General features: G+C 39.9%; 1 protein-coding gene across 16 annotated transcripts; it reads right to left on the reverse strand.

Annotated features, from left to right (window-relative positions):
• Positions 1-1,348: 1,348 nt before the first annotated feature.
• Positions 1,349-108,059, reverse strand: TRAPPC8 (trafficking protein particle complex subunit 8). 16 transcript variants are annotated; one of them, XM_005279982.5, is made up of 31 exons: positions 107,691-108,059; positions 95,513-95,707; positions 92,809-92,892; positions 84,000-84,089; positions 81,432-81,606; positions 79,980-80,133; positions 78,651-78,738; positions 73,272-73,528; positions 71,095-71,210; positions 68,806-68,956; positions 67,189-67,289; positions 66,291-66,396; positions 62,439-62,570; positions 56,065-56,289; positions 50,141-50,249; positions 45,244-45,438; positions 44,892-45,022; positions 43,401-43,472; positions 42,782-42,908; positions 39,409-39,566; positions 38,330-38,772; positions 35,277-35,421; positions 32,908-33,004; positions 31,903-31,971; positions 31,726-31,766; positions 21,367-21,546; positions 19,126-19,227; positions 9,646-9,693; positions 6,479-6,624; positions 3,998-4,087; positions 1,349-2,461 (listed from the first exon to the last, which is right to left on the reverse strand). In XM_005279982.5, the coding sequence occupies exons 1-31, from the start codon at positions 107,845-107,847 to the stop codon at positions 2,227-2,229; spliced, it is 4,419 nt and encodes a 1,472-aa protein (XP_005280039.2). In that variant the 5' UTR covers positions 107,848-108,059; the 3' UTR covers positions 1,349-2,226. The 16 variants fall into 16 exon arrangements, with proteins under 16 accessions (XP_005280039.2, XP_005280038.2, XP_008166801.2 ...); XM_005279981.5 differs by having other exon boundaries at positions 73,272-73,531; positions 107,691-108,032; XM_008168579.4 differs by lacking the exon at positions 9,646-9,693.
• Between the last annotated feature and the right edge of the window lie 15,199 nt (positions 108,060-123,258).

Consider the following 123,258-nt stretch of genomic DNA (forward strand, 5'->3'; position numbering starts at 1 on the left):
TCGTGGTTAAGCCAAGGTGGTCTTTTGCCACATTTTCTATCTTTCCTAACCAGCGGAATAGCTTGCTTTTGGGCCCTTAATAGTGTCCCTTTGAAAAACTGCCAACTCTCCTCAGTATGGCTGTTCTTATGTTCTTCTTAAGTGTCCAGCATGTCCAGTTCTCCTCTACCAAAAGTTGAAGCTAGCCAAATTCAGATTGAAAATAAGGTCTACATTTTTAATGAGGAGAGTAATTAAACATTGAAACAATGTACCCAGGGCCATGGTGGAGTCTCCCATCCCTGGAAATTTTTAAATCAAGATGCGCTGTTTTTCTAAAAGATACACCCAAGGAATTATTTTGCGGAAGATCTATGGCCTGTATCATACAGGTCAGACCAGATGATCACAACGGTCCCTTCTGGCCTTAGAATCTATGAACATGTGCTTCCAGTTTAGCCAACTGGGGAGGTGGGGGAGCACCTGGGGCTTTAAAAGATCAGGGAAAATCTGAGGAGAGACCTGGTTAGTCGGGGCTGCCTGAAACCACAGACTGGAGGAGCAAAGAAAACAGGCTGGTGAAAGCCACTTCTGAGAGACAATCTGCAAAGTGCAGAAAGCTCTGCAAGCCCTCCCTGGGAAGAGTGAGGGATTGGCCTAGAGGCTGGCGAACAGGCTAGTTTGCTGATGGTCCTTAGCCAGAGAACCTGTGGAGGGAAGGTGAGAAGGGCTAAAGGCTACAAGCCAGCAGATGACCTACCCTGCAGATCTTCCTGAGCCAGAGAGTCAATACCATGAGGCTGAAAAGAGATGTGACCTGTTGGACTGTGTCTGAATAGGTGAGTCATGAAATTGGTCACTCTCAGGGGGAAGGGCCTGGAGAGTGGGACCCTGGAACAAAAGCAGAAAGAACTGGGAACTGAGTGCTGGTGAACTCCAAGGTGGGTGTTTCTGAATGATGTCCCTGGAGATTTCTATGCACCTTCACGTTTACTGTAAGTTTGCTGATAAATGTTTTACTACAAGGATTTTAGGGAAATAAATTATGCCCAGAGATGAAACTTTGTATTGAAAATAGAGACTGATCCTTTCATGGTAAAACAGAAGAGGAAACAAAGGTAGGTACATATTTGTACCGTGGCCTGCTGCAAGAGGACTCCAAGCAGGGTTCTGACAAACAGCAACTGCAACTTTTGAGTAGAACTCTGTATGCGTATGTGGGCTGGAACTGCACCTAAACCAGCCTGTCTAGTGTGGATGCATTGCACCACTGTTATTTACACTAGCAAACAGCTTCTAATTAAGGCAATCTTTGTTGACAGGCTACTGCTGTAGATAAGATGCGAGAAAAGTATGCAACGGAAGTCTATTCAGTGAATATGGTGTATGTTTTATTCTATTTACAGTACATTTGTTATAAATATAATACATTTCTTGAAAAGCTTAATTAACTTGAGTAGATTTTTTTTAAAACAGATCAACTCAGTTGTTATAGTTACATAATAAAGTGAATGACAATTTAAATGACAATCTCATGGTTGTGTAATAGTGCATTCTGTATCGAGATGAATGAGAAAACACAAACTGGTTTCAAAATTATTTTCAGAACATCTTCGGTGAAGTTGTGTGTAAGCCATAAGGCTCACTGGCTATCAAGAACATGAGGACACAATAACAAAGCCCCAAACTAATTTTAAAAACTGAAAAGCGGAAAAAAAAAAACCCAAACAAAAAAACCCCCAGCATAAATTGTATTTAACAACCTATCAAACTTCACAGTAAGGCTGGCATTTCTGATGAATAATGGCTTAAGTCAGGAAAAAAGACAACAAGGGTTGTCTTCTGAACTGTCTTTTAATATAGCCACAAAATATATTTAAAACATCATGCTGGAAGTTGTAATAGCAGTCAAGCTGCTTTTTTTATTATTATTATTATTAGGACAGAGCCTGGGATACACAAGTTAATTCAAACGGTTTTATAAGGGGTATTTTAGTTCAGTGTTATGAGTATAAATTACCAGAGATGCAAGAGACATCAAAAAGAATATATGCATTTTCTGTCCAACGTGTTTTGCCTTAAGAAACAAAATGGCAAGTAGTCTGAATATTTTGCTATTGTCTCCTAAACAATCTTTTGTGACAAGTTAGATGTTGGGGTAACATTCCAAAACTGGAATAAATGTCAATCCGCAGAATAAGAAAAATCAGATTCTTTTGGTTTTTAGTATGATCTTTTAGTAAGTGGTCAAATGTTACTGATGATGATCAGTGCTGGCATGGAGTTCTGCTGACTTGTTTCAAACAAAGTAACTTGGTCGGCTAACTTGGCAAATACTCTGTGAGTTCCAAGATTATAGACTCCTGTACGAACAAAGCAAGCTTTCAAGTGCAAGCTGTAGACCTCCTGGCTTTTAAGCTGAAGTTTGTACTGTGTTTGCCCAAGCCACGTGAAAGAACCATGGATTTCTAGTGCTTCTGGACTGAAAGAGAGAGGGGGGGGGGGAAATAAATCAGATATCTATTTTGGATTCTCTTATGCTTAAGTGTCTAGCAAACATGCACCCATTCAAAATGACAATCCTACGAAAAATTTTACTTCACTGTGTAATATGTTTCCTGTATTAAGTGGCATGCAAATGCACTGCATCTCTGGTGTTTTGGCTGTCTGATGTTTTTGAAAAGTGACCAGATGAGCTGACTAGTGCTCAGCTCTACATTAATTCTATTAACTCATTTATAGATTAGTTCTTTACAAATTGTTTAATTGCGATTTCCTGGCGGACTACTGTCCTTACTATCTTCTATCTGTCAACATTTGTATTAAAAGCCTGGCACGCTGAGTTTCCTACCCATCTGGTTAAATACACCGGGCAACCCCTTGGCACTGGGCAAATGCATTCTGATTACATTGAGTTTTGCTAAATCTGTCCCAATTATTGCCCTTCAAAATCCATCTCTGAGAAACTTCTAAAAATGCCTAATTGGGACCGTTACTGAGAATACTATTCAGCTATTTAATTACACTAAGTCAAGTTTGATGACAATCAGACTTGAATATTTTTTGGTATTCAACCACTTACACAGATTGTGGAATAAGATATTCCAAGAGAATAAAAATATATACAGAATTCAACCAGCTCTACTATAGGTAGTGCATCAAAGGTATCTGATGTTTGCCTTTTTTTATACAACTTTTATTTTAAAAATCTCATTTGTTTTTAAATGTTTTTCCCCAATGTTACTGATAATTTTGAACACAGATGAATTGCTATATTTCCAAGTAAAAACTATAGTCATGTGCAGCAGTGGATAAAATCTAAGAACTTGTGATAAGTGCTGTTAAAGAAGTTATACTTTTTGTTAGGATGAGAAGTAATTTGTCGAATTTTGTATTGCTTATCCTAGAATATGGATTTCTACACAGTAATTCTAACAAACGTAGCAATTATCTACAAATTTTAGAAACAATGCACTCTTACTGTACAAGATTTTAAAAGAATTTTAGATGAAAGTAACTATATTTTAGTATTTCAAAAGATAACTTTTGTTACCATTGAGAAACTGTGTCAAACAAAATTAATTTTTTAATGAAAACAGCATCCATTGTTGATGTTCCTCTCATTTTGCAGAAACTTTCATTGTAGGAAACATTTCCTCAAAACAAGGAGATTTAAACGGCAAAAAATAAATATTGTTGCCTCACTTTTCTTTAAAATCCAGTCATTACTCCCAGCCCGCTTGGCAATACAATCAATTTCTGTTTTACTTCCAAATGAACATGGGTTTTTGAAAAATACTCAAAGTGATTTATTATGCTCCCTTTGAGATGAGGAGAAACTCCCACTGACATCAATGGGAACACAGTGAGGATGAAAGTCCTATCCTAAATATTTGATACATTTAATACACATTTGATAAAATGATGTAAATAAAATCAGATTAAGAGATCTCAGTAGCAGTAAGTGCTCACAAGAAACATCAAATTGGTTTTAATTTAACATTTAGAAGTTTACTACCTTGTTGTTTTATGCCGCAAGTCAATTATTACATCAACATCAGCCTCAGAACAATTGGAAAGTAGAAGAGTGACAGGTACTAAACAAAGGCTGCAAGAGAAAAATAGTTTTACAATGCAAGATTTATACACATCACTGATCAGTCTTGAGAATTACAAAATGTAACAAATCTATTTAAAAAAAATTCTTATGTCCTTAATTACTCAATCATATAAACATTAAAATACATAGAGGTATTTTGTATGACATTATTACAGTCTAATATCAGCTCTTACATGCTGTCAGATAATCATTTTGACTTCTGAAAAAGGAAATTAATTGAAGTATATTTATGATTGTGACCTCAGAGAAAAAAATTATAAGTCAGTGTTGAAACGATCTCCTCAGTTTGTCTAAATGAGACCTGGTAAAGCAATAGTTCAGAGCATAGCTTGGTTTTTGCAAGCTTTCTATAAAATCATGTACAACAAGGTGCATTAATAAAAAATTTTAGAATGTGAAAACATTTGACCCAACATGCTGGTCTAAATTTTGACTTGCTGCAATATCATCTTTACACTTTCTCTCCATATACTTCTATGCCCTTCTGCATATCGTTGACTAAAAGGGCTATTTAAACTATTTGCTTTAGTGGCCTGAAGAAATACAGGCATTTTAGCCAGGGCAGGTGTACAATGCTCAGCTAAAGCTGAAGAAGTACGGACATTCGAGTCCAACTTATTGCATGTTTTTTAATATGTAGGCATTGCTTTGTATTTAATATCCTGAAGAATTCTACCCAAATACACTTATTAACACTAATGCTTTTATACAGAACACTCCTTCCAGAAGGATCCCACAGCACCTTTATACACAAACTTTTCAGGGTCATGCCCCCCGTTACTCCTGTCTGCTCCCCCTGGCCCCCGGGAAGGGTAAGGGAGCTGAGGCTGGGTCAGGAATGGAGCTGTGGCCGGAGATGGGGCCAGGAGCAGAGCTGGGGCAGGGCCGGGATCACAACTGGGGGGCGGGCTGGAGCAGAGTTGGGGGAGGAGTGGGACTGGATGGTGGCTCCTTCCCCAACCCCCGTATGGGGACTGGCCTGGGTCCCGCTGTACCTCCGAACGTTCCTCGGCAACCCCCTAGAGGGTCGCGCCCCATAGTTTGGGGACCATGAACTAGCAGTATCACTTCACCACTGAAATGCATCACTGGGATTGCTTAGCAGTAAACTCTTTAAGACAGGAAGTAAAGAGTGCCTTCAAGATTGACCACTGCAGGGGGAATTTAGGTAGTAAGCACTTAACTCAAATTGGAATAGGACCAGAATTAGACCCTATTTGAATAAGTGGAGGCTCTCATAATTAAAACAATCATTTTTGCACATCATTCCACTTATGCTAGTTAGTTTCACTTCAATATCTATTGTACTAGTATAAGAATGTAATAGTTAAGTTGTCAAAGCACAAGGAAATGTATACATTCTAAAAACGAAACATTTTTTGCTACAATTAAATTATTAATATCAAATTTTGTAAATAAAATTTCAAAGCAATATAAATTTGAAACCTAAACTAGTTCCCTTTATGTTTGTAGTGTAATGCTCACCAAAAAATTGATAAGACTGCATAACCACAAAGTAGAAGCTACAGGAACACAATTATCAAAATGAAAAATCTTGTGTACAAGTGCTTTAGTTCATTGTTACTACACTAAGTCTCCAATTTCAGCCATGTTAAACATCCTCTTCCTGCAATAGTTTATACCTTACCCATGTTAACATTTAGAAAATTTGGATATGGATATGCTACTGACATAATAAATAAAAATTAATAACTAGAGCAAGAAGTTATTTGTTCATTCAAATATTGTCATTTTGCAGCATATAGTATTCATTTTCAACCCACTTGATTGTTTATGCTGTGATTTTCTCAGGCTGTGAAGACAAAGATATTATAGATTTCTTCATCATTACTTTCTTAATGAGTTATCTAACTTAACATTCCCATTCATTTTTAAAACTAAATTATCTATAGCAGGGGTAGTCAACAGGCAGACCACGGGCCAAATTCGGACTACCAGATGCGTTTGAACGGACCCCCAAACCTTTTAATTTTATCATTATTGTTTTTTTATTATTATTTTCTCTGGAGTCTGGACCTTGACCAAGAAACCTGGATCTTGATAAAAAGTAATTGACCTTTCTGATCAATAGTACTTCATTTTCATTTCATGTGTCCCATCTTCAACTGCTAGAAAATGCTATTGTGTTGCAATTTTACCAATACATTTACAAAAAAAAATAAAATTTTTTTTGCTTTATAGTTATATAAAATGTTTGTGTTGAATTTTTCCTTGCTCATGGCAATTTTTCCTTGTTTATCACTTTATTTCATCCTTCCACAGAGCAAAATCTAAAAAGGATTTTTATTAAAGAAATGGGGAAAAAAATAGTTTCCTAAAGGAATCTTGAAACATTTTAAAAGCTAACATTAATCAAACCTTTTCTGATGAAATGAGTGATTAAAGGACTCTGGATAATGAAGACTAGTCTTGATAAGGTTAGAAAGCTGTTCTGGTGTTGGTCTTGTGGGTAGTGAAGTGTTTTCTGGTCGAAAAAACTTTAAGAGAACCATTTCTGGTGATTCCTGGAACACACAAATATTCAGACTTCATTTAAAATACTCTTATAAATACACTAACATGACACACTGTACAACAAGGGATTAACCAGACAGATGTTAACTTGAAGGTACCATTTTCTCTTAAGAACTGTAGCTTCCAACAGATTACACTACTGTGTCATAATGTTTACAGGAGGCAATTAAGGAAATTACTGTGTCTTACTGTTTTAGGTGCACCACTTCCTCAATTCTTATGATGGGGGTGCTATATCACAGGCAAACTATTAAATTTTCTTCTCCCAAAACTGCTTTTTTAAACCAATGTGTTAAGAGTTCTGCAAATATGTATTACTGGTAAGATAAAAATAGAACCATGTTTAGACTGCACCAAGTTCATCTTGGGTTTTCACAAAAACCCAAGCAGATACAGTGAAAAGTCTACCATGGGGAGGTTGCCACCAAGGAACTGTAGGTAGCCAGGAAAACCCCAAAAGTGGGTGGCACTGGGTGGGAAGGGAACATGTGCTAATACAGTACATCTCTAAAGCTGGAGCCTAGTAAGCTCCTTCAAAAATGAAAACTACCTTCCCCTCCAAAGAGTGGAAAGCCCAAGGGAAGGCAGGTGGTGAAGTACAACCTCCAAGAGAGAGGGGATTAGATGATGTGGAAAGATGTAACTTCAGTGCATCACCCTGACTGCATCTGGTCCAGAATCTAGATCAGGGGTCGGCAACCTTTCAGAAGCGGTGTGCTGAGTCTTCATTTATTCACTTTAATTATAGGTTTCACGTGCCAGTAATACATTTTAATGCTTTTTAGAAGGTCTCTCTCTAAGTCTATATATTATATAACTAAACTATTGTTGTATTGTAAAATAAATAAGGTTTTCAAAATGTTTAAGAAGCTTAATTTAAAATTAAATTAAAATGTTGATCTTACGCCACTGGCCCGCTCAGCCCGCTGCTGGTCTGGGGTTCTGTTCACCTAGGCCGGCAACGGGCTGAGCGGGGCCTGCGGCCGGGACCCCGGCTGGCAAGGGGCCGGTAGCCAGAACCCCAGACTAGCAGCGGGCTGTGAGGGGCCGGCGGCCAGGAACCCAGTCCGGCAGTGGGCTGAGCGGCTCAGCCTGCTGCCACTCAGGGGTTCCATCCGCCGGTTCCTGCCAGCTGGGATCCCGGCTGCCGTACCTGCTCAGTCCGCTGCAGGTTTGGGGTCCCGGCCCTGATGACATACAGTGGGTATGGTTTCTCCCTGGTTTTGGCCCATTCTCTTCCTCTCTCTCTGCACTGAGCTGAGAGTGGGAGTGCACTGAGCACAGGGCTGGGGGTTGGGGTGTAGGGTCTGACTGGGAGCTAGAATGAGGGAGAGGGCTCATGGTTGGGGCAGGAGGTTTGTGTGTGGAGTGCTTACCTGGGCAGCTCCCATTTGGTGCGAAGGGTGCAGGTGGGAACGTGGGGTATGTGTGCAGGTGCTCCCGTTTGGTGCTCAGGGTGGGGGTGGGGATTTGGGGGGTGCAAGAGTCAGGATGTGGGGGGCCGGGGGCATGTGAGGGGGTGCAGGTGGCGGGGCCTGGGTATGTGTGGGGGTGCCAGAGTCACGGCTGGGGTCGTGGGGGGGGGGGGGGGGTGAAGGAGTCAAGCAGAGGACCTGGTGTGTGTGAGGAGGGTACAGAGCTCAGGGCAGGGGCTGGGGGGGGGGGGGGGAAGAACGGGGCTGCAGGGCTCAGGGCAGAGGGCTGGGTGTGTGTGTGGGGGGGGTCAGGACAGAGGGCTGGGGGTGTGGGCTGGGGTGATCACGGCAGGGGGCTGGAGGGGATATGCCCCGCTTCCATCCCCTCCCCTTCCCCAAGGCCCTGCCCCCGCTTCTTCTCTGCCTCTGCGGGGAGCAGCGAGCACACTGACTCCGCTTCTACCCCACCTCCCTCCCTTGAAAGGGCCATCAGCTGATCGGCTGGCAGGGAGGGAAGGAAGGAAGGAGGGGCAGGGAACCCAGCACACTGTGGGAAGACGCAGGGGAGCCAGCAGGACCAATCTTCTGCCCCTGCCCCCACAGGAGGGGGCAGAGGGTGGAGAAGAGCAGGCCGGGCCAGGCAGGATTTTTAATGGCACGTGGCTGCCTGCCAGGACCCCAGTGTGCCATTAAAAATCGGCTCGCATGCTGTCTTTGGCACGCATGCCATAGGTTGTCGACCCCTGATCTAGATGATATGGTACTTGTCCAACACCATCCAGTCTGTTATCTACTCCAATCAAAAAGTTACTTATGAGGGGTTAGCTTTCCTCATTCACTTATGAACCGTTGATGCAGAGTCGATAATTAGTGACATAAAATGCATTCACAGTAATGAACGTAGGCAGCTGCTAAATATAAGGAGTTGATTGATGAATCCCATTTCTGCACTGCACTTAGAAACAGTTACAGTATTCTTAGCTTATTGCTGCGCTTGTGTCAACAACTTATATTACAATATTTTCTTAAAATACTGAAGACAAAACACTGAGAAACACATTGAGATTGTGACTTGTGTCAATAAAAAAGATAGCAGGGAAAATCCCAGCCCCCACTGAAGTCAATGGGAGCTTTGCCACTGACTTCAATGGTGTTAGAATTTCAATCAGGAAATTTAAATAATTATTAATTATTTGCATTATAGTAGCATCCCCAGGTCTGGTTGTACTAGGCATAGGTCATCAGATGACAGCATATGCTTGAAAAAATTTAAGATTATGCCCTTTAAACCAAAACTAATTCACTGCGCTCAGACCAGCAACCTAAATGCTCAAGAAGAATACTCTTAGTTTCCAACTATATTCCATTGTTAATATCTTTTTAATTCAGTTGGCATTTTTGGTCCTGCTGTAATGGAATCCATCTTGCTGAAAGGTGACACCATGTGTAACACTAGCTATATTTAGAGACTATACGACTCCATGGAGGGTGGGGACGGAAGGTTAGAAGATTTATCTAATTGGGGAATATTCAATATTATCTTGGATAGCATATATCAACACCCTAGAAATTGCTCTTCCCCCTAAAGTCAGTTACCTGTTCCAAGTCCTCCCAATCAGAATTCCCGAGTATTTTTTTAAAACCCTACAAAAAACAAATATCAAAATTTATCTGAACAGACAGACAAAAATCAATAGGATAAGTTACAGAAAAACAGGTAGACAAAGTAAGTCTGGCATCATTACATTTCATTATTTGATTAATTTAACATGTTTGAAACCCTTAGTTCAAAGCAACATTACCTTGGTGCTGAAGGACTGGCAACAGATAGAAATTGGACAATTTAACACCCCAGATTTAAGATTAGTCTTTTGGTTCCTAAATAAGACATCACTTTGACAACCCTCTTTGTACCCAGAGGATGAAGTACTGGCTACGCTGAAGTCATGGCAAAACTCCCATTGACTTCAATAGGGCCTGGATTCCACCCATAGTTTTTATATTTGGGCAGAAAGGCTTTCAAAACACAAGCACTCAGAGTGCTGCTCTACACTAACAACATCTCACTGAATTTCCTTTTTAAGCAACCTGGAGAGTTTAGGAAAATCTAGATAAGAAACCAGACAATTAGAGACACAAGGTGGGTGAGGTAATATCTTTTACGAGACCAACTTCTGTTAGTCCAATTAAAAGATATTACCTCACCCACCTTATCTAATATCTTGGGACAAACAAGGCTACAAACAACACTGCATAAAACACACAATTGTCAGCTTGTAAGAAAAAGTGGCACCTTAAAGACTAACAGATTTATTTGGGCATAAGCTTTCGTGGGTTAAAAAAAACCACTTCTTCAGATGCATGGAGTGAAAATTACAGATGCAGGCATAAACATACTGGCACATGAAGAGAAGGGAGTTATGTTACAAGTGGAGAACCAGTGTTGACAAGGCCAATTCAGTCACGGGTGGATGTGGTCCACTCCCAATAATTGATGAGAAGGTGTCAATACCGAGAGGAAAAATTACTTTTGTACTGAGCCAGTCACTCCCAGTCCCTATTCAAACCCAAATTAATGGTGTTAAGTTTACAAATGAATTGTAGCCCTGCAGTTTCTCTCTGAAGTCTGTTTTTTTGTTGAAGGATGGCTACTTTTAAATCTGTTATTGAATGTCCAGGGAGACTGAAGTGTTCTCCTACTGGCTTTTGTATGTTACCATTGCGGATGTCTGATTTGTGTCCATTTATGTAGAGACAATCAGGTTTAGCAAATGTACACGGCAGACGGGCACTGCTGACACACAATGGCATATATCACATTAGTAGATGTGCAGGTGAATGAGCTCCTGATGGTGTGACTGATGTGGTTGGGTCCTCTGATGGTGTTGCTACAGTAGATATGGGGACAGAGTAGGCAACAGGGTTTGTTACAAGTTAGTGTTTCTGTTGTGTAGTGTGTAGCTGTTGGTGAGTATTTGCTTCAGGTTGGGGGGCTGTCTGTAAGCAAGGACTGGCCTGCCTCCCAAGGTCTGTGAGAGTTAGGGATCATTTTCCAGGATAGGTTGTAGATAGTTGATGTGTTGGAGCGGTTTTAACTGGAGGTTCTATGTGATGGCCAGTGGTGTTCTGTTATTTGCCTTGTTGGGCCTGTTCTATGGTAGGTGACTTCTGGGTACCTGGCTTGCTCTGTCAATCTGTTCCCTCACTTCCCCAGGTGGGTATTGTCGTTTTAAGAATGCTTGATAAAGATCTTGTAGGTGTTTGTCTCTGTCTGAGGGATTGGAGCAAATGTGGTTGTATCTTAGGGCTTGGCTGTAGACGATGGATCATGTGATGTGTCCTGGATGGAAACTGGTTCTCCACTTGTAAGGTAACTCCCTTCTCTTCATGTGCCAGTATATTTGTCCCTGTATCTGTAATTTTCACTCCATGCATCTGAAGAAGTGGGGTTTTTTACCCATGAAAGCTTATGTCCAAATAAATCTGTTAGTCTTTAAGGTGCCACCAGACTCCTCATTGTTTTTGTGGATACAGACTAACACAGATACCCCTCTGATACTTGGAACGAATATCAATAATTCTGTTAAAACAACGAGAATAAACTTTGTATAAACTCAAAAAATCTTCAAAACAAAATATTATGGCTAAAATATACTCTAGTGTTAATTGCACTAACTTTCTCATGTAATCCCTTTCATGTAAATTTGATAAAAACAGATTCATACCCAGCTTAAATAAATTCTGGCTACTGACTTAAAAAAAACTCACAAATGTTTTGAACTTTAAATCGTAACTGTCCACTCCAGAACTAGTGCGTAAGCATCTTCTGAAGAAGCAGGCAGAATGGGTTTTTACCATAAATGATATGAATGGTGGGAGTCAAAGAAGATGTGGAGAATCAGGGTCATTTGACTTGTTCTAAATTACAGTTTTTGAAAATGAGTCGTTCAATATTCAAGCCAGCACTAAAGGAACCAATTACATTACCTCCCACAATTACCCTCCTAAAAACCAATGGGAATGGGAACATTCAAATATAAAACTACTATTCCTCTTATTAACTGTGAAAATAACTGCTGCATCAGAACGATGAAGCTAAGAAACCCCTTTGTTAGGCAAATGAATCACAAAAATTGGGAAATCCCATCCATGAATGTTAGCCTGAAAAAGGATTCATATAATTAACATTGGAAACATTGTTACCATTCAACTTCAGATTAACTGAAAAACACATTTTTAATTTTACTGAGAAAAAATGTAAAGAACTTTGCTAATACCTGATCTCCGTTGCTTGTATTTCAAATGAGTTTACCCTCACCTGTACTACTAATGACCATGTACCTTGTGCTGGTTTCTTCAGCGTGGTTTTAGAATGTTTTTTGCAACCACACTACAATCTCCATCCTACATTGAATATTGGCTTATACAAAGTCTAAGAATTAGTGTGTTCAAACCAAGTTTTAATTGTTAAGTCAGCATTAAAGCAGACTTGGTACACTTGTAAAGGTCTCCCAAGTGTCACAAGGTGCAGCTTTTCAACAAGATGGGTGCCAAAAGGAGGTAGAATCTTTTTTTTTAAAAACACATTCACCTTCAACTATTTAAATCAGTTTGAAGTTTTTGTTCAATGAACATGATCTCAAGAGGTGCTGGGCACCTTCAAGTCTATAGATTTCAATGGCAATGCCTCCCAGTCACTTGGCGATGTCTATGTGCTATTTACACCTTTTCCAGATAATGTTAAAAATACTTGTTTTTAAAATTAACTGATGTATTTAGCAAAAAGAATACTCAATATAAGTTTACACAAGTCTCATGCAGTTCCCAGGAGAAAAATACATGCTTTAGCGGAGTTTGAAAGATTGAGATAAATAGGAAGGCTGCAAGGGCTGCAAAGAGAAGGCCCTTGAGCCAGCTGACTACGGCTGTACAGTGGGACAGAGGAAGCAAGAGCTAGAGAGGAAAGGAAAAAATCCCAGATTTTAAGTGACAAAGTGCCAGTGAGAACAAAAATAAAGGGATCTGAGGAAACTGGAAATATCGGGAGAACCTGATTAGAATCAGTGAGCTCTCATTTCAAACCTCAGATTAAAGCTATTCCACCCCTGATCCCTGGGCCTACTTTTTTACTCTCCTGTGTTAACTTTAAGTACTATTCATAGGAAATAAAGGCTCTGTGAAAGGTGTTCTACAAGATTGCATTGTGTACTTTGCTCAATCCTAATTTAAAATTAATACTTTTTACATTATTTATCTGGAAGAGTAAACACAGACAGGATTGGTGTGTCAAATTCAGCTGTATGCCTTCAGTGTGAGATTATGAGAGCGATTGGACTCTGAAAAGTGCATTTTTTTAAACGATTAAAAACCAAACTCAGAGGAACCCATTTTACTGGTGTGCCCATGTTGTAAAGAACCCTCTAATAAACATTGGTATATTAGTATAGTAATACCCACAATATAAAAATGGCAACCTCAAAGTATGTGTCTCGAAATGGGTACTAGAGGGGTAGATCTCCTGCGTTCTTTCCGTAGCGACTGATGATACAAATCAACACTTTTGGTTTACAACATCTTCTTTCTTATAAATTATGTTTAGCCTGAACACCCCATCATTGATACCCAATTTCATCCTCTAATTTCCTGTCCCATATATGAAGCTTCACTGGCACAAGCTACCTCCTCCCTCTGATAACTTACGAATAGTCACTTCATAGCTACCAGCTTTTGCCCCAAGGTTCCCTTCTCTAACCAAATTTCTCCAACCCAGTCTTTGGTCTTGTTTAGACTTGGATTTAAAGAGGTGATATTAGCATGTGTTAGCTAACATGTGTTGACACATTTTAAGAGTCTACTATAGATAAGGCACACTACCTTTAACTTGTGCTAACCTGGCAGAATTAAAGCCTGGTGGAGAGCTAAGAACCACATCTTTAAATCCAAGCCTAGACAAGGCCACAGTCTGAGATACCACCTGTATTCAAGTGTATGGCAGAGGCTTGAAATGCTAAACCTTTGGATCGTTATCGTGCAGAACCCGTCATCAGCATGGAAGCATGCCCTCTGGAATGGTGGCGAAAGCATGAATGTGCATATGAATGTTTAGCATATCTAGCACGTAAATACCTTGCAATGCTGGCTACAAAAAAGCCATGTAAATACCTATTCTCACTTTCAGGTGACCTTGTAAATAAGAAGCAGGCAGCTCCCGTAAACGTAAACAAAATTTGTTTGTCTTCGCAATTGGCTGAACAAGAAGTAGGATTAAATGGACTTGTAGGCGCTAAAGTTTTACATTGTTTGTTTTTGAGTGCAGTTATGTTACAAAAAAAAAAAAATCTACATTTGTATGTTGCACTTTCACAAAAAAGACTACATTACAGTATTAATATGAGGTGAACTGAAAAATATTTCTTATATTGCAAATATTTGTAATAAAAATATAAATTGAGCACTGTACACTTTGTATTCTGTGTTGTAACTGAAATCAATATATTTGAAAATGTAGAAAAACAGCCAAAAATATTTATATAATAAATTTAAATTGGTATTATATCAACTGTGTGAATAAAACTGATTAATCGTGATTAATTTTTTAATCAAGTTAATTTTTTTAATTAATTGCTTGAACTGACTATGATCGAGAGCCCTACTTTTAATTAAAATTGCAACATTATCCAGCCCAATCCCTTTCCAGTCTATTTTTTTTTTGGGGGGGGCCTTGAGATTCCTTTAGCTTGAATTTCTACCCATGTGATCAAGAGAAAAACGCTTAGACAAACAGTAAGGAATATTATAATATGGAGAAGTGGCTGCACTTGAATGTGGAAAATTAAAAAGTAAAGGATTTCAGGTTACTGTAGGTTGGGAAACAAAGAAGGAGGAGGATGAAGCTGTTGAAAACTGAAGTGAGCCAGGGCAATTATAGATTGGGAGTAGCCACATTTTGAGCTTTGGCTAGCTAAAGCTAATTGGTCACTGCAGATGAAGACAACAGGTAAGACTACAAGTGCTAAAAAGAGCTTCAGTATGGCAGTGTTAGAGGCAGTGGAAAGGAAGGTTCCCACAAATACCTAATTAATTTTCCACTGAATTGCAGTAATTCCTATCCTATGAGTATCTTCATAGATGGACCTTTGTCCAAAAATGTTACATATTAGTGGGCATAGCTGGTTCAGTATTAGGATGTTTAAGGTAACTGTAGAGCATGAACACTTAATATATATATTAAAAATATATATAAAAAAATAAAGTGTGTACACAAATGCTAGGTTTATTGCCAAAGCTTGTAATTTTGTAGGCCAGACAGCTTTTACCGTAACATCTCTATTCACATATTTGGCTGTATTAGTTGTTTGCTTGAATTGATTCCGTTTTATAAATAAAAACCCAATCCTCAGTTTATATTCATAAGTTCCTATTTCTAATTTCTGCTTCATATTATTGCTAGAAACTGTATTGTATCACTTAGTTCTTTAAGAACTCCGTTACACCTGGCCTAGTTTCCTTTTTTTTCCACCCCCGCCTCTCTTTTTTGGGCTGCTCAAAGGAATAAGCTATATTTGGCATTCTTTGATTCTAATTTTATCTCAAGAGCAGTTTCTCACGTGTAGACTTGGAGGAATGGGGAAAGCCAAGGGGATAAACATTCAAAACTGTCTGTTCATTAAAGAGACTGCTACACTACTGCACGTGAATCAAGTTTTTAAAAAGCAATGTTGCTTAGCAACATTAGATGCGTCAGAGCACAGCACATGGATGTAGCAGCACTGTCAGTTATAATTATATTTATAACTTATTAGAACAAAATATTAAGACTAAGATGTGCCAAAACAGATAGCTGATCCATCTAGTGCAATATTCTGCATCCAACAGTAACCAAAACCTAATGTAGAATATGAAAGTGAAAATCCCGTCTCATTGTAATGCATATATAGACAGTGATAAAATACTGTACATATAGGGGGGAAAATCTTTGATTTCCACAGGGAACAAACTATGCCCTGAAGCATATGATTTTATTACTCTTGTGCTAGCTAGCATAGCGAAGAAAAGTGATTTAGAATTCCTAATTTTAAGGTCAAAAGTTTAGGGAAGGAAACGTATCCATTTGATGTTACAAGTGCAATTTAATCAGTCAGGTAATGTGCAATTATTCGTACTGGAATTTGATCAAGTGCACGATAACACTAAGTTTTTTAGAGTTCTGCTGGAATTATTATGGACTCCATGTTGTCAGCATCTTGGTTTTACAGTCTCCTTGAAAATTACTGTGGTTCAGTCAGTTGTGGATGATAATCTCCTGCTGGCAACTGCTGGAAAGGCAATTATATGTTCTCAGTTTAGCAGCACTGGGTAATTGAAAAAACCCCAACACAAACCACAAATAAAATGGCACCATGACTGCTTTACTGTAGCTCAATTCCTCTGAGACCCCCTAGAACTATGGCTGAATAATTTCTCCCTGAGCAGCATGGTTCTAATTTATAATCTCTTCTGTTTAGTTACATACAGTGAGGCCTATAGTTAAGGTTGCCCAACACTTGTAAGCCATTGGTTTCTGGTGTGAACTTAAGTCAAAATAGCTTAAATTTGACAGTTTTCCATGCCAGGTGTCTGCTCAGGGCTGAATTTTTGGGGGGTAAGATTCTGTAAAAAAAAAATGGTTCAGCCATTTCTCAAAACAAAGCTACTTTTCAGCATGGCAGAGGTTTGTTTTAGTAGCCATAAAAATCCATTGTATAAATCAGTTTCATGGTATGAGGATTACACAAGAATGAAAGACGTTATAATGTGTACAATTTTAGATAAAAATAGTGAAATATCTATATAATAGCATTTTTAAAAGTGCTGACCGGTTATAAGACACTAATGACAAAAATATAAGCATTTTGATATGAAATGGTTAAGAACTCGGAAGCCTGCGCCTCTTAAGCATAAATGGAATTTGAATACCACAGAGGAAAGATGCTCTTATAGGTGAGGCACTTGACTGGAACCCAGGGAGACCTGGGTTCAACTTCCACATCTGTCACAGACTTGCTACGAGACACAAGGCAAGCCACTTACTCTAGGCCTCATTTTACCCATCTATAAAATGGAGTTAATACATCCCATAGAAGGGTTGTGAGGACAAATTCATTACAGCTTCAGATGCTGCACTGACAGGGGCTATTTACATATCTAGATAGATAACCATATCTGCCTTCAGATGCAATTAGGAAAAAAAAAAGTTATTGTCCTAGCAAGCTAACGGTATAAATATAGTCAAGTTTGCAATACATTTTTGCAGAAGAGCTCACAGGAAATACATACAATACAGATTTAAGGGAAAAACAGAATTAAGATAGCTAACACGTAAACAAAAATGGGCAGGATAGTATTACTTAACTTTTAGTTACTGAGACTCACCTACCTTTACCTTGCACATTACTTGTTTTAAATTCTTCTTCACATTCACAAATACATTGGACTATTCATGTGTTCAGTATTACACTTTGAATTAATACAGTTTTGTATACTACTAATTCTTATGATTACCAATGCTGCACATACACATACTCAGATATTCACTGGTTTGTTGCAGACCCAAATTATTCATTTTCTTCTACAGCTGTTTTTGTGATATCAGTGCGAACAGATATTTTAAAAATTAATTACAATGGTAGAAAGATTGTATTGATTGATCTCTCACAATTCAGTTTGTCGATTTCTCAAGTTATTTCCTCTGATAATTCTATTAATTTTTATAACTCTGCTAAGTTTCACAGGGAAAGCTACACTAGTGCCAAAATACATCAGAATACAAAAGAGTCAAGTGTTTTTACTTAATCCCTTAGTGCAGCAAAACTCAAGATCCTTATTTTGGAGTCAACTTATTTTATTTTATCCCAAGTTGATTGGGGTTTTTTTGTGCCAGAGAGAACTCACCCAAGTTTCAGTACTACTATATTACCAGGTAATATTGTATTAAGAGGCAATAGAGAAGTCAGCATGTTAGTATAAGAATTGTACTAACTTAATATTGTATTAAGAGCTCTGAATGTAATTCATCCAGTTTGATTTTAATCCTGCAACAAAACTAAGGAAGTAATTTGTTTAAGACAATTATGCAGTTACATCTCATCTACATGGGTCATGGGCTTACTGCCTTTTTTCCTTTAACATGAACTTAAGTTAACCATTTTGAGGTCCAGCAATTAATGCTACTAAAAACTAAGTAAAGCCAATAAGTGTTAGAACACTGAACTTTAGCTCTTAATAGATTTGTCTGAATATCCTATATTAGGTTTAATTATGCTTCTACATACTAAAAAGCTTGCACATTCAACGATACTCTTCCATGTACGTGACGTTCCCATTATCAGCAGATCACTGAAGTACATTAACAACTTCCAAGACTTTATTCAGATCCAATATGTAAACATGTATTTAGAGAATCCTCAGTGCCTATATCAAAGTATAATCAGGAACTATGCCATACGACAGTATCTAAAATTAAAATTTTATTCATGTCTTTTCCAAACACTCTCTTCTGTTGCTTACAATTTTATATGTTAAAAACACTTAACCAATATTACATGTTAACTCCCTTTAACATTTATTGTGTTACACTGCAGCTGCAGAAAACCTCTAAGACAGTGGTTCTCAGCCCATGGTCTGCGGACCACTTGTGGTCCAATCAGCACACCACTGCGGTCTATGTGACATTCTCAGGGCCATACAGGTGGTATATGATATTGTATGGATGTGGCCCACATAACAGAGAGCTGCATATGCAGCCCAAAATGGTAAATAGGTTGAGAACCACTGCTCTAAGACCTTAGATGTATTTAAGTCTTCCATTGAAAATTTTGATTTTATAGTTGTGTCATTTAACAGACTTGAAAGTACGTTGCCGAAATTAGTCTAAAATTAGCAGATTCCTTTTAACTTACAAGATGTATACTTACAAGAGCTTTACAAGGTAATCTCATTAATTTATTTAGATACACACATTTTGGAAACATACCGAACACTTTGGAAAGGCTTTTGTAAAGCAAGAGGTTTTTAATACAAAAAAAGTATTAGGATTACCTGCTTTTGAGGAAAGGAAAAAGCCTCCTTCCCTACTGTATGAAGAACAACATGATGCTGGCCTTCTAAAATAAATTGCTTGTTATCTTCCACAACATATGCCTAAATACAAAGATAAAAGACATTTAATATTTCTTAATTTGCTGCAAACCTCAAAAGGTTATCAAATAACACTTCTCTTTTATAATACAAACTTTAGAAGTGATAATGATCTTACATTTATACCACCTTTTATTTAGAAATATTCCAAAGTACACCATAATCTTTACCAACAGATTTACAAAATTATGAATAAAGGAATCACTTCAACTTTCAATAAAGTGCAATTACTTTGCAGTAGAAAGCTAAGGAGCTAATTAATATATTCCATCTAGAACAGTCCTCTGTGTTGCCTTAATGTTTCTAATTCAAGGAACTGTGAAGAGTTGGGTATGCAGTGTATTTCACAAAAATAATTAACAATAAAATTCACTTTAAACAAAATCTCAGATGAATTATGTAAAATCTTAGGATACATTGTAGATACACTTATTTAAATCAGTTTTGCTCCACTCTGGCATTGTGGTATATTTTTAGAATTTTTTCAACACTACTAAAGATTACCAAGTGAGTTAGTGCTTAGTTAATATTGCAGCATAAATTCCTGGTTTAATTGTTGAATTCAGTACAGCCCTGCTGCATGAGTCACAGAACTGGTCAGCACAGTTTAAGTTCACAGAGCTGTCTAATCCTTGATGCCTTGTTCACAATCAGCAAAGCCTTACAAATTTGTTGTATTACATATTTTAAGGGAAATTTTATGCAAGTCTCCTGGCAGCTTCTAAGCTGCTATCATGGGTGGGAGGAAAATGTATTTTCCACTGTTTACACCAAGGTCCTATTCTGCAGCCTCAGAGTGCAAGTCTCCCACTGAAGTCAGATCTTAGATGAACACATTGTGAACTTCAGGGGAAGTCAGTCACTTTTTTCATTTCAGATAAAGGGAATTTTGAATCTTACTGTTTTTGCAATTACTCTTCATTTGGAACACCATGCATGTCAGCAGTGACAAGAGGCAACATGTTTTTTAGTGTAGACAACTCCCTCTATAGGAACTCTTCACAACTCTCATTATGAATCAAGGTCTCTTACTACTACCTTGGGAGGGACATTTATTCCCCCACTGTACAGAGGGGTAACAGTTTGCAGAAGCTCACTTGAGATAGAGCTGGTTCTAGACCTCAGGTCTAGTATAATGAAGACAAGTCTCATCTATTTTGCTTCTGTAGTAACAGGTCATGTTTTTGTAGCTCAAATGGTAGAGGTGGTAGTTTTTACATCCAGAGGCATCAGGTTCAGTCCCTGAAGACAATCCCTAATGGGGGCATTGTTACATTTAGCTATACTGTTTGTAACCACAATCTGTCCCTAGAGCTAGGAAGAGAAACCCTAAAGCAGGAATCCAGCAGTGTTCTACTGCTGTCTAACATGTCTTGCATCTATGGGCTAGTCCACTGAGGAAAACAGCAGGCTTTCACCCTCAACAATTTCTCCCATAACCGAAGTGCAAAAAGTCTGGTGCTTCGTGGAGGTGAAAAAAATATACAAAAGTTAGCATGCAGACTCCCGAACAAATGCTGGAATTTTATATTGCCAAACACAGTATTTAGATTTACTGTAATTTGTTATGTTGATACATTTTTAGTGTTTATACTTGGTAATTGGAGCCACCCCTTTAAAAAGTGAGTGGGAGCATTACTTCAAATAAACCCTCTAAGAATGGGAGCAAAGTGTGGGAGAGTCTACCTGTGTGTCCAGAGAGTTAAAGACGCTGGCTGTGTAAGGTTCAAAGGGGTCAGAACTTGATTTACTATCTTTGAGAAAAAAAAAAAAGCATCTTTGGCTTAATACTTGAGAGATCCTGTCCCCTCACCATGAGGAAACAGGCACATATGGAGGGGACAGGATCTCTCAAGTATTAAGCCAATCACATTTAAATCTGTTTCAAAAAATGGTTCCTGATTACTCATTGTTATAGTAATAACTTTCAGTACTGTCCCAACTGTGGTTTCAATTCACTTAATTTCCTGTTTTCAGACAAACTAAAGTTTAATGAAAACAAAACCTAACATTTGTCTGGAAAATTAGGTGTACATCTCAACACTACGTTAGATATAAACAATCTCATTTGCTCTCATTTTCTACTAATCATGTTTCACAGTCACGCTATTATATGGATAACTGAAAACAGACCATACATACCTTCCAGAGAACAACAATATTCAAATCCACCTCACTACATTTTTGTATCAATCTGACTGCCTCATCAAATGACTGTTTTGCAGCTCCTTGAAACATATTTGATTGTGCATGTGTTCTTTTTAATTCGGAGGATAAGCTTCGGAAAAAAAAGTCTGCACACGGACTAGCTGAACTGATTATCTGTAAGAAAACAACGCATTTTGCTTTCAGTACATGTCATAAACGGATTCAAGTTTATTCTATGAAGGTGGAATTTCCTCCATTGTGGAGCTTCTCGGTACTAACTCCCTGGTAAGCAAAATAGTCATGCATGTGGGCTTTTGCACACCTTCTGTGCCACAGAAGTTAACTCCATACCAGCACTAAATAAGCCAGCGTAGAAGAGAGGAATGGAGATGGTCCATTTCTATCCCATGACCAAGGGGGAACTGAGGGGCTGTGGCCACTCTTCCAAATGATAGCCTGCCCTATTGAACTGATTATAGTTTGGGACTCCCCAACAGGCTTTAACTACCTGCTAACTCATGTAAACATTACAACTGCCCTGCCTTCACTAGGCTTTTACCTCAAGTTAACCAACTCTAGTTAGCTAACCAGAATTAAGAACATCCCTTTTGTTGTAGTGCATACCCATATATTACCCTTATTACATTATTTCAGCCATTTTTATGGGAAGCTCTAGCACTCCTATGATTTGGAGAAAAACATGAATTTTGATAAGGATGTGCTGTTTGCTATCCCCAGGAAAATCTGGCCAAGTTATAAGCCTGAATATCACAGTTCACTCATGCTCATTACAGGTTTGTTAGAGTTTGTCAGCTAATTTCTCCAAAGATTCGATCAGCAATGAACATGCTCCATCCCCAGAGATCTTCTATGTGGTCACTAGACTGTGCACACATCATCCCCACAGAATGAATGAGCAGGCTCAATGTCTGGGCAGCAGGAGCTGAGCAGGACACCAATTGTTTCCTGGGGTCCAGACACCAGAACGGAGACCAGAGACACTCCTGTGCTCTCAATGCCATCGCTGCTGGAACCCAAACAGTCCAGATAAGAAAAGGAGCTTGACTGGCATGCAGAAACGTTAGGTGAAAGACTGGGAAAGGAGACAGAGAATTTGCAGCCACTGGACAACACATCCCTCTCAAACCTTGAATTGAACCCAGGATTCTACAGTTATCTGCAAATCACAGTGAAACCCACTGGTAAAATCTAGGTCTCCATCCCTCTCTAGTGGCTGGTCCATATAGAGCAGTGTTTCTCAATGACCGGTCCATGGATCTCCGCAGGGCCGGCTCTAGGCACCAGCAAAACAAGCTGGTGCTTGGGGCGGCACATTTTTAGGGGCAGCATGGCCGGCGCCAGAATGCCGCCCCTAAAAATGTGCCCCGGCCGCCCTAGCTCATCTCCACTGCTGCCGCTCGCGCGCTGCTGCTCGCCCTCCCTCCCAGGCTCTCAAACCTGGGAGGGAGGGGGAGATCCCGAACGGCCGCGGCGCATGAAACAGCTGATTCACGCACCGCTGCTCCCCCTCCCTCCCAGGCTCTCAAACCTGGAAGGGAGGGGGAGATCCCGAGCCACCGTGGCGCGCGAAACAGCTGATTCACGCGCTGCTGCTCCCCCTCCCTTCCAGGTTTGAGAGCCTGGGAGGGAGAGGGAGACTCCGAGTGGCTGCGGCGCGCGTGCCGCTTCTCCCCCTCCCTCCCTCCCTCCCAGGCTTGAGAGCCTTGGGGGAGGAGGCAGGGCTGGGGATTTGGGTAAGGGGTGGAGTTGAGGCGGTGCAAGAAAAAAAACAGGGCGGGGGGAGGGGGGGGCAGCCAAAATTGTTTTTGCTTAGGGCAGCAAAAATCTCCATGACACAGTTAAGGAAGGCAGCAAGCTGGTCAAAAAGGTTGAGAAACACTGATACAGAGGAAGACAAATTACTAACTACTCCTATTTGTTACTTCATTGCTCAAGAGAGACAGGCCTGTGTTGTAGCCTGCTAAAGATTCCAGCCCTGCTGATGACTTGAGGGCATCAAAATGGTTAAAACGTTGCATTTGATGTTTTCCTTAAGGTTTCCCCATTCTGCAGTCCTGACTATATGAAAATCTCAACTTTCATTTAAAAAAAACATTTAGCCCTCATTGTTAGAGAAGAGTTTGAAATTATGTCCCGAGTACACATTAAAAACTTAGAAACCGGAAGCAAAGAAAACCAAAAAATTGGGCCTCCTGATTCTCCCCCCCCCCAGGCCAGTCTTATTTTTGAGCTCTTGGTGATAGCAATACTATGGTTCCAATGATGAAATCAGGATACAACTTCCTATATGTTTAAAACAGCAACCTTAAAAAAACCAAAACACCATTAAAAATATTAAGGCTGCAAAGTCTATATATGGGGTAATAACATCTCAAATTTTATTCTGCAGACCCAATCAATTTAACCACTTTAATTGCCCTTAATGATACCCAAATTGAGGCTTGAATTTTGATGGAGAGAGTGGCCCAAACCCTGGTCTGGGTCATTATGAGGGGAATCTTAAGTTGTTGGATAGAATATATAGAGAGAGACACACACACACACACACACATATATAGATTATATATTCATTCCATCACTTACTCCAGAACGTTTGCAACCAAATTTCAGAGAATGAAGTAGCAGCTAAGGAGTCTGTCCTCGGGAAAAGACTGGACAAGGAGGTGGTGGCAATATTTGGTATGCCTTCCTACTCCTTCATCCCCACCCTTCAGAGGTCTGTCAAAATGCCCAAACTATATTACCTTGTGCAAAGCTGTTACCTGTTGCATATTGGCAGATTACTCTTACCATGGGAGAGTGAGTAATGATCCCCTGGGTTTAGGGAAGTAATGGTCTATGGGAGAACGGTCTTTCTAGAATGTTTTCCTGTAAAGGAGACTGATGAGACTCAGGGACTATACTAAATTTGAAACAACACAGACAGAAGAAATACTGCCCTGCCATTTTTGCGGGCCTTACTTTATGAAACTGCCCAGGATTTTTACACTTTAATATTTATATTCACATAACTGAAAGCCCGGATTAAAGACTGCCATTTAAGCCCATGCCAACAATGGACAAGATACACAAACAATTGAGTAAATATCACAGAGACTATCTTACTGCTGCTTATACCTCCTGGTACCCCTACTCCATTGTGGTGATCAGATGTACCTGCAATTCTATTGCCACTCAGCCACCCAAGCTCATGCCGGGCTAAGGCATAGTTCCAGCCTGGTGGGAATGGTCAGTCTCCTGAATTTTATAGAGAGTGTCATTTGGTGCATGATAACAAGGCAGGCACAGGAGAATTTGACAGAAAAGCCACCTTTTGGAGAACTCTAAATACCTGCATACTGAGCAGATCAGTGCTAAAATGGGGGGAAATTAGCAAGGCTTTGCATTGGTGGCATTTTTGTCCCTGTCTCATGAGACTTCAGCCATTCAAGTAAATACAAAGGAACCTGAACACATGGCATGCTGTGTCTCAAACACAGAAGAGAGCTGAAGTCCACAGGAAATTGGCAAAACAAACAGTTAAAATCTTCAGCCACTGATTGGATCTGCTATGCTTGAGCAGCAGGGAGCAAGCCCAACCATTAGGAATTTGAGGCTCAGAAAAACAATGTAGAATACAAAAATGTTGGAAGCGATGCCCTTTTAAAAAGTGGACCAATTCATTCTGATTAAGATCTATTGTCTTCCACAAACACTTAGCTAAAAGCAATTTAGTGTTTTTCTGACTGTGAAAATATCCCAACATTACTGTATTTTCATAAATTCCTTACAAACAAGTTCAAACAATACCATTCATACCACCAATGTCAGGGCTACAAAGTGCCATGGATCTGTGACACATACATTTAAACAATTCTTTCACATCTATGCAGTGAGCTATATTGCAAGCGAGTTGCAATTGTGGCTCATGGCCAAAAGAAGCCACTATAGTGCCTGTTGAGTAAGTAGCCTCTGCCTTGTGGCTTCTTTCCCCTCCCCTCCTCCACAGAGAGTCCAGGGGGAGAACAGCCTGGAAGGGTATAACAAAGCAGTGACAGAAAATTATTGGGATCCCAAACTGGTCCCAGGCTCCACCCCCCACCCAGCCAGCATCGAGATAGCTTATCAGACACTTACATCCACCAGCCTCTGAAATCCTCCAACAGAGCCCCTCCACAGCTACCTCCCAGATACCCCTCTCCCCAACTACTCCCCATCAAACCCCTCTTTTACATTTTCCCCCTTAAATTTCCCCACACTCCCAGCTGTCCCCCATCTTCTCCCCCCAAGCTGTCCCCCGGGGCAGAATCACAAAACTCCCCCCAGTAACTCCCCAGCCTGAACCTCCATCTGCAGTTGCCCACTCCCCTAGCCCACTACTTCTGCTGGTCACTCAGGTACATAAACTTGCCTCACCTTAGGCTCTGATCTCTCTCTAGGACCTGACTTCCACATTATGTCTAACTCTTGCTGATTCTTTCTGCATAAGACTTGAGAAATAAGACTTAAGACATGCCTTTCCTCTCCATCCATCCATCCAGCTAAAATCCCTATCCAGGGTCTCATTTCACATCTCAATTACGGCAACACACTGTTCTCTGGTCTGGACAAGTGCAATTTTGTCCCGAGGATATCTATTCAATGCTTCTGCAAAGATAATTTTCCTTGCATGTTGCTTTCTTCATGTCACCCCTCTCTTTGCATCCCTCCACTGGCTCCCCTTTTCTCTATCACATCCAACAGCTGCTTGTCTTCACTTTTAAAGCTCTACACAACCTATCACAACTCTACGTATCATATCTCATTCACTATAAGGTCAACTCCCACCTTCAGTCGGACCATGATGCCAATCATCCATTTGCTAAATTTTCAAATAAGAACCTTCATTAGGGTTACCATATGTCCGGGTTTTGGGTCTTTAAATAGCCGTCTGGGGGGAATTTGTAAAAAGCTAAAACTGTCCGGGATTTCCCCCCGGACGGCTATTTAAAGACCCAAAAGGGCTGACAGGGCAGCCGTGCTGGAGGGACCTGCCTGCTGGATGCTTCCTGGGAGCAGCTCCAGGTAAGCACTGCTGAGCTCACCTGGACCCCTGGCAGGTCCCTCGGGGGGGGGGGGGACGACACCCCTCAGACCCACTTCCCTCAGCCCCCACCCTGACCTGTTCCTTCAGCCTCCCCCACAGTCCCTCCCCTCCCCCCGATCATCTCACCCTGCATGGATGTGGAAATCTGTCCCGGATTCCAGGCTGTCGTTAGCCCCTGGGGCAAAAGATCAGCAGAGGTTTCCAAAGGGAAGTTTGCAGCCTTTGCTCAGACCCAAACATTTTCACTTAAAAATAAATAAATAAATAAATAAAACCCACAAACCCATCCTGACACCCATCTGCTCTGTCCAGATTTGCTGTTATCCCTCTTGAGGCCAAAGTGATTTGAAAAATTAAAAATCCATGATACCACTGTGTTGCTTCCCCTTGTGTTGTTCGTTAATCTGATGGACCTGCCAATAATGAATAAAGATTAATGCCCTGGGAGCACTGTGTCAGGCAGACAGTTTGTCAAATAGGAAGTGAATGCTGAAGCCCTCACAAAATGCAGAGGCTTTTCTTAACCTGAGAACTGAAAAAGAGCCAGATACCCTGCATGGGTTTGAAAGCGACAAGAGCCTAGCGACTGACCAGAGCAGCACCAGGTTTGATGTGATGAGAAGGGTCTGTGTCATGAAGTCTGCATTTCCACTGAGGACTCTTCCATCGCCAGGGTACCGCTGGTGCAGGTGTGCCACCCGGCACAGCAATGCTAAGAGGTGCCAGTGTAGACCCAACCCACTGCCCTCAGCCCCCACCCTGACCCTGTTCCCTCAGCCTCCCTGCAGTTCCCCCTGTACCTCCCACCCCGAACCCACTGCCCTCAGTCCCTGCCCCCGTTCCAACAGCCTCCCCCACAGTCCCCCTGCTCCCCCCAACCCACTACCCTCAGCCTTGCCCTACCCCAAATCTCTTCTTCAGCCTCCCCAGTCATCCCACCGCCTCAACTTCCCCCCATTCCAGTCCTGCTCCCCTGTCTCATCCCCTCCAGACCCTGTCCCTCTCCCCAACCCCCCGACCCTCCCCAGCCCCATTGTCTCCCCCACCCCACTCTACACAGCTCTCTCTACCCTTTCCCATTCATGCTCCCCTTAGCCCCTACCCTACTCCCCCCCATCCCAGTCCTGTCCCATCCCCCTCAGCCTCCCCCAGTCCCAGTCCTGTCCCCCTCAGTTCCTCCACCCTGCTTCCCCCGGTCCGTCCGCGCACACCCACCGATTCCCTCAACCTCCCTCCCCCCAATCCCACTGCCTGGACCCACCCCCGTCCCACTCAGGACATGCATGAAAAAGAAGCAATGGGCTTAAATTGTAGCAAGGGAGATTTAGGTTAGACATTAGGAAAAGCTTCCTAACTGTAAAGGTAGTTAAGCACTGGACAAATTATCTAGAGAGGTTATGGAATAGCAGTCATTGGAGTTTTTTAAGAGGTTAGACAAACACCTGTCAAGGATGGTCTAGTTGTTATTACTCAGTCCTGCCTCAGTGCAGGGGTTTGACTAGATGACCTGTTGATGTCCCTTCCAGTCCTACATTTCTGTGATTCACACTGAATTGCCTTGTGCCACTGTCTAGTAGTAGTGGCACACAGTTCTCTGACATGCAGGTTTATAAAATTGTAGTTAATATACAGTTTAGAGCATAGCAATTTTAAAGCTCTGCATGTTCAGACCAACCGAGCTGAAAATTGTGATCTTATATTCAAAACTATTAAGATGTGGGCTGAAATAAAATCAGCATGAATTGCTCAACAATATCAATGGAATCAGCATTGCGCTGCTATATATTGTAAAACATTACAGTGAAATCTTGCAAGTATTACATAGCAGGCCGCATTGCCCAAGTGGTAACTAAGCATAACGTTTTCCTGTTTCAACATTCTTAACGTGTATCCCTCTTAGAAGTTGTTGTTTTTTTCCAAACACTGAATGCTGCTAAGTTAGAGTTTTAACAGTTTTTTTTCCTTTTAAACCACAGCACTGAATGTTATTCTAAAATTGTTTTCCAAATATTCTTAAACTCCCAGTTTATCCCCTGCTGATGTTCATTGTGAAAAGTATTGCAGGTTTAATAATAATATTTGGCACTTTTGTAATTCACTGTCCAACATGTGATTTGTGCCCTCCTCTGGTGGATTTTTAGAGGATAACTGTATAGCTACCAGCTAAAGGAATTATATCTTGAACTCAAGTAGTAGAAGCTCATGCTTTTAAGTCTGGATGGCTCGGGTTCAATCTTTGGTGACTAGCTATGATGGAGATTGCTACACTTATAATCCCTTTAATCAGAAGTGCTGAATATGCTTTGTTGTAGGCAGAACTAGCCTATAGTTAAGCAACCGAAAATTTAGAATGGGAAGTGTTGAAATGTTGGGAAGCCTTATAATTTTGCCAGTCTGGAACAAACATCCCATCTGAGGGATGGGGGCGCAGAGGAGAGTGAGACAGGACCAGGAAACTGGGACAAGGAATCCAGAGCGGTAGTGGGGGGCAGTTGAAATCAGATGAGGAGCTGGGGCGGGTTAGACAGCAATAGGATAGACAGACTGGAGGGGACAGGGAAGAAGGGTCTTTGACTACTAGAGACCACTCCGTTCTCCGAACATTTGATTCGCGAGGAGCAGGGGGGTAGAGCTTTCAGGGGAGGGGGTGGAGTCAGGGTGGGGACTTTGGGGAAGGGGCAGGTATGGTATTGACCATAAGACGAAGTTTATGATCCTATGACAAATATGTAAGTTAGTTCACATAACGTCACATGGAACTGCACAAAATTTAGTGGCGATGCAGAATCTATATCTTGTGCAGTTTTGAACTCATTTTCCTTTCTTGCATACCTGGGATAGTAGCATTAGTTTGCCAAAATTCTAAAAAGCAACAATTTAAGTGCATGTGCTGGTCTTCCATGAATGCTCATCTATACATTGAGAACTGACTAAATGTTAACTTAATTTTTACTTATTATAGCAGAATAACTGATATCTAAGATTGTAAATACAATTAGATGCTTGTGTTTTACCTGCTGTGAATGACAAGTAAATGGTACAAAATTCTGTTCCAGAATATACACTGCAAGCCCTCCATTCTTTGATTGTGAAAGACTGAGAGAGTCTTAATAGTTTAAGTTTTATGATTAAGTATTTTAAATCTACAAAAATGCCATTGAACTGGAACAGTTTGCTATAGATGAAAGCCAAGCCTACCCACGTTCCTAAGAGAAAAAAAAACTTTCAACTATATCAGCATGTTTTCAAAGAGAAATCTCAGTGTTCCCTGTAACAGATTAGTTGAAAATATTAAAATGCAGAGAAACTGACTAACCCTTATTTCAAGATCAGAATCAGCATCTTGTTTCATCTGTAATCAGATGCAATCAAAGATGATCTACTAAATTAGCAAACACCAAGAGAAAGTGCTACTTCAGGATCAGGTGATACAGATTAAGCTGGGTGTTATCTGATGGGCAGAGAAAATTACTAACTGGAATTATAATGTGTAAGTAAAGAAAAAAAACAAAGGCACTTTATCAGTTTCCCCCCTGGTGATCATATGAAATTACAAAAGAACAACTTTATGTCTACCAGTGCTCTCATCTTGAAGTTTCAAAGTCACATTTACAGTTACTTTATAGAATGTGCTGCCTTTCAACTACATACAAAGTCAAACAAATCTTATTTTATATACACATGCAAATATTAACTGCTCTCTGAAGTCTCAGTATGAACTGTTATTGGTTTTGACACAGATACTCTAAAGCTTTGTATCAGTGTTCAATCTTGTTTCTACTGAAGTCATCATCAAGACCTCCACCAACTTCAGTGGGAGCAAATTAGGCTCGTCTATGGTCAATTTGACTGAAGGCATCAGATACACTCTTAGCTCAGTAAAACCAGACACAGAAAGGGTCAGATATACTGTGCATTTAAAGCAAGATTAAACCAATGTTACACACACACACAGTATTTTTGCATCTAACAAGCAATATCAGTGAAATCTCAATTTGGGGAAGTGTCAGGTATACAAGCTAGTAAAAAAAATGTAAGAAGGCACAACAGTTTAAAAATTTAGTTATAGTGGTCACATTTGAAGCAAAAGTCTATGCTGGAAAGTGATTTTGAAGACAGACATTACCTTCTCTATACTGCACCTAACATAGCAAGCCCCAATCATCATCCGGACAATACCATATTGTAAATACACCTCTACCCCAATATAACACTGTCCTCAGGAGCCAAAAAAAAAAATCTTACCGCATTATAGATGAAACCGCATTATATCGAACTTGCTTTGATCCGCCGGAGTGCGCAGCCCCCCCCCCCCGCCCCCCAGAGCGCTGCTTTACCGCGTTATATCCAGTTGCATTATATCGGGGTAGAGGTGTACATAAAACTAGCACCTTTAACTCAACAGACCTACTCTCCATTTGCATTCAGAGTCAGCGGGCTACTTCAGTCACAGTCCCCCCCCCCGCCCCCTCCCCCGACTCTCCCCTCTGCTATAAGCATTCAATGGCTATGAAAGAATATGGATTCTTCCAAATATACCTACACAATCCCATTGAAAACAAAAAGTTCCACAGGTATGTCTGACTGTGAAGTCTTTATTATTAGTGATTATGCACAAGACAAATGACTTTTTGGGGATAGGTGGTGTTTGTAGGACTGGCAATTAGGGAAGAGGTCTACTTGCAACACAACAAGCAGATCTGGAATTCACTGAGACACTCATGGAACCCCTCCTCCCCTCACCCATATACTTTTTACAGTAACATGTGAGAGCAGAACAAATGTTAAAAACCATCAACAAATTTAATAGTTTTTATTATTTCTATTACAGTAACATCTAGATGCCACAACAGATTAGGTTTTCCCTATCCTAGGTACTGAACTGCTTATGATCTAAACAGAAAAAACTGAAAGGGTAGGAAGGGAAAGAGGTGAAGTGAACTGCTCAGTGCCACAAAGCAGTGGCAGGGCCAGAAATAGAACTTAGGTCTCCAGATTATCCACGACCCTATCCATTGGATCATGCTCCCATATTGTCTATGTCCATATTGTTTATTATGTCTATGTACACTGAGGAAGCAAGGAGAAAGACTTCAGGGTACAAGAATTGTGTTTTTAAAATACTAGCACAAACATGAAGATAATTGTATGCCACATACGGAGGTATTTCTTGGGCAATAAAGGCTTTGATTGGGTCATATGCACAAGACAGGTATTTAATACTGAAAAAATATTGACAAAGTATTAAGTTGTATCAATTTACATACCTGCTCATTTCCAAAGACAATGTCTGCAAATGTGTAATTTTCTAAAGGACAGAAAGAAAGAAAGAGTCACTTCATCTGCATGCAAAGTCACAACATGAGGACTTAAGTTTCACAGAAGTCAAACACTTTTGAAAATCCCACCCAAACCCAATGTCCAATAAAGTTAAGTGAACCTACCTCCAGAGTTTTTGCATCTTACTGCTTTAAAGCATAGCTTTCCTCTCTCTCTACTGGCAAGCTTATAATCTGAAAGAAAGATGTTGAAAAAAATGTATTTCCCATTGACCTAGATGATTATACGGTCTCCACCCTGTAGCACCTGAGGACCTCCCAAAACCAGTCTTTGCAATCTGTAAGCCTGATGCACATAGGAGACTAAGTATTTAGAAACTGTTCATGAACCAATATTGTACAAGTTACTGGTCTCAAAAACTGACTATAATAGAATTTACTTAGCTTGGATTCTATATCTTATTTGCTAATAGATACAAAGAATCCATCTTGCTATAATTATCTGGTATACAGATAATAATATCAGTCAGTGAATGAAAGACTTCCATTTGCACCTCCAATTATTTCTAACTTGGAGTAGAACGTGTTGGAGTAGAGAAAGAAGGAGCAGGTATGGGAAAGGAAACAATTACAGCATAGTAGTGTCTGACTGGTCTGGCCATTATTCTAGTGCAACAGGAAGCCCAGGTGTTTGGACTCATGTTCAAATAAGCAAAGAGCCAATTTTACAGATATGGATAAAGTAAATTTGTGTAAACTGAAGTAGATTAAATTAAAAATACATAAAGGAAATAGATAACCGAATAAGTTAAGTATCATTCTACCGCTATAAAAATAAACAGATGTAATATAACAGAGGAAGCAAGGCGATGGAAATCGGCAGAATCTGAGAAGTAAACTCCACTAGTCAACCAATCCAAACAGTTAGGTTGAACTCTCAGTATACAGATGGATTTTTAGTTTATTGGTAGAGCAGAAATGTCTTTTAATGATAATGACAAATTAGTTTCTGAAATGGTAAAAAACAGAATTACAAGAAATTAAAAAAAAAAAGACAAGAGAAAACATAAGTAGATTTAAACAGTATAATCTGATGACTTTTCGCATAAGATTAACTGTTCTTTGCCAAAACAGAACAGTGACTAACTTATACTTGATAAAAATACAAACCTTTGTCTTCAGAGAGATTTACAGCTTTTTGTAACTTCCAGTGTTTGCTGTTACTTGATACTTGTACTATATGAAATTCTTTAACACCAGCTTCACTCTAAATAAGAATGAGAAAATTAATTATGCCAATCTAAACCAACTGACAAAAGGAGCAAATTTTTATTCTAGAAATGAAGAGCCCTATTTCAAAATCTATGAGATCTGGCATCTTTGGGAAAGCCCTAATCCATATTATTTGTAATACAGGTATATCCAGAGGCCACAATAGATTGGAGTCCCTTTGTGCTAGGCATTGTACAAAGACAACAGGAAAGTCCCTGCCCTGATGAGCCTTCAAATTAAATAATCAGTCAAGAAAAAGAATGGAAGAGAAACAGAGGCATGGAGAGGTGACGTGTCACACAGCAAGACAGCAGCAGAGTTTGAATAGAACCCAGGCCGCCCGATTCTCAGTCCAGTTTTCTATCCACTAGGACACTTTGGGCTGGTCTACACTACGGGAATAGCGTAGCTGAAGTCAAAGTATCTTATTTCGACTTTCCCGCGCCGTGAGGACCCGAGGTTCTACAGCAGCGGCTCCCCCGTCGACTCCGCTACCGCCGCTCGCCCTGGTGGAGTTCCGGAGTTGACGGAAGCGCGTTCGGGGATCGATATATCGCATCTAGACGAGACGTGATACATCGATCCCCGATAGATCGATTACTACCCGCCGATTCGGCGGGTAGTCTGGACGTACCCTTTGACTCTATCCATATCACTATGTCTAAAATTACTTGGGTAAATATTCCACATCACGTGGGTCAGAAGCACAAAACCTATGTTTTAAATCAACTTTAAGACTTAATGTTGCCTAACAACTCCTGTTTTTCTTAACATTTCCAAGAATGATAAAAACATTCTGCACAATTCAGTTGCATCTAAAACACTAATTAAAAATGTTTTATCTGAGACTGTGGAAGCCTACTGAGGTCAGAACTCCTGCCTCTCACATCCTCTCATTGACAACTGCTCAAAAAACATTAACTTTAAAAACCAGCCAAAAGAACGGCAACACAATGTGCCTGTGCATATGAAATATTGCAGGGGTTCTCAAACTGGGGGTCAGGACCCCTCAGGGGGTCGCGAGGTTATTACATGGGGGGTTGTGACCTGTCAGCCTCCACCCCAAGCCCCACTTTGCCTCCAGCATTTATAAAGTCCCTCCCTCCTCCCCCACCCCATTGTTAAAATTTAAACACTATATTGTATATTAGTTTACAATAGTTTATATCTTGGTGGTAGAACATCTTTAAAAAATATGAAGCAAAAAAGGCACTTATTGACTCCTAAGATCAGGATTTCAGAATGAATAGAATGCAACCTGCAATTGGTTCATACCCTGGGTTGTACTCAGCTGGTTGAGGGGCAATAAAGCAGCAAAATTCTGCAAGCCCTAGGACCTAGTAAGGGTACAAAGCAAAAGAGCAACTATCCCGGACTCCTACCTGCTGCCCCCCTCCCTCTTTATAACTAATACCAGCACAGCACCAGAAACAGTGTTACAGTGAACAAGAGTTCAATGCAATATGTTCAGTGAGAAGCACGCTTACAAGTGTCCATATAACAGACCTACAATGACAGAGCCTCACACAAAAAACCCATCTGTCATTTCTTATGACCCAATCTCTAAACCTTGGCTTGTAACAAGTACATTTGGGTTTTTGGGTGTAGTGTGGAAAAAGATTGCGAACCAGCACTACAGATCATGCCAAGCTACTGCACCAGCAGCACCCATTACTTCAATTAGGGGGACCTACCAGGTTGAGAGTTTGGCTAGTAGGTGTAAGCAAGAGTCAAAGACTCAGATTCCAAGTTCATAATGTTGAACTGAATCATTTTTTCATTTGCAGCTAGCAACAAAACTTGTGTGATGGAATGAAAGGCTTAGATAAGCCATTCAGAGCTAGTTGTCCATGCTTTGCAACTGATGGGCATCAAGAATGCTTCAAATGTAACTTACAATGCATACCCTTTCAAGTCAAATAAAAACTGACACCTATCATAGTTCCTAAAATATATTTGGGGGGAGGGAGGAATTACAGTGGAACTTGTCTACGCTGAACTTTCATTTAGTGCAATTCCACTTGTAGTTGAAGAGTCCTAAATTGTTTCAATGCATTTTATTGAGCAAGTTTCACTTAGAACTTCGTGTTTATAATAAATCTGTTTTGCAAAATAGTTTGTCTTAATTAGCACATTAAAGAGAAACTTGCCTATCAGCAGACCAAGCATATGCTTACAGAAACACATCCAGACATGCAGCCATGAGAGTAAACCCTGGTAAAAGAGTATAAAGACAAAATAAAATCCCCTTTTCTAAACAAACTTACAGTATTGATATTTTCCACATCCACAAACACCAGCATATTGTCCCCTTTGCCTTCATCCTCAAGGGCATTACTTCTGCAGACAGTAGCTCGAACATTCAAAGATCGGCTGGTACAAATAACTGCAGTGTGTCTTAATACTCTATGACTAGAAAGAAAGTATCAGGTTCTAAATTGCAATACTGGTTTATCAGAGAAATTCTCATTAACAAGTATGCTTTTACATTTAAAGGCAGATGTAATCAGGCCATAAATTTGTTTCCAGCTCCCGCTGAGAAGACATCCTTTGCATCTCCCACTCCAAGATAAAAGATATAGCAAGTTGACACTCATGTTTGTAGATGTTTGAAAACCTGTACTACTGATTAGGCTCAAGGTTCTGGAGAATGTAAATACAAGAACCACAATACTGGCACAGGTTCAGATATAGCCAGATGCAGGGGGGAAAAAAAAAAAAAGTTTATGGCTGCTGGTCCTAAATTTTAAACATGTTAGTCTAGTGAGTACTTCAGTGCTGATAAACAAAATATGTTAATTCCTTTAGTGCCCAAAGTTCCCATATATCAGTCTGTATTTTGAAAAGTACAACTTTCAATTAGCTACAGTCACACACACATATGCTGAGTATGTGAGCACTTTAAAGTGTGATTTTAGTCCAAAAAGACTAAAAATGGCACCACATTCAAAAACATCTGATACCTGTGCACATCCAGAATCTTAACTACTTACTCCAGCAAAAAAGGCTTATTTCTAATCCTGTTAGCAGTGCAAGAGCAAGTCATTTTGTGAGCTTTATATTTTTCTAGCTAGCAAGTACCTGACAAAAGATACAACTTGACCAATTTTCTGAAGGTCAGCAGGCCTGCCTGTAGTCTGCAATACACCAGAAAGTGAGTTCTGCAGACCTTTTACTGAGACACTCTGCACTTGGAAGATGACAGGAGGCCTGTGAAATTCACAGAGCACAAGTATAATATGCTCATAGCAAAGTCAATCAGTATTTGATCGTGTGTATCCAGTTACATTATATGCTCTAAGGACACAACCCACTTAAGCCTGTAGGATAGGTATTTATAGGGAGCTAAACGACAAAGAATTCTTCAGTCCAGTTTACAGAATTCACTTCTCTTAGACTTGAGAGAGATGAGGTGGGAGAGGTAATATCTTTTATTAGACCAATTTCTGTTGGTGAGAGAGAAACTTTTGAGCTCCACAGAGCTCTTCTCCTGTTAGATTTGGCTAAACTGAACTGTAGCTAGGTGCTTTTTATGGACTACATCACTATAATATACAAGTAGCTTAGCCTCATTAATTCATCTTCAACATCTATTTGAGATAGTGAAATATTCTCACTTTACAGATGGGGAACTGTGAAAAAGACTAAGTAAGTCGTCCAAGGTCACACAGGAAGTATTGATACAACCAGGAACAGAACTCAGATCTCCCAAGTCCCAGTGACTTAATCCAGGTAAAGCTAGAGGTTGAGAAGATGCAGCAAGCCAAGAATACGAACATCATCCCTGCACTGATTTGAAAGTGTAAGAACCAGCCAGGACATAAATTATGAAGGGGAAAAAAATGAAAGGCAGAGAAGAAAGAGGGATTGAAAACACTGAATTCTCCACTCTGATCTATGAGCAGATAGAAATTAAAACATTAGGTGAATGTATTGGTTCACTAGAGTCTCCTGAAGGCTCACTCCTCCACTGTCTGGACAACTGACGCTTGATCAACTGATAGGCTCTAAAGAACCATGCTGTTTACAAAAGACTGAGCCCCTATCTGCTGCTACTCCTAAACTATTAGCCAGGACATGGACTGAACCTAAGAAGCAGTACAAGGCTCTCTGTAGAACCATAGGAGAAAGGCACAATAAGGAAGGGCGTGTTATGGGAACAGCTGATGCATCTTGTACACTCTTTGGAAGCTTGGGAGTGGACACTGGATGCAAATGTGGTTCACCTCTGTTATAAGGGAAAAAAGGAAGAAGGAACCTGTGGCTATTTGGGAATTTGGAGGGGTGAAGCAGCCAAGCATTGTGTTGGTGGCTCCTTGTGGCGGATATCCAATGCAGGAACTCTGTATGGAAGGGATACAGTTATCAGGTAATATGGATTGGAAAAGGATTTAAAAGGAAGGCACTCCTTATAGGAGGTGCGGAAGAGGGCTTGGCGCCCCCACGTCTTGAACAGCAGGGAGCTGACCCCCTCCTCCCTGCACTGTACAATTTGTTTCCAGATATTCCCAGCTATTAAAAGGAAATAAAGGTGCAGCCTAATTAACCCACATCCATGGCCTCCTGTCGTTCTTTCAGTGTGGACAATCTCTTCTTGCCTATGTCAACCGGATTAGCTGCTATTTTGTAGGTGGTAACAAGAAAAAAAAGAGGCACAGAAAAACACCACAAATGGTAAGGCCACCTTCTCTCCAGATGAGTAGCAAAACAAGTATCTTGAGTAAGGAAGTGAAAAGATATTACTCTGATTTTGTATTTGTAAAAAAGCTATTTGTTTTTGAATACTGGTTGAAGAAATTAATAAGTTGGAACTGCTGGCCAAGTTCTGAGCGGAAAGCAAACTTCCTTGAGGCTCTGATGTGGACAGAGCTTCCCTTTTACAGTATCCAATAGCAACCACTCCACTCTCTCTTCCCCTATGGAAACAAGACAACCCACGAGCAAGAACTAAATATGCTTCCATGGCAAAAGCCTGACTTCACATACATTGTCCTATGCTAAGAATTCATGGAGATTTCTTTCATTCATGAGTGTAGTACTTTGCATATATTTTGGACTGAGCAATTTTCCAACAGTTTGACAATTTAACCAGAAAGTTAATCTAGCAAGCGGTGAGTTCAGTGTCATCTATATAGCCACTGATGTTTATGCTTTGCTATACTACTACAGCAAAGTTAGGCACCAATTAGACACCACTTTCATTTTCATGGCACTTAAGTCCAGAAATATTTAACATATCTAAATTTAGTGTCAAGTAGTTTACTAGGTGAGACCTAATTTAGTTTGAAAAAGCTAGTTTAAAAAAAAAAAAAACACTTACCACATTTTTGAGTGTTTTTTAATACTTTCATAGTAAAACAAAAAGTTTATTTCATGAACCCCTTCTTCATCTGGTCCATGTAACCACATTGGCAGCTGGATTGAAGCCCCAGGGAGGAGGACAGAGTCAGGAAGTGGGACATGTATCACCTCTGGCTGACTTCCTGTGCCAAGCCCAAAGTTTACAGAAGAAGCTGATGACATCAGTCCTGTGCATACAGAGGTAGAATCTGTCACAACAGTCTTGTAAGCACTACAGTTTTCAGAAGCTGATGGACTCAGTGGTGTTAGAACAGCAGTATTTCCACCAAAAGTAAAAAATTCTGGATGTTTTGATACAACCTTCAGTGCAGTAAGAGGACACTTGCTCACATTCACAAATTCTACATATGCTTTTCTGATTTCTCCACAGAGCAGCCCTGTAGGAAAATTTATAAAGAATACCTGCATTGGGGGGGGAAAAAATTATAAGGTTAACAATTTAATAGTAACAGATTTCTGAAAATAACTTGAAGCCACCACAGTATTTATAAACTAAAATTCTAATTTGTCAATGTTAAATTTAACAGTAAAGGGAATCATACTGAACCCTAGCAAATTAAGGAATTTTTCTATTTCATTTTTGCTTTCACCTACCCCTTTTATACTCAGGAAATAAGGCCCTACTTTGGGAAATTAGGTTTTGCAACTGGAGATAGGAAAACCAAAATGCTAATTTGCCAGCTATATTTTTTTTCTTGCAACTTTTACTAATAAAGTTTTGTTAACTCAAATTCTGGCAGAAGTGTATATACTTCAACAGGAGCACAAATTTGTGATGATGCCTGTAAATCTCTGAGGTTTCATCAGAATTAGATACAAACTTGGTACTTGGAAAAACTGTACAGCTGTAAAAGAATGACTTACATAATCCACTACATTCTGCCCCTTTATAAGATTGCGATCTTTTGACCTAACATCCAAAATGGCAATGCTATAAATAAAGTTAAACCAAAAGTAAAAAATATTACTATTTTATAAAGGTATAGTTGAACGTTTGACTATGTGCTCAAATTATTAGCAGGGGAGAATATAAAATACCTCCAACAAGGGCATTTCCTCAGTTATAATAGGATCTAAACGTCGATCTGGTCCATATTTAATGGATGTTTTTTCTTCTTTTGTATTATTAAGTCGAGGGCCCTGAATTTCTAAGTCCTGTCGTCCTCGTACAGACATCCCATTATAGACCAATTTTCCTGAAATAACAACCAGCAGTGTGAAACCATGAAGTTACATAAGCAAAATAGTTTGTTATTTTTTCAGCCTCAAATCCTTTCAATTTCATGGCTTTCTAAAAAAGAAGATAAAAAACATTTACTATTTTTCATTTTAAGTACAAGTGTGAATACAATGATTATTAATAGTGCCCTACCAAATTCACGGCTACGAAAAACACATCATGGCCATGAAATCTGGTCTTTTGTGTACTTTTATTCTATACTATACAGATTTCACAGGGGAGATTAGCATTTCTCAAACTGGGAGTCCTGATCCAAAAGGGGCTCATGGGAAGTTGCAAAGTTATTGTAGGGGGGGTCACGGTATTGCCACCCTTACTTCTGAGCTGCCTTCAGAACTGGGTGGCCGGAAAGCAGCGGCTGCTGGCCAGGCATCCAGTTCTGAAAGGCATCACTGCCGGGAGCAGTGCAAAAGTAAGGGCGGCAATGGGCATCCGGAGAATGCTGGCTGCTAGCTGAGGGCCCAGCTCTGAAAGCAGCAGTACAGAAATAAGGGAAGCAATATCATACCGTGTCACCCTTACTCCTGCACTGCTACTGGCGGTGGCGCTGCCTTCAGAGCTGGCCTCCCGGCTGGCAGCTGCTGTTCTCCGACCACCCACCTCTGAAGGCAGCGCTGCCGGCAGCAGCAGCAGTGCAGAAGTAAGGGTGGCAATACCACGACCCTCCTACAATAATCTTGTGATACCTCCACATCCCCCTTTTGGGTCAGGACCTCTACAGTTACAACACAGTGAAATTTCAGATTTAAATATCTGAAATCATGAAATTTATTTTAAAATCCTGTGACTGTAAATTTCACCAAAATGGACTGTGAATTTAGTAGGGCCCTAATTATTAAAGATTAAATAACACCCTTAGAGACTAGTATTCATGGAACAGGAACTGCACTGGCAGTGCACTCTGCACCTGCATAGAAGCCATGCCTCAACTGTTTTGGAAGGACCAAAAGAAGATTAGGTAAAAACTGAACTATCAAGTCTTATCCTCGCAGAAATGTCAGAAAACCCAATTAAATGGGTCTTCTGACAGTTCTTAACTAGGGCCTGGATTGAGACCAATCACACAGGCATAGATAGTAAAATATTTTTAGCACCTTAGAGACTAACAAATTTATTAGAGCATAAGCTTTCGTGGGCTACAGGTCACTTCTTCACGAAAGCTTATGCTCTAATAAATTTGTTAGTCTCTAAGATGCCACAAGTACTCCTGTTCTTTTTGCGGATACAGACTAACACGGCTGCTACTCTGAAACCTAAAATATTTTTGTTTCACTCCTAACCTTAATTGAACTTCTGTATAAAGTTAGAGAACAAGATCTTTCCTGGAAGATGGTTTAGAAGGAAGAAGAGGGAAAGATACAGACCTATTTTGAAATGAAGTTAAAAATTTTATGAAAGCAAGTTCAGAATGTGCCCCCCTTCACCCACACTGGTCAAAGAAAATTAAAAAGGAGTGTAAAACATGATAGACAGAACTCACTAAATGTGGTCATTTTGAAAGACTAAAAGTAAGAGACACTAACCGGGTGGGGGGGGGGAGAGGATCATAAGTAGAGCCATCCAGCTTACTGTATACTAGGGGTCGGCAACCTATGGCACGCAGCTCCCTGCCGCGGTCCCGGCCCCCAGCCCCACTCAGCCCCCCTGCCCACTGCTCTCCCCTGCCGGGGCAGGAGGCAGAAGTTTGGTTCTGCGGCAGCCAAGCTTCCCCCCTCCCCCACTTCTTCCCCCAGCATGGTGCTTTCCTGCCCCTCCTCCTCTCCTTCCCTGCACCAATCAGCTGATGGTCCTAGCGAGGGGGAGGGGGAAGGGGAAGAGCGGCAGCATGCACACAGCTCCGTAGAGGACGCAGAGAGAGAGAGATAGGGACGGAGCCTGGGGAAAGGGGGTGCAACAGGGCATATCCCTTCCAGCCCCCTGCCATAAGCCGCTCAGGGAAGGGGGCTGGGAGCACCCCCACGAGCCCAGCACCCCAGCCTTCTGCCCAGCACCCCTCATCCCTCTCTGCCCTGAACCTCCCCACCCCATACACCCAGCCTTCTGCCCTGCACCTGCACACACACACCCAGCCCTCGGCCCTGAACCCACCCCCACCCCAACACACACCCAGCCTTCTGCCCTGCACCCCCACAGCCACATCCCTCTGCTCTGACCCTTGAACCCCCCCCACACCCAGCCTTCTGCCCTGATCTCTGAAACCCCCCCCCCCACACACACACACACACCCCAGCCTTCTGCCTTGAATCCACTCCCCTAGCCCTCTGCCCTGACCCCTGAAACACCCTCCCCCCCCCCAAGTCTGGGGTCCCGGCCGCAGCCCTGATCAGCCCGCTGCTGGCCTAGGTGAACAGAACTCCAGGCTGGCAGCGAGCTGAGCAGGCTGGTGGCATAAGATCAGCATTTTAATTTAATTTTAAATGACGCTTAAACATTTTGAAAACCTTGTTTACTTTACATACAATAGTTTAGTTATATATTATAGACTTCTAGAAAGAGACCTTCTAAAACGTTAAAATGTATTGCCGGCACGCGAAAACTTAAATTAGAGTGAATAAATGAAGACTCGGCACACCACTTCTGAAAGGCTGCCGACCCCTCCTCTATACAAAGTATGTATCTAAAGGAATAGCATGTTTTAGGAAAGGAGAAAGGGATAACAACTGAAACATTTAAGATGTCCTTGGCTGAAGAAATTTTTAATGTCATATCAAATCTGATTAAATTATAGCTTGACAACAAACTATGCCTGAGAACTTCAAGTGGCACTGAGATAGGAGGAGACAGCTAGAAGAGAAGTAAATGGAGAGGGACTCTAGAGAAGAAGAAAGTTGCAAAGGCTAAAGAAGGCAAAACGTAGTAAATGTGAATTTGTTTGGACTTAGATTTGATTTTTAATGTTCCTGTTTTTTTTTTCCCTTAAACCCAGGATACAAATGCTGAAGGGAAAGTAGTTTAGGCAACGGTAAACCTCTACTTCCCTTACATCCTCTTTCTACGTGCTGCTTCAGTCTGCCACTTGTGTCCACTTACTTCATCAGTCTCTCCTTCTTTCTTTAGACATGCCCCCTCCACCACCACCAGCTGCCACTGTTTACCTGGCAGACTTCAGTTCTATTCTGTGGTACAAACTAATATTCTCTGCCATTTCTCAGGGGAATGCCATATCCTTACCTGCTTGCAATCCAATAGAAGGATCAATCCCATCTAACATCATAGTATCCTGAATAGTGCCAAGATTGTAAACGACTCCCAGAATATGTAGCTCCCCTGTTTGATGGGGAAAGAGCTTTAGTCTTGCCTGTGGAGATACGTTAAATTTTGTTGTTGTTGCTACTAAGAAAATTTTTTTTACATTCAATGTCCCATTTTTACAAAAATTCATAGCATTCATTATATAATCATGTATCAGCTGCAACTGTATATTACACAAATTAAATCAGAAAAGTGTTAATTGTAACTAACTCAATATCTACAAGATTTTTGTTTTTACATTTTTGCAGAATAGTTCATTTGCACATCAGTAGAGAAATTATCAAGCACCTAGGGAAAAAAATCTCTTCAGAAAGAAAAATTTCTAGTCTGGAATTAGCCTGTTAGAGATCTTAAAAACAAAGGATAATACTGATGTACCAAGTACTGCAGTAAAAGGAAATTATTCCAAGTAGAACTACCTTCTGTCTGATAGAATATCTAAACTTGTCTTTCATTTCTAAGAAAAAAAACTGTATCTAAATATACAATATTGGATAATGTGCATTCAAAGTGTAAATATAAACATTTACCTACTTACCATTTTTGTCTCTTCGCTATTAATTAAGAATTCAGCTATTACTTCAGCTCCTATCATGTCATTTCCACATGCCTGGGGAGGAAGGGAGGGAAAAAGGCAATTGGTTGAAGAGCTGTTTTTATTTCCTTATTAACAATGTTCTTCTGAACTAAATTGCTACAAATACTAGTTCTTGCAACAGTGTGTTGTTTTGGGGCACTTCAAACAAGCAAAAGCATGCACAATTTGAAACAGTAAACAGGGACCTGCAGAAATGCGACCAGTGCCAGCAGACTCCCTTTATTGCCTCTTCTAAGGTAGATAGGTAATTTTTAAGCACTGATCAATCTTCCAGGCCTAGTGAGCCACTTCATTAATGAACAGAGTTCCAAAGACCAATTCTGTTGTTTACATCATGACAGTGCATCTGAGATTCATCATATGTTGTGAGATGATCAGCTCTAAACTATGGATTTCATTGAGAATTACAGAAGGTTATACAGACTTGCACCACTCACACAGCAAATAAAAGGGAGTCTTCTGAAGGAGAAAGTTAGCCAAACCACAAGTATGAAGTTGCCTCTTTCTATGGTTGGCTAGAAATAAACCAGTCATTAATACTGAGGGACTACATTATTCTGTAAAAAACAGTAGTCAGTTGAGAGATTAAGAAAGTGGTCTAAACACCACCTTTTCACAGGAAATCAACTTGATATGAAAGAAATGTACTAAACGTTTCAGAATAAACTTTATGATAGACCGCTTTGAATAACAAAGGTCATTATAAAAGGAAATTCTGCCAAAAAGACATGATCCAAAGTGGCATGATAAGTATAGGTTATTTTAAATAGCAAAGGGTTGATTATGAAGCTACTAAAATAATAATGAAAGGTATCAAAAAATATCCCTGTTACGTAAAAGACTACATGAAACAATTTATGTTAAAAAAAGCTAATGAGAACTGAAAATCTAAGCAAACTAACTCAAATGTAACATAAGGAATCAACTGGTAACAGAGTTATATTAATTGATTATAAACATAGCTGATATTTATTATAAATATGCAGATTAAATGATCCTACCTAATTAGTAAGAAAAAATAGGTATTGATGCAAAGGTTAAGAATGCATAAAAAGTTTCACCCTGCTGCTGTTATATCAAGCTTCAACTATCTGAGAACAGATGACTCAAATGACTTTAAAGGGTGTGTAATTTAAATCTTATTAAAATCAGAGATTAGAAATACTTTACATAATATCTGTGCTTCAAACTTTTACACTATTTGCCATAAAAAAACTAAGCATTTGCCAGCTTTTAACAGTCCCTCCCCCCCAAAAAAACAGTTACAGCAGAAAATAACTGTAGTAACTCATATGGTATTTGCAGACAAATGTTGCCTTTTTAATAAAAGCAACATCTCAATATTATGCCACAGAAGAGTAAGTTTAAGAATAAAATTGTTTAAATTGTAAAAAATAGTTCGGCAACAGTTAAACATTCTTAATTACTCACCAACTCTTTTGTTGCTCCATTATGCTTTGCACTGAAATCTTTAGGTTGGAATTTCCAAAGCAACGATAGATCAGTCAACAAAAGTGGAACCTTCAATGGATTTCTAAAGGCTACTTCCACTGTTACTGGTTCTATTAAGAAAAAGCTATTATGTACTTTACATAGGAGTACGTATTTCAATAAGTGATTACAGGCTATATATTCCTAATATGAGCTGAAACTCAATAGTCACCTCAAACAAGCCATATCACAAAAAGTAGCTTTGTTAGTTCCACAACAGCAATGGAAAACTTCCTGCAGATTACATTTAAAGACTTATGATTTTTAAAGAATCCATACGCTATAAATTTACCTTCTACTACAGCAAGTGGAAACTTGGAGTTATCTGAATAGCTGTTCAAACAATACTGCGTCGGTTGAAAGTTTGAAGGTATTATTCCTTTGTTAACCACAGCCACAACCTGTTCTTCAAGCTCCTTCCATTGGTGAGAAGATTCACAATCATATTCCTGATCAAGACTTATATGTGTGGCTGCCTGCTTTTCACCTAGTAGAGAACAAATAAAATTAAGTGGCATAAGAGAGTGGTGCACAACAGTTATAACATAAAGAGCTGTATTGGCAGCTTACCAGAGACCCAAGGATCATAATCAAGTTTTATATCTGATTCATTTGATAACACTTCCCAAGCGGGTCATGTGAGATACTTTATTGTACTTCACAAGTGCACGTGAATACACTCACAAAATGTATTCACATTTTCTCAAACCATTTGATTTTAAAACATAGGTGCAGATAATCTTCAAGAGTTTCACAATCTTTTTTAAATACACACACTTAAGTGTGAAAGCGGAATAAAAGCTAAACTAATTTACGACAGCAAAAGTTCAGTTTATAAACTAAAAATAGACTAAAAGTCTACACTAAAATACAGAAAAAGATATATTAATTTGCACTCAGCATTTTATCTGAGAATCTCAAAACACTTCATCCAGACATTTTACCTGAGGAGGCAGGTAAGTATTATGGCTATTTGGCACACAGATAAACAGAACCAGTTGAAGATTATGATCAGTGTTTCCCAACATGTATAGTGCAGGCAGACCTCTCAACTGTTCACCAGAGTCTTAGCTTTTACTTTTAAAAAGTGAAATCTGTTATGGTTGTGAAGAAAATCTTCAAAAGGTGAAGCATGTAACTAATGCAGTAACGGTTGCTTGGGCCTGAATCAATAGCTCTGAGATGCTGACTACCCAAATAATTGTAATGGGAGCTAACTCAAATGCCAATGACAGTTAATGCTGATATAAAGTTTCAGAGTAGCAGCCGTGTTAGTCTGTATCCGCAAAAAGAAGAACAGGAGGACTTGTGGCACCTTAGAGACTAACAAATTTATTAGAGCATAAGCTTTCGTGGACTACAGCCCACTTCTTCGGTGGGCTGTAGTCCACGAAAGCTTATGCTCTAATAAATTTGTTAGTCTCTAAGGTGCCACAAGTCCTCCTGTTCTTCTTTTTGCTGATATAAAGAATTCCATTGTGCAATAAAACATGTAAGAAACACAAGGAACTATTATATTATGAAGATCTACACTAATGTTTCCCAAAGTTGGTTTAGTGATGACCTAATGGGGGTGGGAGGACATGGAAGATTTATACATTAATGTGTAGGCCTTCAACTACAAATAGCAGAGGGTGGAGAAAATGCTTTCAGAACATGTGGAACTACTCCAATAGCAGATCTGAGGGTCAACCTTGGCAAGTGTTGTACCTTCCAACCCACACCTCTTGGAAATTTATTAAAGCAAATTGGCTCTCAGAGTAAAACACTCTATGCCAATCTAGACTAGCACATACTCTTACTCATTATATGCATCTAAAAATGGGCTTGTAATAAACCCCATTACAAAGAAGATACTCTGGTTATAAAATTTTGTATAACTGAATTTTAATATTTTTAAACGTTCAGAATGCTACATAACACCTAATCCAAAAAGTGATTACCCTGTTAACTAAAATAATTTTATCGTTGCTATTAACTGTCAAATATAGATATTTCTATCCTTGCTCAGTAACTTAGTACAGATCATTCAATTATTCATAAAAATCGTGCTCATGTTAACACTCCTCTACGTTACTGCAAAATAGAGACCTTTTTTGGATCTTCTTATGTTCTCTTACTTTTCAGGCTAATTTATTCTTTAACATACTACCACATAGCATATATAAAAGCATCAAGACAGTTTCTTTTACACATTTCCTCAGTTAAAGTTGTTTTCATTAAGACTTTGTTATTTCTTAAATGGCTTGGATCCATATAAATCACACTCATCTTTTTCAATGTGTCTCTGGGTGCTCTTTTCCTAGCCTATTTAACATATTTCCTCCAAGGATCATAAATACACAGTAAAATTTAGTCATTACTACTCTACAATAAATACATTACATTTTGTTCAGACACAATCACAACATTAAGCATGTTTCACTTATTTACAAAAAAGAATCAAGTAAAATAATTTATACAGCTGTGTAGAAGGCTAGGCAAATCTTTTTCTTCTGTAAATTTTATGCCAATAAGTTAATTCTGAAAGAAAATCCTCTAGAACTATTAAATGGAGGTTTCCTAACATTTAAACTTTAAAATTCCCTCAAGTGACAGGAAATATGTTCTCCCTTAGTATATGTACATAACTCACTAACACTGGAAAGTTATGTACACTAAAGAGTGAAAAGTATTTGGACATTATGCATTTATCTTTCAAACTTTTTTCAGTTTTTGGTGTAACCGTGTGGTGGTTGGCAAAAAAGTTTCAGTAACAGCACCTTTAACTGCCAAATATATAAACTCCACAGACTTGCTGACCGTGTGTAGAGTATGATTTAAAGTGTGATGTTAGCACTGTCAGTTAACACATGGCTAATGTGTTTTTAAAAAGTCTAGTATAGACAAGGCATGTAGACGTGCTCAACAAGTTAAAGGCTACTGTTTCAGAGGGACTTGCGCGGTCATTTGGACACTTTTGAAAATCCTATCCATAAGAGCCAAGCTTTATATGCAACGTGTATAAAAAAGATCCAGCCCAGGACTTCTTTTGTATGTATGATTGTGTGTGCAAAACTTACTGAAGAAAAGCAAAGTCAAATTATTTCTGAAACTTCTAGATCCATAGCTGTTCTTGCCTAATGAAGGACTGCTCTGTACAGTCCAAGTCCAGCTCCTTTGAAAGCTCTCTCGCACACTCAAGAGCCTCCCCATATTGGTCAACAGTTCCATACTTTCAGTGAATGGACGATCACAGATCATGGTGGATCAGCATTTCACTGGCTGAGACTAACCAAGCCTGGCACTAGACAGATGTAGAAGTGTTCAGACTGCCTTGGAGAGACATTGCAGGATCAACTTTCCCTTTTGGAAATTAAAAAGGACAATACAAGGGGTCAGTCAGAGTTCTCTTTTGTTGGTGTCACCAAAAAGAGCCACTTGACTGGGTTGATTTGACTGGATGTCTAAAACAGTGGGACTTTCCAGTTCCCACGAACTTTAGGTCCATCACTCCAGCCAATCAGAAGTTTGAAGTCATCAGCTGGGAGAACGAGAGTACACCAACAAACTAGTTTAGCAGGTTACCCCTTCTGGAATTTCTTACAAATCGCCTGTAATTGTCTGCTGTGCCCACATTGATCAATAAGGTTAAGGATCTAAGTGATCTATGAATATAAGATGGCAAAGGGGGATCCTAAGATAGAACTTTAAAGGGACCCAGGAAGGAACCCACAGACTGAGCGATCCAAGCTAAGAGGACCAATATCCTAAGGATTATGGATACAGAACTGGAGAAATATGCTTCAGGTAACCTATTAATTTATACTGATTTATCTGCATTCCATTAAAAAACGTGCACCTACCCTTTATGAATTCCTTGACACATTTTAGAAATAACTCTAGTTACCCCTTACATTAGTATTATTAATAACAGTACTAATACTACTACTAATAATAATAATAATAATACTGAATAGCTGAAGACAGGAGTCAGAATGTACAAAGGCCCCCACAGAAATACAAATCTCTGGTTTGGGCAAATTCCCCAGCTGCCAATTCTGCTTGTGATGGCATCAGAACCTTTTGCTCCTGACATAACTATTTGGCTTGGAAATAGTTGTGGCATACTGGAGAATAAGGAGCAGATGATTAAGTATTAGTAACAAAACTTTTCATTTTATGTGTAAATATCCTTTAAAATAAATATATGTTCATTTCCAAGTTTCCTTAAGGTGTAATTATTTAAGGACCCATTTCATGATGTTTATATGGACTCACATTAGAATACCCAGTAGCTACTCCCAAGCTATTAAAAGCAATCAAAATAGAGGGTAATTGGTAGGGTCCTTCCAATTCCACAGCCGTGAAAAATGTGTCTCAGACCATAAAATAAGCCTTTCCCCATGAAATCTGATCTCCCATTGGCTACTGGCAGCGCCCCAGCTAAGGGGGGCTCCTAGCTGCAAGTCCCTGCTGGGCTGGGAAGGGACAGGATTTGTCCTTCCCTTGCATGGCCATGCTGGGGTGTGTGAGAGAGATCACACCCACCTCCGAGTGCATCTCCCTGCTGCAGGTAGCTCCCTACCCAGCACTGGAGATTCCTGCAGCTCGAGGAGACTTGTGGTGGTGGGTCCGATATCCCCCAGCTACTGGAAGTGCCCCAACCAGGGAGCTCCTAGCTGAGCGTCCCTGCTGGGCTGGGGTGAGACAGGACTTGTCCTTCCCTTGCATGGCAGCTGGGGGAAGAGCAGGGGAGATCAGACTCACTTCTGGGTGCCTTTTTGGTTGGACCCCCCCATGCAATTTCAGATGTGAACGGCTGAAAATATGAAATTGACCAATTTTTTAAATGCCTGACCATGAAATTGATCAAAATGGACTGTAAATTTGGTAAGGCACTAGAAATGGGTACTGATTGTACCTCAGGGATAAGGTCCTAACTTCGGAGGTGAAAGCATTTCAAATCCAAGATTCTCCCCTGATTGAGGGAAATTTAATATAATTTAGTAATCAGCAACAAGATAAATAAGTTTGACCTATGAAACTAGCTTATGAGATAAATAAAGCTGAGATGACTTAAAGAAGGGAAAAGAATAAAACTGATTAGGCTGAAGAAATATTTAAGTTTCTTGTAGGTTACCTTATTCATCTCTCTTTTGGTCCATCATAAAACAGTTGTATCAAACAATCACTGAAAATTCACTAACCTTCTGCTGGTCGTCTATCATGTCCAAAGAATACTCGTGTTGCAGAATTGTTAATATATGGTAAAGGAAGTTGTGGTAAAGGGCCATCAGGTGATAACTGAGTTACATTCTGGAATGAGAAGAGAGGATTTTTTTCTTAAATGCATTACCCCTACATAAATATGCTTTCTACAATCCATGTTTAAAAACTGGAGACCAACTTACTAGTTCAGTTGCTATGCATTGATAAAAGGCAAAAAAATTAAATCTACTGTATTTATGCTATGCTTTATCCATTTCTTTGCACAAACTGCCAAAATAGTTCAAAAAACCTCAAAAATTAAACAGTGAAATGAAAGGAGTGGACATAGCTCCCTATTTTAAGAGTGGGGAATCTATGAAAAGATTCGTAAATAAAAGAATCAACATTTTAGTTCACCAGTCTAATCTTAACTTTGTCAACAGGTTTCTGATAAACACATTAAGTTGTAAAGCTCTGTCCTTTGTTTCAATATTTAGTAACAAAATACATTGGTTCTGTATTACTGGGAAATTTTAATGATACCCATATTTTATACTGTACTCTGACTATGTGTGATATGTAAGCTCATATTCTTTATTTTAATTAGCAATAATTGGGTATCTATTGTACTTTTCATCCTTTTTTATATTTTAAAGTAAGAGACTATTTCTCAAATTAATCTTTCCTACTAAACAAGAAAAGTTTGTTGTTGCATAGAAGTTTCAAATCCCAATCATACGCAAAGACACCAAGATCCAGCTCACTGAATTTAATCTTCTCTACACAGGTAGTAGGGACAAGAGTAAATCTAACAGCCCTCTAAATAGGCCCCTTCAAAATAGGTTGCTATAGTGCAGAGATGTTTTGGAAAAACAAAACTATGTATGTATGTATGATAGATTTCTAAAATCCAGGTTAAGGTGGAATCATTCCTAATTAAGTCTCCAGGTATATTAATGATTTTGAATCTGCAAATTATATTACTGCAATAATATAGCTGGAAATTCAAAAGCAATTATAAGCAAAACATGTGGACATCAGCTTCTCTCCTATGCTTTTTTGGAGGATTTTAGTTCAACGGTTGCAAAGAATTCATTAATTCAGGATCCTGGGTAAAGAAGATACTAATTTTAAAATATTTAAGGTACAAAGTGTTCATTTCTAATACTAAAGTCTACATATACAATTTGCTAACTTGTTCTTTTTTAAAATAAGCTTTTCAAAGTGACATTTAATTTGTGTGCAGAAAGTGATACTGTGTGCACTGTACATTCATTCTATGGTTACTCCTGCGGGAATTCTGCACCAAAAAATTTAAAATTCTGTGCACAATATTTGAAAATTCTGCATATTTTATTTGTTAAAATAACACAATATAATCATTCCAGTTTCAATTATTTTGGTAATTTATTTCAAAATACCGGTCAGCAAATATGTCTGTAACAATACAGACACACACAAAAAAAGATTCTGGTAATTTTTTTTTGACAATTTGTTTGTTTATTTCTTACCAGGCATATTAATACAGAACTTTGAGTAATTCATTTAGACTACAATACAGAAACATATTTCCTGCACCTGTCAGAAGCAGTGCAAAGGCTTGGGGGAGTCAGGGGTAACAGAGAAGCTGAGGATGAGGGAAGGAGCCTTGAGTGAACTTTGTGGTTGTTGGATGTGTGTGGGAGAAGTACGGAACAGGGTGGGGTTGTTTTTTGGGGGGGAAGGGGCGGGACTGTTAGGGAGTTGGGGAGCTCCCCCATGCAGACCCTGGCTGACCCCAAGCCTCTCCCATTCAGTCAGGCACATCTGCCCCAACCACCCACCCTCATGTATCCCTGCAGCACTACTCCCATTCAGCCCCTGGCTTAATGCTGTCACCCCTCTAGCTCCTGAGCCCACACCCCCAACCTATCCCCCTCACTAGTCATTCTGAACTGGAGTTTGTGCAAATCCCCCCTCACCCCCTTGCAACTAGCAGACCGGTGTGCCCCACTCTGTTCGTCCTAACTTGCCTCTGCAGGCAGGGTGCTGTGATGAACTTCTACTCCTGGGGGAATTCTGGGCCACTGCACACAATATTACTTTTCCCCCCAAAGAAAATACATTCTGCCCAAGAAGTGCTGCTGTTCTGCCTTTTGCCCATCAGAGGCCACTGTGGCGCCAGAAGAGCAGCATGAATGCAGCTGGCTGTTCTCGCACCACAGCAGCCTTTAGTGGGTGAAAGGCGGAACTGAAGCATTTCTTGGGCAGAATGTATTTTGAGTGGGAAAAAAATTCTGTGACCAGAGATGAATTCTGCACATGCACAATAGTGCAGAATTCCCCCAGGAGTATATGGTGTACTATGTTTCAGAGTCAGGTACCCTCTACTATCAAGTAGATGCAATACATCATCTTAGAATTACTTTAACCCATTGCTGGCTGGAAATTAGAGTCTAGATTCCCCTAAAGCATACATTAATTTAATCCATGGTGATTTTCTGCAGTTGGGGCATTCTTTTAAGCATATTGCCACTGAATCAGAAGTAAATACTAAGTAGATTTGGAGATAAAAACCCATTCACTACCATGAACTCTATTCACTACTCTCTCTGACAGATGTTTGAAATACCCAAGGGTACACACATTAGTAATACTTTTATAACTGATCAGGTACTTTTTTAAAATTTGATGGAATAAGAGTTAAGTAAGGTTGCCAATTAACTTTAATGGTTACCAGGGTGGATAAAAATAAATGATTAAAAATAAAATCAATAAATTTGGATTTTTTTTGATAAAATGCTTTGAGGAAAAAAGCTATGTAAACAAAGTTTTAATTAAGATACTTTATAGCTCAAAGATATCATAATGGAATATGGATTATAAATTCTAATTCTACAGTATGCAACAATAAATTCTTGTAATGTTTAAGATAGGTTTTGTAAATGATTTCCAATAGCTCATGGATTAGGGACCCAATATTATGGGGCTCCAGGGGCTTCTGTATAGATTATTTAGGTTAATCTTTCTATCTACCCAATGGGACTCAGTGCTCAGTCTAGAAGCAACCAGAGATGCTTAGTTTTGCAGTTCTCAAACTGAGGATTTGTGTCTCCAGAGATAACAGGCTTGTTAACAGCAAAAATGTTTTAAAATAAATAAATAACTAAATAAATATTGAGGTGAAAAATAACAGACCTCAACCCTATTGTCCCTCTGCAAATTTGTGTACAGAGTGTCAATCCCTTACCTCTCTCTAAAAGTGCAAAGTTTCAAAAATTTCAATGAATAGAAGGTTGTTGGTGGCGCAACAGATTTGGACAAGAAGAAGTCTGGAGAGAAATGTGAGAAGGGAGGGACAGGCAATAGAAACAAAAGTGAAACTGTTTGAGCAGCATATTCCAGAAGTCTTGAGTTCTTTCTGAGTGTAGCCTTCATTGATTTGAGATCTACCATAACATTCTCTCACTAGAAGAGAAAACCTATAATGGCAGCAGGCCATAAAAGAGACCGAGTTTGGGAATATTTTAATGAAGTTCCTCTACCTGTGGGTAAGACAGGCATGTGTGCAAAATGCGAACAGTGTAACAAAGAAATGCAAGGCCTGGTTGCCCGAATGAGAAGTGTTCCTTCCCAGGAGGAAGCTCCTTTGAAGATGATGAAAGGAACATGTCTGAACATGCAGGATCTTCAAGTTGGTAAACGTTTTTATTTCATACTTTTTTCTTAAGGACTGCCTGTCTTCCTTCTGGACTATTCTTGAATTCTCATGTTGGAGCAAAAAATATAGTTGTTACTCTATGGTACTATCATTTTAGATGTTGTGATAAAAAATAAAATAAATAACTGAAATAGGCAGATCTTCCTTTTACAATTTCACCTTTAAAGTAGTACTGAGTGTCAATAAATGCAATGAGTAATACTAAATGAGCAGTATGGTAATAATAATTAAATAACTGCATTGACTTATTTTGTTTAGGAGAATCCATCCTCAATATACAGGATTCTGAAGACTATCCACCTTCAAGACACCATCATTTTCTATAGTTTCAGCATTATCAGCCAATGATAAGTGATTCAGTCACATCATGTATGTCACATAGCCACAGTATATCACCTGCAGCAAAAAGAAAAAAAATCTCTATCATCCAGAAACCACCATAGATATGGTTCTTATCACAAACTTCAGATTACAAAAAGAGGTAATTGATGAAAAAATTGCCCAGTTTGTTTATGCAACAAACTTTCCTTTCTGTATGATTGAGAACGCACACTTCATTAACATGGTTCAGTCATTAAAGCCAGGATACAGTCCACCCAACAGAGCAGATGTCGCAGGCAAATTGCTGGATAAAGTGTATGAAAGAGAAATTGAGCAGTGTGCAAAAGGTCTAGAGGGTAAAATTGTTACCCTGAGGCTTGTCCATAATGATCCGCTTGTATGTGCTTGTGTGACAACAGAAGAAGGGAATGTCTTCCTTACACACACACAGCAGAATATTTACAAGTAGCAGCAAACTGTGGGGAAATGTATCCAAGATGAGAAGAAATTTAGAAGAGAGTCCCAAGCGAATAAAATACGGTTGCAATGCTCATTTGATGCACCTCCTAGCCAAAGACTTCATTATTCCAGAAATAAAGGCAAATGTTGTTGAAATTGCAAAATACTTCCGTAACAACCACTTTGCAGCAGCTGCTCTGAAAAAGGTGGGAGGAACCAAGCTAACTCTCCCACAAGGTGTGTGATGGAACTCAGTAGTGGACTGTTTTGAGCACTAAATCAAGAACTGGCCTAATCTGATAACAGTTTGTGAACAAAATCATGAAAAAATAGATAGCACTGTCACAGCCAAAGTTCTCAACATTGGGCTTAAGAGAAATGTTGAACACATGCCGAGTACCCTGAAGCCTATTTCTGTAGCCTTGAACAAAATACAGGGAAATAGCTGCTTTATTGCTGACGCTGTTGCAATTTGGAAGGAACTGACTGAAATCTTAAAAAGAGAAATATGCAATGACAGAGTTAAATTACAAGCATTAAAAAACAAATGGGGCAACACTATCTCCAGCTCATTTTCTTGCAAATATTCTCAATACTTGGTACCAGGGTCAAACCTTAACTGCTGAATAAGAGGAGTTGGCTATGATATGGACATTCAGCAACCATCCCTCCATAATGCCAACTATAATAAACTTCAGATCTAAGGGTGAACCATTCAAGAAATATATGTTTGCTAATGATGTTTTAAAGAAAGTCACACCAGTGAACTGGTGGAAGTCACTTAAGCACTTGGATTCAGAGACAGATGAAGAGATAATCTCACTTTTAACAGCAGTAGCTTCTTCTGCCGGTGTAGAAAGAATATTTTCTTTTGGACTAATTCATTCCAAACTGAGAAATCGTTTGGGACCTGAAAAAGCAGGAAAGCTTGTTTTTCTTTTCCAGATTACAAAGAGGAAAATGAAGGTGAGGACGACTGAGTTAGCTGCAGATGCCAATATTTCCATTTCCCATGTTGACCTAGCTGACATAGTCGAAGCCTGAGCAATATAGCTTTGTGGGGGCCCCTGTGGATTGGGGCCCCAGGCAACTGCCCTGCTTGCTATCCCCCCAACGCCGGCCCTGGCTTTTAAGTATGCAGAAAAGCAGTAGTTGTGGCACAGGTGGGCCATGGAGTTTTTGTTGCATGTGGGGTGAGGGGGAACCTCAGAACAAAAGTTTAGAGCCCCTGCTGTAATACGCATAAGATTGGTGCAGTGAAAGTAAATATAGTATTTTAATTATGCAAATACATAGTAAAATTCAGCTTGGAAACTGAAGAATGACATTAGAATCGAAAAGATATTGTAAATGCTAAGTCACTGAATTCTGTTTTTATGTAAGACGATTATTAGTTAACAGAATTTAAACTAATCTTTAAGAATAAAAAAATGTACATCTTACCTTGTAAACATAAAGGTATTCTCTGAGGAAGGTCCCTTGTTGAGCAGCAGGTTGTTTGCTGTCATTGATCAAAATATGCCGGAAGGCAGACACAGCATTATCAAGCTGACGAAGTGTAAAAGACTGACGACCAATTGTGAAGTTAATATGATCCTCTGCAAGAGACCAACCTTTCCCTTTGTAAACTTGCATGGCTTGACAATAACAACGCAAGGCATGTTTCTTCTGCAAGAAAATGAAATTGAAACTGTTCCTCAAATATTATTACTCTGTGATTGAACCAATTCAATTTTAAAATTAGCAGACAGAGTCAAATAGAGAAATCATTTACATCAATGAAGATTTTAGTTCAACAATTTTTTTTAATTGTTATTGAAGGTGGGAGAGCAATGCAAGCAAGGGGGTACAACACAATATCCAGTCAGCATTAACCCAGAGGTGAATGGAAAGATTGTTGCTATAACACAGTACTGTTATGACAACTGGGCCTACAAACTGTAAAAAGTGAGTGTAAATTCATAACATGTCACAATAATGTACAACAACAAATGTGAATGGGAAAAGATGCAAGAAAACCAGACAGAGAAACTGGATTAGTCTAAACCAAAAAGGCCATATTGATATAATCCAAGGACTGTTGAAATTATGTTTGTTAGACAGATGACATAGAGCCAAAAATTAATAAACTAAAATTGGTGTGTTGGATATCAGGCCTAATTGTCGAAAAAAATATATATGAGGGGATGGGGTATTCCACCCATAGCTCCCTTTATGAGTCCTTAAAAAAAAAAGATGGGGGGGGGGGAGGGGAAGAGAAAAACTCTCGAAAGAACAGAAAGATCAGAGAAGAAGAGATGAAGGCTACTGGAGCAAATGTCACCATGATGGCTGCCATCCCCACTATTTCCTGGGACCCCAGGACTTCCATCATCCTGATCCTGAGAAGTGTCCTGACTAGAACAGACCAGAGAGAGGGAGCCAGATGACTTCACCAGCCCCAGCTGAATCCCCAACACCTCCTGGGATTAAAGGACTTCAATAGCAGCTCATCTCAATTAACTTCTTCACCCCCAAAGGACAGTTATTGCCACCTTCAGTAGCATCTAAGAGACTGTCAAACAAGGCGGTGTTTTCCTTTAAAAACCCTGTCCAGCGAAAAGGAAAGAACAAGGGATGTTGTTAAAATGAAAGCCTTAATACTTTACATTTCAAATGCTTGAACTGATTCTCCTTCTTTACTAGATCTTTAATAAAATGTTTTAAAAGATTTTTAATTATGTTTGCCATGGTATTAAGCAGACTGGGCTCTCTGTGTACCAAACCCTGGGCCTCATTTAACAATGTTTAATGTTGGACAATGACTGGTTTATAGTAACCCCTCTGGCCTTTTCCATCTAAATTAGCACAGCAGTACTCACTATTAAATCTAAACTCTAAGGCAATACATTTTAAAATATTCAGTAATGGCTACTATCTTGAAGCATGCAAGCACTCAGAAGTGCTAAAATACTGAAACAAATACTCCAGGAATTGTACATATGCCTAAAGGTCAAGTAAACGTCTCTCCTCTCTCATGACCCTAAGTGCCTCACAACTAATATATTTATCTTCTCAATACCCCTGTGATGTATTATCTCCATTTTACAAGTGGGAAATGAGGCTCAGAGGGCCTAAGGCCTTGTCTACACTTGAAAAGTATATACACACACCCCTGGTAAAGCTATACTGGCAAACTCCCTAGTGGAGACGCAGCTTATATACCAAACCAAATAAGATAGAATGACCAAAGGACTTTTTTGCTAGTATAACTGTATCTACACTACAGCTTTTGCCAGCTGTGTAATTTTTTCACACCTCTAACAGACCTAGCTACACCAGTAATACTATTTTCTAGGGTATGTCTACACTACCCGCCGGATCGGTGGGCAGCGATCGATCCAGTGGGGATCGATTTATCGCATCTAGACTAGATGCGATAAATCAACCCCCGAGCGCTCTCCCGTCGATTCCTGTACTCCAGCTCAGTGAGAAGCGCAGGCGGAGTTGACGGGGGACCAGCAGCAGTCGACTCACCGCAGTGAAGACACCACGGTAAGTCAATCTACGTACGTCGACTTCAGTTACGTCATTCACGTAGCTGAAGTTGCGTCACTTAGATCAATTCTCCCTCCCCCCATCCCCCCCCAGTGTAGACCGGTTCCCAGTAACTTGCCCACAGTCACAAAGGAAGTCTATGGCAGAGCAAGAATTCAACCCAGGTCTCCCAAGCTTTCCCACTGGAATTCCTCTCTGTATGCAAGAAAAATTTTCAAGTGCCCTAAAATACACACCTAGATGCACTGGGATGCGAAAGAAAGAATATGAGCCTTAAAGATGAACTACAATGCTAAAATATAAACTGAGGTAAACTAAATTGTAACACCCTTAAATAACAAGGCTATCAGTGGAATTCAGCACTCCAATAAGCTAACCAACCTTTCTGAAATTCTCCCCAGGGCATAATTCTGGGATATCTTATGTTAACTAAAAAGTGACAATGAAAAAATTGTGAAACATTGGTATTGTAAGCCATTAATTTCTGTCACCATACTGCAGACTTCCGGCTTCTACATGATCCCACATCAAAGTCAGGAAATCCCACATACTATGGACCTATTTAGGATTGATTCAACTGCCAATTAAGATTCAGAGTAGATAACAAAAAACACAGCTGATCAATGTGTCTAATGATCTTAAATCATGAACACGTCTTTAAAGTAGTGATCATAGATTTGTGGCCATTTCTTGGCTGCATCAACACAAATTGTTACACCCTGCTTTTCACCTAATAGGCCAGTACCACAAATGGGATTTAAAAATTATTTTTTTTTAATGTTTTACTTTACAGACATGAAAGCTGAGATACTTCCATTAGGCTCAGAGTTCCTGGGGAGGTCACTACAAAACATGACACTACCATTAACACTAGGGGCTTGAGTCTTATCCCACACTAGCTTTCAGTTCAGTGGAGTGACTACAGATTTATACGAGTGAGAGAGCAGAAGTAAGGCTACTGCAAAATTCAATGTGAATGTCACTGCAGCCACTAGAACACTAATGAAACGGTCACTCCAAATTTTATTGGTTTAGTTGTCCTTCACTATTTTGTATAAACTCTGATCTTAGAGAAACGACAGTTTTATTAAATTTCCTAAACAGATATGGAGAGTTCTGATTAATTCGTGCTTTTATTTGCAGTCCAAGGATCTGACACAACTTCCTGTAAAGTTGATTACAATAAGTATATTTTGCTGGCTATTGTAAATGACATGGAAGTCCAAATGATGCAGTTTCATTAGCTCTGATAGCACATACAGCAATCAGCCAAAAATAAATGTTTCGGGTTGGGCTGGTTTCCATTACACTGCAAATAAAGTTAGGTTAAGTATACATACTTGAATACATAAAATGTAAAAATCTTGAAATACCAATACATGTCAAAGCACAAATTTAGGCCTGCAGCTCCATCTACAGACCAACAGAAAAATACAGCCACTATACACCCTTTGGAAAAAGCTACACAACTACGTGCTGAGCTAGATTGAGTCCCAAATTTTACCACCTTCTTCCAGTAGAACTGTGGGAACTGATCCCTAGCAATAAAAAGGTGAACACAATCCCCACAGGAAGAAGACCAATGGCCTTCCAGCAGCTCTACCAATTTACAGAATTGGCAGGTCTTTAGATACAACTTCTGCTAGAGGGGCTCCTATGAAGTCCTAGTCACAAACTGAATCCTAGCTTTCCATAACAGAAGTCCCAAAAGAGGATGATGCTATTGTACAGAGTGAATCAACCAATATTTTAAGCTTATTCCAAAATCTGTTCAAGAGAAGGTCAACTTAACTTTGTAATACTAATCAGTTTAAAATAAATCAAGATTGATAGCACATCTTTAAATAGTTTGCCCTGGAACTGATTATTTTTAAGAAGGGGTTTTTCTACTCCCCTATTGAAGTTTATAAAGGTTTTTTCCCCTGCTAGAGAGAGTACAAGAGAGGACTCAAGAGCACCTCTTACCTAAACTGCTAGTACATGACACTGAAAGAGCAACAGAACAGCAACCAAAATGCACACTGGTTATACATAGTGTGCAAGTACATAAAGTGAATAAGGTATGGGGAGGGGGAAGTATTATAGTTATAAATGAAACAAATGTGATTTTTCAAGTTGGCTTCTTTAAAATGTTGATTAATTAAAGTAAACAACAGCTGGTGCACTAAAAACTAAGAACTATAGATAATATTGCACATAAGTATGATTGCATAAAGTCATGCAAAAATGACAGTAATAACTCCATTTACCTGACATTTTTACTACAATAGTTTGGACTGAAATAATAGGACTGATTTTTTAATATATTTAGGGAGGGGACATTGTACTGGCGTATGGAGGAATCCTAACAAGCCATGCTGTTGTCCGTTTAGAACTGTAGTAGTTAGTATACTGTGCAGCTGGAGGGCCTATCTGTTCTCTCCACAGAAGCTTATGCATCAATCTGCCATTAGGTGTGGAGCAGCAAACCTCTATTGGAGAGTCAGATCCTAGAAAATATAAAACCCAAGCAAGCTGGAGTCACACTGATTAGAGAAATAAAAAAGCTGTGGGTTTCATTAAGCTCAGCCCAAAAAAAGGGTCACACAGGCGGTCACATAAAGAGCATTTCAGGTGGTAGAACTACTGAGATTTAAAAATAAAAAAAACCACTATTGTGGTAACAGTCTGGTCCTATTGCTAATCAACACAGAGGGGAAAACCTACAATAGGAAGAGAACCTTGCTATGAAAGAAAGAAAGATTCTGAGTCGCTCAAACCCACATTGAAAGATATTTCAAACATACAGTTTTATATTACAAAGGTGGAGGGTAGTCAAGACTAACTTTCCTTCATATCTTCAGCTGAAGCAGGACCAAAAACAAGTTAAAGATATGCAGACAAGAGGGGAAACAGTTTCATTTTGTATTTATACATACATATACCAAGTGCAGAAACAGCTGCTGCTCTTAATATTGTATTGAGACAAATTTTCCCTCCTCATTTAAGATGACCCTACCACTATCAAGTATTTTGTACATTTTTCATTAGTTTAAACAAACAGAACGGAGCAGCTTTTTAAAAAAAATTCTAACAAGTGCTGTGTTCAGGGCTCCATTTTCCTTTCAACAGTTCACTACAATAACAAAACCAAGAGCTAACATTCTAGGTTCTAAGTGTTCAACAATAAGTCACTACATGGAGGAGCAGAACCCCAAACTCTAGTCTTGGCAGATAATATGAAGGAGGAGTTCATCTTCAAACTTTGGTTTTAAATACAGTTTTAAGACTTGCGAAAAGAAATTATATATACACCTCTACCCCGATATAACGCTGTCCTCGGAAGCCAAAAAAAATCTTACCGTATCATATTGAACTTGCTTTGATCCACTGGAGCGCGCAGCCCCGCCCCCCCGGAGCACTGCTTTACCGCATTCTATCTGAATTCGTGTTATATCGGGTTGCATTATATCGGGTTAGAGGGGTATATATTTTTTTACATTTTTAAAAACAATTTCAGTTTACCTTTAAAGCCCTAATCCTAAAACTGGCTGCATGCAGGCAGAGCCGGAGCCTGCAGGCATCCCCGTTGGACTTCAATGAGGCTCCACATGTATCCATCTACACAGAGCCAGTTGCAGGATTGGGGTTTCCACAATAGTGTTTCAACTTTAAGAAGTCAAATGTATTATATTAACCTAAGCTTAAGGTAAATACAATTACAAGAAGCTGGAATTGAAAAAATACATGTTAAAGTGCAAATGGTATAAAATTGCACCTGTGAATTTAACTAATTGCCAATTAGTTCAACAGATTTAAAAGAGGAAGTATTATCTAGTGGTTAAAACACAGGCCACAGTCAAGGTAACTGGGTCTCCATTCCTAGCTCTTTTACTAACTGCTATGATACAGTAAATCTTTAACCTCTGTAACTCAGTTTCTCCATCTGTGAAATAGGAATAGTCTTAATTCATTGTTTAAGAAGCATTTGAAGATCTGATGGAAAGCGCTATAGAAATGAGGATTACCATTTAAATTTCATTCAGGGTAATGATCAACATCACTTTAGACATGGATGTAAGAGACCACTTTGTTCAAGGTAGGAATTAATTTGATAATCAAGAAGGGCAATGAGATCAATATTATATGATTTTTCTGATATAGAATATCATCCACAGTGGACTACAAAGTAACAAGTTATTTTTACCCAAAAGCATGACATGGAATTTGCTGTTTTTAACACAGTTCAGATTAAATAAAACCTACAGTCCATACCTTTTCAGAATATGAAATACACTTACCTGTCCTGCTTTGCTATACCTATGGCCAGCCAATATCATATGAAAGGCAAACTTTCTAACCATAGGACTTTTCATGTTCATAAAGCAATGTGCAGCCTGCTCCAACAGAAGGGCACTGCGAAGGTCGGAATCCTATTTAAAGGGGAAAAAAATCATTAATCTCAAATTTAAAATATACAAATGAAATTTCAGTAATAACAAAGTGTAGCTATACTCACCAATACAAACTCTTATAAGAGATAAGGCTCAGCTGAACAAGACTTTTAAACAGTAAAAAAATAAAAATCACATTACTGCTCAGTGGAAGACTTATCATAGGCAACATGTTCCAGCCTGTTGATCCAGCTGCACTTTGATCCCTCCTGCAAGCATTTACAATGTGATCAGGTTCCCTGTCCTACACACCTATGTGGGCACACACACACACAGTTTTGAAGACAGGCCATTATGAAAAAATGGTATACCTGATGATTGTTTTCTGTATTTTACTTGCAGAATGGGAGTGCATTAAAGATGGAGCCATTAAAATTTTAACCTATTGGTTTTCTGAATCTTATGACACAATCAAATACAGGGAGTCATCGGATTTGCGTCGGACGCCACTTACGTCGGACGCCAATTACGACACTTTTCAATTGACTCCCCATTTCACCCCTACGACGCTTGATTTGCATAAAGTTCACTTGAAATCACTTCCTGGTTGCATTATACTGATATGGAGCTGGAATGGGTTGCTTCTAATTGACATCGAGGCAGCAGGGTAGCTTGTTGCTGGGTATGGTTGCTGCTTGTTTTTGATTGGCTGAGCCGGGGGCTGGGAGCCAATCAGAAAGCTTGAACAGTAATAGGCTGAGCCTCAGCCAATTAGAAAGCTTAAATGATTGGCTGAGGCTCAGCATGTGTGCCCTTCTCCCTGGCTTCCTGAGCTTGTGTTGCTGGCATTCTGAGCAGCATATGAGAGTTTATTGGAATGCTATTTACAAAATACTGTGTATAGTAAATACATTGATGTTGCAACATTAGTCATCTATAATTCATTTAGTACAAAAATCTGGGTTATTGTGGTGAAAATAGTGCATCAAGCCTTGGTTCAGGAACCAATCCCCCCTTCATACCATCGATTTCTATGGGAAAAGCAGTTTCGACTTACAACATATCAACTTACAACGCAATTCTGAGGAACGAATTGTGTCATAAGTCCGAGGACTCCCTGTATTCTTCAAGAGAACCACTGGTAGACCCAATTCCTGAATCCCACTCTGGAAGTAAAATAAAAATTTACTGTAATCTGAAACAGCAGCGTCTCTCTTTTTATTAGTACTGTCCTTGCTTCCATAGCCAAGGAATAACTGTATACAACAGTGGACGTGGCCCTATCACAAATGCTTATAGAAGGAATCAAAATGGAACTGGATCAACGGCCAAAGAATGTTACCTATAATAAATAAGGAAGTTGAGAAGCCTTCCTTATACAGATATAATGGAGTTATTTTCATCCCTATATTTGTTATAGATATTATACCTGTTAAATAGATTTAAATTATAAACATGAAAAACTGTTTTATTAAGAAATACTAAAATAGTTCTCTTCATCTGAGCCTCATTTTTATAAAGTTATTTCAGGGTGAGTACAGCTATGCTTTAGAGACTCTCTTCAAAACTACACAAATCCACTAGCATGGGTAAATTCTACCTTATACGCAGCCTGTTACTTTATCAGTGACCTAGAAAATACTGAAACAGATTGATATACAAAGGATTGACAGAACATGTTTATTTCAACACTCCCAAAGCCTTCAGCTACTCAGGCAGAAATTTCTAACACTTACCATTCCCATCCAAGTGAGCTGCTGCCATTTTTTCCCCCAGAAAAATTAAAAACAAGAATGTCAGCTTTAATACATTTTATTTTAACATAAGAACAAGTATAGATATATAAGATGCAATTGTGGCACTGAATTTATCTGAAAAAGTTGGCAGTAAGTTTCCCAACCCCTTTGTTTAAGGTCATTAGTTCCACTTCATTTTGACACCCGAGTTGTCATTGTTTTTAAAGCTAGCAAGAAAATCAGATATCTGATAAACAGCACCCATTGCATATTGTGGGTACAGTCATAAATCATATACCCAAGAACACACAATTACATTAACTGAATTTCACCTAATTGGATGCATGAAATGGAGTCAAACAGATAATTTGTGTGGCAAAACCAACCAATCCCAGAAAAATTAGTGATTTGGGAATTACAAAATGATTCTGACCACCACATATATTAAAATCAATGAGGCTATTACTAAATGGAGTAGTTCTCTACCTTGTTATTTTAAAATACACATGGACATTTTTCCTTATTACATTAGATACACAAGTCTACTTTTTAAAAATATTTTTCTGGGCTGTCGCTAGGCTTTATCATAACTAGAGTAACTACATCCATCACAGAGATCTTGTGCAACTGAAAACATCCAAGACTATCATTCATGATATGAAAGAAAGACAATAAACCTTCAGCACCGTCAGCAGCACTCAATTTCCTTATGCAAATTTCAATGTCTACTTGTCATTACATCTTCCCCATTATTTAAGTTAAGATAGTAAAAAAAAATCAAGAGGTATGAATGAATAGATGTTCTATTAGCTATTAGGGAATAAAGAATTACCAACACAATTTGTTGTTAAATAAGCACTGAGGACAAATTTAGAGAAACTTGTCCAAAGTCTGAACTGAAAAGTATGTATAATCAAAATGCTAGTGTGTGGTATGGCCATTTCACGCCACAGTGCCAGTGCCACCTGGCCATGGGGACAGCATAGCCACCCACAGGTAAATCAACCCAGGTGTCCAGATAGCAAGCATGAAAAAATCAGGACACCTTTTTCCAGGGGGAGGAGGGAAGATATTTGTCTATATAACATAAAGCTCCTAATATCAGGACAATAATACCGGGACATCTAGTCACCCTAGTTCAGGGGTAGTGGGGAAGAGACAATATCCTCCAGCAGCATAGAAGACACTATGACTATGTCAAACCTCCACCCTGCTATCAAAGCTAGGTTAGTGAGTGTGGCAAGGATGCCACACCACCACTTTTGGGGTCATTGGCAGCCAACAAGTTTCTCTAACTTGCAACCAAGAATCAGAGCAGGCAAGCACAAGGGTGAACTGCACACCACCTTTGTACTTCTTTATCTTGAGCTGTGCCATGTGCACACAGTGAGGTAGACTGCTTCCCATCTTACAGTTTATCGAGCTTCTACAGCTAAGAGAAAGACTTATCAGAACTGAAAGTGACACTGAATACTTAGCTAAAATGACCTAACAAGTAATTACTGAAGATACCCTAAGTGAAACAGAACTTTATTTCTTTAGTTTTACAGCCTCTACTGACACCATGTCACCCACCTACAACACAAAGACAGATGGCTTGTGAATAACATGCTAACTTTTTATAGTGCTGCGTTTTAAAAGCTAATCCCTCTCAAATACTAACAGAGAGGTCAAGCATAAAGAATAGATTATGAAGATAGGGACTAACAAATGTATGATTCAATCAGGCTTTTTTTTTTTTTAAATAAAAAATAATGTACATCACTTCAAGTGAAAGAGGAAGGTTGAACACAGGGTATACTAGGTACATTTATGTAACAAGTTGCACAAAAGCATATAAAAATGACTCCTTGGTTTACAGTTGAGCTATACCCCAACAAACTTTATTCCAGCTAGCTTCTGCCCCTGGAAATCTCCACCTTTGAAAGGAACCCATGTACAAGAAGTCTATTTGGTTTTAAAAATTAGCACTATTATTTAAAGCCATTTACTGTGGGGAAAACAAAGATTAAGTTTTCTCTACCTCACTGGTTAAACGTATCAGAAGAGCAGCAGCATCTGAATATTTGCTCTGGCTTTTTAAAATTTCAGCACTAAGCAGCACACATCTCTCAGCCAGCACCATGTTCCTAAGAGAACAAGAAATTAATTACGTGCATTATAACAAAAATTTTGGAGTAAATTGTAGAAAACCTTTAAATCTGCCTGACAAACCTTTAAATCTAGCTGTGTAGTACCTCACTAGCATATATTATTTTGTTATATGTATGAATGCATGTATCTGTTTCTTCATAGAATATCAGGTTGGAAGGGACCTCAGGAGGTCATCTAGTCCAACCCCCTGCTCAAAACAGGACCAATCCTCAGACAGATTTTTACCCCGGTTTCTTAAATGGCCCCCTCAAGGATTGAACACTCAACCCTGGGTTTAGCAGGCCAATGCACAAACCACTGAGCTATCACTATTTTAATCTGATAAAACAATTCCCTGTGACAAAAAAATGTTTTAATCTAGATAATATTAAATCAAAAGCGGTTACTATACTTTTTCCTTAGGAAAACATCCCTGTAAAGTTCTTAAAATAAACTTTTGCAAAGCAACAAAGTGGTCTAATGGACTGAATACAAGTCTGAGAACCAGAGTCACAAGTTTTAATTACATCTCTGCCAATAACTTGTATTCTGCCAAGAACAATGTGTTCCTCCACCCCACAACCGTATAGGTAAATAGGTTAACTAAAGTCTGAATAAATTTTAACTATCACAGTTTTACTTCCTTGGTGTAGCTGTTATATACCTGCTAGAACACAGGGTAGGCAAGTGATGTTAAATTTGCACTACAGTGTAGTGAAAGCAAACTTAGGCCATAGTACTGAATATCATCATTCACTGGATGAAATGGAAGGTAAGCCATCACCTACTTGCAGATATCCCTATATGTTTGAATTGCTGTATCCATATAATGAGCAGGGTACGGTCTAGGCGCCCCAGGCTGAAGAAAAGCTGATACTGCTGCCATTTCCTGCAGGATAAAAAAAAAAAAATGTAATTTAATGCTGCAAAATGATATTTTCGAACATCAGCCATAAAGAATCTTTACCTGAACTGACTCTCAGGTTTTGGGAGATTGGATGTTTAAACAATAACACCCTAATTTACAGTAAGGTGGCAGTGAACTTCATTTGCTGGTTTATTTGCCACCCGCCATACCACTTAGGGTTGTGTTATAACTAAAGAGTTATAAATTGAACAGACACAATCCTTCTCACTACTCTGGGAAACTTCCAAGGAAGATTTAGATGCTGCAGGAAATGGGGCTGATGATTCAGTAGACAATATCCTTCCCTCCAAGTCAGTACTGAATCACTACTGTAGCATAGATCCAAGTGTCACTATCCTACTGGAGATGCACTCTTCCCCACAATACAGCGGTTCTCTCCATTTGTGGTACTTAAGTCTTTGTTTTTTTGTAAACGCAAAATTGGAGGTTAATGTCAGCATCTTGGGAAAATTCCAGTTATGGTAGGTTCTTCCTACACAACCACCTCCTCTACAATTCCAGTTGTTTTAACTCCCACCTTGCACCTCTCCCAAAATATGTTCATTTCCATGGGAATGGAACAGACTCCTATGTATAGTTTATAAATATGCACTTTTAACAGTTTGGAACCCTTGCAGTTGAAAGAAAGGTGCCATGTAAATTTAAGCTACTTTATATTACTGAAATGTTTGAGGTTATCTAAGTGAACTTTTCAAGTACAAGTTATTATATGTATGTACGCATGCTACAAGTAAACCTATTAAACACTTATGCTTGCTGGAAATTAGTGACTCAAATTAGGCAACAGCTTTAAAAAAAACAGCAAGTGTGAGCACATTTTTTTTTTTTTTAGTAATCCCATTTGTTACTAAATATTTAGGTCTGTATTCTTCTATTGTAGGAGCATGAATTTACACATGAAGCCAATAGGCAGTAACAGAAATTGCCTAAGGGATTTATATAGGCATTAACAGAATAAAGCCCTCAAGAGTCTTAATAGGAAATGCCAGTATATTTGCTATACTCGTACATTGATAGTAATAATATATTTACTAAAAGCTCCAGATCACTAAATATTCTGTCAATTTGAAATCTTACAAAGTAAAAAAATACTACAATATTTAATCTTTTTTATCCGTTTCAAAATAATTAAAAGAACTACTTTGCACATTACCATAAGAGAACTATTTAAATTTAACCTATACCAAAAGGAGGCTCTCCCTCGTAAGTGTTTCAAGCTTTTTCCTACACATTTAAGTAGCAGCAGTAACTATTCTCTACACAGAACTATGACAAATATTAAGGAGTGTGATGTGATTTTGTTAGATATTGGCATCCACAAAAAACTTGGCTATGTTTTCATATCTGGAGCCAATAAGGATTTTTTTTTTAATTGTAGTTTCTTTTTGCTGTATATTGTTATCTAGAAGAAGTGTTAATGTTAAACAGATTACTATAAGCAATGCACAGAATGGTTATATTGCTGTAATGTACCAACCAGTGCTCCAGCTGCATAAAGCATTGCTTGATCATTTAAAAAGTCTTTCTTTGCTGTATGATAGCAGCTATACGCCAGTTCATAGTGTTGGACCAAGAAACACAAATCTGCCATTTTCCTGATTTGAAGCTCTGGTGCTTCTGGGGGATACCTATAAATACACAAAAACAATTTGTAACAAAAATACCATTTACATTTTAAGTGCCAATTTTCAAGACACAAACAAGATAGATGCCAGTATATAAAGAAAAACTGAAACATTAAAGGAAGAGTCATTCCCTGCCACTCAACCCCAGCCTGGGAGGAACGAGTTGGCTGGATGTTTATATTACTTCCATGTTTGCACATTTTAGTACACCTATTCAAACACAGTGAAGCCACCATCCTTCTGGCTGTGGACTGTATGAGACTTCCTTCAAACCTATCATTCACCAGCTGAAAGGACCTGGTCTACACCTGAAACTTAGATCGACCTAGCTATGCCACTCTGAGCTGTGAAAAACGTTGCACTCTGTTCAAAAGTTAGGTTCAACCTAATCCCCACTTGTAGACGCACCTAGATTGATGGAAGAATTCTATTAGACTAACTATCACCTCTCAAGGGGATACATTTACTACAGCAATGGAAAAACCTTTTCCGCTGCTGTAGCAAGTGTATACGCTGCAGATGTGCTACTGTAGCACTTGTAGAGCAGACACAGCTTAGGTCAACAGCCAGGCCAAGGAAGTTTCTTTTATACTATGAAGTTGCCTAAACAATGCAAAATGTTAAGTAGCTGCAATTGCAATTAGTCACCAAGATACATTAGCATTGTAATGCCAAATGGCTTTATTCTGGACCAGCAACAATAAAGGGAATGGCAGCTCCCTGTAATTCCCCACTGTCCAATTAAAGTAGTAAGGCTGCACACCAATGACTCCATAGCCTTTCCTCCCCTACACCTGTCCTAACTATGGGGGTGCCATGAAAACCAAATACGTCTACTACTCCAGCTGTTGACCAAAGCTCAAAGAGGTGACATCAGAGAGTCCAGTCTCTATTCTGCGCTGTGCCTAACACCATTCCCACTCTTATCAGTTTGGCCTGCATCAGTACATTTACAGGCCCAAGTTAAACCAATAGCCAGTTAGAAAAAAAATGCATTTGGCCATGCCAGTTTTTAAACCAGTGCAAATTCTACTACGAATAGAGGCATATGAAAGAGCAGCCCTGAGCAGCATCCACACAGAGCATGGTAGTAAGAATTCCGGTATATTCACAGCTCCTTTCTCAATTTCAGGTCATAGGCATTACTGGACAGCAAGGCTTTACATCTCTCATAACTGTCTATGGCTAATATGTTTGATCCTCTGGTAAAACTTCCAAGTCCCAGTCTGAGTGTGTTAGAGAGACCAATATATTTTGGGGAGGGAGAATTAAGAGGAGAAAATCTGGGAGAAGGTAGAGAACCCAACCTGGCACTGGGTTCTCTCTTTTTATATCTTGGCTAGTTGGCATCCAGTAACAGCTTCAAGCTCTGTGGCTAGGGACAGGTGTTTACAGGGCAATGCTTGTCCCTAAATTTCCGCTTGGGAAGATTATCTGCCCTCATGCATTAGTTTCATGTTATAATGCTCAAAAAAGTTGCTCTGGTTTACCTTATCTCTCTTTTAAGTCCAAAAACAGGCTGTGTGGACATTCATTTCAGCCCAAGCCAGGCTTATTTTGGTTTAGCTTCCATGTTGATTAGGAACAGGTTTAAGATAAAATGGAATAAGACACTTACACTAAAATAACTATGTCCACAAATGGGTTTACACCATTTTAACTAAACTATTTAAAAACTGATTTAAGTTAAACTAGTGCAATTTTTTGACAAGGCCATTGCTAATCTATTTTCTCTTAAGATGTGTTCCTGCCTCCTTGTCCATGGACATTTTTTTTGTAAAAGCATTTGAAATAAGGGAAGTGTAAAGGCTGCGTTAGTAAAGCTGATTTGTTCAAAAACAAAACTTCTTTCACCCTCTGTATTAATTCAGGTTAGGAAAAAAGTTTAAGACCAAATAAAATTCTGCTATGCTTTGTTTTGCCCAAGTTCATAAATTTTTAGTAAATATATCAGCAATTTTGTTAAATTTTGTTGATGAAAGCTATCTACAGTACATTCATGTTACCAAATTTTTGGTCAAGTCAGCTTTAAACTAAGACCATTCTGAAGATATAACCTATAATTAGGGAGCTTCCCCAAATCAAAATGTTTAGTATTTTCACTAAAACTTACAAAACGGAAGATTAATAGTTTTACTTACAACAATCCAGATGTATTTTTCAGCTCATTTATACTTTTCTCTGGAACTTTACTCCCACTAAACCATTTTTTTGTTGCAGAAAATAGTGATCGACTCAAACCTTTCCTGGATATTAACTGGAAGAGGAAATTACAATAAACAATGATGTTACTGAATTAACTGCAACATAAAGCATGAATTCCTTTTTTAATAGAAACAGTAAAAATTGTCAGTACACTTTAGCATGGCCAATCTGGTGGTGAGGAGAAAGATTCATTCCCCGACCCCTGAGAAAGGAGCGACTACCTTAACGCCCTCTGAAGATCGTGATTAAAACCCTGTATTTCAACTACTTTCATGGTTGGGAATGGGGGTGCTGCTCAGCCTGCCCCAGTGAAAAGATGGCTTTCATTGCCCGGACATGGGCACAAATAGCCCTCCCTTCCCTGCTTCCAGTCACCTGGAGAGGGGATGGGTCAGCGTCCCCCCGCTGACCTGGAATAGGGCTGCCTCCATGTTGCAGGTAACAGGTTGGCTCTCTAGTCGCCCTTAACGGGGGCAACACACCTTCTCCGCTAAACCTGCCAAAGGTCCCCAACCACATAATGTGCAGTGAGGTCATTCTGTGTATCATGAACTAACTCTTGAGCTTAATCACAGGACTTAAAGGGTTACAGAGTGCAAAAGAAGGGTTTGGACAGGAGCAATATTTCTAAAGAAATTAAACTTAAAGACTAATACACTGGCATGGTTTAGCACTGACACATCAGGAGTTACAGAGGTAAGTTACAAAGGCACACTCCAACTCCTTGTGCAGATGCATTATGGCTTTTAGCTACTTGTGAAGTAGTTTGTGCTCATGTAACAGTATCCTAGGTTATGTGGGAGGAATCTTCAAGTACTTGTGGTCCTTATCGCAGGTATCTAAAAAACAAAAATGCAACCCTTTCTTCCTTCTCAGGAAGCAACATAAGTAACTTGATTACTGTACGTATAGACCTTAATCTATTTGGTATTCATATGGTTTTCATAACCATAATATCTTTGCTCCTTTCAGAGAAAGAATTCTAAAGAGGAGGTGTGCATTTCGTTCTCAAGGCAGTGAGATCTAGTCACTTTGATTTCTGAGAGTAACTTTCAAGCTCTAGGTTCAGCTGCTGTGGAAGTTCCGTCTCCTGCACGTGAGCTGCCTCCTGTTGTTCAACACTTCCCATGTGCTATCATGGGAAGTAATGGATGCTGAGGGAGAAGCAACTTCTCAAGTAGCTAGATCCAATCCCATGGAGATTATCAGGAGAAGAGAGGAAGCACTTGAAAAATGTGATTATTGTAATTTATCTTAATAAGTGAGAAAGCTGCTGCACTTTGTCAGTTGTACATATCCCTCTATTTCTGAGAGAGGCGGAATCACTAATAGTAAGAGTTGAAAGGAAGCCTGGAAACCTCTGCCCAGATCAAAACAAACAGGAAGGGGCACAATATTCTGGCCAGTCACAGATGAAAGTAAATGGTTTTTGGACATCACTGCTATTGAGCATTCGTTTGCATTGAGAAGTCAAAGTATCTCAAGGCTGAGGAAAAAAAATACCTCAGTGTCTTAAAGTACCTCCCGGCTGAGGCATATGCCCTTGATAGTGGAGAAGTTACTAGCTTTGTTCAAGTAACTAAATTATATTACAGCTATGCTATCACCACAGTTGCTGGTGTACAAATAACTGTTTTGGCATGATTTCACATCATGCCACAAGTTGAGTCACGGTTAAAATGTACAGGACTTAGTTTCAGTTCAAGTTGGATGAGGGGAAATAATGTCTCTGTGATGCACTGCACAGTCCAAAATCAGATAAAGTGTTTTTAACCTAAACAGTTAAACAGACTATTGGAAGTCATAGGTTAAAATATTTAAAAGCCTACTTTTATTATTTTTTTCCAAACATGCAAGTACCAAACCCTGACATTACTATGAAAACAATGTGTTTTCATATTCATGTTTTAGTTATACACACCAACCACTAATAAATCAAATTTGATGGGGACATAAGACTGAAGAATCAAAAAATTTTTAAAATAATTCAGATATGGAGGGACATAATCCTATTTTAGATAAAAAGTCTTTTGGATATTCAGATCCACGCTACAAAAGATTCAGCGCACCACCTTTATTAAGTTGACAAAAATTGTTTTACTGAGCAACTTACCTGATCATTAAGCTGTCGAATTGTTTTCTCTATATGTGGCAAAAGCCCCCTAAATGTGAACTCCTGTATGAATTGTCTAATTCGATCATGATCTGTGAGCGTTAAACATGCACCATGAGGTGTCCCAGAACTTGTCTTCTTTGATTCATGCAGTGATGAAGTAGTCTTTATGTAATCAGTGCCATCAAAACTGCTACTAGTATCACTCAGATGATCCAGTTGAAGAGGGTGAGCCTTAAAGTTATTTGATAAACCATCTACTGAAAAATAAAAGGTTCTATTTCACTAGTTGTGCATTCAGTTATTTCCTGAAAACAAAAATTTAGATTAAGTAATCTTTACAAGCTTATGTTATAGCTTGTTATACATACTCTAACTTCCCCTATCCAAAGCTTTGTTAAATGCATGTGTATGATTAGTTATTCACGTAATTAGTTGTGCCAACTTGTAAATGAAAGCTGTTCTCCTAAAACCGTGGATTGACCAGATGGTGCAATGTGCTCTATTGACAAAGACCTAGAACCCTCTTAAAAGCTCTGGCCAAGATGGAAGAGAAGGAGCAAAGTGATTTAAGAACATTAGAATGTCCACATTGGGTCAGACCATCTAGCCCAGTATCCTGTCTTCTGACAGGGGTCAGTGTCAGATGCTTCAGAAGGAATGAACAGAACAAGTCAATTATCGAATGATCCATCCCCTGTAATCTAGTCCCAGCTTTCAGGAGTCAGAGATTTAGGGACATCTTTGGGTTGCGTGCCTGACCATCTTGGCTAATAGTCATTGATGGACCTAACCTCCCTGAACTTATCTAATTTTTTTAAAAACTCAGTTATACTCTTGGCCTTCACAACATCCCTTAGAAACAAGTTCCAAAGGTTGACTGTGCATTATGTTGGGTTATTTTAAATCTGCTGCCTATTAATTTCATCGGATGACCCCTAGTTCTTGTGCAATGTGAGGGAGTAAATAAGAGTAAACTTCCGCATTCACTTTCTCCATATTATTCATGATTTTGTAGATCTCTATCATATGCCCCTTTGGTTGTCTCGATCATATGGTCCTTTAGTCATCTCCCTTCTATGCTGAGAAGTCCCTATCTTTAATCTCTCCTCAAATGGAAGCCACTCCACACCCCTAATAATTCAATTATAATGTCTTTTATGAGATAGGGAGACTGAACTGCACATATTATTCAAGGTGTGGGTGAGCCATGGATTTATATAGTGGCATTATGATATTTTCTGTCTTATTTAATCTCTTTCTTAATGGTTCCTAACATCGTTAACTTTGACCACCACTGCACACTGAGCAGATGTTTTCAGAGAACTATCCCCAATGACACAAAGATCTCTTTCTTGAATGGTAACAGCTAATTTAAGCTTCATTTTGTGTGGATACTTGGGATTATGTTTTCCAATCTGCATCACTTTGCACTTATCATTGAATTTTATCTGCCATTTTGTCACCCAGTCTTGTGATGATGATCCCTTTGCAATGCTTTGCTATCAGCTTTGGAATTAACTATCTTGAGTAATTTTCTATCTGCAAATGCTTCCACCTCACTTTTCAGTCCCTTATCCCGTGGCTTTTTACTTTGTTCAAAAGCCTTTGGTGAGGGACCTTGTCAAAGACTTTCAAAATATCCAGGTACACTATACTGACCGGATCATTCTTGTCCACATGCTTTTTGACTCCCTCAGAGAATTTTAGTAGTTTGGTGAGGCATGATTTCCCTTTGTAAAAGTCATGTTTACTCTTTCCCAATCTATCGTATTCATCTAGTAGTAGGCATCCTTCAGTCTCGAGAGACCATGGATATGCGCCCTTAGAGGTAAAGAATTTACTCCATTGGTTTTATTGCAGCCACGAATGTGTCTGAAGAGACCCACAATCTCTGCCACATCTGTCACATTTAAAGGCGATGTTTCGAAACTTTGGGCTCTGCCTTCTGCGAGCTCTTTTCTCCACTGCTTAGCTGGACTGTTCCCTCTCATAACTCCGGAGACCTTCGGTAAGCTCTTGTTTCCAAAGGCTGCAGTCTTGTGTGATCTTCCCATTTGTCCACATCCATTTCCATTTCTTTGAGGTCTCCCTTGCAGACAGCCTTGAAACACAATGTTGGGCATCCTTTGGGTCTTTTTCCAGATGCCAATTTGCCATAGAGGAAATCCTTTGGGATGTGCCATTCACTCATTCAGCACACATGCCCAAGCCAGTGGAGGCGTCTCTGTTTGAGGAGTGTTTGCATGCTGGGTATGCTGGCCTGTTTGAGCACCTCAGTGTTGGTCACTCTCTCCCTCCAAGAGATTCCAAAGATTCAACAAAGGCAATGCATATGAAAGCTGTTGAGCCTCTTTTCCTGATGAGAATAACGTCCACGTCTAGCTCCCATACAAAAGTGTGCTGATAACGCGTGCACGATAGACAGATCTTTGTGTGTTCTGTCAATCTGTTCCTCTGCCATACCCTCTTGTTCAGTCTAGACGTTGTTGCGGTGACTTTTCCAAAGTAGATGTTGAGTTCCATTTCAAGTGAAAGGTTGACTGTGATAATGGACCCCAGGTATGTGAACTCATTCACCACTTCAAGTTCATAATTGTTGATCTTGATGGACTCCTTGGCACATTATGTTAGTCTTTTTTAGGTTTATAGTAAGCCCAAAATCTTGGCAGTCTTTGGAAAAACTGTCCATTAGGCTTTGAAGATGAGCTTCTGCGTGGGTTGTCACTGCTGCGTCATTGGCAAAGAGGAGGTGTTGGATAAGGACCTCTTAAGTCTTTGTTTTAGATCTGAGACTTGCAAGATTGAACAGCTTTCCGTCCGATCTTGTGTGCAAGTAGACCTCCTCAGCTGAGGAACCAAAAGCTTGTTTCAGTAGCAGGGAGAAAATCCCAAACAGAGTTGGGACAAGTATGCAAACTTGCTTAACTCCACTACGAATCTGGAAAGCCTCAGAGACTGAGCCATTGTATTGGACTGTGCCGTACATGTTTTCATTTATGTGTCTGATAATTCTGTTCTTTACTATAGTTTGAACCAATTTGCCTGGTACAGCCTATAATTGCCAGGATAGCCGCTGGAGACACTTTTTTTTAAATCGTTGTTACATTAGCCATCCTCCAGTCATCTGGTACAGAAGCTGATTTAAGTGATAGGTTACATACCACAGTTAGTAGTTCTACAATTTCATATTTGAGTTCCTTCAGAACTCTTGGGTGAATGCCATGTGGTCCTGGTGACTTATGACTCTTTTAATGTATGAATTTGTTCCAAAACCTCCTTTACTGGAATCTCAATCTGGGACAGTTCCAAGCCAGTCTGTTTAGGTAACAAAACTGAGGGTATGTGAATCTACTTCATGTCTTCTGCAGTGAAGACTTATGCAAAGAATTAATTTAGCTTTTCCCCAATAACCTTGTTTTCTTTCCTTTAGCATCTTTAGTGTTCCTTTAGCATCTTGATCGTTCAGTGGCCCCAGTGATTGTTTGGCAGACTCCCTGCTCCTGATGTACTTAATTTTTTTGATGTTAGTTTGTGTGGTGTTTGCTAGTTGCTCTTCAAATTCTTTTTTGATCAGCTTAATTAAAAACTTTTGCACTTGACCTGGCAGAATTTATGATTTCTATTTTCTTCACTAGGATTTGACTCCAATTTTTAAAAGATGCTTTTTTTTTTTGCCTCTAAGCACCTCTTGTACTCGGTTTGGCCATAGTGGCTTTTTTTGGTCCTTTTGTTTGTTTTTGTTAATTTGGGGTATACATTTAGTCTGAGCCTGTGTTATGGGGTTTTTAAATAGTCCCCATGCAGTTTGCAGGCATTTCAACCTTGTGACTGTTCCTTTTAATTTTGTTTAACTAGCTTCATTTTTTGTAGTTCCGGTTTTTGAAATTAAATGCTACTGTGGTGGGTTTCTTTGGCACTTTTCCCCCTACAAGAATGTTAAATGTAATTACATTATGGTTGCTATTACTAAGCGGTTCAGCTAATGACCTCTTGGACAAGATCCTGTGTGCCACCTAGGACTAACTCAAAAATTGCCTCTTCCCTTGTGTATTCCAGGACTGATTTATCCAAGAAGCAGTCATTTATGGTGTCTAGAAATTTTATCTTTGCATCCTGTCCTGAGGTGACATGTTCTTGGCCAATATGGAGATAGTGGATAGCCCCTATTATTATTGGTGTTCCTGTTTTTGTAGCTTCTCCTCTCCCTGAGCATTTCACAATTACCATCACCATCCTGGTAAGGTGGTGGGCAGTATATTCCTACTGCTATTTTTTTTTTTTATTATTCAAGCATGGAATATCTATCCAGAGACACATTATAATACAGTTTGATTCATTTCAGATTTTTACTGTATTTGTTTTTTTTCCACCTAGTGCCAATCCCCCACCAGCATGACCTACTCTGTCATGCCTATAGATTTTGTACCCTGGTATTATGTTCCATTGATTATCATCATTCCACCAAGTTTCTGTGACGCTTATTATATTGATACCCTCTAATACCAGGCACTTGAGTTCACCCAGCTCAGTATTTAGACTTCTCACATTTGTATACAATCACTTATAAAAATCTGTCAATATTTAGTTGTCTGGCTTCATGTGACCTAATTGAATGAGACTCATTTCGTGAACTTCTATCCTCTTTTTTACTAGGATATAGAGTACCCACTTCAATAAATTCTCCCTAAGGGATGCCTCTGTCCAAACTGTGTGCTTCTCCACATGTCAGCTTTCCCCATTAGGCTAGGGAAAACTTGTTAAAAACTCCAATACAACCTTTTTAATTTTACCTGCCAACCATCTAGTTCCATTTTGGTTTAGGGGGAGTCCGTCCCTCCCATTCTTGAGCTCCACAACTTCCTGAAACAGTGTGTTCCAGTTTAATTTCATATTGTATGAAAAAAGTATTTTATCGGTTTTAAATTTCTCACCTTTTAATTTCACTAAATGCCCCCTTGTTGTGTTATGAGACAAGGAGAGCAGAACTTCTCAATCTATCTTTTCCAGATTAGGCATTATTGTATGTAATTTCATGTCCCCTCTTACTTGTCTCCTTTCTAAGGTAAACAATCCCAAACTTTTCACTCTTCTGATGTGAGTTTTTTCCCCAATGCTCTTTGTCATTCAACACTTCTGACATCCCTCTAGATCTGCAATGTTCTTTTTGAGATGGGGTGACCAGTAAGGCATGCAGTAGTCCAGATGAGGCCACACCACCAAACGCATAATATATTCTTCATATTCTTTACCATCCCATTCCTTGGGAAACTTAATGTTTTGTTTTATATTGAGACAAGACAAATGACATTTACATTTTACTTTACATGCCTACATTAACATTACAATTTTGAACAAAAATTAAAGTTACAAAAATACCTTGGATGTCATTATCTAAGCCATCTGATATTAAGTGGTCAGCATTCTTATTTGAAATTACAGTATACGGACCATCATCATAAGATTCCTACCAGGAAAAACAGAGCATTAGCACAGCCAGGTTTTAAAAAGCTGTTTGCAAATCATTAGCAATTCCTGTCAATTCTTCCCACAGAAGTTTGATTCTTCAGATATTACATTTTAGGAAGCAGTGTCAAACCATATTTTAAATGGATGCTCCTCTTACAAGTTAGCTTTTTAACAGCTAACTCTTAAAGCTTTGAGAAATTGCCTGGAAGTATGAAACAAAAGTCAGAGAATCAGGGGCAGATGAGAGGTTCAGAAAAGGTCAATTCATGACAGCTGGACCGCTCCAAATTAGCTCATTAGAAAATCAGATATTTTAGAGATGTTATATCAAATAGAGCAGAGGAGGTAGAAACAACTTCAGCCTTCAGTGGCAGAGTGGCTTTGACAACGATTCCGTTAAATTTCAGGTGCCACCATATATTTAGCAGGAATGGAGGAGGGACTCCCCAATACACTTTAGTCAAAGACTTTCTAACAGTGAAGATAAAGCAGGAAAAGAGGTGTCACATCCCCAAAGGAGAGGAGCTGTTTTCAGTGCAGGGATCCCTCTGCATCAGAGGTTCTTTGGCTGTAGAGATCTACTTCTCAACAAACTTGTGATGAAGAGGATGCTAAATACTTCAGAGACTGACATGCACCGCTATTAAAGTCCTGACATCAAAGGCAGATAGCCCCTATCAGACTGGTTGCAAGACCTCATCACTAAAGAAGCACTTACTTGTTTCCTCTTGGCCTCTTTTTGTTCACTCATTTCCTAAAACACTTTCAAAATCTTCAACTGAGGGGAAGAAAGTTAGCCTGAGGAAGCTTCGAGAAAGCAAGCATGTGTAAAGTGCTTACGCTGTTAACTACCTGGAGCTGGAGGGCAAGAATAACTGGATGAATTCACAAAGCATAGAGGTTATTTCTCTTGGTGCTCAAGGATTCTACTATTCCAATAATCGATTTTATATATTTAAGTGGTACATAAGCAAAAGTCCTCTAAATGAAGATTGACCTAGTGCCCTCAGAAACAAAAATAGTGTGTTTATGTGTGTGTGTGGGGGGGGGGGGGGGGAAGGAAGACGGACAATCTTATGCTATTGTGTTTGGGAATACCTTGGTGAATGATCCATCATGGCACAATTCCACAGGAATAGCACTGCTAATACAGAGCCATGACAATTGCAGAAACAAAGTTAGCCAACATGATTACAATAGTCATTACAGTGTAGATTTCAAACATTTTTGAACACATACCTGGTTTTGGATACTGTTTTTCTGGAGATACTGACTCCAAGGATCTGGTATTTGTTCATCTGCACCCCTGTTAGATCCTCGAGAATTTATTTTAAGTAAATAGCAACCCTGAGTTCCATATCTCTGTTTCATTTCTTCATATACTGTGTCAGCTCTGAAACGGAACATCTCAAATATAGTCAGTTTGTCTCAAACTGGAAGTAGCTTTCTTGAAGCACTTTCTTAAAAACAGTGTTCACAGATTTCCTGTCAGACAAGAGTTGTAGAAAAGAAGTGTAGTTGGCAAGTTTTCTACTGTATTGCTTGCAAATCTCACATCAGCATCTACAAAACTCTTCCCAACACTGTGTCTGCTACTTTCCCAGGCACACTTTGTATAGCAGTTCGCAGAAGAGACAGAGAGGAAGCCAACACAGCAGAACTCCAGTGCAAACACACTTTACCCCTGGAAGGTGTGCAAAGGCAAACTGACTAGATCTAACTGCTACTATTTGGCATTAACTGCTTATTCTCTACTAAGAAGGAAGTGGGAGAAAGGAAGGCAACAAGAAAAGTTAGAAGCTAGAGAAGAGATCAGAAAGGAAAGCGATATGACAGTAACAGACTAAAACAAGCAGAGGAGAAAAAAGTATGAAGGAAGGGATAAACTGATAGGATTAAGATAAGAGTAGTCCTAATGATGGCATTTCTATTGACCTGTAGAAAAATTTAGGAGAAAACTACCAAATGTATTATAGTAACCCACTGGATTACCACATGAAACAATTTGTTTATGATAAAGCATTTAGGAATCCATGGCTGAAAAACAAGAGGACAGAGATGGGCTCATACCACCCTAACAATGGTAACGTCTCCTTATTTCCTAGCACCATTGTAGCCAACACCTTTAATCACTCTAAATTTGAGACACTGTTCTAACTAATTAGACATTTTTCTTTCTTAAACATGGTAGAAATAATATATAATAGGGTAAGTAGTATTAAAGTCTGAGATGCCCAATATGCCCAAGATATTTACAGTATAATCTAGCAATCTACGAAGATTTTAATTTTTAAAGCTACTTTAATTCATGCTAACGTGTATATTGGGGGAGTGGTGATTTGTTTTTTAGAAACAAAAAAATTTAACAGGTTGCAATACACGATGCAGATGATTTTAAGATAATTCACTTTAGAAAAAAATTAAAGACACTAGATATTGCCTACTTCATAAAACTGGAATTAGTTCTTTGTGTATTTCACATGCACATACAACAAGAAGTTTGAGAGAAAATATTAAATAAGTAAATCTGCCTGGACCAGTCTTCATACTGGTTAATTATATTAAAATAGGCAACAATTTTTTTTACATGCGCGCACATGCACACATGTTAATTTCCAGAGTCAGCATTTCAGCAAAACAAGCTTTTCTGAATGTTCAGTAAAAATCACAAGGTAAAAGACAAAAACCCACCTTTGTTCCTCTCCTGCACTTACATCATGTAGCAATACATAATATTTGAGTGTGTTTGGTATAAACCATTTTGGATATGCATATTCACTGCTGTGCTGAATTCTATGCTGCTCTTGTGACAGCTTCAGAAATTGCTCCACAGGTTCAGGCTCACCAGAAGAAACTACAAGCATACCTGAATTCACATTAAGGATATGATCTTATCACAAATACCATCAATTCATGGTATCATAGCCTGCTTTCTTCACTACATTTAAGGTTACATCTATATTAATGGCTATATAATTATCCATTTTTGATTGCTGCAAAAGTGTATTTGCAACAGAAATTTGGCCAAGCAATTTGAACAAGTGGATATTTATAACTTTAAAAAAGTCAGTTGAATCAATGGTACATTATAATCCTGGATAATACTTATTCCTGCCATGAATGCAGGGAACTGGACTAGATGACTTCTCAAGGTCCCTTCCAATTCTATGATTCCATAATTATAAACGGGGGGAGGAGAGGGGAGAATTGGTAGGAGCTTAATTTAAACTTGTCGAACTCATGACTTTTTTGTAATGGCATCCAGGTGCCACTTATTAATATAACTATGCAAAGAAAATGACCTAATCACTGGTATTTTGGGGAAAGAACCAGTTCACAAGTAAAGCCAACAAGCGATTAAGGTGAACATGTGTTTGTCCACATGCATGACACAGTAATAACTGAACTATATTCCAAAGAAATATATAATTTGTCTTAGAGGTAGGAATGAGAAAGAAAGAGAAGCTTGGTTAGTTTTAAAAAAAAAAGATTGCCCGAGAGAGTGTCCCAATGCTAGTCTTAGTAAACATGCCAAGGAATCCTGAATTATTTTTTAAAAAGTACCCTAAATTTAGTTGCCTAAACGTATCATCTGATTTTCAGAAGTGCTGTATTTTAGGAGCGTAACTTTCTACTCTTAATTTTGAAAATATTTCCTTCAGTTTCCAATATTATTAATCCAGCATTACATTGGCAAATTCAAACAGAATATCTGAACTTTCAAGTTTAAACAAGGCCTACACATAACCATAACGTCCAAGTTAAATATAGCACAGAATATTATCAATACCAATGCCTTCTATGTGGGGCTGTTTGAGAAAAAACAAGATTTTGTTTGTGGCATTTTTAAAGAATCATGCAACATGTCTACAGCTTTGAAATTCTTGCCTTTTGTCACAGACACATACTAAAGAATAATTTCTACAGCAATTAAAACCTCTTTACTAGGACAGGTGCAGACTTTTTAAAACCACCTACAGACTTCTAAAAAGTGATATTAGAAATCATCATAGAATCCTCACTGTGCATCCTGTTAACTCCCATTCAAACCGAAAGTAAAGATGAAAAAGATTTTGGAGTTTATCCCATCAAGTATGAAATCTGTTTAATAGCTCAACATAAAATCATACTGGACAGTGGGGTAATACCCTAAACTTTTGTAGCGTCTCAGTTCTACGAAGATATATTGGCAATCTTACTTAAAACATATAGCTTGGGGAAGGAAAGGAGTTACTAGATATTTGTAACAGTATGTCAAGAGGAAAGTTTAGTGCTTTACTAACTAGGTTAGTTGTATATGTACGTTAGTATTTGGAGGACATGAAAAAAATGTGTCATCCAGGAAGAGTACAAAACTTAGACAAAAGCCATCAACTTCACAATAAGCTAGACAAGAAAGTTGTTAGTTGCTGTAGTTCAGTTAACCTTCCAAGTGTTAAGTTACCTTATGCAGTACTGTCTTCCAGCTACAGAATGAAAATGGCCAGCATTGCTAGTTTTTTACCACTGCTGTTCAGAACCCTGTAAACAACAGTGATATGGACACAATCAAGTCAATATCACTGCTGCTGTTTACAAAATACCACAGTGAACTAGTTTTCACTGAGGAGAGAGACACTTTTCACTGGATCAGGATAGAGTAGCAGCGTCAAAACCCACTGTTGTAGCAGCAGGGAGCTCTGGAACTGGAAAAAAAACAAAATAACCCAAAAAACACTTCTTGCCCTTACCAGTGTGAGTGACTTTTGGGGAGGGACTGTGGCTTCAGATACCTATCACCAGAATTTTGTATGACAATAGAATTGTGAAGCAGGGCTCAGGGATAACTCCCCAATAGAAATCTCAAAACACTCGCCTTCCTCAGCTGTGGGGTGAGAAGAGCAGAGTGCATCTGACCTAGCCATTTCCACTTGAGAGTGGAACAGGACTTTCCCATCTTTTGTACTGTGAATAACAGATTTGATTATCTGGTTATATAGACCAAGAGCACTTATTTACAGTAATAATTTATAACTCTCCTACATAATGCAGAGAGTTTCTTCCTTTAGCAAGTGTGTGTAATTATATGTGCTAGAGGGATTGAAGAAGAGGAATTTATACAGAAGTAAAAGCATAGCGGCAATATCAATAGCTTTAAAGTTACACTCAAAACCCCCAAATTCCTTATATACTATGTTTCTACAATGAAGAGTCAGCTGTAACATTCTGCCTCATTTAATTTTAGAGAGCCATAGTCCATATTTAAGACTCGAAGGATACATGCGACATAGTGGTTTAGGAATTCATGATCTGATGCAGGCATGGACTGAAGAAAGCTCTCTCTGTAAGACTCAAACCATGGAGTAGTAGCTGAAAGATACAAACAAAGTTTATACAAGTCTTAATGAGACTGGAAAATATACAGGAAGAATGAAATAACAACTTGGCAAATTCTAACAATTAATAGAGGCTAGATATGAATATGCAACTGTCCTCTTCTGATTTGTTTTTAAACCCTATTTCACTCTAGATCTCATTTAATTTATTGAAGAAGCAAAAATTAAGATTGCAGAGACTTTTTCCAATTAGGTTGTCAACCTTAGAACAGGGGCCATGGGCACTGAGGGAAAGTGGGTTTAATCTGCATCCTCACCACTTTTTTGAAGTATTTTTAAACATTAACATCTTCCATATTTTCGGGTCATGTGGACTCAGTCAAGACTACAATAACCCCTCTTCAGCATCACTTATAGTCAAGACTCTGATTCCCTTAGCACAAGTGGTCAGATGTGCCTAAATTAGAATGTAGTACATCTGCTATAGCCATCTTGCATAGAATTGGAAACCAAACTAATTTTGGAATATATATAGGGGGGGGGGGGAGAACTAGGATTACTGAATCCTTGTCTAAAGTCTTTTCAAATATTGTGACTGAATTTAGGTATCCCTCAAAACTTCTACAAAGAGACAGCCTAGTTCACAGAGCATAGACCTGGAAGCCAAGAATTCTTGAATTCTAAATCTAGCTCTACCATTGACTGTGAGATGTTGAACATGTCAATTAACCTCTTTGGTTCAGTTTCCCCATTTTACTGCAAGAATAATACTTGCTTGTCTCCCAGGAGTGGGGAATAAATATTTCTCCAGGGCTGAAAATATGGAGCAGTATAGTGGTAATCTATTCCTGACATTATTACGCAGTACAATAAATTCTAAAAGGGAAACCAGAGCAAAGAAACAAAAGTTGCAATTTATAAGTCAGAAAAAAACAAAGCTGACCCAGGAAATATGTTGACAGTGAAAGATCATGAAAATAGAAAAATTGTTACATTTTAGTTAAATTGGCTAGAACTGAGAAAAATCTCAGTTCCAGCTACAGCTTCAAGTGTATGGTTCCAGTAATTTCCAAGTTTTGCAATACTCCCAATTTCACATATTAAGTAGGACTTTATACAAAGACAATGACACAAAGTGAATCCTTTACTTCAGTGTTTCTCAAACTTTTCCACCTCATATAATCACACACAAATTTAGGGACTTTCCCCACTCATATCTAGGCATAGATGAAAGGATGGTTGCCACTTCCCCGGACTTTTTCACAAATCCCAGATTGAGAACTCATGCCTTATGTACAAAAAGAATAATCACGTTTATTTCCATGGAGATATTAGCCTTGTTTAAATTCTAATCTAACAAATACTTACAAGTACTGTAGTAAAAAGGAATTTCCTAAATTCCATAAATGAAAAGTTAGAAAGAACTAAAGAGTGGTCTTCAGATTATGTCAGAATACCAGATCAATTTTTCGAACAGTTATTAAATCTCAAACAAGTTACCGATACTTTAATTGAGAACACTTTCTCTAAAGTGACTTGAAGTCAAATATAAAAAAGCCCATAGGAAACAAATCATACTTATTTTAGTGAACAGTGATTCAAAACAGGATAAATATTTTTTCTCATTGCCATGGGATGTTGTGATCACTTGAAATATAACTGGTTTCAAAAAAGACCTATAAAAGTTCACAGAAGATAGGTCCATCAATGGCTATTGGCCAAGATGGTCAGCAACCCCATGCTTGGGACAACCCTAAACCTCTGACTGCCAGAAGGGGAAGAGAGGGTGAATCATTCCAGTTGCCCTATTCTGTACCCTTCACCTGAAGCTCTGGTACTGGGCACTGTCAGAGACAGGATACTAGGCTAGATGGACCATTGGCCTGACCCAGTATGGCTGTTATGTTTTCTTTGTAAATATTACTAGTATTTCATAGATAACATTATATTTGCCATAGAGGGGCATGGAGTATCTTATTTCCTCACAGTGAATAAATTATTCTGCAAGCTTCTTTCTCCCCACTTCCAATAAGTAAATGCTGAGATGTCCATGATCCATTAGCTTTTCCAGTGATATCAATATAGCATATTTTCACTATGTTATGTCAGGAAACAGGATAGGAAAGAAGCTGGTAGCATGCAGGTAGGAGCTAGTGAGGAACCATCAAATGTTAAAGCGTCTCATTTAAATACAACACATGATGGCAAGCAACTCAATATTGCAAAAGGTACAAAGGGTTATATACTAATGCCAGAAGCCTAAATACTAAGATGGGTGAACTAGAGTGCTTGGCATTAAATGAGGATATTGATAGAAGCAGCATTGTGGAAACTTGGTGGAATGAGGAAAATCAACAGGGTGCGGTAATATCGAGGAACAAAATATAGAGGAATGACAGTACATCTTGCTGGTGGGAGAGTTGCACCATATGCCAAGGAAATCAAAGTCAATTAAAATAAAAATCTTGAGAATTAAACTGTACCATAGAATCTCTATGAATAGAAATTCCATGCTTAAACAACCAAAGTAAAGCAGTAAGAATATACTACCAACCTCCTGACCAGGACGGTGACTGTGACTGAAAAGCTTAGCAAGATTACAAAGGCTATAAAGACAGAAAAAGCTATTATAATGGAGGATTTCACCCTATCCTCATATTGACTGGGTATCTATCACCTCAGGAAGGAATGCAGAGAAACTTCTTAGACACCATTAGTGACTGCTTCTTGGAGCAGCTAGTCCTGGAACCCAGAAAAGAAGAGGCAATTCATGATTAAGTTCTAGGTGGGACACAGGATCTGGTCCAAGAAGTGAATACAGCTGAACCACACAGTATAGTCATCATAAGGTAATTAAATTTAACACTTAATATCAGGGGGAAAGATACCGAAGAAACCCACCACAGTGCATTTTATCTTCAAAAAAGGAACCAAACAAAAATGAGGAAGCTAGTTAAATGGAAATTAAAAGGAACAGTCACAAGGGTGAAATGCCTGAAAACAGCATAACAGAGGCTTAAACTAACCATATACCCCAAATAAAAAACAGTAAGAACCAAAAAAAGTGCCACCATGGTTGACCAGCAAAGCAAAAGAGGCAGTTAGAGGTCTCCTTTAGAAATTGGAAGTCAGATCCTAGTGATCAAAATAGTAAGCAGCATAAACTCTGCCAAGTCAAATGTAAAACTGTAATTAAGCAGACCAATAAAGTTTTTGTCTTTGGCTTCAAATTCTAACAGCAACTTTAAAAAAAACCCACCACATCAGAAGCAGGAAAACTGCCGAGCAGTCAACTGGAGCCACTGGAAAAAAATCAAGATGTTAAAAGGAGCTCTTAAGAAAGACCAAACACTTGCAGAGATGCAAAGAATTCATTTAGCTTCCATCTTCACTGCTGAGGATGTTGGAGAGATCCCCACACCCATGCCATTCTTGTTAGCTGATAAATCTAAGGAACTGTCCCAGATTGAGGTGTCAATAGAGGTGGTGCTGGAAAAAATTAATAAAACTAAACAGTAATAAGTCACCAGGACCAGATGGTATTTACCCAAGAGTTCTGAAGGAACTCAAATATGAAATTGAAGAACTACTAACTGTGATATGTAACCACTCTCTTACAATCAGCCTCTGTATCAGATAATTGGAGAATAGCTAATTTAATATCAAAAAGGCTACCGAAGCAATCCTGGCAATTAGGCCAGTAAGCCTAATTTCAGTACCAGGCAAATTGGTTGAAACTACAGGAAAGAAAAACAACAGATGCATAGATAAATATTATATGTGGGGGGGGGGGGGTATCAAGCTTCTTGTAAAGAGAAATTATGTCTCACCACACTATTTCTTTGAGGGTGTCAACAAGCAGTGGAAAAGGGTGACCCAGGGGATATAATGTACTTGGACTTTCAGAAAGCCTTTGACAAGGTCCCTTACCAGAAGGTCTTAAGTAAACTAAGCAGTCATGGAATAAGTGGTAAGGTCATCTTATGGATCAATAACTGGTTAAAAGATAGGAAACAAAAGGGTAGGAATAGTCAGTTTTGACAGTGGAGAAAAGTAAATAGCAGAATCCCCCAAGGATCTGTACTAGGACCAGTACTGTTCACCATATTCATAAATGATCTGGAAAAAGGGGCAAACAGTGAGGTGACAAAATTTGCAGAAAATACCAAATTATTCAAGATAGTTAAGTCCAAAGCTGACAGCAAAGATTTACAAAAGGATCACACTAAACTGGGTGCCTGGATAACACAATGGCAGACAAAATTCAACATTGATATGTGCAAAGTAATGCACATTGGAAAAAATAATCCCAACTATCCACACAAAATGATGGGGTCTAAATTAGCTGTTACCACTCAAGAAAGATCTTGGAGTCATCAGGAATAGTTCTTTGAAAACATTCACTCAATGTGCAGCAGCAGTCGAAAAAGCTAACAATGTTAGAAACTATTAGGAATGGGATCACTAAAACAGAAAATTATATGTCGCTACATAAATCCATGGCTCGCCCACACCTTGAATACTGCATGCAGTTCAACTCGCCCCATTTCAAAAAAGATATATTAGAATTGTAAAAGATGCAGAGAAGAGCAACAAAAATGATTAGAGGTATGGAACATCTTCCATATGAGAGATTAAAGAGATTGGGACTGTTCATTTTTACAAGAAAGAAAACTAAGGGGACATATGATCGAGGTCCATAACATCATGGATGGTATAGAGAAAGTGAATAGGGAAGTGATATTGATTCTTTCACATTACACAAGAACTAGGGGTCATCCAACTATACTAATATGCAGCAGGGTTAAAAACAAACAAAGAAGTACTTCTTTCCACAACATACAGTCCACCAGTGGAACTTTATGCCAGGGGATGATGTGAAGGCCAAGAGTATAATTGAGTTCAAAAAACAATTAGATAAATTCATGGAGGATAGGTCCATCAATGACTATTAGCCAAGATGGTCAGAGACGCAACCCCATGCTCTGGGTGTCCCTAAACCTCTGACTGCCAGAAGTCAGGATTGGATAACAGGATGGATCACTCGAAATTGCCCTGTTCTGTTCACTCCCCCCTGAAGCATCTGTACTGGCCACAGTCAGAAAACAGGATATTGGGCTATATCTACCACTGGTCTGACCCAATATGGTAATTCTTAACACTACATATGTATTTCTATCTCAGATTTTGATAATCTAAATGTGAATTTTTAAAAAGCAGATTGAGTGTTGCCCAGGTCCCTAGCAAACAAGACCATGCCTCTGTGCTTACATCTTGTGGTTAGTGTTTGCCACCACTGGTGAACAGGAGACCAGGAAGATCACTAGTGTATTCAGTATGCTAACAAACAATAAATTACTCTAGAATTACATTCTTTTAGCCAGCCTAGATGGCCTTTATAAAAAAAATTTCAATTGTATTCATATCCTTGCAGCCATATGCTTTTGGCACATCTATTAAAAATTAATGAAATTCCTGGAAGACCCAAGGCCACTGAGATAGTAAGACTAACGCCCTGATCCTATAATTGACAGTGTATAGATGAACTGTAGTCAGTAGGGATCTGCACAACATAGATAGATTGCTATATGCTGTCAACTGCAGGATTGGGACCAAGCGCTGTGAAGATGTATGGTGCTGCAACTGGTTCAAGTTTTATCAACTTCAAGGAAGAGTGATAAAGGAAGATACATATATGTCTATGGTAATTTGAGTTATATACAATTAAGTACAATATGTTCAGTGTACCTAGAATTCCTCCTTTACTTTCAAATGGCAGTGGAGTGAAGAACAGTCCTTCCATCATTATCCAGCTCCCAAAAAGTAACCCGTGTAATGTTATTGACAACACAGCCATATTCTACCTTCTTCTCTCTTCAACCCACCCACCCTCCTCCTTGGGGCCTGGAACAAAAGTGATAAGAAACTGTATATAATAAACAACTTGTAAAGCATTTTAATCAGCCTTTCAAATGAACATTATATTCATGTACCTTTATGCCACCTCAACCAATTAAGGTAGCTTTATTTTTAATTACAAAAAAACCTGTTAACATACTGTACTAATTTTAAGCTACTATGGTTTAGCCTGAAGTCCAACAATATGCCTTATACCTATTTGTTGTACATATTAAACCGGGAACCTTCAAATTGTACCACAATGTAGAAAACTATGTACATGTAATTTAAGCATCAGAGGGGTAGCCGTGTTAGTCTGAATCTGTAAAAAGCAACAGAGGGTCCTGTGGCACCTTTGAGACTAACAGAAGTACTGGGAGCATAAGCTTTCGTGGGTAAGAACCTCACTTCTTCAGATGCAAGAAGTGAGGTTCTTACCCCAGAAAGCTTATGCTCCCAGTACTTCTGTTAGTCTCAAAGGTGCCACAGGACCCTCTGTTGTAATTTAAGCAGCCATCTGTAATATACAGATTTCTTATTAAAATCTAGATATTCGCACACACTTTATGGTTTGAGGAAAAACTGGTATATGAAGCCAGATAATATTTTAGATTTCACCTCAGGTTAAACATAGTTTGTTATTAAAAGAAAGGATGAGGAAATGCTGGTTCTTGCATGACTCGTTTCCTTTCCATACTTTGTACACACACACACACACACACACACACACTCCACAATTCTAATATAGTTTTGTAGTATACAAACCAACTCAGGTATAAAATAGACTTAAAGGACAAGAGAGTCTGTATCACATTTCATTTCAAATTGTACTTTGAATTTCAAGAGCCTTCAGTTCTCAAGTACAGTGTAGCAGGTACTAGTGTCACAAGCATAATGGAAAGGGAAGACACTTGACAGCATCTAAGATTAGGACACTGCCACCCATAACTGAGTTCTCTCCCATTCCCCCCAGGAAACAGTGGACAAAGCAAGGATATTCCAGCTGTTTAATCACAATATACTGTATGCACTAATACACAGAGCGCTGAGCATCAAAAAGCATTTACAAAGCCATGATAACTGGCGTAGTAAATACCACAAATCTCTCTCTAAAACCAAATACTGCAAGGAAGTTATTGATTTTTTTTAAACTGATTTTATGTAGAACTCTAGCCATTGTTTTAGAAAAAACGGACATTGCATCTGTCTAGATGTACGCAATACTGCCCAGTGTTGCATTTAAAATGCAGCACCAACCCTGTCCAATCCTCACTACAGTGCATGAGGTTTAGAGTACCAGTAATAAGCACACCTGAAAATTTAATTAAGGTAGCAAATACTGCTCAACAGCAAACATTTTCCATATGGAAATAAGTTATTTACTTTCTATTAGAAGCCACAGAAATGAGAGTTTAATTTATCCAAGTCTTACATACAGTTTGCTCATTGAGTAAAAGGAAAGCGCATATATCAAAAAGTACATATATGTAATGTTCTGGCACACTCAGGAGAAGGCATTTAGCACCCTCTGAAAAGGAAACTTCAATAGCAAACCTGATTTTTTAAATTGCAGGTGTAACTTCATTGTGTACAATCTTTAAGCTAAATATTTAAGATCACAGATCTAGTTATTTTTAATAGATTATAATGAAGGCCACAATTTTTTCATGGAGGTCACGGAATCCGTGACTTCCAGTGACCTCCATGAATTCAGCCATGTCAGCCAGGAGCTGCAGGGTCCCGGGGTGGCGGTCCCGTCCCCCGGAGCTCCCGGCCACCACAAGTGGTGTGGCCATAGCTCCTGGCCACCTTGGGCAGTGGGGCTCCCCCGCAGCTCCTGGCCACTGCAGATGGTGGGGGCCCCCGGAGCTCCTGGCTGCCGTGGGAGACCCGGGAGCCACTGCAGGGGTACCCCAAAGCTCTGAGCCACCGAGGGCAGCTGGGCCCCCGGATTTCCGACCCACCTTCAAAGCTCCCGTACGGCGTGGATGGAGAGGGGTACCCTAGAGCTCCAAGCCCCCAAAGGCAGTGGGGGCCCCCAGAGCTTGGAAGGGCACCCCGCAGCTGCCCAACCTCTGCAGACTGTGTGGAGACCCCGCAGCTGGGCTCCCCATTTTGTCAGGGATATTTTTAGTAAAATGGACAGGTCACAGGCTTCTGTGAATTCTTCTTCATTGCCCGTGACCTGTCCATGACTTTTACTAAAAACATCCCTGACAAAACCTCAGACTTAGTTATAACAGCGTGTCATGTTATAAATTAGCAAACTAAGTAAAAGCCACCTCATTTCTTTGCAACAACAATTAACTAAGACAGAAGAGCTCTTATAAAAAGTTTTGTACTCTTGAGAATGAATCAAATCCACACAGAAAACTTCAATAGGATAAAGGAACTTTTACTGTAGATCAATATTAGTATTAAGGTTATAAAATGAGCAATACTACTATTCACATAGAATAATTGAGAATAAAAGAGGGAAGTATTTTTATTTGAAATACTAGAACAGTCTGACAATGTACAATTCCATGTGGCCAAACAAGGGAGGGGGAACCAATTTTTGTGTATCAGAAATCTATCTGTTCACTCTGCACTTAGTTTGACCCTATGGAATGACCACAAATAATTTGTTAATTAGCAGCAAGAGTAGAAATATGGATAATAAAAGAAGAAAAATCATACAACCATCACCAACAATTTTTATTTTTGGGAAAAAAATGAGGAATACACACATCTATGCCAAAGAAAGTGCTGAACAGCTACAGCAGGATGGTAAGGAAAGGTGGACGAGGCACACGGAAAAGAATAGATAAAGGGCAATTTGGCAAACCCGCACCAATCGCAAAAAAAAAAAATACCTGAATAAAACGTGGATGTGTTCAGTTCCATCAGTGTGTCTTTCCAATTATTGTACCAAGGAACACTAGCTTTAACTGAGCGATCTGATAGAGAAAACATGATATTATTAAGCTAACCAGTGTCAGGTGCATATATACTATCTGCTCTTAGGTTTTGGTCATGTGAAAGAGTAAAGTACTGTACCACATCCGCCATCAGGGCCTGAAACAATTTGTCTCCTGAAAACTAAGTATTTCATGCTACAAAAAAGTTAGACATTTGACCATATGCTATCAGAGATCTTCATTTCTTGTGCACCCCAAACTCCCATTGATTTCAATGGACATTGGGGTTTGCACGTGAAGAATCAGAACCATACACTGAAAGGATTAAACATTTCTATTTGTCAGTTTTTCCAGAGAGAGGAGACTATAACCTTAACCAGCTAAACCTTTGCCAAATTTCTCAGATTATGAAGACGACAGCTGTAACAGAAATGGATTAAGTAAGAGTAACGAACAGAACTAGTTACAAGTCAGCTAAATTGTATAATGCATCACAGTTCTCCAGGATAAAGTTTCTTAATTTTTAAGCTGTAATGCAGCCTAAGGTCATTTCCTTGTTCTTTGCTATTAATAAAAAGATTTTAAAAACACCACATAATTGAAATTTCATACCTTGTGGTAAACTGATAAAGAACAGTTTCATCTACTACAAATAAGAACAGTGACTTAATTAAAAAAAAGAGACTAAAGTACTTTAGGGTTATCACACCAAAAATAGTTACTATGGTCATGAGAAGCAGTTTCACAGGCTCTCACAGGTTTGCAGTTAAACTCACAGCAATATTAAAAAAACCAACATTCATATTACTTGTTGAGGGAGAAGGTTGTGCAACACCACTTTGAGTACTTTTCTTAACAGCTTTCAGCACAGAGATCAGGGAGTCTGTCATGCCCTAACACAATACAACAGAGTTACATTGGCCAGCAAGAGCAGATATATCCTGGCAGTATACTGCTAGCTCCCCAGAGTGCCCTAAAACAGAAGAGCACAAAAGCACAGAAAACTAATAAAATTCAGTTTAAAGATAGTATTCTAGGGGAGGCAGATTCATGCATCCAGAATATATGGCTCTCCCTATATATTGTCAGGGGGCTTCCTGACAAGGATGATTAGAAACAAGAAACTAAGTTTTGACAGGAAGAACGGGGGGGGGGCGGTGTGTGTTATGAAACAGGTATTCAAAATCGTACATAACTGGACCCAGGTTATTATTTACAGCATTACAGGAAAAAACAGATATTCCAACTTTGCATTCAAATATACTCAACCTGAAAAACTGCAGTGTTTGGAAGAAGATTATGGGAGACTTCCTCATGAATAATGCACTATGGTACATGCAAGATGGGAATTCCATATGCATCTAAATCTCCATATTTCTGAAGATTTTCACTATGTAAGGAAGACTTCAGCTGCCTATGTAAGATATTGCTTGAGACATGGAAACTGTGAAAGTGTCTCTACAAACTAATTGTTTTTGCAAGAAACTACCCCTGAACACTGAAATTTAAGAGATTAATCACCAACATTTCATATCATGTTACAGGGTTTAGTTCTTTAAAACTGAAAAGACACCCTATAATATTAATGTGATTTTCAGATATTCTAAAGAAACACACCACAATAACAAGGAGATATCAGAAGCTATTAATGGCTCACTAAGGTCCTAAATCCAGCAAAGGACTTCAGTGTATGCTGAACACAAATAGTTCAATAGGATATTCATACTAACATGCTTGCAGTTAAGCAAATGCTTTCCTGGATTATGGCCTTAACTTGGAGGAGTTCAGAATTGCCAATCACATCTCATGATATTTGGTATTTTCCTTAATGCTTCAGTTCCTGAAGTTTTGGGCAATGATATAAAAAGTTTTAACTTTCATTTAAAACTGTTTCTAACCATCAGAGCTGCAGCTAAGAATTTACACATGTCAATCTTAAAGGCTCAAAAACAAGAAGGCAAGCAAATATTCCCCTGGCTTCCCAAAGTTTATTTTTAAAATCATGAGTTTAAGAGCTTGGGGTTGGCAATCTAGTGAGGATGAGTATAGAAAAAAAAAAGTTAGGTACAGCTTCAAAATATGACAGTACTATGGTGGCAGTGTTATGGACTTATTTTCACAGATTTAGATGCCCCAGATCAAGTACACTATATGGTTACAATTACTTAGTAAAAAAATTAATTTTCTATAATACAACAGTGCATAATGCCTTAAATATTTGATTTCAGAATGTAGTTGGCAGCTTTATAAACTTGAAAGGTGGCAATAAAATCTGATGGAAGAGTATTTGCCCAAAATAATTGGAAGTTTTTTTTAATATAGATAAAACTTTTCTTTGTCACCATTGACAATTCACAACGGAATTAATATATTAAATCTGATCAACAAGTGTTTTCTGCATTACATTAACATTTGGAATCAAGTTACATATGATTAAACAAGTTATTGAGTAAAAATTCTAATATGTACCTCCAAAGTACTTTAAATAAGCATCACAATATTAATAATTTAGCAGTAGTACTCAATCCTCAAGGAAACTGTATTAAGTAAAAATAAGCTACCACTGCAAATGTTTTGAAAATGTAGAAAACTCCAATTTAAGATACAGTGGAAAAATATAAAAAAAAAAAAAATACACAGAATAAATCTTGTTACATACCACTAATGTTGAGATCATAATCTCCTGCAGTAATCACATTAGTTACTAATCCTTCAGCCGGTTGACTGACAGATACAACATCATTTAGAAGTTTCCGAATGCCTCCTGGCTGAGGTGAGTGGGTAATAATGTTGTTGACAGCAATTTTCAAGTTTTTAATTACGTGAAGCTGGTTGTTAGGATCTCTCATGTGAACTAGAAAAAAAAAAGAAAAGAAAAGAAAATGATTTTTTGAAACTGAATATTTTATTGCAACAATTGCAACTGTATTTTAGTTCTGGATGTATCAACTTTGACAAAATATATTCAAAATTTAAAGAGAACTTACATAACTAAAAAGATTGTTCTTGGGTTAAATTACAATTTTCTCCATGCCACCCTAGTTTCATGCTGGAATAAGATAGTCCTTAATACCAAAGTATTAAATGAAAATATATAGGCTAGGACCCCAATCCTTAAATGGACTTAGACCCGTGTCTGACTCTTTAGTTGGCTAAGTCCAGCATTTAGGCACCATTGACACTTTCAAAGCCACTGTTCAGCTATTATCTAAATCCATAGATGCTTAAGCCCCCACCAGTCCGATACTAGCACTTATACCACCCCACAGTTAACAAGCCAAAGCTCTGGTGGCCCCAGAGTTGGATTCTCAAACTAAACAATCTCAAAAGTGTGCTCTAAATATGCCTAACACTGTTGCCTGCCAGCCCCCACTTCAAGAAGCCCAGATGCAGGCCATCAATAGATGGAAAAGCAGCAGAGACCTGCACAAAAGACACGGGAGGGCACAGAAAAATGTAGAGCAAACACAAGAGTGGAATCAGGCATGAGTAGGAGACAGACATATGGTTTCAGCTGCAAGGATATGGAATACTAGATCAGTTGACCTGGCTTCGGTATCTAACTCTATGAGAGTGTTCACAGTTGAGGATCCCAAGTGGAAGGAGTTGCCTATCTCAGGCCCATCAGACAGGTGCACCGAGTCAGACGCTCCTCACCATTACTCCTGGTTAGCTCAAGAAGCTCTCCATTCAACTGTCCATCTTCTGAAAATCCCTTAATCGGGCACTGAGCTCTCCCCAGGCATTATATGGAAAAGATAGGCACCTAGCTTGAAGCTAAAAATTCCACTTAGAAGCAGGCCACCTAGGGGTTAGGTGTTGTAATGATGAGCAGAGCAACAGTCAAATACATTTAAGGACCTGGATTCAGACACCTCAATTCATTTTATTCCCACAACTCAAAGAAAACATTGGGCATGTGCACGTCAGTTGTAATGAGCGAGCACAATAGTTACACAGAAGCCAACAGTCAATAACCCAAGTTACAAAAGAATCCTCAATAAAAGCCAACCAAAAAGGTTCTGAGAGGCTTGTTATGGAGCTCTCAGAATTATTTCAGTGGAAGCTCTAATAGCAAGCCATCAGAGGTGACTATCCAGAGAGTTGTTTCACAAAACTAGTATTTTCACAAACCAGAACAAAATAATTCAGAGATAAGACTATCACACTTCTGTTGTTATACCTACAAACTCTCTCAGCCTCTAATTATTGTCTCCTGTTACATACCAGACATGCTGCAATACCTTGACAATAGGATAGACAATTAGCTTACCTTCAATGGCTGAAGATTAACTATGACAAAGTAATGTTCATTTTGAATGTCTTTATGAACTAATTAGATGTCTTTTAACCAAAGCCCGGAAACTTGGCTGTCTTAGCTGGATTTTAAAGAGACAAGCATAGCAAACTCCCAAGAAGTTTCACTCAACGGTTTGTCAAAAATACTAAGATGACAAACTGCCAGTGTCAAAAATACCACCAACCATTTTTTAATCATGTAGTTTGATAAAGTCAGGATTTCTCTCAAATGATTCTTGACAGGAATAGATCTCTTATAAATGCTGTGACAAGCCATGGCATATTCGTCAGCTTCCCATTAGTTTTTTTTTTTTAATTTAAAACCAAGATCCATTATTTAACCAAAATTAAATTTTGACCATTAAAATTGCAACAATAAAAATATATTAACATTAGATGTTTTACATTGCTCCTTTGTAAAATACAGATTCTGTTCAATATCCAGTTTTAATTCCAACTTCCTATGCAGCTTTAACAAATGCATGGGCTATGGTTCTGAATCTAACAATTTTAGTTCTCAAATTGCACAAAACCTACTTCATAAATAAAATAAACCAAGTCATTTTTAAAATCGCTTACATTGTGTTCCCCTGAAAGATTTTGCATAGATGCAAAAAAGTCATTTTCAGATTTTTTTTTAATTTCCAAGAATCAAACATGGTTAAAAGCAAGATTTGTAAACTGGCAGTCAAAAACAACGTCTAAATGTCTTAATTAAAACCTTTCTGTGGGAGATTCTACTTTTGTAACTAGATTTCTTAAATGATTAAGAGAATCTAGGATGTTATGTGCTGCCTTAATCCCTAACAGAATAAGAAAAATTTCAAGAGCTCCCAGGAAATTTTGGTCAGGGAATGACTTAGTAATAGGTCAGTTGACAACTGACAGAGAAATCAAAGGGGCTATATGTCAAAGAAAATACGATAGTTACTGATTAGTAAGCCATTCCATGTTAAACTGACATACTACAAACAAGAGAATAGTTAATCAAAAAAGGTGTTAGACATTAAAAGTCTATGTTCACTAGATAACTATCCTACTATTTAAAGAAAAGATGGGTAGAAGGGAAAGAAAGTTGTAGATAAGTTTTAAGTGTCCACGTGAAAAAGTTACATTTTAAGCAATGTGGTTTATGAAAGCAGAAGTTCATGCTACCAACACAGGTGGGTTTATGCTATCTTTTCCATGTGTGACTACTTGAGATTAAAGAGTCTCTTACCATTAAAGCTAACCCCCCTCACTTTAGGACAGCCAGAAAAGAAAAAAAAAAGTTACTAGATGTGAATTAGAGTTCATCATGACCAAGAAGAATGGTTCTTGAACTCTTGTCTATTCTTAACTTGAGGCCATTAGCAACACTCAAATCCGTTAAGACCTCAGAATGGAGAGGAGAACCACTATATTATGCATTCACTGTAGGCACCATCTCAAGAAAGTGAACAAGAGTGAAGGTAATTGCCATCAATCCTATATTTACCAGTTTCAATTACAAGAGCTAGAATAGTGGTTCTCAAACTATTGCACTGGTGACCCCTTTCACGTAGCAAGCCTCTCTGCGTGACTCCCCCCCCCCCCCCATTAATTAAAAACACTTTGTACATATTTAACACCATTATAAATGCAGGAGGCAAAGCACGGTTTGGGGTGGAGGCTGACAGCTTGTGACCCCCCCAAGTAATAACCTTATGATCCCCTGAGGGGTCCCGACCCCCAGTTTGAGAACCCCAAAGCTAGAATATAGCTGTTAAAGTTCCCTCCCATCACCCCAAAGGCATTACCATATGCAGGACTTCAAAAAACCTGCTGTGAAGAAAACATGGGTTTTTTTGTGTCATTTTAAAGAAGCAAATAATTGTTCATGATTTTTCAGAATGCCTCACACAAACATCTTTAGTTGTCAAGGACAGAGACAAGGACACATTCACCAGCACTCTGTACTCTACATTGGATCCAGCACTGGCTTGGAAGACAATTTAAAGTTCGGCTCCTCAGTCCCTTCCATTAAACCCTAAATTGGCTGAGGCCTGGTAATCTCAGAGACCAGCTCTCTGAACCCTACTTTGGAGATGCAATCAACACGAATAGGCTGATTGAACCTAGGGTATACATCATAGAACCCAAGTGCAGAGCTTTGTCTGTGGAATCATTGAGGAACTCACTCCCTAAAGCCAAATCTTGGCATCTTAAGGACACATTGCATAGGAACACAGGAACTGCCACAAAGAATCAGATCTGTGGTCCATTTACCCCAGTATCCTATCTCCAACAGCAGTCAGCATCAGATACTCCAAAAGACTGTGCAAGAACACTGGCAATAAGTAATACGTGGAGTAAGCTGCCCCCATGAAGGCCTTGCCCTAATCATTAAAGATTGGTTTAAACCATGAAACATAAGGTTTTATATTCCTTCCCAAGTTAATGAACTGCCCCTGCACCACTTGGAGTCTGATCCTTCCAGTTAAATGTTGATAATGGAAGACAGCTATTCTTCCTTTGTGGGCATTCCTTGAACAAGAAATTCCATGTTCAGAGTACAGTACACTACAATGCAAGTGCTTTAGAAATGTGACAATCCATTATATTTTCCACACTTAGTGAAGTTAATTTGGAGGCGGAGGAGCAGGCACAGGGGAGAAATGGGTATACAGTTATTAAAAGAGGAAGACTCTTTTGGTTAGCTCAACTCTGTTCACCCCAGAACCAAAGTGTCTCCTTTAAGGAGAACTTGGCAAAATTCCCAGGAGTTGGAGAATATATACACAATGACTGCACTTTAAACATTTCTTCTGTTTTCAAATGCAGTGTAGTTGTAGCTGTGTCTGTCCCAGGATATTAGAGGGATAAGGTAGGTGAGATAATATCTTTTCTTGGACCAACTTCTGTTGATGAGAGAGACAAGCTTTCAAGCTACACAGAGCTCTCTATAATGCTGGGACTACCCTTCCCAGACTTGAAGCAGAGCTCTCTGTGGCTCAAAAGCTTCTCTCTCTCATCAACAGAAGTTGGTCCAAGAAAAAGATTATCTCACCCACCTTGTCTCGCCTCTGTTTTTAAAGGTATTAGTACCAGCAAAGCAACAGAATCTTTCAAAATGGAAGAAACCAAGTAACACCTTTTCGCTGTTCTCTTAGAACCTACAGTGCCATTTATCTAAACGATACACCTTCATTTGCTTTACAAAACAAGTCTGTGTTGATCATTACCAAAACACACAGAAACATTACCAAAACACATTTTGTAGCTGTTATCCATACCTCTTATAAGGTTCTTTAACAATAAGCCTGAAAGCAACAAATATAAAGAAATTGAAAACATGCCATGGCTTATCTCAGGAAGATATTTTAAAAAGTCACACTTTCATTAAATCTTCTAGTTATTGCAGAATGTTAGGGTTTTTTTTTTAAGGTAATATGTGATAATTGGGGCAACAAAATCAATTCCTTCATGTAAAACTTGTCCATGGGATCAAACTCTGAATTAGGATTTAAGGATTTTTCCAAGATTTTGAGCATTTGTAAAAAATGCTTTGAACCCATGCTTAAGATTTTCTATCATCGCAAATCTGACTATTTCTCAGAGCCTATTTTCTGATAGGCCTGTTGTTATGGGTTATGTTAATTATAGACAAAAATCCATACTACAAATTTACCGTATATTAAATAAGTGACTATATATGTTGTAGAGATTTCACATTAGAGTAGTTAATCCTCGGCAGGTGGTTAATTGGGGGTGCCAGAGTCCAGAATAAAGACAGTACAAGACAAAGTAAAACTAAATGAGTAGTATCTAAATCTGTCATTTCTTTGTATAAAAGTTATTTGTATTGCAGTAGCACCTCAAGAATCTCAAAAACAGTATTGGCCCTCACTGTAAAAGAGCTTTATACACATACAAAGAGAGAGCTCTTGTGCAAAAATACCAAAAACTCAAAATAATGGACCTGAGAGATTTAAGATTCCCTTTTAGATTTCCCTCTCTAATTCAGCAGTTTAGAACCATCAAATATATAAGACTTATTCTGCATAATTTTATCTTATAAGTAAAGCCATACTTCTATGAAAGATATTATTGGTATTACATGGATCAGGGTCCCGTTGTGCTAGGCACAGTACAAACAGATAACATGATGATAGCTACCTGCTCCAAAGAGTTTACTATCTAAGATGTCACTGTTCTAGGTGACTTTTTGATTATCAGGCAATAATCAGAGGTCAATTAAATTAAATAAAAATAAAAGGTCAATTAAAACTTCCGCTCAGAATGTAGAAGTGTTCAACAACCCATAAATTGAAATGACACATGGCATGAAATAGCTAATAACTTTCATATTAATTCCTGAAATACTATATTCAGCTCTGGCTACTCTTGCTCAAAAAAAGATACAGCAGAAATCAGGGGTTCAGAGACAGCCATCGGCAACAATCAGAGGCATGAAAAAGCTTCCAAATGAAGACTGAAGAAATTGCAACAGTTCAGTTAGGAAACAATTATGAGGGGACACGATAGAGGTATACAAAATATTGAATCGGATATGGAAAATAATTTGAGGACTCCTACAGTTATTTACTCTTTTCCATAATAAAATGGGATATTTGATGAAATTCAAAGGTGACAAATTTAAACTTGATTAAAGAAAACTTTTTTTTATATAAAGACAATGAATAATTAACTTGTGCTCATGAGTTCCACAAATCATCACTGAAACCAATAGCTTTGCAAGATTCAAAAGAGGAATAGACATTTATATATACACAAGAGTATAAATTACACAGGATACAAAAAGTTAAGGGATCAATTCTTCCTGTCTCTGCAAGGTGCTAATTTGATGGACACTAGGAAGAAACTTTCCCCATAGCAAAATTATTCCCTAGTTGTCCACTACAAGTTTTCCTGAAACTTTCTCTTAAGTACTTAGTACAGGCTGATGTCAGAAACAGCATATGGCACTAGAACAGGGGTAGGCAACCTTTCAGAAGTGGTGTGCCAAGTCTTCATTTATGCACTCTAATTTAATGTTTCGCATACGAGTAATACATTTTAACGTTTTTTAGAAAGTCTCTCTCTATAAGTCTATATTATATAATTAAGCTATTGTTGTATGTAAAGTAAACAAGGTTTTCAAAATGTTTAAGAAGCTTAATTTACAATTAAATTAAAATGCTGATCTTATGCCACCAGCCTGCTCAGCCTGCTGCCAGCCTGGGGTTCTGTTCACCTATGCTGGCAGCGGGCTGAGCGGGGCCTGCGGCCGGGACGCCAGCTGGCAAGGGGACAGCAGCCGGGACCCAGACCTGGGGGGGGGGGGGGGGTGTTTCAGGGCAGGGGGATGGGGGTGTGTGGAGGTGCAAGGCAGAAGGCTGGGTGTGTGTGGGGGGGATTCAGGGCAGAGGGCTGGGGTGCTCGGCTCATGGGGGTGCTCCCAGCCCCCTGCCCTAAGCAGCTCATAGCAGGGGGCTGGAAGGGATATGCCCTGTTCCACCCCCTTCCCCAAGGTCCTGTCCCTACCTCTTCTCTGCCTCCTCTATGGAGCAGGGAGCACGCTGCCGCTCGGCTCTGCTCCGCTCCCCCTCCCCATGGCGATTAGCTGATCGGCACAGGAAGGAGAAGGAGGGGCAGGAAAGCACCACGCTGGGAGAAGAAGCGGGGGAGGGGGGAAGCTTAGCCGCCGCAGGACCAAGCGTCTGCCTCCTGCCCCAGCAGGGGAGAGCAGTGGGCGGGGGGGTTGAGGGCCGGGACCTCGGCAGCATGCCACTCAAAATCGGCTTGCGTGCCATGTTTGGCATGCATGCCATAGGTTGCCGCCCCCTGTACTAGAAGAACCACTAATCTGGTCCAGTATGGCAGTTATATCTTCCTATTATACAAGGGCTGGTTCACAGGGTAAAGCTGTTGTAAAATAAGCTATAGTGTGAATCCAAAGCACAACAGCTATTCCACATTAACTCCCCAAGTTGACACTTATTCCACACTAAGAGTGCCTTTGTGTGGTTTTAAACAAATTCAGAATAAGAATGTTCACATAGGTAGCTACTGAGGAATAGCTATTGTGGGCTATTTCCCCATCTAGACAAGCCCTTGTAAAGTAGGAATACACTTTTTCAGTAAATAAATTAATCTTAAAAAGAATCAAGCTACCAATTGGCTGCATCAATTTAACTGCCAATAAGGGTGTGTCTAGACTGCAGCTGGGAACTAGCCTCTCAACACTAGCAGACAGGCTCCCTCATGCTGGGGTGCTAAAACTAGCAGTGTGGACATTGAGGAAATGGCTCAGGATAGCCACCTGAGCTAGGACCATGAAGATAGCATAGATACAAGAGGCATAGCTATGCCATAGCATAGACAGAACTCTCCATTTGGCCACAGTTAAGTATCAAGTATCACATTTTCTGCTCCCTGATTTGCAGTTGCCTCTTGCTCTCCAGCGTTCCCCACAAGAGGAAGTTAACTATAGTGTGTACTCCCTGTATTTTCCATGCAACTAAAGCAGGAGTCAACTTGCAGCTAGAGTGTGTGGTCAGCTGAATTAAGATACAGCAGCCAAAGCCCAGAGAGCCAAGCCACAGGAAGTGGCTACAAACTCTTCACTTCCCTGACACACACAGGAAGTTTGGAATCAGGCAGCCTGGACAATGGAGCCAAGGTGCCTGGAGAAAACATCCTCAAAAGTCATCAAATAAGTCTTCAACTATGAGCCATAGTTTTGTGTGTTTTGACGGAGGATTGAAGATATTTTATTCAGATAAAAATAAATTAACATTGCTTTGGAATTCAGTTCCACCTTGCCATGGAGTAAATAGAGATGTTTATATAGACACCAACAAAAGTAGCAGGTAGTAACTGAAGTCACAAACACAGCATCTTTACGTCACTGACTACAGAATAAGTTAATAGCTGTCATTTAGAAAAATATGGAACATTTACAACTGGTACAAGAGGGAACCAAATCATGTCAAACCAGCACTGCTTCCTTCCTTGACTGGCCTACTGGATGAGGGAAGCAGTAGATGTGATATATCTTCATTTTAGTAAGCCTTTTGACACAGGCCTAAATGACACTCTCATAAGCAAACTAGGGAAATGTGATCTAGATTAAATTACTATAATGTGGATGTATAACTGGTTGAAAGACTGTACTCAAAATAGTAGCTATCAATGGTTTGCTGTCAAACTGGGAGGACGTATCTAGTGGGGTCTTGGAGTAGTCTGTCCTGGGTCCACTATTATTCAACAATTTCATCAATGACTTGGATAATGGAATGGAGAGTATGCTTATAAAATCTGCAGATGATACCAAGTTGGGAGGAGTTGCAAGCACTTAAGGAGAACAGGATTAGAATTCAAAATAACTGAAATTGGAAAATTGGTCTAAAATCAACAAGATGAAATTCAAAAGAGTACAAAGTACTACACTTAAGAAAAAAATCAAATAGATACAAAATGGAGAATAGTTGGCAAGGCAAAATAGTACTGCTGGTAATGAGGGGGAGGGATAGCTCAGTGGTTTGAGCACTGGCCTGCTAAACCCAGGATTGAGAGTTCAATCCTTGAGGGGGCCACTTAGGGATCTGGGGCAAAATTAGTACTTGGTCCTGCTAGTGAAGGCAGGGGGCTGGACTCGACTTGCCTCGATGACCTTTCAAGGTCCCTTCCAGTTCTAGGAGATAGGATATCTCCATTAAAAAAAAAAAAAAGCTAGGGGCTAAAGGGCATTACAAGTTGACTATAAGCACACCATGTGATGCTACTGTCAATATGGCTAATATCCTGGGATCTATTAACAGGCTGCAGAAAGTTAAGAAATTAAATCTTTCTGCCTCTGACAAGTGTAACCAGATAGACATTGGGAAGAAATTTCTCCTATAGCAAAGTTTTTCCCTAGTTGTCCACTACAACTTTTCCTGAAACTTTCCTGTCATATTTAAAACACATGAGGTAACTGTCCCATACAGTCCTATGTTTGGTTTTCTGCACAACGCTTTAAGAAAGATGCAGACAAACTGGAGAGAGTCCAAAAAGACAGCAATGAAAAATGATAAAAGGTTTAGGAAGCCTAACCTATGAGGAAAGGTTAAAAAACTGTGCATGTTTAGTCTAGAGAAAAGACGACTGAGGGAAAACCTGATAATCTTCAACTATGGCTCCATCTACCTTTGGAGCTTGGAGTGTGTTTCTGAGCTCGATTACATACGCTCATGCTAGCTCTCATCAAGCTAGCATGCTAAAAACAGTAGTGTAGACACTGTAGAATGGACAGTGGCAGGCAGCGACACAGGCTAGTCACCCTGAGTACAAATCCATCTGGACCTTTGCATACGATTTCGGGGAAGCTAGCCCTCTTTGCTCCTTGCCATTGCCACTTCGGCTACCTACTATTTTTAGCAAGATAGCTCAAAAAGAGCTAGCATGAGCACGCCTACCTGCACTAAGAATCACAGCCCCCAGCTCCAAGTATAGATGCCTATGCTAAGGTCTATTATAAAGGGGACAACGATCAATTGTTCTCCATGCCCAGTGAAGACAGGACAAGTAGTATCAGCCTAATCTGCAGCAAGGGAGAGTTAGAAAGTTCTTCCCTCTATCTAACCTAACCAAATACTAGAATAACAGGAGTACTTGTGGCACCTTAGAGACTAACAAATTTATTAGAGCATAAGCTTTCGTGGACTACAGCCCACTTATATAGCTATATGCATCCGAAGAAGTGGGCTGTAGTCCACGAAAGCTTATGCTCTAATAAATTTGTTAGTCTCTAAGGTGCCACAAGTACTCCTGTTCTTCTTTTTGCGGATACAGACTAACACGGCTGCTACTCTGAAATACTAGAATAGGGTTCCAAGGGAGGTTCTGGAATTCCCATCTTAGAGATTTTAAAAACAGGTTAGATAAACCCCTGCCAGGAATGGTCTAGGTTTACTTGGGCCTGCCTCAGCCTGGGGGAATTAGACTAGATGATTTCTTGAGGTCCGTTCCAGTCCTACATTTCTATGACCTGTGTAACCCCACAGATTGCTTATACAGGGATGGAGGTTGATCCTTAAACCGCACATATTTCTTTTGGCTTTCTTAAGCAACAATCTGAGTATTCAATTAAACCTGGAAAGTTGGCATGATTTTTATTTTAATGAAAGGTTGGCAAGAATTGTATCTATAATAAAAATGCTAACACATTTGGATACGCAGTTTGGTCTTGAAGTATAGAGCAAGAAGTACTAGAAATTATGTGATATGTATCAGACAGTTTTGTCATTATAGACCAGGATGTCTCAAACCCAAGAGCAAATAAGGTCAAGCGTGATCATTTAGTTTAGAAAGATTAAATGTAAATTTATCTGATACAAGTTTGACTTTCAATTTTGCTTACTGGCAATTGTGAGAAATTCAAAGGATAGCAGTGGGTTGGAGGAGGCCTACATTTGCTGCTCCTCTCCTTAAAAAAGTGCACACTTTTTAACCTACTACTATTACAACACCTAAGATGGCTACAACTAAAGGACAGTAGAAAAAAAATATATTTTGCACATTGTGTTTGCTATGCACATTTTGTTTGTCATCTTCCAGTCAACCAGATTCCTCTGTAATTTGAAAGTTTTTCCATACTGCAACAAAAAGAGGGAGGAAATATTTCTGAAAGCAGAAAAATATAGTTGCAAACAAAGAATGGCAGGTGAATTCAGGGCAGGTGTAACGCACGGAACTACGTTTAACATTTTAAATTGTTTAGATTTCAAGTTGGTAGAATCCACTTAAATGCTTTATAAAGTAACTCAGATGCAATTCAAGAAGTATTTTGAGGAACCTGACTTGCTTGAACTTCTGTAATTTTTTCCCACCATAAGAAACTGACATAAAACTCAGTCCAGTTGATGCTGCTTAGAAAACAAACCAATATTAAATGCTGCAGAGCTACCTATAATTCGCCTCATAAGCTGAACTTTAAAAAGACATTCAGTTTAAAATCACTGTTCCTTTAAAACGGGCCTTGCCAGAAGTTTGCAGGCATATACTGCAGTAAGTGTGATATCAAACGTTCTGGGGAAAACCTGAACAAGCGAGATTTCACTACACTGGTATTTAAAATAAAGAACTCCACGGGTTAATAACCCCCCCGCGAAAAGAGAGTCACTTCTAAGCTGCGTGTACTGCTACGTCCCGGAGCAGCCCCACATCCAGGAGGTCTCCTCCCCCCACCTCCCAGGTCAAGTAAGACTGACTGGAAATCGTCCCTCAAAAGCGAGTCGCCCCTTCCCCCGGCGTGACACGGTAGCGGGGCTCGGGGATACCTGCCCCGATCTGCATCTGTCCCTCGGCAACCGTTCAGGCCAAGGACAGGGAGGGGCTCGCATCTCCTGGCCCCGGCCCGGGGGCGCACGGCGGCGTGGCGAGCAGGACAAGTACCATTCAGCCGGGCCCGCGGCAGCAGGACGCCCCCAATACCCTCCCCACCCCCGGCCCTAGGGTGCAAGTGACAGCTCCCCTGCCCCGCCCCGCCGGCTGCCATGTAAACAAGCCCCGTCCCACCCGCTGCCGGCACAGACCTTCCGAGGTGAGGCGGCAGAAGGGCTTCACCAGCTCGGAGAAGCCCAGGTTGTTCTTGCGGGTGAGTCTCTCCGCCTCCTCGCTGCACAGCGCGGCCACCAAGGGCACGAACGAGTCCTGGATGAACTCCTGCACCGACTGCACGCACTGGGCCATCTCCCCGCCGCAGGCCCCGCGCCGCTCCGCAGCCACTCTCCCGCCCGACCGCCGCCGCCTCCTGCTCCCTCAGCCCCGAACCGGCTAACGCGCTCCGGCCGGGACAGGGCCACACGCACCCCCAGCGCCACCAAATCTACCCCGCCGGCTCCTCAGCGCTCGCCCAGAGCCGCCATATTGAGCCTGAACCGAGACTACAGCCCGATCCCGGCAGCCTCCGCGACCGCTCACGTGATGAGGTGGAAGGTAGGGGCGGGGCTGGGGCCGTCAGCTGAGCGGAAGGCCGGGGTCGGAAGTGGAACGGCGAGGGCCCCGCGCGCAAAGTGAAACTTCTCGCCGCTGTGGGGCCACACGTCACAGTCAGACGCTGCGCGAGCGCGTTCGTTCTCGGGGTGCCAGCACGAGCGCGGCTGAGTGCTCGTGCGCGCCCTCTGTCACCCCGGCAGGGAGCTCCCCGTCCCCCACCGACCCCGGAGGGCGCGTTACCTCCTTATACAGCATTCGGTCCCGGGTGCACCGTGTCCAGCCCCAACCAGCCGGGGCGGGCACAGTGCCCACCCAAATGCACAGCTTCTAACGTGCCAGGGGGCACCTGCCCAGCCAAATGTGCAAACCCCAACCTGCTGGGGGGCATCATGTTCGACCAAAGGCACAGCCCTCAGCCACCCAGGGGACTGCATGCAGGGCTGGCTTAAGTTTTTGTAGGCCCGGTGCCAAACAGATTTGTGGGCTCCCATGGGGGCAGTGGAGTGTGACATGGGGAGATTGGTCTCCGTAGCAAGGGGCAGCCCCGCTCCACCCAGCCCAGTGCGAAGGCACTATTTACAAATCGGCAGTTGCCAGATGCACATGGCCCGCCCAGCCCTGGGCTGCCAGCCTGCTCCTTCCCCTCAGGGGTGGGCCCATGCTGTGCCACACATCCCCCTATCCAACACCAGAACACCCCCAGGATTTCCTATGGCCAGGGCCACCCCAGGCCCTGCCACAAATGCACAGCGTCCTGCACACCACCACTTCTGCCCAGCGCCCCCCTGCCCAAAGCCCCACAGCAATTGCCCAGCATCCCACACAGAACCCCCATTCCCTAGTACCCCAGCACGCACAGATCTTTCCCACCCTCTCACAGCCCAGCACCCCCACTCAGCCCTCCAGAGATCCACTCCCGGCCACACTCTGGCCCTCCACGAGGCGACTGTTTGCTGGGCTGTGCTGCCAGTGCAGGTCCCAGGGCGGTGAATTGCTCCTGCCCCTCAGGAGTGCCACGATCATCCAGGCCAAGGACTGCCCTTGCCGGGCTGACTCAGGACCCACTTGCCTGAGGGACTCAGCCAAGCCCCTCACACTGTCATCCCCAAAAAACTGGCCGAGACTGGTCAGGCTTCTGCACCTATGCCAGGCGGCTCAGCTCCACGGAGACAGGTGGAGCCCCACAGGTGATAGGAAGCAGAGACTGCCTGGAGCTGGAGATGTACTGGGGTCCGTCCAGGAGACAGAGAGAAGCCGATGGGTGTGGCCAAGAGGTGGAGAGGAGCCCTCAGCTGGCCAGCAGGCAGGCTGAGAGGATCAAGTGGTGGGCTGAAGGCACGGGGAGGAGAGCCAGTGGACTCGCTGGGTCTCAGGGCACAGTGCAAGCAGAGCAGGCCGAGGCCCCTTCTGAGCATAGCCCGGCTCCATGGCGCCATTGTAAACCTAGCACTGACTCCATGCCCAGCCAAACACACTGACCCCAGCTCCCAGGGTTCAGGGAAACAGCCAGTTGTGTACAGTTCCTGTGCCAAGGAACATAATTCCCGAGATGCATACAGGGGATTCCCAACATGATTCATGCTACGCCAAGCATCACACAGTACCCAGCCCCCAGAGGACAGCACACCGAGAGCAAACCAGGAAATCCCACAGAATATGTGGGTTTAACAGGACACCACACTGAACCAAACAGAACATCACAGAGATGATTGGCTCCAGAGGCACAATGCAAAATTAAGCACTGTGACCCACAATGCTGACTGCGAGAGCTTAGTGAAATTATTCAGCTGATGCTTTTTTGGCAAATAATGTACATTTGGCGACATCAACACATTTTGCAAATTTGTGTTGATTTTGTCAACTGGTTTCAGTTAGAAAAACCTCAAAACCTAAAGATTTTGATAGTTTGGTTTAAAACAACTTTTTGTTTCAAAATTTCCTTGAATTTTATTTTTAGAAAATCAAAAATGTTTTTAAATGGTCAACATCAAAACAAAACATTTCAGTTTTGTCTAAACAAAACTTTTCAGTCAACCAGAAACATTTTTTTTAAACTTTTCAATTTGCGGGGGGTTGGGGGGAATAATTAAAAATTGTTTTCTGTTTGACTTGAATTGCCAGAGAACCAAAACTTCTGTTACTCACCTGGCTTTATTAAGAGCTTCAGAAACAAAGACTCACAGGGGAGGTTTTCTCTTTTGTGGGAGAGAGGTACTCCATGGTAGTGATGCCAACTCTCATGATTTTATTGCAAGTCACATGATATTTCATGTTTTCCCATAAACTCCACTACTGGAGTCATATGATTACATGAGAATCTCAGCTTCCAAAGGCCATGTCTACACTATGGACGCTACAGCGGCATAGCTATGGTGCTCTAGCTATGCCAGTGTAATCCCATTGTGTAAACACAGACTACAGCAACAGAAGGGGTTTTTCCTTCACTGTAGGAACTCCACCTCACTGAGTGATGGTAGTTAGGCCGACGGAAGCATTCTTCTGTTAACCTAGCTACAGCTACACCAGAGGTTGGCATAGCTACAATGCTCAGGGGTGTGGATTTTTCACTTCCCTGGCTTCTGTAGCTTTTTCAATCCAAGTTTTAAATATAGACCAGGCACGAGTGGCAGAAGGTCCCTAGAAGTCAGGGGGCCAACAGCAGCCAAACCATGGCCCCACTGCCCCGCCCCTTCCCTCCGAGGCCCTGTCCCCGCACTGCCCATTCTCCTGAGGGCCTGCCCTCGTGCCGCCCCTTCTCTCCAAGCTTCCGCCCTTGAACCGCCTCTCCCCCCAGGGCCCCGTTCCCACACCGCCTCTCCCACCAAGACTTTGTCTCCCGCTTGCTCCTCTTCCCCCGTTCCCCCTTCCCCCATTGCTCGCCCTTACGGAGAGTAAAAAGGGGGGGGGCCATAGCCCCTTGGTGTCCCCCGTTCTGGCGCCCCTGTGACCATACCTAAATTTCACAGCAGCAACCTTACTTTCAACAGCAGTGTTCCTTTGTTTCCATCTTCCCTCACCCACAGTCCCTCAAAAACACACAGGTGTCGCTCATAGGTGAAAACACTGACATCAATATTTTGGTGATTGTTTCCAACCATGGTTATTTTTGAGGATGGGATTATTTTTCTGCTCACCAGGCAGCACTACTCAACTTCTTGAGCCTCAGCTCTTGTAGCCAGCTATAGCACTTATCTCCCTGATTCCCCAAGGCTCAACAGTTGTGCTGTTCTCCAGGCTACCTGGTTTGTACATTATCACTACACAGCCTACATTTCTTTCTTCTCCCCTATCTCGTTGGAAGCTGGACTCCAGTTCTCGATCTCTGGGTGGCAAACTACTTGCTGTCTACCTCCATGGAATAGTGCAGGGAACATGCACTTTATCCAGTTTACTCTCACTGTGACTGTGGGGATAGCAGCAAGCAAGAGGCAGCTGTGAGCAGGACCCAGCAGGGCAAGGAGATAGAAAACGAAATTTCTGACACCTGACTGTAGCAAAATAGTGAATTCCATGGCAGAAATGCTGAATTCCATTAAATCTTGAGAAACTACCATATTCTATAGCCATAGAAGCGTGGATCCACAGGAACCTGATTGAAATGAATAACCTCTCAGAATTATTGTTTCAAGCTCTCTGAACACACAGGTAGAGGACTCTGCACTGGTTTACATTTGATTCATGTTTTGGGGGTTTTCTATGGCTGTGTCTACACTACATAGCCTATGCCACTATAGCTCCCTAGCATAGACACAGATAAAAACACTGATATAAGGAGTTTTTCTGACAATGCAGGAACCTCACCTTCCCAAACAATGTTAGCCATGTCAACAGAAGCACTCCTCTGTTGGCACAGCTGCACCTACACTGGGAGTTTTGCTGTCATAGCTGTATCAGTCAGGGGTGTGGTTTATTTCACACCCCTAACCTACATAGCATAGTTTTTAGTATAGGCCAAGCCTTTTTAACCATAAGAGCTAGAAACATAATTTAAAAACAAAATGAAATCCCAGATACTGGAGATTCCACAGTGAGTGTATTGTGTAACAAATTCTATGGCCACAGATCTATGGAACGCCAGAAGCCCTGGTTAGGCTTACTACAGGTTCTGCGTGAGCAATCCATGGTGGTATATATTGAATACCACATAATTATCTAATATTATATTGAAGTATTAATTTAATTTTATTGTAATACAGAACAATGCATCACATTCTGCACAAGGCTTATTTTTTACCTTTTTTAGACTAATCTTATTTTTGCAGTATTTATTCTTCATTACTCATAAATAAGATTTTGAAAAAAGCCAAGAGAATGTTAATTTTTATGAGGTGTGTCTTAATAGAAAAATCAAATACAGCTCAACTTTATTAATTACCAGTACAGAGTATCTAATTGTCTTCCCCAACAAATTCAAGTACAGAGTATCTAATTGTCTTCCCCAACAAAATCTGCCTCAATGTTCTCTGAACCTTTTCCCGCACTCCAGATTTCACTGCAACTTCACCTCCTGCCTCAACTCAATTCTGCACCTTCTCCTATGGGTGAAGGACTACTATAGTTCTTAGGTAAATTGGAACACTAAGAAAAACTATGAGATCACTGCATTATGTATTAAGAGCTCACTCCTGCAAGGTGACGGGGCTAGAGTGCTCAGCATCTTGCAGGATTGATGGACCTGGCCCAAAGCCATTGAAGACAATGGAAAAATACTGTTTGACTTCACTGGGCTTGGATCAGGCTGTAAGGCTCAGATCCTGCAAATATTTAGGGCTTGTCTACACTTGGAAATGTACTGAAATAGTTATTCTGGAACAATTTTTCTGGAATACTTATTTCAATATAAGCCCTGATCTTATCCCAGACACCCAAATTTTCACCTCTATGGTGTGGTCTCCTGGCTTGTCTTAGAATGAGACAAGGGCTTTATTATGCTCTGGAGTTTTTGTTTCAAGCATTCATTTGTCTGCCTTTCTAATGGAAGTCAGATAGCCCAATCTTCAATGCACAGATTTGCTTCAGGGTGTTGTATCCCAGATTCACTGTCCCTTAACATGGTGCAGTCAAAAAGGATTCAGATAAAACCACTTTTATTTACAGGGCCAAAGGGGCACTGGATAGAACACATGCTATTATTATTAATTATTTGTATTGTACAAAGAAACAATCTCTGCTTTGAAGAGCTTACAGTTTACAAGTGGGTGTGATAAATAGTAGGAGGAAAGGATAAAAAGGTAGGATAAGGGTAATAGTAATAAGTTAACATAGTTCCACAGCCCAGCTATAAAAAATAATGGCTCTGAATCATTTAAATTACGTTATTTATTATTATTATTAGTGAAGAGATGGGGTGAGAAAAATGGCAGGAAGGAGGAGGAAAAAAAGAAAGGGGAAGTGGGACATTGAGGCAGGAAGCTTGCGAGAGTAAATAAGAGTGAGAGGACAGATGGAAGGAAGGAAAGAAGCAGAAGGAAGAGATAGTGAGGCTGGCAGCCCAGAGAATGAGGGAGAGGGTTGTGGGAGATCAAAGCAAACAACCAACCAGCAGACAGAAAATCATGTCCAAAGTTCACATTGTAAAAAGCAGGATACTGACATCATTGTGTCTTAAGGCACCTCACTCTTTACGCCACTTTTGCTCCCAGCAATCGCCCCCCAGACCCTTGCTCCTGGAATTGACTCTGACCCTAGAAGTGTTGCGATTCTTTTCCCAGCCCATGCAGCCAGGCAATGGGGAGTGTGCTGGGGCCTGACGCCCTTGAAGAAGTTCTTCCACAGCTCCAGAATGTTGCGCTTACTGTTGGACATGTTGATTGCAGAGGAAAATAAAATAAACTTAAACTTGCAAACACTGGAATCTGCAAATGAACCCAATAGGTTCATTTGCAATTATTCATATATGAGCAGAAGTCAATTTATACATATACATGTTAGTGGTTACACCAGGTGCTTGGAAATTTACACCATAGACTCCCTATTGCCTGGGATCCTAAAAGCCAAAGTTGAGCTTTGGTTCATTTAAAGCTCCTGGAAGTGCACAATCACAGAGGGGTTGTCTTGACTAAGAAAAGTGGTCACACTTAAACAAATTCTATGTAATATAGAACAAGACCATTTTGCAAACAAATTTTGTCACCTACGTGCAGCTGTAGTCAGAAACTAGAGAGCTCTGGAGATCCCATAGCTGTGTTTTTGTTTTAAACACCTGGCTCCACTGCAGTCAATGGCAAACTCCCATTGATTTTATCCCTGATGCTCTTGAATTCCAATTACTGTTTCTACAGTAGATGGTGCTATTGACTATTGGCATCCGGATTGCCAACAGCTCTAATTCCTGAATATACACACAGTGTGAAGCTTACTGTTTAAAAAATCGGAGTCAGTTTAAAAATACTAAATGGCAGTCTTTGCACCAAAGAGTTTATGGATGAAAAGATAGGATATAGGAGGCACACACAAGCAGGTGGGGGAGAGGACAGGATAAAATATAATAGGGTTTTTAGCAGAGTAGCCATGTGCACAAATCTTAACCAACCAACTTGTCCAACTATTATCAAGTGGCAGTTTTTTGTAACCATTTTGGCAGGGGTGAGTTTTAAGAACAATATTGCAGCAGGAACACGAAAACCTAGGAAGGAGAGCGCATGGACATATAAAATCCTGATGCGATGATCAGTTCCAGCTTAGCACTCTTACAAGCAAGTTATGCACACTGCAACCCTATTTGGTACAGACAGACAATAGAGGAAAGTTTAGAAGTAATCATTTTCTCAAGTTGCATGAAATTAATAAAAAACATATAGATTAAATTTCTGATTTAAAACCAGATTACACCACCTCTTACAGCACCTAGGTTTTTGTTCCCAGAGTCAATGGAAAAAAACAAAAGATTCTAACAATACTTCTGTTATCCATGCTAGCCATGTTGTTAAATCCCCTGAAATATTGAATGTATAAATATTTGCTATTAAGTTAATATTTTAGTAATATTTTGGAGTTAAATGGCAATGTGCTGGAATACTTGGTTAGAGCAACTTTTAAATGTATTTTAATAGTAAATTTGATCATTTTCTTTTCTTATATAAAAAGAGGGTTAACATTATTGGAGGTTTCTAGCTGTTATTATTTTGGAAAAATAAACAGCAGATGCACTTCTCTTCAGCAACAGCATAAGAACAGGGCCGCCCAGAGGTGGGGGCAAAAGGGGCAGTTTTCCCCAGGCCCCCATTTGAGAGGCCAACCAAACCAAGTAGGGCTGGTTGCAGCGCCACTCAGGCTTGGCCCTACCGCCTCTTCATTATGGCTGCGTAGTCTAATTTGAGTGATGCTGCGACCTGGTGCACGGGGTCGCAAACAGTGCCACTCAGATATGGTGCTGTAAGCCTGTGCACCAGGTCCAACACCCAAAGTAGAGAGCTGGGCACAACTCCGCAGGAGTTGCCGCTGCAGGGGGGATTTGAGGTGGGCTTGTTCCCCCAAACCCTCATCCTCCTCAGGTCCTCCCTTTAGTGTTTTTGCACCCTTGGTGTTTGAGGGAGCGGATTGTTTGTTTTCGGGTGGTTGGTTGGTTTGTTTTGAAGGGTGGCGGGCCTTAGTTTCAGATTTTGCCTCAGGCATCCAAAAACCTCTGTGAGCCCCTGAATAAGAGTAGAGTCTATTCTACGTAGATCTCCCTAGCTCACTAAGAATTATTTTCTTAGGTTATAGTCACACAAACAAAACATTACCGGGTACAAAAACATTACAATAATTATTTTTCAGGCTATTAATATTAAAAATGTCTTGAAAAAATAGAATCTGAGTTCTTTATTTCTCTCCAGATATTGCTCAGAGGAGTAAAGTTAATCTAGAATTTCCTGTATCAGAGGGGTAGCCGTGTTAGTCTGAATCTGTAAAAAGCAACAGAGGGTCCTGTGGCACCTTTAAGACTAACAGAAGCTAGTCTTAAAGGTGCCACAGGACCCTCTGTTGCTAGAATTTCCTGTCTTCTGTATGATTAAAATCTCAGCTTTAACATTGCACTGACATACTTTTTTTAAACCAAATTCAAATAATTCAAAAAAGTCCAAACAGAATTTTACTGAACATTTTAAGGAATTCATTCCTTGGCTCACAAGTGAGACATTTCATTGCAAAAGGTATTTTAGTACATTATAAGTGACTGAAAACAGGCAACAGAAATTCCATCTTAAACTTTAATACAGCAGAACAATAGCAATGGCATAATAGACAGCATACATCTACTGTACCACATGGCAAACAAAAAAATTAAAATAACAAATAAACAAGATAAACTAGGAAACTTGTTTATATTGCATTCTAGCAGATTTGAAAAGTTACAGTATAAACTTACCATTTTTGCCACTCAGATTTTAATGATGCAAATTTGCAGTGCTGCTGGGAAAGTAACATTTAAACTCCCCAAAGTACCATAAATATATCCATGCCAGCAAAAAACAGTATTCAAGATATGCTTTTTCCTACCAATGTCATGATCCAACATTCCCTTAAAAAAAACAATTCACAATAATCAGTAATACTGAGCAAGAATCTTAAAATTGTTGCCAAAGAGGAAACCAATTAACTTTGCCAATATACAAATATTTCTGAATCATAATTGAATTACTAGCCCTTGAAATGCCCATCTGTGCCTGTATAATGCGCACTTCTGTAGAACTATAAAAACACTTTAAATCCATGATGATCAAGGAAAGTGTCAGCTGGTTGCTGTGGAACATGTAGACTGGCTTAATGACATCTTAAATACGACAGATACACAGTCTATGCACCTTTTTATTGGGGACTGACCCCAGGATCCATTAAAGGTTGGACACTGAAGTTGGAAGGTAACTGGGAGAAAGTACTCTGACTTTTGACAGGAGTGTTTGGGGGAAACTGGAACAGTCCAAATAGCCTTTTAAAAGGTTGGAGAATTAATAGTCCTCTCACCCCTACTACTTCCTAAAGGGGGGCAGGGGAGCTAGCCAGTGGGGTTTCCACAAATTATCTCAGTAGACAGCCAGAGGATGTCTCCTCCCAGGTGATCCAAAAGATTGTAAATCAGCTCGTAAGACACTATAAAGCAGGTTACAACTTTGTTTAATTAGAACTATTACACTTTGCTTACTCTATTTATTGTCAAGTCTTTTTCCTGTACACAAAAAGTATTTTTTAATTCTGTAATATATTTCCCTCCTGATTTTCCACTTGTTTTGTTAAGCTCATAGGGCTAAATTCTGATCCTAGTTACACCAAAAGTGAATTATCTTAATATACCATTCCTGGATACTTGCTATTACTGTAGGTCATCTATATGGATACAGTCCATAGCTGGGAGAGGGAAGTGGAGTGTGAATGAAGAGGAGCACAGCCAGAGCATTCCAGGCTCCATCCCCTTCCAGCCAGCATAAATACCTTTGGGGGGCCATTACCACTAGTAATGGAGCAGTCCAAATAATTCTGTCTTGTGCTAGAGGATCAAACCAAGCTCTGGAAGTCCTGGTTCCCAGATCGAAGAAGCAAAAATATGGCATATAAGCACTTCTTCCCCCACTCCTTGTGTCATGTGCCAGCTGCAGCGCAGCCAAGCCTATCAGGGCCAATGTCTCAAGTATTTCTCTAATATTTTTTTTTTAAGTTTTAAAGTATGCACCTACCTAGATCAGGTCAGAAATTTTCTAACAGAATATTTTTCTTTCGGAAAATGATTTGTCAAAAATCAAAATATTCCCCAGGAATATGCCATTTTGATCAAATTTAGTTTTAAAAAAATTGAAACAAACCTTTTTGGAAGGGAACACTTTGATTTTATGTTTTGAAATGACCTTTTGTTTAGAAATTTATTTTATAATGCATTGTAAATTATAATATGAAATACAAAACATACAACAAATAAAATTACAAAAATTAAAAATAAGTCCACACTGAAACAAAACACTTTTATCAAAAAAGGTTTTTTTAACATTTTGTTTTGTGGGAAGTTGTGAAATTTCTGCTTTTCATTCCATTTCACAACAAACGTTGTTGTTTTTCAAAGTGTTGGACTCTCCTACAGAATGGAAATTCCAGTTGCCAACCAGCTCTATACCTACCATTTCACTCAAGTCCCCACACTCTCTTGAGCCAGGATTGCCTCTCCCTTTTGAAATGGAGCACGCTCTGGGAAAGGAAAACCTAGAATTATTCAACTGAAGGTAGAGTTGTCACATTCTTTGAATGAGCAATGATTCTGTCCCCAGAACTCCCAGATGCCTTGACACACATGCAGATTCCGGCGGGTCCAGAGAAGACCAAGGCAATCCACGCAGAGGCCTCATGCCAGCTCTGGGGTCTCCTGACCCTCCCTCCCCCAGTTCTCTGACAGCACACCTCCTGTGGAGCATGCTGCCAGGAATCCCCAGCTAGCAGCTGCCACAGATCCCCATTTTCAAAGGAAATTTCGCATTGTGATGTGCACTGGAGAGGGGGCATGGAAAATGTATTGCAGCCTCAGACATACATTCTCATACAGAACAGAGCCAAAATTAATTAAATGAATCAGTTAAAAATAATTTGCTCAGCTCTACTTCAAACGGATCAGGGTAACCAGGGAATTAGCACAACACCAGATGCTGCTGATTGCACAATAGTAAGTGAGGATGAACAGAAAGTCCAGGAGCCTAGACTAAGGAACATGGAATTACTGATTTACAGAGAGGATGTGGATGGAATAATGTATGAATGGAGCTACTGTATGAAGGGTGGTGGCATAAAGTAAGAGTTGGACTACAGTTATTATAAGTAGGACAATCAGAGGAGAAGCTCATGATTTCAGATTAAGCTAAGAACAAGTGGAGTGAATGGCATATCTGGTTGATGTGGGAAGTGAGAGAGAAAGATGATTCAATCTGGAATAACAGTAGCAGCTGAGGTAGTAGTTCCAATTATGGAGAGATTCAGAGATACAGTTGTCTTGTTTTAAAAAATGGACAGAAATGAAAACACAGAACAAGGAAGGTTTTACTATTATTTGTCTGCAAAATAATTACTTCCACATATGTTGATCACCAGAAATATTAAAATTCCAGGGTATTTTTTTCTGGTTATTCTTGTGGCACTTTCTTATATAAACCAAAGTCAAATAAATCAGTGACACAAGATTTGGATTGTAATGCGCTCTTAATAGGCCAGGTATAAAACAAATGCTTGTAGTCAGACAAGTTCTTTAAAAATTATCACTTTATCTACCTTGTCCATTAAGCAGTTAAAAGGGCTTAAACCATTACTGCTATTAACGAACAAGCCATATACATTAAAGATTACACAGTTATTCCAGGAAATTTGTGAATAACTGGCTACGTGGCAACAGCACATCATCAGTGGGAAGCATCAGCCTTATATAGTCTTTTCCAGGTGTAAGAACACCTCTTTGTTCTTACTGTGGAAAATTACAGCAAAATGGAGTCTGGAGTCACATGGGCCAGTCCCTGCATACTTTGCTGAGTTACAAGGCATATCTGCCTTCTCTCAATGGGTCCATTGTATAGCTGATGGTCCTTAATGGGCCATCAAGCAGGCTAGGCAGAGCTAATCCCAGCTTGTCTGGGATGTCACCCAGAAGCATAGCATAAGTTTGCCATACAGACAGTATAGAGCCAATATTCATAACTTCAACTACAAAACTGATACACACATATAGACAGCATAATCATAACCAGTAAACCATAACCTTGTCCTAGACACCCCATTTGACCCCCTTTATACAAGATTTGGGTGCCACTACAGGACCTTGGTTGCAACAATGATCTATACGGTCCCAGTTTATGTCAATAACATCACACATGCTTATTGGCACCCCTGGATGAGTTCAATCACCACGCTCAAAGAAGCTCTCATTCTGGTGTCTCTTGCCTAAAGGCACACAGATCCAGGAATGTGGCCCACTGCACCCAAAAGTTCTGCAGCCACGGCTGATAGTCCTAGATATGATAAAATTCTATTTCCCAGTGCTTGTTTTGGGGCCCAAAAGCCACTCTGCCTTGTGCAGCTGACGGGGGCAGCGGAAGCTTCCTAATAGTGTGTGTGTGGGGGGGCCATTAGCACCTGAACTGTGGCCCCACCTCTGGGCCTTGCTGGGTTAGGCTCACAATCCTCTTCCAGCCAGGCACACAGGCAGGGCCACACCCAGCTGCAGAGAGAGACAGAGATCCGCTCTGGAAAGATTCAGCCTTAGGGGCTTGCCCCAACACTCTGGTGCCAAGTCTCTTTAAGGGGTACAAACCCAAAGATTTTATGAAATGTCCCCCCTCCCTCAATGTGGAGGGAAGTATGCACAACTTCTTGCCCCCTCCCCCAGTTAGAAATTCCAGAAACTGGGTTTAATAATTGTGACGTTCTGTACCTTGGGGGAACACCCTACATGCCCATGTTCATCCTCATAATATGATTGTGTGGTCTCTAATGCAAAGTGTGTCATGTTGGGTGTCTTCAGAAGGCTCATGATGTACTGAGCATTGTTGTTATAGTAGTGTTATGTTATAGGTTGTAATTTCATGTATATAGTTATGAGGCTGAAAATGTGTCCTCATGGCTTAAAGCAGGCCCAGGCAAAACTCTCCAAGAGCAGAGGGGCAGTTCACACCTCATCAGGGCATGTATGGGACAAACCCAGCCCAGCCTCACAGGAACAAAGGACACTGGCCTAGGCAGCAACAAAGGATCTGTTGGACTCTTGAGTGAGTCACCCCCCTTCCTTTGGTCAGTTTGGGACTACGATGAGGTAATGCTCACCTGACTCTGAAGTGGGGAGGGCAAAGCCAAGAGGGAAGAAAGAACATGATAAAAGGGAGAGATACTTGCCATGTTCTCTCTCTTCCACCTCCATCTACAGACATCACCACCAAGCGACTGAAGCGCTGATCAAAGGGGAGCGCCTGGCTGAAGAGCAACCAGCCAGTCTGTGGTGAGAAGCATCTAAGTTTGTAAGGGCACTGAAAGTGTTAAGATCAGCTTAGACTGCGTTTTGCTTTTATTTAATTTGACCAAATCCGACTTGTTGTGCTTTGACTTATAATCACTTTAAATCTGTCTTTTATAGTTAATAAATTTGTTTATTCTACCTGGAGCAGTGTGTTTGGTTTGAAGCGTGTCAGAGACTCCCCTTGGGATAACAAGCCTGGTACATATACATTTCTTTGTTAAATTGACAAACTCATATAAGCTTGCAGCATCCAGTGGGCATAACTGGACACTGCAAGATGAAGATTCCTAGGGTTGTGTCTAGGACCGGAAATATTGACTAGTGTCATTCAATAGCACAATCCAACGAGCAGCTTACATGCCAGAGGCTGTGCGTGAACAGTCCAAGAGTGGGGGTTCTCACAGCAGAGCAAGGTAAGGCTGGCTCCTAGAGTCAAGGATTGGAGTGACCTAGCAGATCTCCGGTCCAGATAACACCAGGGAAACCTCACAATAATAAACAGAACAAATTTTATTAACCACAAAAGGTGAATTTTATGTGTTAAGAGATAACAGACAGAACAAAGCAGATTACTGAGCAAATAAAACAAAGTACGCAAGCTAAGATCAATATACTTAAGAAACAGGTTACAAAATGTAATTTCTTACCCTAAATATTATGTTAGGCAGGTTGCAAAGTTTCTGTGGTTCAGAGTTTTGGTTATATTTCTTTTCAGACTGGACCCCTGTCTCAGTCTGGACTCCCCGCCACCTTCCCTTCAGGTGGCTTTTTCAGTCTTTCTTCTTGGGCAGACAGGCCATGGAGAGTAGTAGTACCATTTGGCTTCCTCCACACCCTTAAATAGGATTTACATAAGGTGGGAATCCTTTGTTTCCCAAACTTGACCCCCCTTCCCTTCTAATGGAAAGTTACACAAAGTCCCAGGTAATGTTTAGTATCAAGTGACAAGACCACCTGCCTCTCTAGTGTCCCAGCGTCCATGAGTCAGTGGCAGTATGGAGCTTCTGCAAAAAGGCCAAGCCTTTTCACAGTCCATTGTCCTCGCTGATGGGCCATCTGCCCTGTCTGGCTTTTCCATTGTTGTACTTGAAGTGTTCGCTGTGGGCATCACCCAAAATAGCATAGTTGAAATACAGATACATAGTCAATATTCCTAACTTCAGATACATAAATGATACAGGCATACAAATTGGATAATCACATTCAGTAAATTATAACCTTTCCAATGATAGCTTACCAGACCCATCTTGCATAAAGTACATATCAGTTATGTCATATTCATAACATAAGCATATTTTCATAAAGAATATGGAGTAAAACGTCACACCCCCGAACCCGTGCGCTGCCCCTTTTCCTGAGGTCCTGCCCTCGCACCATCCCTTCCCCCAAGGCCCTGCTCACACATCACCTCTTCCCCCCAAGATCCCACCCTCGACTCGCTCTTCTCCGTCCCCTCCCCCCTCGCTTGCCCTTATGGCCGGTAAAAGGTGGGGGCCCCTGTTCCGGCACTCCTGGCAGCTGGTCAGGAAATGCCTGTAGCACCTTACATTTTTTATGCAGAGTTGTATCATCCATACTTCCTTTTTAGTTGTCTCTCATCTTCATTCCAGCATCACTGTGGCAGCAGCTGTCACTGAAGTTTCATAAATACAGAAGAATCGTGCATGCTGCTTCTCAAACAGAAACAAGAACTCTGCTGATCTGTACAGGATCCCTGTGTCTAACAGTGAAGTGATAGAGAGATTGAAAAGCAGCACAGTGCACTGTGGGAATTTTAAAAAACACCACAAAGATTATGGGATGGAAAAAAAGGAATTGTGCGAACTTGACCCCAAGTTCCCACAATTCCCTGATCCCAGTGCAGTGCTGTTATCCAACAATGCACTGAAAAATCATCACCCAACGCAGGGCGCTGGACAGTGGCACTAGGATGCCTACTTTGGGTGCATTGTGTCTTTTGCAGACACAACCTCTCACAGTGAGGACACTTGCCTCTGGCAAAAACAGCCAAGTGTGCACATGCTCTATCATAAATAGCACTGTTAGCAACTGCATGCCAGCAAAAGTTGTACCGGTAAAACTTTTTGTGTAGACATGGCCCCAAGATTAATTGAAAAATAACATCTGAAAGCCAGAGAACTTCTCAGACAACTCTTTTAGGACTCCTGGGTGCAAGTTATCCAGATCTGATTATTTTAAAATATTTATCC

Source organism: Chrysemys picta, chromosome 2 (genome assembly GCF_011386835.1).
Source record: "Chrysemys picta bellii isolate R12L10 chromosome 2, ASM1138683v2, whole genome shotgun sequence".
Classification (NCBI taxonomy): domain Eukaryota; kingdom Metazoa; phylum Chordata; order Testudines; family Emydidae; genus Chrysemys; species Chrysemys picta.

Coding starts and splice junctions, on each gene's coding strand:
- TRAPPC8 (XM_005279981.5), bottom strand. CDS start 107,847: ATGGCCCAGTGCGTGCAGTCGGTGCAGGAGTTCATCCAGGACTCGTTC. Junction 45,439..50,140: donor TGATAGACGACCAGCAGAAG/GTTAGTGAATTT, acceptor GTTCTCTACTAG/GTGAAAAGCAGGCAGCCACA. Junction 19,228..21,366: donor ATATTGTTGTTCTCTGGAAG/GTATGTATGGTC, acceptor CTTTGTATTTAG/GCATATGTTGTGGAAGATAA.